Source organism: Lygodium microphyllum, chromosome 10, assembly GCF_053477565.2.
Source record: "Lygodium microphyllum isolate KBCC chromosome 10, Lygodium_microphyllum_v1.1.10, whole genome shotgun sequence".
Taxonomy (NCBI): Eukaryota; Viridiplantae; Streptophyta; class Polypodiopsida; order Schizaeales; family Lygodiaceae; genus Lygodium; species Lygodium microphyllum.
In genome coordinates, this window is record NC_141144.1 from 75466707 (window position 1) to 75610885 (window position 144179).

Below are 144179 nucleotides of genomic sequence, written 5' to 3' on the forward strand. Positions count from 1 at the left end.
CGTGGCAAGAATGCAGATGTTACTTGTCACCATTGTGGGGGAAAAGTGCCATATTAGGCCACAATGCCATGAACTGCGCAATGAAAGGCGCAAAGATAAGGGGAAAAACAAAGTGCAGGATAAGTCTTCTGATCGCAGCATAGTGCCTACAACAAAGTCCAATGTTAAAATTGAATAGATCAATGTTATGGAGCCTGAGGATGTTGATGATGATGATTATATCCTTGCAGCTTCTTCTAGTGCTTCGCAGATAACAGAGATACACTCTATATATGCACAGTGTTGGCTCTTGGACTCAGGTGCGTCCTTTCATGTGACACCTTGTCGAGAGTGGTTTTATTCATATCGTACTGTTTCGGGTTCTGTGCGCTTGGGTGATGACAGCTCTCTTGATATTGTAGGCATTGGTGATGTTAGGTTGCAGTTTCCTTCTGGCAGCAGTGTTGTTATGCAGGATGTACGTCATGTACGTGCTTTGACACGCAGTCTCATGTCAACTGGACAGCTTGATGATGCATGTTATCATGTATCTTTTGGAGACTCTGCATGGAAGATCACTCGTAGCAGACTTGTGATTGCGAAAGGTGCCAAGGCTGGCAGTCTCTATCCCTTAACTGTATCCCCTTCTTCCCTTGATCATGTTTTGTCTGTGGATTCTATCCCACATGTATCTCTTTGGCATGCCCGTTTGGGCCATATGTCTTTGAAGGGAATGAAAATGCTTTCTGGTTTGCAGTACTTACCGCCCCATGATTATGCATGTTTTGATTCATGTGAGCATTGTCTTTATGGCAGGCAGTCTAGGTCTACACATACGAAGTCAGGTAGGCCACGCATGAGTGAGCCCTTGGCATTGGTACATTCGGATGTCTGTGGGCCCATGCCTTGTCAGTCTATGGGTGGTGCAAAATATTTTGTTACTTTCATAGGTGATTTTTCACGGAAAGTTTGGGCTCATCCCATTACGACGTACGCTTTCTTTTGAGATAAAAAATTCACGTACATTCTTCTTAAAATAGGACCGATTGAGGATGCTCCCCGTCCGACTTGCATGTGTTAGGCATGCCGCCATGCTGAAATCCAATGTCTTGGCTGAGTTTCAGAGATGGCTTGCATTGGTTGAGAACCAGTCTGGGTATAGGCTCAAATGCCTAAGGACAGATAACGGGGGTGAGTATGTCTCACATGCTTTTGAGTAGTTATGTGATGAGAGGGATATTAAGCGTCAGATGATCGCCCCCTACACCCCCCCAGAATGGTTTGGCTGAGCAAATGAATAGAATCATCCAAGAGCGTGTATGCAGTATGCTTAGCCATGCAGGCCTACCACAGAGCTTTTGGGCTGAGGCATTTAGTACAGCTATGTATGTCATAAATAGAACACCTTCTAGTGGTTTGGATTTCCAGGTTGCAGAGGAGGTATGGACTGGAAAACCTCCCTCTTACGCGCATCTCTGTCTTTGAATGTGAGGCATTTTGTCATGTGCCCATGGACAAGAGAAGTAAGCTGGATCCTAAGAGTGTCAAATGCATTTTCCTTGGTTATGAGGATGCACGCGAGATGGGTTACCGTCTTTGGGATTCGCAGGCGCGGAAAGTCATCCGCAATCATGATGTAGTCTTCCATGAAGACAATATGCATAGGCAGCCTGAGAGAGTTGTTGAGATCCGCAAGGTCATATTTCAGGAGGAGCCGAGAGCTCCCACACAGCCACTTGGACAGCCTACAGCTACAGCAGATGCTCATGGTCAGGGTGTTGGACAAGCAGCTGGACAGGCCGCAGAGCCTGCCGTGAGACGGCGGTCTACTAGAGACAGACGTCCACCTGATAGATTTCAACCCTCGATGCATTATGTCTTGGTTATTTCAACCCTCGATGCATTATGTCTTGGTTACAGATGCAGGAGAGCGTTTCACTTATGATGAGGCTATGCGCAGGGGTGACAGTCACTCCTAGGAGAGGACTATGCAGTCTAAGATAGACTCCTTGCATAAGAATGAGACTTGGGATTTGGTTTCCTTGCCTGAGGGTAAGAAGGCTTTGCCATGCAAGTGGGTGTACAAGCTAAAAAGTACCCCTGGACACCCCAAGCTGGCATACAAGGCTAGACTAGTAGCAAAGGGTTTTAAGCAGGAGCATGGTGTGGACTTTAATGAGGTCTTTTCTCCTGTGGTTAAGATGACCACCCTGCGCTTAGTCTTGGCTTTGGTTGCTTAGCTTGACTTGGATATATGCCAGATGGATGTCAAGACGGCTTTTTTACATGGGGACTTGCATGATGAGATTTATATGGAGCAGCCTAAGGGCTTTGCAGAACCTGGCAGGGAGTACCTAGTGTGCAAATTGAAGAAAAGTCTTTATGGCTTGAAGTAAGCACCTATGGAGTGGTATCATAAGTTTGATGCCTCTATGCAGTCACAAGGCTACAGCAGGAGTACTATGGATCCGTGTCTTTACACGAAGAAAGCCCGTGATGGTTCTTTATTGATTTTGGTACTCTATGTGGATGATATGTTGATAGCAGGGAAAGTTCATGATGAGCTAGATGCTCTTAAGGCTCAGCTCAAAAAGAGCTTTGAGATGAAAGATCTGGGACAGGCCGCTCACATACTTGGTATGCGTATTAGACGCGACAGGCATCAGGGACTCCTCTACTTGTCACAGAGGGAGTACATTCATAAAGTCCTTGAGCGCTTTCGCATGCAAGACATAAAGCCTATTGGCTGTCCATTGCCTTCTTATGTGAAGGTATCATAGGCTAATTGTCCACAGACAGATGAGCAGAGGGCCGAGATGGCCAAGATTCCCTATGCATCTGCAGTGGGTAGTCTTATGTATGCCATGATAGCCACTCGTCCAGATATTGCCTTTGCAATTTGTGTTGTGGCACGCTATATGGCTACACCTGGCAAGAAGCATTGGGATGTCGTGAAGGGTATCATGAGGTACCTGAAGAGCACTGCAGATATGTGCATATGCTATGGCGGCCAGGATACAAGAGTCATGGGGTACACTTACTCCAATTATGCAGGACATGCAAATGGTAGGAAGTCCACTTCCGGCTATGTATTCACCTATGCTGAAGGTGCTGTTTCTTAGATGTCCAGGGCACGGAAATGCACGGCTCTTTCTACTACAGAGGCCGAGTATGTTGGACCCACTGAGGCTTGCAAGGAGGCCATTTGGTTGGGTCGTTTGGTTGCTGACCTTGGTATTGATGCTATCCCTACACTGCATTCGGATTCTATGAGTGTTATTCAGTTAACCAAGAATACGATCTTCCATGCGAAGACGAAACACATTGAGATGAGGTATCACTTCATACGTGGGGTCGTTGAGGACAAGTCTGTTGACCTTGTCAAGATCTCGATTGACAAAAATCCTGTAGATTTTCTCACGAAAAGCCTCTCTACAGAGCGCTTTGCCTTCCTCAGGAGGTTGATGGGCATGGGATGAGATGACGTCTTTCCTCATCCTGTTGTACATGTGTACATGTTGTACTGTCTTTTTTCTTTTTTCCTTTTTACTCCTCACTAGGGCAGATTCGCCTTTAAGTGGGAGGTTGTTGGGGGTAAAGGAGCCGCCTAGCCACACTACACACTACAGGTGGCGGGTGCCCGTCACCGTCACTTTATTCTTTATTCTTTTAGTGACAGTTTGAATAAAGGAATGCCCGGTTACACATTGTGATTGTTGGAGCTCCCATTTCTTGTCTCTCTCTTTCTTGCTCTTGCTCTCCCGCCATAGCTCTCAAGTGCAAGCTTCGATCCTTCTCACATTTCAGCTTTGGTCAACGATAAAAGACTTCTACTATGCTTTTGGTTTGTTGTTAGCATATTAAGACTAGAATCAAAATTTTGTTTAGTGTATAAAAGACTTCTACTCTACTTTTGGGTCTTTGGATCCATATGGTACTCTTAAAGTTCTCTCTTGCTCACCATTCATCTTGATTGAGTGGCCAACAATCCCTGATCGAGGGTCAATGCAACTACTATTAACAAAGATGTTAAATGATATTCACAACTCCATGAAGTTCTCCAAGGCTTCAAGATCTATGGGCATTTCTAGGTTTTTGCCGCCATACATGTTTTCATGTATATTTTCAAGGCTACATATCGCATCAATGTCCTTCTATGTTCATTTGCAAAGGTATAGGCGAATCATTCTTCGTATGTATTTTTAGAGAAGGTTGGGATAAGGTGGACAATGTGCATAGAGATTATGTATACTTATATAGGCTACCTAGTAGTAGCATAACATTTCAATACTCGATTGCATATTCCTCCCTATATATGCACTTACATTATCAACATTGGATGAAAAAAGTGGGTAATTATATCTCTCTAGAGCACAACAAAGATGGGGGACCCACCTTTGATATTGAGATTCATATGCCAAATGGGTTGGTAGAGAAAGTCTTGGTGAATAAGTATTGGAGCTTATTTAATGTGCATGAATATCTAGCTGTGATGGTGGCGAGGATGGTGGAAAGTGTAGATATTGATCGTTTTGGCTTCTGACTTAGACAAAGAAAGATGTGTTTATTTGAGTGCTTCTATGATCTACTATGTTTTGATGCTTGTGCAATAGTTTTGATTTCTTTCCCGGGTGGAAAAAAGAATAGAGAAGGCCCTCATGGTATTTAGGCCTTGCATGGAGTTGAGACACCCATGTATTATTTGATGATAGAACTGAAATCGAAGAATGATATATTATGCTTTTCTGATACATTAGTTTTGTTTATATAAGTCCACAAGTCTCAGATTCTCATTTTTCATAGCTTGCTTCTTGGTTCTCTCTCACCTCAAGACCCCCTCCTCAATCCATTTCCTTATGTAGTAACCAAGTATGGACTCCCAACTAAGTAGCTTGATGGCTTTTTTGGAGAAGACAAAATTCAGAGGTCATGAAGACCTATTCCGAATTGTTAACCCTTCTATCTTTTTCTATGATATAGTACTTTGACATGGGGTTAGTCATCATAAAGGGTTGCTAAATACATAAACACCCACTTTCAATAGTATATGAAGTCCTATGAGGAACCCTAGGAGGATTGGGTTCCTATTGATCTCTTGAAGTATATCAACAAAGATGAGGCCTTTGAAAAGAGGTTCTCTAGGTTCATGAAGAACCTAACTCCCACCTTTTATATAAAACTTACATTTGAGATGCCAGGACACTTGGAATTGATGCATTCGATCACCAATTCCTCTCATCAACAACCACATTTATCCTCCTCAATCAGCAAGATGGTCCCCTTTCTATCAATGTCAATGAGCAAGGTCACGTTGGTAGATTGTTTTAAAGATGTCCAAACCCCAAGCTAGAGCTGTTAAACCCAACACAAGAAGAGGAGGTTGTAGGCAAAGAGCTTACCATAGTCCTTTTACCCCTCTTGAGGGCCCGTTCGCGGAGGCCACTAATGTTGGTGAGGCGGACCCTTTGAGGGATCCTCCATCAAAGAGTGCCCCAAGTCCATTCCATAACTCAAGACTAGGTGGATGAGAGCGAGAATACAAATGCAAAAGTGTCCAACCTAATCAAGATCTTCATCAGTCTAACATAGTTGATCTTCCTTCATAATTTGGAGAAGATGTTTGGTGTATAGGACTCTCCATGCTAGCAATAGCATGTGATTTTCCTTTGGACACCATGCCCCCACCATGCTAGCATTGCTGATTCTTGCATTGTCCCCTAAGCTAGAAGAGATTGAGGGTGTGATTGATGCCCTAGTAGAGCTGCATCGAGACCTTCGAGTAAGCTGCTATTAGGGTGGAGGAATTCAAGACGATCCACATTAGGGTGGATGTAATGAGACTCCCCACTCTACATTTGAGGTATCTCTCTCTTCCCCTCCCTCCCGCATGATTGATGAATCAAACTCTAATATGGACCTAATCGAAGAGGCAAGTTCAAGGATGAGCAAGCTTAAGAGGTAAATTTGCTTCCTCATGTGTATTTTTATTTAGTTTAAATAAAATTTCACTAATGTTTTTTCTTGAGATTGTATGCCACAGGAGATATGAATGAGTTTGCCAATAGACATGGGGAGTGAGGTGCTTTTGGAAGAGATGCCACCCTTGCTCAATCCACAGGATGCATTCCACACTTAATACATTGTTGTGGTCCATGCCAAGTCCATTGGCATAGCTTGTGTCGAGCTCACATTTCTCAAAGCACTTTTGAAGGTGCTCTATCTTTAGTATCACCTTGAATGTCCATAAAATCATGCTTGTTGAGGAGTTGGTGATATACGTTTTTGACACGTTCAAAATAAGTGACTAAAATCCTTTAACATATTATCATGAATTTCTTATTCTTGTGTGCAAGGGATTTATGCATTCGCATGATAAGACTTGGGTGCCAAGGCAAGGGTCAAAGGATAATGTAAAACATGATACTGCTAATTTAAAAATGGGTCCTTTGGATGCTCTTCGGCAGCTACGTTGCTGGTCAGTTGTGCAGTGTGTTTTGCTTTCCTTCTCACAGAAAGTGGTGCTACAGATAAACTCAACTGACTGCAACTCTTTCATTATAGATGATACCATTTTTGTGTGCCTTTTTCAGTATTTCAATATTAATTTCCCAATATGCAACATTTTAACACCTACGCTAGAGTCGAAGGGAAACATAATTGAAGCTATTTTGGGAACTACCATGCACCAAACTTCATCATAATGCTTTGACGCTTCAGAAAAACTTCTAGGACTTTTCTATCACAATTTTGTAGCATAGCTCAAGCTCGGTTTTCACCTCTTGGTACCACACACTCACTTAAATCAACTCTTGGGATGAGTTGACTTTGTAGTGTTCTTGGATGCTGCCTGGGCAAAGGCCCATGCACCAAACTTTCTCGATCTGATAAATTTTGATATATGATACAAGACCCCATAGTTGATAGCCTAGAGACAGGAACAACACGCATGGAGCAAATCTAACTGCCATTAAAGATTTACGACCCTATGAAATTTCTGGAAGTTAAGAAATGTCATTATAAGCTCTAAGGTCCTTGGCCTTTCACAGCTCCATTGTTATCAGAGCCAGACACTTAGTTGTGGTTCATTTACTGCAGCCACTAACAGAAACTCAGGTTGAGTCCCAGGTATCCAGTGCAAATACAACTATTATGATAAAGAATGGAGCAGCCCAATGCAATTCACAAAACTACAATAGTGACTGCCAGTAAGAAGCTCACTGTGACTATGTACACAAATTTTAGAGAGAAGTGAGATCAGGTGGCTGTTGCAAGCACATTGTCCAATTTTCCATTGGAATATAATGCCAGTGAAAGGTTTGGCCTGTATACCAGTTCAAGCTTTTCACCCTTTAGACCTGTCATCATCCAAATTTTAACTCCTCACTTTATAAACTTAAAAATAGCAAGGCATGAATTTCTTATTCTTGCAATAAGCTACTAAAATGAGAAGTTTCTACAAAGATGTTGCTCAATGAGTAAGTAGAAGGAAAATTCTATACAGAAACTAGCTCTGCAATATTTTGACTATTTTGGAGGGAGAAACGTAATTCTGCAATTTTCAGTGAACTTTGGGAGCTTCTGAAGCACACTGTGGCTCTTATTGTATCATCACTGAAAGCAAGCTACAGTGATCATATCATTGAAGTTTACCATGCTTCAAGTTATCAATCAAGGTTCCCCTCCGAGCTCCACGCGGAGATTGTCATAAGGATACTCCCTTGGTGTCTGGAAACACTGTAGGAATTAGAAAGAGCCACAAAATGTCTATAAACAAAAACTATCAGTCCTTACAGGTGTAACACACAAAATACCCACCCAGGGAATTTTTGATGGCTTGTCATTCCAAACTGCCAGGAGGCCAACAAGGCCAAAAAACCCAAACCCGCCCATCAACCAGGCAAGAGCCTCATACTGCAGTCAATAGCTGTAAAGCATTAGAACATCTACTCAATGCCACTGTAAGACAATGATTCACTTCAACCAAGTCAAAAAGAAAAACCTCTATGAAGAAGACAAGAATACAGGAGTATCAACATATGCATTAAAACACCTCAGAATACTTGGTAACGTCATAGAAACATGAAACGGGGAACAGCAAAACGCGGACGGGACAGGGACGCCAAACCTAGGGAACAGGGACGTGGGAACGGGAACGGCGTTTAAAAAATTAAAATTCATGAAAATTTTTAATATTTCACTCATAATCCATGTGGACTTTAGAGTGTTAAAACCAAGGTATATAATCCACAAGGACAAATCATTTTAAGTTTTAACTTTAAGATATCATGCATCATTCTAAAATTACTCGTTAGAAATTGAATTGCAACTTACAAAGCTCAACAGGTAAGCTATCCAATTTTAAAATGCATAATACATATGCCATAAAAGATAAAACAATAAACAATGAACTAAACTTTAAAGTCTAAGCTGAAAGAACATGCCCACATGCCCATGGTCCCATTGCCAAAAAGCTTAAAAGATTACAAATATGAAGTCTAATCTTTGAAAGAACATGCTCATTGCCCCAAAAAAGATTGCAAATATAAAGTCTAATCTCTAGACTAAAGCAAAATGCGGCATGCCAAAATAGCCCAAAGGGCAACTGCAAGACTACAAGTACAAATAAAATATCGGCATGGCACAACAGCCCAAGTGTCACACTATCATCAATGATCATAATATCATATACAATGTACATGTGTCATGTATCATGAGAATCATGATAAGGAAACTAAATCAAAGATCATCATCATGATCTGAGGCTGCTCTAGCTACTCTTGAAGTGCCAGCCTCATCATCATGTGTACCATGAATTATTGCATCTCCCTCAACATCAACATATGTCTCCTCTTCTTGCTGCATCTCCCACTCTGTGAATGTATCGGCCTTTGTTGTCATACTGTTACATAACATCCTCAAATTAGCACTAACAAATACTAGATCGTTTACCCTCTCCACACCAAGATGGTTCCTCTTCTTTGAAGCAATGTGAGCATATGTACTCCACAATTGCTCCAAACAAGAGGAGCTAACTGACTGACTCAAAATACGGATGGCTAGTTGCTGCAACTCAGGACCATCCGAACCATAGTCCTCCCACCACAAAGCTACCCCAATCTTAGAGCGATCCTCCTGTGCATCCCCACAACCAAAAGAACCCCGAAAGGTCCTATAACATGAAAGCTGATCTCTAATATTTCATCTAGTGCTATGATCAGGCACTAGATGAGACAATATAAGTCTCCATGCATCCATAACCTCAGTGTCATTCTCTTGACCCTTATCCTAGAACTCAAGATCCACAATAAATGCAGCTGCATGCATGGGCGAGCAATAGGAGTTCCAACTCGTCACAACTAAATGGCATATCTCCTCATACACCTCATCATTTGGTGCCAACTCCTGTAGCTTTTCATTCAGTCTATCCATAGCCTCATATACCTTGCCAATGCAAGGTTGCATAGCATCCATAATCCTCAATAAATGCACAGTAGGTGATACCATTGTTAGGGATCAGTCACCTGGTCGGACTGCAGTCCACAGTCCAGTCGGAATGTACAGTCGGACTACCACGTGGCAGTCCGACCTGCTTCCGTACAGTTGGCTGTATTTAATGCAGCCGACATGCAATTATTTGGCGCCCAGATTTTGGCTATTTATAGCCGCGATTTCTAGGAGTCTCTCACACACTCTTCTGCTCGTAGATTACAAGCTGGAGGCTCGCACAGATTCCGTCTCTATTCGCAGATTTCAGACAAGAGATCATGCAGACTGCAGCGGACTTCGAGGTGAACAGCAGGTTGCATCGTCGAGGTGGAGACACGCAGTCCAGCGCACTGCGACCGTGTACATATCTCCATATCTTTGTATACAGCACACTTTATACAACAGATCTTCATTTACCACTGTCTCTTTCTCTCTCTTCTCTCTGCGTTCTCTCTCTCTCAATCCTACGCTTCCACACCGCTGCACTCTGACATGGTATCAGAGCAATGTAGAAGGGCTGACTGAGTGCAGAACTAACCTGAAGAAGAGTTTCCATCGCGACACAAGGCTGCGTTTTCAGCGTTTGAGGGCAAGTAGGAGGGCTGCGCCTTGAAACAAGGCTGAAGCAAGCGTGGGCGCGCGGGAAAGGACTCCAGGTGGTGGATTTGCTGCTGTTTTCTGCTGTTTGACGAGGAGGAAGTTTGAGTTTTCAACTTTCAAGTGCAGGTTTTGCTTTTTCATCGCCTCCGGCGGGTGAAGAAGTTTCGGGACGCGGAATAGCCCTAGCAGGCTGCAATTTCACAATCAGAGGGGACTGCTTTTGCGTTTGTAAAGGCATTACAAGTGAAGATATCTACAGAGATTGACTTGGAGTTCCAAACGATCATGGACCGGAAGGTGCCTGTCTTACTGGCTCTTCCCGCAGATCAGAAGCTCGATGGCAATAATTACCGCATTTGGCGCATGATGATGCTGGCCATCCTTGAGTCCTACGATTTGGCGGAGCTTATACAGGAGGAGATCGACCGGCCCTCGGTGAGAGATGAGTCCAAACTCTCTTCCGATGCTCGTGCAGAGTTGGCCAAGGCACAGTCTCATTGGGACAAACTGAATGCCAGGATTCGTTCCTTTCTTTTTCTGTCTTGCACTACAGCCGTGATAGCTCACATCGATCACTTGACGGTGGCTCGGGAGATATGGTTGGAGCTTGATCAGATGTATAACCGGATGACCCTTATGAAACGGGTTTCTTTGGAGGTGCAGATGCGGACCTTGTCCGTGAACAAGTCTTCTTCGTTGCGGGAGCACATCAACAAGCTTAGACAGCTTCAGATGCAGGTTCAGAATGCGGGGAAGCCGATTTTCTCCGAAGACATGGCGATCACACTCTTGCCCCACTTGCGCCACGATTCGATGTTTTCTACTCCGCCCTCATTGCTTCGGGGCGAGAGTCCACTCTTCGGTGGGAAGAGTTGGTTTCTATGGTCTTGGACCAAGAGGAACAACTGAAGGGACAGAATGCTTCCAAGTCGAAGGCACTAATAGGTCCAACCTCTCAGAATAAGGGGAAGGACCAAAAGAAGAAAAAGGGGGATAACAAGTCAAAGAAGGACAAGGACAAGGACAAAGAATCCACATGTCATATTTGTGGAAAGACCGACCATTGGAAGAAGGATTGCCCTGACAAAGACAAGGACACCAACAAGAAGGACATGAAGGATTCTAGAGTGGTGGTTGCACCCTCATCAGCTGTGTTTCTTCATCTAGCTGTCATTGAGGACTCTACACCGAATGCTTCTAATGCTGCGATGACAGCTCCCCAAGCTCGAGAGTGGATCGTTGACAGTGGTGCCTCCCGGCACATGACTCCATCAGATGGTGTTGCCCAGTTGCGACCTTCGCGTGGGCAGATTCTCATTGGAGATAGCTCTTCGGTGTCTATTGCAAGACGGGGTGAGATGCAGCTTATTCCGGATGAACGTGGTGGTACCCATACCTCAAAGGTCTTGCATGTACCAGGTTTAGGGTATCATCTACTGTCAATTCATAAGATTTGTTCCCTTGGACTTTTGGTGGAGTTTGACAGTGATTCGGTGCGAGTCCTTGATCGTGGGTCAAGGAAGGTTCTCTCATCCGGATATGAGAACGGCATCTACAAATTGAAGTCTTCCACCGCCCTCTCTACTCTTCTTCTTACCTCTCAGACACAGTCAGAGCTATGGCATGCTCGGTTTAGTCACCTCAACTATGATTATCTTCGGAGGGTGTCACGTGGACAACTTGTTCGAGGGTTGCCGGACATAGTGGTGAGCCAACAGCCATGTGTCTCCTGCATTCGTGGGAAACAGCATAGGGATACAATTCCCAACAAAGCTTCGCGGCGGTCTACTTCACCAATGGAGCTTGTATCTACAGATCTTTGTGGCCCTATGAGGAACGAGTCCTTGCAAGGGAGCTCGTACTTCATGTTGATCGTAGATGACTACAGTAGGATGACATGGGCCTATTTCTTGGCGTTGAAGTCAGAAGTTTTCTCCCACTTCAAGGATTGGCTTCTCTTTGAGGAGAACCGATCGACCGGAGATTGAAGATCTTACGATCCGACAAGGGTGGTGAATTTGTTTCTAATGAGTTTACTCGTTTTTGTGCAGATAAAGGTATTCACCAAGAGTTTGCTAATACCAACACTCCTCAAGAAAATGACATTCTTGAACGGAAGAACCGAAGTGTGATCGAGATGGCGCGCACCATGATGGAGCACCGACAGACACCACAGTTTCTATGGGCCGAGGCTGTGGCTACTGCAATCCACATCCTTAATCGATCCCCCACTTCGGCCGTTGATGGAATGACACCTTTTGAGGCTTACTTTGGAACTAAGCCCGATGTTTCTTATTTTAGGGTTTTTGGGTGTGATGCCTATGTTCACATTCCCAAGGCTCATCGTGATAAATTTGAAGCAGCTTCCTGAAGACAGGTGTTTGTTGGCTACAGCTCTCAGTCCCAAGGCTATCGTTTGTATGATCCCGTCAAGCGGGATGTGTACACTAATCGCGATGTGTGGTTCGTGGAGGTTCCGGCCATAGCAGCGGGTAAGGAGCATCCCGTTCTTGGAGATCCGGGGGGGAGTTGGGCCCCTGCGACAGTTTTCTTGGAACCCGCGCCTTTTGATTCTGATTCTGTTTCTGATACAGAGTCTACTGTTCCACCGGTCACCCCCAAGGAGTTACCACCGGTGGATATCCCAGAATCTTCAGCTGATGGAGAGAGACGAGGAGAGGTCCGGCCTCCCCCTCGTTGGGCCCGTGACACAGTTCGTGATTCAGGGATCAAGGGGGTCCCTGAGGAGTGGGGACCGCAGGATGGTCCATGGCAGTCACGGAGGCACCAGGCACATTCTACGGAGCTTGTTTGCTCTAACTATTGTTTGATGACCCGTGTTATGCAGGATCGAGAGCCCACCTACGTGAAGGAGGCTTTACAGTCCGCACCATGGAAGAAAGCTATGGAAGCCGAGTTGGAGGCTATTGAGAGGAATGGCACTTGGTCACTCGTGTCTCGCCTCCCGAATAAGAAGGTGATTGGCGTCAAATGGATCTTCAAGACCAAGTACCTTAGCGATGGTTCTTTGGACAAGCACAAGGCTCGGCCTTATTGCTAAAGGTTTTGCACAGCGCCCAGGGATTGATTGTCATGACACTTTTTCCCCCACTGCTCATATGGCGACTATTCAAGCTGTTCTTGCCTTGGCTGGCCATAGGAGATGGCATGTCTACTAGTTGGATGTGAAGTCAGCCTTCCTCAATGGTGATTTGAAGGAGGAGATCTATGTCGAGCAACCTCCTGGCTTTGGATCTTCAGATGAGAAAGTCTACAGGTTGAGGAAGGCCTTGTATGGCCTCAAGCAGGCTCCGCGTGCATGGAACGAGAAGATTGATTCGTTCCTTCAGTCACAGTTGGGATATCGGCGTTCCAAGGCCGATCCGCAGCTTTATGTACACACTTCCGAGGCTGGTTGTGTGCTTTTTGTGTTATATGTTGATGATTTGATTGTCACAGGTGATCATGCCCAGAAGGTCCAAGAGACGAAGGCAGCTTTACATCGGACATTCGAGATGACGGACTTGGGTCTACTCTATTTCTTCTTGGGCCATAAGATTTATCAGTCTCGGAGGGGGATTTTCATCTCTCAGCAGAGATATGTACAGGAGCTCTTGGTTTCTTTTGCGATGGAGAATTGTCGGACCCTTTCTCCTATGGATCCGAACTGGAAGGCCACTTCACACTCAGCTTCTCCCATGGCAGATGCTTCCCGCTATCGTTAGTTGATTGGATCATTGATTTGGCTCCTCAACACTCGTGTTGATCTTTGTTTTGTTGTTGGGCTCTTGGCAGGGTTCATGAGTGAACCTCAGACAGTGCATTGGCAGGCTGCCCAGAGGATACTTCGTTATTTGAGGGGGACATCTCATTTAGGGATTCATTATCCCGCAGGCACAGGTGGTTCAGATCTTGTACTTGCAGGTTGGAGCGACTCGAATTGGGCTGGTGATGTGGATCACAGGCGGTCTACTACAGGTTACTGTTTTACCTTAGGTGCAGGTGTTATCTCATGGAGTAGCAAGAAGTAGCCCACTGTAGCCCTTTTCTCTACTGAGGCAGAGTATCGGGCCGCGTCTTCCACCACATGTGAGGCTGTGTGGCTTCAGAGATTGTTGGAGGAGCTTGGCTGCCACTCGTCCTACTTTGCTGCAATGCGACAATGAGAGTTGCATTGCCTTGGCACGGAATCCTGTTTTTCATGCCCGGACGAGGCACATAGAGATCCAGTACCACTTTATCAGAGAGAAGCTTCTAGATGAGACCATCACTGTGGAGTACTGCAAGACGGAGGACAATCTTGCAAATTTGTTTACGAAGGTGCTTCCCTAGGCTCTAGTTCGGAGACATGCCAGATCCCTCAGGCTTCTGCCCCGCCCACGCTCTGAGAGGGGGTGTTAGAGATCAGTCACCTGGTCGGCGGACTGCAGTCCACAGTCTAGTCAGACTGTACAGTCGGACTGCCACGTGGCAGTCCGACCTACTTCCGTACAGTCGGCTGCATTTAATGCAGCCGACATGCAGTTATCTAGCGCCCAAATTTTGGCTATTTATAGCCGCGATTTCCAGGAGTCTCTCACACACTCTTCTGCTCGCAGATTACAGGCTGGAGGCTCGCGCAGATTCCGTCTCTGTTCGCAAATTTCGGACAGGAGATCGTGCAGACTGCAGCGGACTTCGAGGTGAACAGCAGGTTGCATCGTCGAGGTGGAGACACGTAGTCCAGCGCACTGCGACCGTGTACATATTTGCATATCTTTTGTATACAACACACTTTATACAACAGATCTTCATTTACCACTGTCTCTTTCTCTCTCTTCTCTCTGCATTCTCTCTCTCTCAGTCCTACGCTTCTACACCGCTGCACTCTGACAACCATAGCATCTATCCGCTTTACATCATCCCAAAAAGTGGAGTTATTTACTTTCTTCAAGCATAAGATACATGTACGAGTATCTGCCAATGTTGATGAGTCCGCTTTACATCATCCCAAAAAGTAGAGTTATTTGCTTTCTTCAAGCATAAGATACATGTATGAGTATCTGCCAATGTTGATGAGGTGAACTCATCACTAAGAAATAATTGCCTCAAGGCACCACTGCATCCTCTTAATTTGCCTAGCCTCAAGAAGTTAAAGGCAAATCTAGTATCAGAGTATTTTAAAAGTGTCTTCTTCGACTGCAAAGAGAAGTGATGGCAAAGAAACTGATGATTTAAAACAAAGCTAATCATTTGAGTTACTTGCTCTATGACAAGTGCAATCCATGACAGGTTACCGATATTCTTTAGTAGATTGTTCAAGCAATGAGTCATACAATATAAAACTATGATATACGAATAATATCCCTAGATAATAGCACCAACTGCCCTATTTGCGAACTCTCCATCTGCAACAAATTCCACATGCTTTGGGCCAATAAGCTCAATACCTGGAACCCACTTTGTTGCAAGTACATCTGGTGACTTTCTTGTCCCCGATACATCATGTGAAGATATGAAATACATTCCCCCACGAGAATAAGCAACCATACCATGAACGGATTGCTTGCGTGTAGATTAAACATCTAATGAAGGTTAAAAAATGCTCGCAAGAATAGGCCAATCTAGCACTACTCATACATTTTTGGAATTAATCTGAAATCCATCAATGGAGATGACATGACAAGATATAACAGTTTCGTGCGAAAAAATTCGCACTTGGATAGTTTAGCAAACAATTGTTCTCGTCTTCAAAGACGTAAGACAATACATAAGTATTTGGCATGCTCCTCCAATGACTTACTATAAATAAGGATATCGTCGAGAAAAATGACTATTCACTTTTTTAGTTACAGACGGAATAGATCATTCATCATTTATTAGAAAGTTGTAGGAGCATTGGTCAATGCAAAAGGTAGGACCAAAAACTAATAATGTCCATACCACGCTTGAAATGTAATTTTTGAAACATTCTCCAAAGCTATCTATATATGATGGTTTTCGGACCTTAGATCAATTTTGTTGAAGTAACAAGCACCACAAAGTCGATCTATAAGCTCATCCATCCTTGATAATAGATATTTATTATTGATAGTCACCTTATTACGAATTTCAAGTGTTGATCTTAGTGTACGATGTCTTCTCCTAAAGGCATGGGTCTCGAGGTGGCTGCTAAACCCTAATTCCTACAAAAGTTTAGATCTCTCAATTGTCTACCAAATTTGACTGCGACTTGCTCAAAATAGCTCAAAAATACTGAAATCTCCTATGAATGGGTTAGAGAAGCTGAGAAAGCCAAGATGAGAGAGAAATCTGATTTTCTTTGCGAGAAAACCCTAAATTTTGTCTGCACCATCCAGCCTGCATTTAATGCAATCACCTATTATCAAGCACCTCCAAAATGCTGTCACCTGATCAGCAATGCTCTTACCAGCCCCTAGAAGGTGATTCCCTGTTGTCCCCTGCTTGTTGAGGCCCCCAGATGGCTATCTTTTGCAGTAAATTGCTATACTCTGATCAGAAAATGGACCAACAGTTCTCTCTCTCTCCCCCTCTCTCCCAAGTTGTAAACTAACTGAATGGCTAAGATCCAACCCCAAAAACGTTTTCTTAGTTTGCATGGGTATTTTAGCCAAGTAGCAACCTCCTAAATCCATTTTTCAACATTATCCAACCATTTAATTAAAAACTTACACATTCGATTAATAACTTAATCAAATGTTATCAACAAGATTAAAGCATCTCAAAATTTCACATCCTCTTGATAGACACCATCCGATCCGAGCAATCCACCGGGCACTGCATATCGGACATGATAAACTCGGTCAGTGGGTACTATGTGGAGTCGATATCAAGTGAAAAGAAATAAAATTATGAATAGAGCTTATCAAACAATAATCTAACATCTTGGCCATTTATATGCTCTATGATCTTTTAAAGATCATGCGAGCCAAAAGTAATTTTTAAAAAATATGCTTCGAATAAAATTTCAAAAGTAATACCTAGAGCCTTAAGAGTATTTATCAAAGTCTTGGAAGTAGACTTCGCTTTTTTGTTCTCACGACACTCGTGATTACCGCAAAATAACTCGTATGATGGCAAGCGAAACGACAACCCTTCATGTAATCTTTACTCAAGTGACCTCATGCTTGCCGCCGTTTTTCTTATGCAACTCCGAAGTTGGCTAATGAGTTACTGCCTGGGTAAATGATTTCTTCGACTTAAAGATTGAGACTACTCGATAGGAACCCCCAGTCGACTAGCTACCTCTACTTGCAACCAAAGTATTATCAAAATTCTTTGCATACCTGTAGACATCCTTGAGCAAGTGAGGAGGATTGCGGAGTATCTGATTCTGGTAGACCGACGACGTATCTCATGTAAAGCAATGATTGAGGATCATCCAAAGCCTTCATCTTATACAATAAAACTTTAAATTCCTACATGTATGCATCCAAGCTTTTCTTCCATATTAAGCTCAAATAATTTTTAGAAATTTTCAATCTGATCATCAATCACAAAACATTTCCAAAAACCGAATTGAAAATTAGCTCAAGTCGTTGGATTAGGGTGTGAGCTCGCCCACCAAACATATGCCTTTCCCTATAACATGATTTGTATTTACCCAATGTACTAAGCATCATCGAACTAGCACAAATCAAAATATGTCATCCATTTCACTAGTCGTGAATCAATGTTTGTCTCATCACATTCCTTCTTCTTCCCTTTAAAGGGATCAAGTTGAAATTGAAGAGACATCGTCCTCATGGCCGCAAACACAAACGGAAAATGGGGAGTGGGAAGCTCAGCTAATTGGTGCTACATTTCCTTTACTTGAGCTTGGAGAATCACCATACTTGACGAATCTCCTTCAAATTTAAAGAAAGAGAAGCTTTGGGATACTGCCCATACATGTATTCGGGTTCAAGAAAAACCGAACAAGCATGTGCTAAGATTCGACAAGAATGGACGCATCAAAGGCAAATACACCATGAGAAGACATGTTATTAACAAAGAAAAAGGTTTCGAGAGAAGTTCAAACCAACCTTTCTCCTCGGATAGGGTGGTAAATTACCTAATAAAGCACTAATTACAGTAAGCATAAAATTCACATAAACTGAAAATGCATACTTTACCGCTTTAATTTTGGACATTGTATACCCGGTTCACCCCAAACTAGTGTCCTTGCAGTATTTCTTTATCTTATATTGCAAATGGAAGGAGTACACCTGAGATTCTCTGATCTCCTTTGCTAATCCAAGTCCCTTTTACTATCAAAACTAACCAGCAAGCCTCCAAACCGATTTGCCCCTTGGTTTGCAAAGAGATTGGCCTTCACTCTGCTCCTTGAAAGACAAATTCAACCCCAAATCTCATCTTGGCTAGCTGGTCTCTTGAATCTCCCAAATATTCCTTAATTTCAATTGTTGGAATTTAAGTTCTAGGATCTCAATTTTGAGCACGCATCCCGAGATAGCTGTCAAAACCCTAATCTCTACTATAAACTAGGGTTTACAACAAAGATTGATTGAAATCTCTTCCTCCGATGGCTCAAATTGCTCAAAAAAATTTAAGATAACTTAAGAAATGGCTAGGGAATAAAAGAGAATGTTATAGAGAGAGAAATTTCGGAGTTTCATTGCGAGAAATGCTAAAAATTGTTGTTGTCCTACTCAAACATCCATGGAAGCTATCACCTACAGCTTGGGACCATTAGAAAGACTGATGCCCCCTCCTATCTGCTATCACCTGCACCAAAAGGACCTTGGACTACTATTACTTCCTCTTCAAGGGCTCCAAATTGTTGTCACATGCTACAGGACCGATCCTTGGTGGCTGCAAATCACATTAACAACCTCTTATTGCTCTCTAACAGCCTCCTTCTCTCTCACAATGGCTAGAATAGACTTCCACCAACCCCTAAAAACGTTTTTTCCACTTGCATGGGCAAATTCTACCAAGTGGCAACCTTCTAATCCTATTTTTCAGCATTATCTAGCTTATAAAATTAATTTTTAAAATTAATTTAATAATTATTATAATACTCAAAAATTTAATTTCACAACCAACAATTAAATTGGCTAGGCCAATTTGTCTTCCAAGTATCGCAACTATCGTAACTATTAACCCTTAAACCGACATTAATTAATTAATTAAAGCCTAGTCTCTAATGTCACCACTGACATTGGCCAATAAATTGGTCTAGGCCAAAATCCAACAAACAGGTACTACCTAGTACCTGTCAAGTATAACTCATTACAACTTTTGCCTTTGGCACCAACTAATATCTCAAGGTCCTAGGTCCCACACTTTGAAACAATTGACTTGCATCTCACATGTGCAAGTTACATTGGCACATTTGATTAACTTTTAATCAAATGCTAAGCAAAGCGATAAAATTTCACGTCCTTGTGATAGAGTGGATTTGAAACTTCGAAGAGTGCGAGAGAGAGAAACAAAAGAAGCAAAAACGTTTTGTATTAAATGTAGGACTTGAGGTTTTTTTTTAATGGAGATAATAAGCAAGAAGATAGGCTTGATCAAACAAAAAAACCAATAAACAAGTCGAATTATTTTTTTTTAAGAAAAATAATATTAAGTCAATCCCTATTTCTTTTCCTTGTTTTTAAAAAAATTGTACGTGGCTCACAATAAATGTGACCATACGGGTCATTAAGACGAAGCATCCTCCACGTCTACAACGCCCCCCCTCCTTCACGCATGGTAGGTCAAGTCCACCGAATGATGAAAACGGCACCTCCCTCCTTTCATGCATGGCAAGTCAAGTCCACCGAACACTGACATACGTTCCACCATGCCAAACAAACGAAACAATATGGTTCTGTCAACAACCTAATAGACGAATTTTAGATAGGTAGTCTATCTGAGTCCATGCCCCCTCTCAACTACACTTCAATGAGTCGATTATCTATATCTCTATCAAAACCATCACTTCTGTCTCTCAATCATTTCATTTCTCTCTCCCCAATAGTGAATCGAAGCGCAAGAGGTGTTCTAGAAAACAATAATAAAGATGTTCTTATTCTTCAAAATAATCGTTTTCTATCTCAATGATTATCACTCATCTTCTCTCTCGCCCTGACATCCAAAGCCCATCTCGACAATAAAAATAACATTAAGGTTAATAATAATGTAAACATTAAAATTAATGATAGCATAATATAAACATTAAATGTCGAAATGACAACAATATTAATACAACACTAACATTAAAACCAATGCTAGCATTAATATTAAATGTTAAATTTACTATCAACGAAAATTCTTTGATGTTGATTCGGGCTATAAGGTTTTTAGATTCCAACAATGGTCTACCATAGCCTCGAAGTGGCACCTTCCCAGACTCCAACCGTAAAAACACTTGTATACTAGCATCATGCCAACACAAAACCCAAGCATGGGTACGAAACATACCTTGCTCTCATACCCACCATCCGCTACGTGTGCAATGGTCTATCATAGCCCTGGAGTAGTAACTAGCATCATCCCAACGCATATCTTGCTCTTGTACCCACCACCCACAGCACATGCCCCCAAGCACACCTCTCCCGCTAACAGTGTCCCATACCACCCTTAGTAAGAAAAATGCATACCTCTCAAGCGCGAACCACCACGGTTCCATGAGCAAAAGTGGTTTTCTACATGTCATCGAGTCTCGAGCCCCATTGTAGGTTGATGCTCTAATACCAATGAAACGTTCTCCTAGGATCCAACCTGCACACGAGACTCAACACAAACTCACCATAAAAGGAATTAGACATCAAGCTCATTGTCACGAGAATGTGAAATTTTGAGATACTTTAACCTTGCCAATAACATTTGACTAAGGTGTAAGGTTATTAGCACATGTGATACACATGGCAATTATTTCATGGTAACAGGCCAAGGACTCGATGCTGCAATGGATGTCAAAGGTAAAAGTTGTAATAAGTTATACCTCGCAAGGTAGTACTCCTCGTCAAATTTTGGCCTAGATCAATTGGCCACTAATGTCAGTGGTGACATTAGAGACTAAACATTAAGTACTTAATGTCAATCTAAGGGTCAATAACTACTCAAGGATACTTGAAAGACAAATTGACCTAGCCAATTGAAGCATAGGTTGGTAAAAGTGATTTTTTGAGCGCTATAATAATTTTTAAATTAATTTTTAAAATTAATATTCTAAAAATTAAGTTAATAAGCTAGATAATATTGAAAAATGAGATTAAAAGGCTACCACTTGGCAAAACTTCTCCATGCAAGTGGAAAAAAAGTTTCTAGGGACTGATAGAAGTCTATTCCAACCAATGTGAGAGAGAAGTAGACTCTTAGAGAGCAAGGAGAGGCTTCTTACGTGATTTTCATCCACCAAGGATTAGTCCTACAGCATGTGACAGCAATTTGGAGCCCTCCAAGAGCAAGTTATAGCAGCCCAAGGTCCTAGTGCAGGTGATAACAGAGAGAAAACAGCAACAGTCTTTCTAATAGTCCCCCTAAGCTGTAGATAATAGCTTCCATGGCTGTTTGAGTAGACCAGTAACATTTTTTCAACATTTCTCACAATGAAACTCTGAAATTTCTCTCTCTACAGCATTCTCTCTCATTCCCCAATCATTTCTCAAGTTATCTCAACAATTTCAGCCATTAAACAAAGAGATCTCATCCAATCTTTATTGTAAACGTTAATTTACAGTAAAAATTAGGGTTTCAACAGTTACATTGGCATTCGTGCTCAAAATTGACGGCCTAGGACTTGAATTCCAATAGCTGAAATTGAGGAATTTCAAGGAGATTCAAGAGGCCAGCCAGCCAACATAAGATTTGGGGTTGAATTTGTCTTTCAAGGAGCAAGGTGAAGGCCAATCCCCAAGCAAACCAACGCGCAAATTGGTTTGAAAGCTTGCTGGTCACTTTTGACAACAAGAGTCACTTGGGTTAGCAAAAGAGATCAAAGGATCTCAGTTATACTCCATCCATTTGTAATATAAGATAAAGAAATACCACAAGGGACACCAATTTAGGGGCCAACATGGTATCCAATGTCCAAGATTGAAGTGGTAAAGTGTACATTTTCAGTTTACGTGAATTGTATACTTGTTGTAATTATTGCTTAATCAAGTTATTTACCACCCTATCTTAGCAGAAAGGCTGGTTTCATGGTTCCATGGGATACCATCAATTCCCTCAAAATTGGTGAGCCCAAGGCACCTCATTGAAGGTCACAAGCTTTTCTCTAGTGCTGAAATTGTATTCAGCTTAGCATTACAACAAGAAAGTCTTTAGATAGTGAGATAGGATCAAGCAAGGACGATGTCTCTCGATCTGAAAATTCACAAAGTATTGGAAAAAATGCAATGTTTGATCTTGGACAAGGCATGGAGATGGATAACAAGCTGATAATGTTGGTTTACACCAAAATCTGGGTCCTTCTAAGCCTTCAAAAGCTGATGACCAGTAAGAGGAAGAGGAATTTGATGACCAGTGTAAAGATCAGCTCAGAACAGCAGCCGAAATGTTAATGCAATCGGCAAACGATCCTCAGTTCATGCTCTCTTTGAACCCCTAATCATGCCATTGAGCATCTAGTTAAACCATTACACAATAATTCGAATATTGTATCACATTTCTTCAATAAAGAAGGGCAGCAAAGGCAACAAGAGAAAATGGTCTTCGAGAGTTTCAAGACAGCAAGATGCACAAAAGGGAGAGCCAATACAATAGCATGATGTTTCAAATGTGGGTAGTGTGTATAAGCAAATGGTGCCAGTGGGGCAATTGATGCATATGTAAGGCCAACTTGGAAGTGCCAATCCAATGGTTTTGGACAGTAGGGCATGCATGCAATTATGGGGCAGCCAAAGTACTTTGGTGCTCGCACTAGTTTCCATACTATGGTGGGCTTGGAACTGCATATGGGAATGTATGGCACAACTCCTTATAGTAAGCAACCAATGCGTCATGTGCAAGGCCTAGTGTATCCGGGTAGGGCTGGTAATATGCATAACTCCATGCCTAGCAATCTTGGTATGATGTTGGGGTAAAAAATGGCAAGTTTGGCAATGCATATATGTAGCCGACTGTGTTTGGGACTCATGGTATTAATGTTGATCATGTAAATGCTCCATAAAGTATTGGTCATGAGAAAAAAATGCATCTAGTAACGCATGCAACATATGGGAAAATGTATCTTGGTATGACTAATAGTATGAAAATTTCCATACACAATCACATTGCAATGGTCCAGAGTCTACAAACAAGAATGTTTCCTAATGCATCTAGTGCTCCTAGCATGACAGTTACACATGAGGGGCTAGTCAATTGGATACAATGTTGCATATTAGTTAAGTTGCAATTGCAACAATGTGAACATATAAAGCATTGCAATGCTTAAGGGAAAGAAAGGCCTACAACCTAGTGGAGATTTCGAGGCAAGAAAAGTTTGAGGTAAAGTTTCCATATGGTTCTTGGTGAAGCTTCAACATTGTTTCACCAATAGACGCAAAGTGGATGGAAAAGGATGACTTGGCAGACCATCCTCAATTATTACAACTTTACCGAGATGCCTTTCAGTTAGAGCCAACTTCAGTTTGGAATCAATTAGGTTCGACTGAGCAAGGATCCAAAGCATTGCCTGATACTCAAGAGGGAGGTAGCACTTCCACTCCTCCAATTGTGGACAGCTCTTATATGTAGTGGATCTTGGATGTATTCAACGCATATATAAGGTACTTTGCTGACAATATGTCTGCCATGGGGTCACTACTCAATGTACTAGTCACTGTAGGATGTATGCACGTCAGTATGAGTTTCACCTGGGAACTAAAACTATATTTTTGCATCAGTCTATAATTAGTTTGGCATGAGTTTTAGCCTCAGCTTGAGAAAAAAATTCTGATCAGTTTCAGTTCAATTTTTTATCAATTTGGGAACATTTATAGTCACTTTGGGATCAATTTTGCATCAGATCTTGCATCGATTGCTGCTCAGTTTTTACAATCAGTTTGTGACCAGTTCTTAGATCAGCAAATGATCAAATTATGCTAAGTTTTCAATGGTTTACAACTAGTTCCATGGACAGCAGCATACTAGTAAATGACATTGATAGTTTCACCCATGGTTTATGCTGAGAATATACTTTACTATGGTTGTGGAGTTAGAACGGTTGAGAAACATGAGTTATGGAAGCGTCGAATGGGTTTCTAACGACAGTTCTAGACTAATTTCCCCTTTTATGTTATGTATATGCTAGCTGAAAATTTACCGTCCATTTGGGGCATATGGCATGGTTCGACAACAATAACCAATGTTGTGACTATAATACCTTATGAAAATTCTAGTGTTGTATGCTTTTCCTTTGGCTCAATGCAATGCAATCGAGGACGATTGAAGGGATTTCAAGGGGGAGGTCTATCACGAGGATGTGAAATTTTGAGATGCTTTAATCTTGCCGATAACATTTGATTAAGTTATTAATCAAATGTGCAAGGTTGTTAGCACATGTGATGCACATGGCAGTTATTTCATGGTAACACACCAAGGACCCCGAGAATGCAATGGGTGTCAAAGGCAAAAGTTATTGGTTGCTAAAATTAATTTTTTGAGTGCTAGAATAATTATTAAATTAATTTTTGAAATTAATATTTTGAAATTTACTTTAATAAGCTGAATAATGCTGAAAAATGAAATTAGAAGACTGCCACTTGGCAAAACTTCCCCATACAAGTGAAAAAAACGCTTTTAGGAGCTGATGGAGGTCTATTATAGTCATTGTGAGAGAGAAATAGACTGTTAGAGAGCAAGGAGAGGCTTCTGACGTAATTTGCATCCACCAAGGATTAGTTCTACAGCATGTGACGGAAATTTGGAGCCCTCCAAGAGTAGGTGACAGCAGCCCAAGGTCCTTTTGATGCAGGCGATAGCAAAGAGAAGGGGACAGCAATCTTTCTCGTGGTCCTAACTGTAGGTGACAACTTCCATGGATGCTTGAGCAAGGCGGTAGCAGTTTTTCAACATTTCTCGCAACGAAACTCTGAAATTTCTCTCTCTAGAACACTCTCATTTCCAAGTCATTTCTCAGGTTTTCTCAGCATTTTCCAACAATTTGAGTCATCAAAGAAAGAGAGTTCAGTTCATCTCTATTTTAAGTCCTAGTTTACAACAAAAATTAGGGTTTTAAACAGTTGCCTCAGGATGCATGCTCAAAATTGAGAGTCTAGGACTTGATTTCTAGCAACTGAAATAGAGGAATTTCAAGGAGATTCAAGAGCCCAACCAATCAATATGAGATTTGGGACTGAATTTGTCTTTCAAGGAGTAGGGTGAAGGCCAATCCCCAAGTAAACCAAGGGGCAAATTGGTTTGGAAGTTTGTTGGTTAGTTTTGAACAACAAGAGACACTTGGATTAGCGAAAGAGATCAGAGAATCTCAGTTATACTCCGTCCATTTGCAATATAAGATAAAGAAATACCACAAGAGACGCTAATTTTAGGGCAGCATGGTGTCCAATATTCAAGATTGAAGTCGTAAAGTGTGCATATTTAATTTACGTGAATTCAATGTCTGTTGTAACTATTGCTTAATCAGGTTATTAACCACCCTATCTGAGGAGGAAGACTAGTTTCACTCACCTTCCAACCATAGAAAATCCCAGTGTACGAATACGTAAGTCAATGGACCAAGAGTCCAAGAGTGATGATCACATAATGAATGTGCACAATAAGGCCTCGAGTCTTATTTATAGAACTCAACTGCCCTAACCCCAAGGTGCCCTTAGTACATTCGCACTAAGTTATCTCGTGACCACTATGACCAGTCCTACTAGCACCTATCCGGATGTCTAGGGACATAACATTGCATACCATGCATGTTGGGTCGAATGGATAGCTCAATAGACAAGAAGTGGAGTAGAGAGTGAGAGTGAGAGTAGACACACAAAGAAGAATACAAGAGTACCTTCACTCAAATGAATCAAAAGTTTACACCAGAACAACTCAAAGGAAAATACAAGGTGTATTTAACAAAACCCCCTGGAATGAATGATGTGAATGAAACAAGAATGACACATATCAATCCCCAAATAAGCTTGCAAAAAGCTTCAAACTTTTCTCTGGATAGAGCCTTCTTGACTATGTCTGCTATGTTGTCCTGTATAGGCACATAGACCAAATCAATCTCCCCAGTATGGAGTCTCTCTTTGACATAGTGATAATGCACCTTGATGTGCTTTGTTCATCCATGAAATATTGGATTTTGTGCAACTACCAATGCACTCTAACTGCAAGTGTAGATACATATAACTCACAAAAGTGCAATATGCAAGTCTGATAAAAGGCATCTAAGCCAAACATACTTAATTATAGTTGTAAAAACTGCCATGTATTCAGCTTCATAACTCGAAGTGGCCATTGTAGCAAGGTGGTTTTGTACATTTAGTACGATACATTCAGTTCATGAATATGTACGGTACATTCAGTACGTGAATATGTATGGTATGGAACGTACACAAAAATTTTAAGAATAAAATATGTTGTTTCGTACGTTCATTTAAAAAAATACATATAAAATTATATATAAAATCAGCCTATACATATAAAATGTGCAACTTAAAGATAGATCATGAAGAGGCCTAGGTATTGTGGAGAAGAATGAGGAGAAAGGAGAAGAGAAAGAGGAAGAGCGATTTGGAAAAGGGAGAGGGTGTGATTGTCAGCAGTCATGCTTTGTCATTTCTTGCCTATGAGCCTCAGTTTCAATCACCAGACGAGGACTTTAAGAGCTCTAGCCTGTCTATCACTTGTTTTGATGGAGGAGGTAGCTCATTCTAGAGCACTCAATTTATTGGATTTCAATGCATTTTCTCCTCCAATTGAGATTTTATGTGTATTTTCCAAGCGGTTTCTGTATTCTTCAACCTGTCTCACTTGCTGAACATTGTCCAACCTTTCTATTTTTTTTTAGCATTTCTCGTATTTTACCAGCATTAAATATTGGCCGGCCATATATTTTGCCCCAAATTTCAGGTCGGCCAGTTTTTGGGACATTTGGCTATTTATAGCCATTTCCCACTTGGCCGTCATGTATATCATTATCTTTCCTCTTTCCTTGGCAGATGCACACTCCAACTCCATCATCTTCCTTCATCTCAGGTGCTACCATCATCATCAACTTAATCTTCTTCTTTTCTTGTAGAAGGTCTCTCTCTCTTCCTTTGTGTTTGAGTTCCTTCTTCCATTGTACACTCTCACATGGTATCAAAGCATGGTATCGTTGTCTAAGAAAGACACAAAACTGACTTCTTACGAAGCAAACCACCCCAAACTGCCAGGTCACCTTGCCACATCAACATTGTGCTAAAAACGCATCTTTCTGCTTGGAGGTATCTACTTTTCTTGTGCCAAGTACCCATTTTGCTGCCCACTTCTGCTGGAGACAACGGGCTTCCTCAATGAGACGACAGTCTTCGGCTACAAACGCAGTGTTCCTTGGTCAAGTGATAGCTCTCCTCATCAACAAACGCACATAGTCCGTGTGCAAGAGACAATCTATCTCCCCCAAGCAGCCCCCCTACATGGACTTCCTTGTGATCCTATAGCCATTTCCTCTTGTATTGGGATTGTCTACCACCAAAACACATATTTTTTGTGGGAGTCTTGCAATATATTGAAGATGTCTTATCACCAGTTCTTTGCTGACTCAGAGGACGAGGTCTCTATTCCTTCCTCTGAGAGACGGAGAGATTTTCGTGCTAGTTCACGCAACAACTAGAGGTCACCTAGCGCATTTGAATGGGATCTCTCTCCTCCCCATTCTCTCTATGTTTCACAAAAGGCCCGTTCTGCTGGCCTTGATATGCCATTCATGGCACCCTCGATACAGGTGCTCGTACTCCCTTTTTTGCCCAAAGAAGACCAGCTTGATGGTTCTGATAACTCGCTTTGGTCATGTAAGATGGAGTGTATCTTTGATACCTTTGATCTTTAGGAGTTTGTTACCCACCCTATTCCCCGTCCAATGGAGGATCCCACCGTTGGATCATCGATGGATCGTACGGCCTTATGGGATCGGCTCAACTCTAAAGTCCATTCTTTCCTCTTTATGAGCTTACAAGATTCTGTCCTAGTGCATGTGCATAGGTTACAAAAAGAAGCGGAAGTATGGACAAAGCTTGCTTCTTTGTACCCTTGGCTGGTTGATAGTGGAACTTGTAGTCATATGTTGAGGAGCCTTCTTCAGTGGTTGCTTCATCTTCTGAGAGGCCTTGGCTAGTTGATAGTGGAACTTGTAGTCATATGACTCCACAAGGTGATTTGTTGTAAGATCTATACCCTTCTGAGGGCTCCGTCACTATTGGTGACATTGTTTCAGTGCCTATTTGTGGTATTGGCACTTTGCCTTTATTTTCCAGCCACCCATCAAGCTGCCCTTCACAAGCCCTTTATATTCTGGATTTGGGCTTTCCACTCCTCTCAGTTTATGGCCTTACAAGGCTTGGTGCCAAGGTTGTCTTCACCGAGCATGGCATTTGTCTTGAGAATTCTTCTACAAGGGGGGTTGTCGCGACAAGTTGACCGGAGAGCGGGCTCTCCATTCCCCTTCTCTTATGTAGAGTCCTCCAAGGCACTTATCTATTGCTACACCCGTTCCCGCGTGTGCACCATCTATTCCACACATTCCTTCCCATCCCCCGCCCTCTCCTCTGAAGGTTCCCTCATACCTCCCATCCCTTTCAGAAAGGGACAATCTTGATGATGCGGCTATGGATTCCCTAGTCCCTAGTGTTTCAAAGGGGTTTTTCCAGGATTGTGAGTAGCTTCTTCATCAACAGTCTTCATCGACAAACTTTATCAACATTAGCATTCCTCTTGTCACCCCAAGATTTGTTTCTCCCTTGGCCTTCCCCCACATCCAAGATTTGAGAGGGGATATTAGCAGTCATGCTTTGTCATCTCCTACTTGTGAACTTCAGTCTAAGTGATGGGGGTAAAGGTGCCTCCGCCTAGCCACCTGTGTATTACTACATTGATAGTACTTGCACCTGCACACTGCAGGTAGCGCGCCCATCACTATCACTTCATTCTGTATTCTTTCAATGACATTTGAATAAAGGAAAGACTAGTCACAAATTGTGACTGTTGGAGTTTCCACATTTGGAGTCTCTCTCTTTCTTGCTCTTGCTCCATCCGCCATAGCTCTCACCTCCGTGCTCTCTTGCTCGATCATTCTCACCTTTCAACTGGTATCAGAGATTGGCTCTTCGAGGCCTTAACCGTGATCGGGCACTCGTTCAGCATTCATTTGAATACCTACACTCTTGTCTTCACTCTTGGTAGCCATAGCCACACCTTTCGAGCTTCCAGTCGGTCTCATCCTTCTTGGGTAAGCATTGGGCCTTCTTGGGCAACCTCAAGGCATTCATCTACAGGTATTGGAGCTTTCATTCCACTCCTTATTTCAGTCCACAGGGTTTGAAGAACAGGGCAGCCAAGGCTCTCACTCCATGAAGGTTTGGAACTTAGCTCTCTCTCTTCTATGCCTATTGAGGCCTCTTGGGAAGCTTCTTTGGGAGCCATAGAAGCTCCCTACCCATCAAGTAGTGCCTAGCTTCCTCTCAACAACATCAAAAACGTGACGTCAGCAAATTGCCCTATTTTCTTAGCCTGTCAAAAGCGTGGCCTTCATCTCTAGCACCTCTTCAGGCCATTGGCACTACACAAAGGTCTCATTTGAGGCATAGGAGCATGCTGAATTCAACCATGGCATTGAAGGCTTGAGCTTGGCATTGACATTTAGGTCTGATATACTTTAGTTCAAGACTGTCATAACAGTCCATAGGCAGCCCCATGTTGAGCTAAAAATGCATTAGCTTTACTTAAACCCCCCCAAAACTTGCTTAATTAATGAAGAAACATTGTTTACTTAAAAGAAACGTGATCCTAGAGAGTTTTTGTGTCCCATAAGCACAAAACCGATTGGGAGGGCCCAAACTTTCTATAAATATGTATGCTGCCCTCCATTCAGTACAATCTCGTTTTTGCAAGTGTCAGGTGTTTTCAGCTTGCTGCCACACCCCTTTCGCGGAGGACATCACAGTCTCAGCTGTCCCTTGTTGTCATCTACAGTCTGGCCCCTGTTTCCAACCTTCCACCCACAGTTTGCAGCTATTTACAGCAAAGTGGCTGTTACTGATCACTCTCCATTCAGAAAATAATATCGTTTTTGCAGATTTCACGTATTTCAACTTACTGCCCACACCACGGACGCAGAGGACATCGCGGTCCAAGCTGGCCATTGCTGTCTATAACAGTGTGGTGCCTGTTTCTAGCCTACCACACACTGTTCGGAGCTGATTTCAACATATTGATTGCTGTTGTTGGTTTTGCCTACGTTTTTAGTATATCTCTCTCCTACAAGCTTTCTTGTCTGCGTTTTTAGTCTTTCTCTCTCCTCACTGCCGTTTACATCAAATCCATCTTCTCATTGCTACATTTGCTGGTGTTCGATATCCGGAGGCTACCTTGCTACGATTCGAGATCGGTTCAGAGTACGACACACTCTCCAGCTCATTATCCTTGCCCTGATCATTGAGATACAGGAGTTTGAGGTTCAGTATTCATTCACTGCATAGTATGTTTGCTGCATGAGCATTGTATATTCAGCAGTTTTATCACTTCAATTATTTTCTGTGTTCATTGTCTCTGAGTTATCCTAGCCCTAACTGTGTTCTTTTATCAGTCTGTGCTTTGTCATATGATTTTTATTTGTGTTTTTGTGTCAAAGTATTTCTTTACATGGTATCAGAGCCTGGTACTTTCTGAGAAACCTAGGCCTTTGATCTAAAAGCTCTCCGCAAGAAGCAAGAACAACAATAGGTTCAAATGACTTCGAACACATCAGTCTGTGCTTTGTCGTACGATTGTTATTTGTGTTTCATGTGTCAGAGTATTTCTTTGCATCCCAAACAACATTTGATGTTTATGCTTGCTTGGTACTAGCTATTGATGCCATTTGGTACCCGAATCATGCCCGGATGTTATGGGAAGTTATGCATATGATATACCATTGATTTGGTGCTGATTTTGGCCTTCTTTATGCTCAGTTTGATTGTGAATTTACTGCTGTAATAGAACAGGGCTGAAGCTATTTAACGCCGGTTATGCTATGCCTATTAGTCTCAGGTCCCAGATGCTTGTTATGACTATTTGGATGCAAATGGAGGTTGGCAAATATCTTGGATGGTTCCGGAATTTCTTTTGAGCCTTGTTTGAGCTCCGTATTGGTTGGCACTTACTTGACATTGATCTACACTAGCATGCTTTGTGAGAGAGGTTATACCTATGGTCTATGCATAACCCATTGGTACATGCTTTGAAGCATATGTCAGTGATGCATGCTACCTACATTGTATGAGCTTCTTTGCCACTTTGGAGCATTAGTTGGGCTTGGTGTTGGATACTTTGGAACCTCTTTTGGATGTTTCTTGGCTTGTCAGAGATTGACTTGGGTTCGTACATGATGTACTTGGATGCTATTAGATGCTTGACCACTTATATGCTCTTGGTGCTCTCATAATGTACGGTCTTAGCTATGAGATGTCTTATGCATTTACATGCTATCTTTGAGCTTGGTTGCTCATTTTCCATCGAATTTTGTACCAGTGGGACCTTTATGCTTATGGTTTTGGATTTACCCAGAGCTTGTGGGTTATGCATTTGAGCTATTACTTGAGATTTGAAACTAGAATCTCTTACACGTCCTTGACTATGATATTTGCTTGGTAGATGTTTCCAGGTCTACTCTTGGATGCTTATGAGTTGATTTGATCCATCTTCATTGAGCATACATCAACCTTTGTCAAATCTTGTCAATGGTGTGTACATCTTGCTTATTACTCAGGGGATGTATCGGTTGTACTATCGGACTCTCTTGACACATTTGGGTGTTCGGCTCATGTTCATTGGTTGTCATAGTGCCTCTGTTATGCCCGTTTGATGCAAGATTGGACTTGGCAATCATTGTTGTCATTGGATCTCTATTAACTCATTGTTTGCTCTCATTTACTCACTGCTGTCATTTATTACAACAAGCTGTTTTATGCGGGCTGTGATGTATTTACTAAGCTTAATCATGTTCTTTTCATGTACTTTTGGCACTATTTGGTGGATAGCTGGTCATTCTAGCAGTTTATCTTATTTTCAGTTTGTTTTGGCAATGGCTTTGGCCTGTATACTGCTAATTACAGCAGGCTGTTTTTTGCATAGTTTGCCTCTGTTTGACTCATTATAGTTGGTCATCTCAAAGATACGGCTTTGTTTAACATTGCCAAGTTGGATGGCACCAACTATAACTACGTGAAAACTCAAATGTGACAGGTTTTGGTACAGAAATTGCAAATTAAGCCACTAACAAACAAAGGTATTAAACCCGAGAATATGGATGATGATGACTGGGCTGATTTAGATGCACTATGCAAGTCCACACTCATTTTATCACTCTTTGAAGAGGTCCATAATAATGTTGTTGAAGATGAAGATCACAGTGCATGGAATCTATGGGAAAAGATTCAAGAACCTTATGCAAAGCAGAGCCCTGCTTCACAGATCTATTGGCTTAAACAGTTTTTGATGGATCTCCGCATGAAGGAGGGGATGCCATTGTCTGCTCACTTTAGCCAGTTTCATTCTATCATGAAGAATCTACTTCAACAAGGTCTTGAGTTTCAAGATAATTTGCATCCTTTGTTTCTGCTTGGCACTTTACCTGAGTCTTGGGATGTATTTCTCACTGCGATCTATACTAACAAACTTGATGGGCTAAAATTGCAAGATGTAGAGAGTGCTCCTTTGACTTAAGAAATTAACAAGACAAACAATGACGCTTCCCACAGTTCACATGCTTTATCCGTTAGAGGTGGTAGAAGTGGCAAGAAAGATAATGATCGTAATGGAAAGGACTCTCAGAAGCCCCGGTCTAAGTCACGTGGACGTAGCAAGTCCCATGGATGTAAGCCTAATCTTACATGCCATTATTGTGGGAAAGCACGACACATACGGCCACACTACCATAAGATGCGCGATGACAAGCGCAAAGAAAAGGGAAAAGAGAAAGTGCAGGAGAAATCCAATGATCGCAACATTATACCTGCAAAGTCTAGTATCATGAGAACATGTATTTTTGAAACCTCACTTAACATGTAAATTAATTTTTAATCATATGGTTAAGTAAATGTTGCACATGTGAGGTATAACTAGGGTTAGAGTAAATTTACGAGCCCGAGACTCGAGGAAATCACCGGACGTCAAAGGCAAAAGTTGCTATAAGTTATACCACACAAGTACTTGGTGGTATCTGGTGCCAGTTGTTGACCTTAGTCATTCATTTGGCCATAAGTATTAGTTGTTGGTGACACAAGAGAAGTAGCATTTAATGGTACCTAACGCCAATCTGATGGTCAAAGATGGCACAGAGACACTCGGGAATGGAAATTACCTAGCCAATTTAATTATTGGCCAGTCAGATTTTTCTTTTAGTGCACCAAAATAATTATTAGATTAATTTTCAATATTTAAAGACTGATTATTAATGTTTAATTATGGATAATGTTGGAAAAACCATTTGGGAAGGCTGTCACTTGTCAAAAATGCCCATGCAAGATTGAAAAACGTCTTTAGAGGCTGGAGAGATGCATTTTTAGTGATTCTACTTGCAAGAGATAGGGAGGAGATACTGCTGGTCTGATTTGCAGCCATTGGAGGACCTTCTAAGGCAGCCAGGGGCAGAAGAAGACCAATCAACAGGTAGGTGACAGCATCTACAGGCTATTGAGAAAAGGCAGCAGTAGTAAATGACAGATTTTCTTCAGTTCTTCGTGAAGAAAGTCTAAATTTTCTCTCTCCTCATCATTCTCTCTCATCTCCCAACCTTTCTATAGCCTTGCTTCAAAGATTACAGCATTGAGATCACCAGAGGCTGAGAATTTGCAAATTTCTCTGCTATAAACCCTAATTTACAACAAAAATGAGGATTTAGCAGTAGCCTCAAAAAGCGTGCCAAAAATTGAAAGCTCCAAGACTTGGATTTTTCAAGGCTAAAGGTGAATTTCAGCTAAATTCAAGTGGAGGACTAGCAAACCATTGAATTTGGGACATTTCCATCTCCATCAAAGTAAGTGAAGGCCAATTGATTGCCTGAATCAAGGGGCAAATCGGATTGAAGACTTAGTGGTTACTTTGGATAGCAAGGGGAGTTTGGATTGCGAAGGGGATTGGGAGAATCCCATTGTAAATCAACTTTTTCTTCAATAAAGCTAAAGAAATACCAAAAGGGGCACCAATTTTGGGACCAATCGGGTGTGCATTGTCCAAGATCAGTAGGTAAATTTATATTTTCAGATTTGCATTTATTATTTGCTGCTATAATTAAGTTGTAATCAAGGATTTACCACCCATCCACGGAAGGAAGGTTGGTTACATCCAGCATAAAGATTTGAGGAGATAAATGTCATGCAACCTGAGGAGTCCAATGGTAACTACATCTTAGCAGCCTCTTCATGCAATACTCTCAACTAACCGAGGCTCAGTCTATTCATACACAGTGTTTCATGTGACCCCCTACCGTGAGTGGTTTCATTTCTATCGCAATATATCTGGTACTGTACGCTTAGGTGATGATCGGTCTCTTGCTATTGTTGGCATTGGTGATGTCACTCTACAGTTTCCCTCTGGTAGCACTTTTATTCTGCACAATGTACGTCATGTACCTGCACTGACTAAAAGCCTTATGTCTGCTGAGCAGCTTGATGATGCAAGTTATTATATATACTTTGGTGATTCTATATGGAAGATAACTCGTGGCAGGCTTGTTCTTGCAAGAGGTACCAAGTTTGACAGCCTCTACCCCTTGGTTGTATCTAGGACCATTGTCCATGTTTTGTCAGTGGATTCTATCCCACATGTATCTCTTTGGCATGCTCGTCTCAGGTATATGTCACTTAAGGGAATGAAAATGCTTAGTGCTTTGCAATATCTTCCGCCTTTTGACTACTCGCATTTTGAGTCGTGTAATCATTGTTTATATGACTGGCAGACTAGGAATTCGCATAGAAAGTCTAGTATTCCACACATGGGTGAGCCTTTGGCTATTGTGCGTTCAAATGTATATGGACCCATGCCCCAGTCATTAGGGGATGTGAAGTACTGTGTTACATTTATTGACGATTATTCACGTAAGGTTTGGGCTTATCCCATAAAGCAAAAATCTAATGTCTTGGCCGTCTTTCAACGTTGGCTTGTTTTAGCAGAGAATCAATCTGGGCATAGGCTGAAATGCATAAGGACCGATAACAGGGGTGAATATATCTCCCATGCCTTTCAGCAGTTTTGTAATAAGCAAGGTATTAAGCATCAATTGACTGCACAGGAAAGCCTCCCTCGTATGCTTATTTGCGTGTCTTTGGATGTGAGGCCTTTTGCCATGTGCCCAAGGATAAACACAATAAGTTGGATCCTAAAAGTGTGAAATGCATTTTCCTTGGCTATGGAGATGCAGGTGAAATGGGATATCGCCTTTGGGATCCGCAGGCGCGGAAAGTGATCCGTAACCATGATATTGTGTTCCATGAGGACAAAATGCATATGCAGCCTGAGAAAGTTCTTGAGATACACATGGTTATCTTTCAATAGGAGGCCCCTGCTCCCACACAGCTAGCTAGACAGCCTGCACCAGCTGATCCTCACCGCCAAGATGTTAGACAAGATGTTACACAAGATGTTAGACAAGATATTGGACAGGCGGCATAGCCTGCATTGAGACATTCTACTAGACATAAACGGCCTCCTGACTGCTATGAGCCCTCCATAAATTATGTCTTGATTACAGATGCAGGAGAGCCTCTCACCTATGATGAGGCTATACGCAAGAGTGACAATCACTCTTAGGAGAGGGCTATGTGATCTGAGATTGACTCGTTGCATAAGAATCGTAGGTGGGATTTGTTTTCCTTGCCTAGTGGCAAGAGGGCTTTGCCTTGCAAGTGGGTGTACAAGTTGAAAAGTACCCCTGGACACCCCAAGCCGATATACAAGGCCAGATTGGTAGCAAAGGATTTTAAGCAGGAGCATGGTGTTGACTTTGATGAGGTCTTCTCTCCTGTGGTTAAGATGAACACCCTACGCTTAGTCTTGGCTTTCGCTGCACAGCTTGACTTGGACTTATATTAGTTGGATGTCAAGACGGCTTTTTTACATGGGAACTTGCATGATGAGATTTACATGGGGTAGCCTAAGGACTTTGCAGAGCCTAGCAGGGAATATCTAGTGTGCAGATTGAGGAAAAGTCTTTATGGCTTGAAGCAGACACCTAAGGAATGGTATCATAAGTTCGATGCATTTATGCAGTCATAGTAAAACCAGCCTTCCTTGTTGGAATGGGTGGTGATAATCTGATTTAAGAGTCAATTCCAGCAATAAATAAATGCACATAAAATGAAATACATGCTTTAAAATAACATTCTTGGACAGTAGACACCCTGTTGGCCCCAAAATTGGCGCCCCTTGCAGTATTTCTTTAGCTTTCATTCAATTGGAAGGAGTACAACTCGAGATTCTTCAATCTCCTCCTACTAACCAATTGCTCTTGCTGTCATAAATAACCAGCAATCCTTCCTTGATTCAACCAGGACTTCTTCTCCAATTTGACCCTTGGCTGGCCAAATGCTGCCCCAAATCGATTTGGGATGGACTGGCTCCTGAAATCCCTTGATAATCTTCAATTATAAACTGCTGATTTCAGTCCCTTGAGTCTTCAATCTCTGGAATGGATCCCAAGGTGGCTGCTAAACCCTAATTTCTGCTGTAAATTAGGGTTTACTACAAAAATTACAGATCAGCCCACCAAAAATGGCTGAAATCCCCTCCAAATGGCTGAGAATGGTTGAGCATAGGCGGAAAGAGATGAGAGAATGTTGTAAAGAGAGAAAATTCTGAGATTTGTCGTGAAGAACTGATCAAAATCAGCTGCTGCCCCGCTGTACCAGCCCCAAACGAATGCACCAATAACAATAGGAGCATCAAAGACTGTGATCTTCAAGAGAAAGTGCATCAGCAGCAATTGCCAACTTCCCAAGGTCAAGAAAATGCAATCTCTGTCACAAGACTGTGACAACTAGTACCTTTTTGTTGATTCCTTTATTACATATTTTATTTGGTTTTTCTTTTTGGAAGGATCCCTCTTGAAATCTAAATGCCTGAGTTGCATGGCCAGTATGTGAAACAGACAGGAATGTCTAGTGAGTCAAGACTGGATAGTTAAGGTCCAGTACAAGTCTGGAAGAGACTGATGGCAATGTAAATTGACAAGCCTGGAAGAGACTTGTGAAAGTGTATATGGACAAGTGTGCTGAAGGACTAGCCTGGAAGAGACTAGTTCAAAGTGAAGATGGACAAATCTTCAAGAGATTAGTCCATGTGGGGTCATCAGTGGAAATTCACTTTCAGTTGAGCTACATTACAAATTTGGATGTAGCCATAGTCTATAAAGATGGTCAGAAGACAAGTGGGATGCAATGGAAGCAACTCCTAAAATTTAGGGAGTTACTATTTTTTGACCTCAGAATCTGTTCACGTCATTATCTTCGTTTTTGCACGAGGATCAACCTTCTGGTCTGTGCCGAGGTCAAATTCTGCACTGAGGATGGGGAATTTTAGACCGGAAGGCTAGAATAGGAAATATCTTCCAGTGCTGCCACTTGGCACAAATTGGTGCACTTACCTCTTTAAAGAGGGCTGGCGTGCAGTTTTTTTATGGTTGGGGGGTTCATTTGTGATGAACAGCTGCAGATGGAGAGCTCTTGAGAGCTGGCCTACGTTGTCTATGTAGCACAGAGGGCTGAGCTTGCTTCCTACACTCTCTCTCTCTCTCCCTGACAGTATGGTTATGCTGCAAAATCAAGGCCTTTCTTCTAATGTATGTACAGCTGTGTGGAATATGCTGTTTTTGTATGAAGCAAGAGCCTCTTTTCTCCAGGAACAGGAGCAGTTGTTTGCTGCCCACAAGCAAGAACAGGTGAGGGTGGTAACCCCACCAAGTAAGTGTCTGAAACAGCACTAAATCAGTACTGTTTCTGGACTGTTCAGAGGTTATTTCAGAGCCCAATTAATGTCGGGGCACTTGGCACAGATGATGCAGAACAGTGCAGGGAACAATATGAGCTGAAAACAGGTTTCAGAACAGGTCTGAACCAGTAATTACGGTGGGCTAAACAGTATAGGGAACAGTACGAGTTGAAAACAGGTTTCAGAACAGGTCTGAACCAGTAATTACAGCAGACTGAAATGGTCAATTCTGCACTCCAACCAGAAGTTTCAGACTTGGGCAGAGTTTCCCCTCCTGGTCAACTTGTTTTGGGTCAGTAATTGTACTGTTATGCTGCCAAATTTCACCCAGAATAGGTGAAAGACACCTCATTGTAATTTTCTCTCTCTTTTTAAAAATAAAGAAATACCGCAAGGGGCGCCTAACTTAGGGGCCAACAGGGTGTCTGTGTGGCAACAAGAGCATTTTAGCTTCCTGTTTTTCTTCTTGATTCTGTGTCTTTAAGTTCAGGTAATGTGGGCGACTGTTAATTGGGTGAAAGCATTTATGTATTTTGGTTGTACACTACCACCCTTTCCAGTGAGCAGGCCGGTTACATGGTTCCGTTGCCGGGACCGAATCACTTTTTCCCTAAAGAGTGAGCGAGGGTTTGTTTGGGTGTAAGACACAGAATTGTGCATTATGGCTGATAGAAAGGAAGACACCAGAGAGGAAGCATCTTCATCACAGGAGATCCCTGTTGTTCATGAGGTGGGAGAGTCTTCTAGACCTCCACAGTTTGTTACTCCTCCTGTTATGGTTGAGCCACAAGTTCTTACGACTTCTTTTATGGATGAAGACATTTTCAGGACTCAAGTTAGTTGCTACTGTGAGTATGTTTACTCAAGTGATGCAGAATCCAAGGTTTTTGGCATTTTTGCAGCCCTCCCTACCTTTACAGCAAGTGGGGCAATCTGCAAAGATTTCAAATCCAGTAGAGGTCCAGGATAAGGGTAAGCATGCTGTAAATTCAATGGAAACACCAAGACAGCTTGCGGAGTCAATGGAGACTCCAAGATTGGTTCCAACTGTCCAGGAACAGGTGGCGGAAACGCTAGTTACACAGGCATTGCCACTTCAGCTTGCCACTTTACAGCAGCCAAATGTTGGCCTAAATGGACAGCGAAACAGTTTTCAGGCTTTACCACAGGTTTTCCCACCGACCTCTGTACATCCTGGGTAATTTGGAGGTGGTCGTATGTGCTGATACATGTACGAGCCCATAGTTCTCCTTCCCCTTGTGCCCACTTCCACCGCTCGTAGGAAGTATGTGCCAAGTGGGCAAGAAACAAGGATGTTGATGATCCCCCCTTTTTTTGTGGTCACTCCATCCATTGGATAGAATAGAGCATCCATACTTTGCCCAATCGACACACACGGGCTTAAGGGACTTGTCAATCCTCTCTCTCTCCTTATCGAGTTTCTTGGTACGTATGTCATTGTATGTGACACTGTATCATCCCTCGTATGGACCAACCATGGCAATGGCCTTTACCATCCGCTTCTATCGATCCACTTCAAGAATATGAAAAGAGAGATTGCCCTCAATTATGGTGCGTGTAATCTCTATTTCCACTTGCCTTTGCCTCTCCTTGTGAAAGGAGGGAGGACCGAAAACTTGCCCCATTGCTTAGGCAAGAGTGGCTTGTCTCTTGGGCATAGATGCACCACTCCAATGGCTTTTTCTAGATGGGATAGAAGAGGCCTCTCTAATGGAGAAAACCGAAACAGTTGAAGAGGGATCGTCTTTCGCATCCGAGACCTCATGATAGAGAGAGATCACCTCCTCGCTTGCCCTTGAAAGGCCTTTGCGTCGCTTCAATTGTAAGTATTTCCGACGACAATCTTCATAAACATCGTCGAGAATACGGAGGCATGGTGTGGCCTCCCCTTCTAATTTGCAAAGATAAATGAGAAGGCAAGTGACGGATCTTTGAAAAATACTTGCATTGCCACTTGTAAGTGTTGGATTTCTCCTTTACTTGCTCGAAGTAGACACAATGCAAGCGAAAGGCCTCATGGAGAGGGGGTGCCATTGATGATGTATAGAGAGAGTGTAGAGGGTCACGAGAGTGAGATGACCAAAGAAAGAAGTGGAAAGGATAGAAGAAGAAAGAAAGAAAGTTATATTAACATCTATGAAAGGCCAAGGTGGCCTATGAGACCAAAGCGTTACATACAAAATGTCTGGGAAACTTTCCAGGTCCCAGTAAAGCTACCATCTAATGCTATGATAAACTAATTGAGTAGTTACAAGGAGGTATATAGACTAGGTACAATTCATATGTATTCCAAGTATGGTGCGGAACTGCTCATGGAGCTTTGTCATCCAAAAATGTCCTGCATGGGTCTATCTAACATCGAGAAGCTGAATCGGCAGGGCAAGGCCCTCCAGTGGCGGCGTAGTATCCCTTGTATCCTCGACATGTGCCTCTTACAGGGGCTGGTTGGGCGTGGACGTGGGCGTCGGGCTTTGCTTCTTGCCGTGGCTATGGCTAGGGTAGTCCCCCACGGCTAAGAGAGCTTGAAGGAGTAGAGAGCTTGAGAGAGTAGAGAGAGGCTAGAGCTTGATGGAGGAGAAGGTCGGAAGGGTTGAAAAGGGAGCAAAAAGCTTGAGAGTAGGATGGAGAGCTTGAAAGAAGAGAGAGAGAACTTGAAAGGATGAATGAGATTTTTTTTTTGGGGGGGGGGGGAGGAGAGATTTTTATGGAAAGGGAGAGTGCTTTGGGGTTTAGGGTTGGAAAAGAGAGAGAGATAGAGAGAAAGAGAGAGATTTCAAATTCTGAAATTTGAATGATGGCCCATCATCCATAAGACAGGAAGGTTGCATTGTGCCATTGTGTGTATATGAGAGAGATAGATGGATGAAATTTGAATCGTGAAAGAGGAAGAGGGTAAACTTATTAGTTTAAAACTTTAATCTTTAATCTTTTCTCTTGAGTCTTTGTGTGAGAGAAAGAAAAGAAAGAAAATAAGAATACAGAAGATTCAAGAAAGAAAAGAAAGCATTGAGAGAAACGGGTTACGGAAGAAAACGGTCCAAAAAAGTAACCGTTTGTTGGCTCATGCATACAGGTAACGGTCGATCGTCGGACAAGGCGCAGTCAGGCAACTCGAGCAGGAAACAGACCTGATAGGTTCGGACGGAATCGGATGGGTCGGACGAGTTGACCCGCAAGTCGTTGGCTACTTAATTAATTAATGCCTAGTACCCTTAAACTAGCATTACTTAATTAATTAATGCCTAATCTCTAATGTCACCACCAACATTAGTAGCCAACAAATTGGTCTAGGCCCAATATTTAACACCGGATCCCACCTAGTACCTCTCAAGCATAACTTATTACACCTTTTAACTTTGACACCTACCCATATCTAAGGGTCCTAGGTCCCACGCTGTGAAATGATTAACTTGCACCTCACATGTGCAAGTCACATTAGCACATTTGATTAACTTTTAATCAAATGCTAAGCAATGCACTAAAATTTCACGTCCTCATAACAAACCAACTTTACACTTTCACATTTTTGCAATTCCAATGTAACTTATATACAATATTGCATCCAGTTGGCTGGCCCCTCATATGTATCTGACATGCCAGGAGCACCAAATGCATAAGGAAACATTCTTGTTTGCATACTATTGCAATGTGACTATGCATGAGAATTTGCATACAATCAATCATAACAAGATACATTTTTCCCATACATTGCATGCATTACTAGCAGCATTTTTTATCATGACCAACACTAAACAGAGCATTTGCATGGCCAGCATTAATACCATAAGTCCCAAACACAGTGGGCTACATTTATGCATTGCCACACTTGCCACTTTGTGCCCAAACATTATGCCAACATTGCTATGTATGGGGTTCTGCATTTTACCAACCATACTTGGATAAATTGGGCATTGCATAGCACACATTGGTTGTTGCATACCATAAGGAGTTGTGCCATACATCCTCATATGCAGCGGTCCTTGACCAACCATAGCATGGAAACTGGCGCCATTGCCAAAGTAACCTGGCTGCCCCATAATTGCATGCATGCCCTACTGTCCAAAAAACATTGGATTGGTGCTTTCAAGTTGGCCTTGCATATGCCTCAATTGCACCCGCCTGCATCATTTGCTTATGCTCACTACCCACATTTAGAACACATGCTGCTGCATTGGCTCTTCCTTTGGAGCTTCTTGCTGTCCCAAAGCTCTTGAAGATGATTTCCTCTTCTTGCCTTTGCTGCCCTCCTTTGAAGGGTTCAAAAACCAAATGAGCTGAGGATCATTTGCCAATTTCCTAAACATTTTAGCTATTGTTCTTAGCTAATCTTTAAATTGGTCATCAAATTCCTCTTTCTCTTGCTGATCATTAGCTCCTAAAGGCCTAGAAGGACCCACCTCTTGTCCAATTCTCTCATTCTCAGCTTACTGCCCATGCTTTGTGCCTTCTCCAAGATCCGGCATTGCACTTTCCCAACACTTTGTGAATTTTCAAATTGAGAGGCATCATTCCTGCTTGACCCCATCTCATAATTTGAAGACATTCTTGATGTAATTTTCAAATTGAGAGGCATCATCCCTGCTTGATCCCGTCTCATAATCTGAAGACATTCTTGATGTAATGTTTAGCTAAATACAATTTCAGCACTAGAGCAAAGCTTCTGACCTTCAATCACGTGCCTCATGCCCACCAATTCGAGGGAATTGATGGTATCCCGGCAATGGAACCATGAAACTAGTCTTTCTTCTTGGATAGGCTGGTAAATAATAATTAAGCACTTAATTTCAGCAATTAACAAATTCACAAAACTGAAATGCACACTTTACCATACAATCTTGGACATTGGACAGCCTGTTGAACAACCTAAGACTGGCGCCTTTTGTAGTATTTCTTGAACTTTTATTGCAAATGAACGGAGTATAACTGAGATCCTCTAAGCTCATCCACTAATCCAACTGCCTCTTGCTGTCAAAATTAACAGCCAAGTCTCCAAACCAATTTGCCCCTTGGTTTGCTTGGAGATTGGCCTTCACCCTGCTCCTTGAAAGACAAATTCAGCCCCAAATCTGATATTGGCTGGCTGGTCTCTTAAATCTCCTTACAATTCCTCTATTTCAACTGCAAGAATTCAAGTTCTAGCCCTCAATTTTGAGCACACATCCCGAGGCAGCTATCGAAACCCAAATTTTTGCTATAAATTAGGATTTACAACAAAGATTGATTGAAATCTCTTCCTCTGATGCCTCAAACTGCTGGAAAATGCTAAGATAACTTGAGAGATGGCTGGGGAATGAGAGAAAATGTTGTAGCGAGAAAAATATCAGAGTTCATGGTGAGGAACACTGAAAAGTTACTACTGCCCTGCTCAAACAACCATGGAAGCTGTCACCTAGAGCTTAGGACCACCAAAAGACTACTACCCCTCCTGTATGCTGTTATCTACACCAAAAGGACCTTGGGCTGTTGTCACCTGTCTCTCAAAGGGCTCCAAATTGTTATCAAATACTCTAAGACTCATCCTTGGTAATTGCAAATCACATCAATAGCCACTCCTTGCTCTCTAACGTCCTTCCCTCTCACAATGGCTGGAATAGACTTCCACCAACTCCCAAAAACGTTTTACCCACTTGCATGGCCAAGTTTTACCAAGTGGTAGCCTTCTAATCCCATTTCTCAATATTATCTAGATTATTAGGTTAATTTTTATATTTCAATTCTGAAAATTAAATTAATAATTATTCTAGTGCTCAAAAAAAAATTCCACCAGCCAATAATTATATTGGCTAGGCCAATTTGACTTCCAAGCATCCCTGAGCAATTATTGACCCTTAGACTAGCACTACTTAATTAATTAATGCCAAGTCTCTTATGTCACCACTGACATTAGTGGCCAATAAATTGGTCTAGGCCCAAATTTAACACTGGACTCCACCTAGTACCTATCAGGCATAACCTATTACAACTTTTGCCTTTGATAACTACTGATATCTCACCATCCTGGGTCCCACACTGTGAAATAATAAACTTGCACCTCACATGTGCAAGTCACATTAGCACATTTGATGAACTTTCAATCCAATGCTGAGCAATGCACCAAAGTTTCACATCCTCGTAACAACCACCAAAGTATCCTAGCTGCCCCATCATTGCATGCATGCCCCCACTATCCAAAATCCATTGGATTGGCACTTCCATGATGGCCTTACATTTGTACGCCTTGTTGTTAGGAGATATGTCATTTCATGGCTAAGTCTATGCATGTGATTCAAGAGTCTCGGCACCTTTCTATTTTAGGCATTTTATTTAGCCTTTTCTTTGTGTGTTTTATGGCATTTTTGTTAGCAGTCATGTTTGTCATGCCTTGTCATCTCCTGCCTGTGAGCCTCAGTCTGAGTCAGACGAGGACTTTAGGAGCTCTGACTTGTCTATCACTTGTTTTGATGGAGGAGGTAGCTCATTCTAGAGCACTCAGTTTATTACATTTCAGTGCATTTTCTCCTCCAGTCGGGATTTTATGTGCATTTCCCAGGGCAGTTTCTGCATTCTTCAGCCTGCCTCACCTGCCAGACATTGTCCACCCTTTCCGGGATTTTTCTGAGCATTCCTAGCATTTTTACCAGCATTAAATGCTGGTCGGATCAGCATTAAATGCTGGTCGGACATATTTATGGCCTCAAATTTCAGGTCGGCCAGTTTTTGGGTTTTTTGGCTATTTATAGCCATTTCCCACTTGGCAGTCAGTTGTATTATCAACTTCCCTCCTTCTTTGGCAGGTGCACACTCCGACTCCGTCATCTTCCTCCGTCTTCGGTGCTGCCATCATCATCAGCCTGATCTGGTGCCCTCACTGCTTTGAGCTGCGTGTAGGGGCTGATCAGTCCACAGTTGTGTATTCAGCATTCATTTCAGTCAATGCAGATTTTCTTCCTTCATTTTCTGCTCTCTCTCTCCTCCTCTGTGTTCGTGTTTCTTCTTCCGTTGCGCACTCTCACATGGTATCATCGCCTGACTGAGAGCACGGAGGACCTAACCTTGTGGAGAGATACCTCACCCCTTTTCTGCTGCTGTCGCCTCATCTCCAACTGCCCAGACGGCCCCTCCAGGTGGCCATTCTTCTTGTGTTTGCTGCAGACGACTTCTCCAAAGGCTGCCACGTCATCAAACGACCCCTCCTGCTTGCGTTAACCATCAGGTGGCCCCTCCTTCAGCTGGGCGACACATCATCAGGCTGCGTTTTCCTGATCTGGTGATCGTCTTCACTCCTGGCGGCTCATCTCCTGCTGGCGACCCACTCCCAGGCTGCGTTTTGGTGCTGACGGCTTCTGTTCTGGTGATCTTCATCAGATACCCTTGCGTTTTGCAGCTGCAAGTGTTTGTAGGCTATCACAGCCTGTGTTTTGGTGGTTGGTGACCCTACTGCTGGTCCTACTTCGGCTTCGGCACAGTTTTCTTTGGTGTTTGGTGTTTTGCAGATTGGAAGATATCTTCTCATCAGTTTACAAGCTTTGATGACTCAGATGACGAGCTTTTGTCTCAACACTCATCTGAACGGAGGCATGATTTCTATCACGAGGACCGTCGTCCGGAGTCTATTCCTCTTTCCCGTCCCCCTTCTATTCATGTATCTCGGCGATCCCCTTGCAGTGGGCCGACGATGCAGCCTTTGGTACCCCCTGTACAGGTACCCGTACTTCCTCAGCTGCCCAAAGAGAACCGGTTGGATGGCTCCAACTTTTCTCTATGGTCCTGCAAGGTGGAGTGTATCTTGGACTTCTTCGATCTTTAGGAGCTTGTTTCTGTTCCTATTCCCCGGCCTAAGGTGGATCCCGCCGATGGGACATCTATGGATCGTGCAGCCTTATAGGATCGGCTTAATTCTAGAGCCAGATCTTTCCTCTTTCTGAGTTTGCAGGATTCTGTCCTTGTTCATGTTCACAGGTTGAAGACTGCAGCAGATGTGTGGAGAAAGCTCGCGATGATAGTCCTTCCATGAAGGACCACATCAACAGATTACAGGATATGAGGGATGAGCTTGCATCCCTCGGTCGGACGATATCTTCTGAAGACATGGCTATGATTCTTTTGACTCAGCTGCCATCGCCTCGGTTTGATGTCTTCTACACCAGCCTTCTTACATCGAGGACCTGTGAGAAGCTTCTATGGGAGGAGCTATCCCCGCTTGTCTTGGAGCATGACGAGCGACTCAGAGAGGTCAGTGCTAGTGGATCCAACACCACTAGAGCCTTTGTTGCAGGTTCGGAAGGACAAACGAAGAAGAAGACGAAGTCAAAGGCCCGAAGAAGAAGACGAAGTCAAAGGCTAAGAAGAAGGACAGTTCTTCAGGCTCTGACTCAGATTCAGAGAGACCGAAGTGCCCACACTATGGGAAAGGGACACATCCCGAGGAGAAATGCTGGAAGAAGTACCCTCACCTTCGTCCGGGAGCGAAGGGTGGATCTACATCGGAGCCTTCTTCTACCTCTACACCAGCTGTTACCCATGAGTCAGTGTTCCTTCATATCCATGCTTTGGAGAAGGATCCTTCTTCCGTGGCTGCAGCGTCTTCTGCGCAGCCTTGGTTAGTGGACAGTGGTGCTTCGAGTCATATGACTCCCCGAGGTGATTTGTTACAGGATCTCCGTCCATCAGAGGGTTCAGTCACTGTTGGTGACATTTTATCGGTGCCTATTAGTGGTGTTGGCACATTGCCTTTGTTTACCGACCGACCTTCGAGCTCCTTTTCCCAGGCCCTACATGTTCCGGATTTGGGCCTTCCCCTCCTCTCAGTTTATGGCCTTACGAGGCTTGGCACACGAGTGATCTTCACCGAGCATGCCGTTGTTATTGAGAATTCTCTTACAGGAGCTGTCTTATCTACAAGTTGGCAGGAGGGCGGGCTTTACAGGCTCCATTCCCCTTCTTTGATGCAGGGTCCTCCAAGGCAGTCTATTGCTACACCCGTTCCCGCTTGTGCACCTTCTATTCCACAGGTTCCTTCCCATCCCCCCACCCTCTCCTCCGGTGGTTCCCTCGTACCTCCCATCCCTTTTAGAGGGGGACGATCTCGGTGATGCGGCTGTGGATTCCCTGGCCCCTAGTGTTTTAGAGGGGGATTCCCAGGATCGTGAGGAGCTCCTTCAGCAGCAGTCTACATCGACGGACTTCATCGACCTTGGCATTCCTCTTGCCACCCCAGGATCCGTTTCTCCCTTGGCCTTCTGCCACATCCAGGATCTGAGAGGGGGTGTTAGCAGTCATGTTTGTCATGCCTTGTCATCTCCTACCTGTGAGCCTCAGTCTGAGTCAGACAAGGACTTTAGGAGCTCTGACTTGTCTATCACTTGTTTTGATGGAGGAGGTAGCTCATTCTAGAGCACTCAGTTTATTGCATTTCAGTGCATTTTCTCCTCCAGTCGGGATTTTATGTGCATTTCCCAGGGCAGTTTCTGCATTCTTCAGCCTGCCTCACCTGCCAGACATTGTCCACCCTTTCCGGGATTTTTCTGAGCATTCCTGGCATTTTTACCAGCATTAAATGCTGGTCGGACATATTTATGGCCTCAAATTTCAGGTCGGCCAGTTTTTGGGTTTTTTGGCTATTTATAGCCATTTCCCACTTGGCAGACAGTTGTATTATCAACTTCCCTCCTTCTTTGGCAGGTGCACACTCCGACTCCGTCATCTTCCTCCGTCATCGGTGCTGCCATCATCATCAGCCTGATCTAGTGCCCTCACTGACGCTTCGGGCTGCGTGCAAGGGCTGATCAGTCCACAGTTGTGTATTCAGCATTCATTTCAGTCAGTGCAGATTTTCTTCCTTCATTTTCTGCTCTCTCTCTCTCCTCCTCTGTGTTCGTGTTTCTTCTTCCGTTGCGCACTCTCACAATTTTATGCTAGTTGGCCAACATTTAATGCTAGCCAACCAACCCATATTTATGGCTGATATTTGGCCTATTTATTGTCAATCCCTCCTCCTCATTCATCATCTAGCATGTTCTTGCAGAGAGAGGGGCCTATGTGAGTGACTCATTGATTCATACTATCTCATGTCTTGTTATATGGATTATATTTCTCAAGCATTCTGAGTTCTCTTCTTTTGCAATGTTCTTCTATTCTCTCTATCATTTCTCTTTTGTCTTAAGTTCAGCAATTTATTTCAACATACATATATGCTTCCATTGCTACATCCACTTCTAACACTTGCCTGGTATGTACCAACTATTTCCCTTCATTTGCTTCTTTGGGTGCTTCAAGTGAAGACTTTACCACTATCTTCGATGCATCTTGCTATCCCAAAGATGTAGAAGATGACCTCTTCTTCTTCTTCTTGCCCTTGTTGTTTTTCATTGCAATATTCAAAAATCTAACACACTGAGGATCCTTTGCCGATTCAGCAAAACAGATTTGCTCCTCACCCAATTCTTCAATTGATCCTCAAATTCCTCTTGCTCTTGCTGGTTATTAGCCTCATTTTGCTTTGAAGGCCCTACATCTTGACCAACAACAACATTCTCAGCTTGTTGTCCATCACGTGAGCCCTGTGCAAGATTAGGTACTGCATTTCCTTCTTCCCCATGTAAATGTCCAAACTAAGAGGCATCATCACTGCTTGATTCCATCTCACTATTTGAAGACATCTTGCAGTAATTACTCAGCTGAGTACAAAATTCAGTACTATCACAAACCTTTGGCTTGCAATCAAGTGCCTTCCGCCCACCAAATCAAAGGATTGAGTGGTATCCCGGAAATGGAACCATGAAATTAGTCTCCCTTCTCGAAGAGGGTGGTAAAACCTAATCAAGCACTTAATTACAGCAATTATGAAATGAACATAAACTGAAATGCACGCATTACCATCATAATCTTGGACATTGGACACCTTGTTGGCCCCAAAATTGGCACCCTTTGTTGTCATGAGGACATGTATTTTTGAAACCTCACTTAATATGTGGATTAATTTTTAATCACATGGTTAAGTAAATGTTGCACACGTGATGTGTAACTAGGATTAGAGTAAATTTACAAGCTCAGGACTTAAGGAACTCGTGGGATGTCAAAGGCAAAAGTTGCTGTAAGTTATGCCGCACAGGTTCTTGGTGGTATCTGGTGCCAATTGTTGGCCTAGGTCATCCATTTGGCCATAAGTGTCAGTTGGTGGCACTAGAGAAGTGGCATTTAATGGTACCTAACACCAATCTGGCCGTCAAAGATGGCGCAAAGACACTCGGTAATGGAAGTTGACTAACCAATTTAATTATTGGCCAATCACATTATTTTTCAGGGCACCAAAATAATTATTAGGTTAATTTTTAGTATTTAAAGACTGAAAATTAATATTTAATTTTGAAAAATGCTGAAAAAACCATTTGGAAAGGCTATCACTTGTCAAAAATGCCCATGCAAGACTGAAAAACGTCTTTAGAGAGTGGAGAGAGGTAATTTTTATAAATTCAGCCTGCAAGAGAGAGGAAAGGGAGGCTAGGGTCTGATTTGCAGCCATTGGAGGACCTTTGAGGCAGCTAGGGGCAAAAGAAAACCAATCAACAACAAGAGACAGCATCTAAGGCTATTAAGACAAGGCAGCACCAGTAAATGACTGATTTTCTTCAGTTCTTTACATATACATGCTGTTGTGGCACGGCAACAGCTGCACTTGATTGATTTTTAGTCATTCTTCATGACAAAACTCTGAATTTTCTCTCTCTACAGCTTTCCCTCTCATCTCCCGGCCATTTCACAGCCTTGCTCCGAAGATCTCAGCATTAGGACCCTTGGAGGCTGAGAAATTGCAAATTTCTCTGCTGTAAACCCTAATTTACAGCAAAATTTAGGGTTTAGCAACAGCCTTGGGAAGCATGCCAAAACTTGGAAGCTCTAAGACTTGGATTCAACAAGGCTGAAGGTGAATTTCAGCTGAATTCAAGTGCAGGAGTAGCCAGCCATTGAATTTGGGACATTTCCATTGTCTATGAAGTGGGTAAAGGCCAATTGAGTGTCGGAATCAAGGGGCAAAATAGATTGAAGACTTGTTGGTCACTTTGGACAGGAAGAGGAGTTGAAATACCGAAAGGAATTGGGAGAATCCCATTGTACATCAACTTTTTCTTCAATAAAGCTAAAGAAATACCAAAAGGGGCACCAATTTTGGGGCCAATCGGCTGTGCATTGTCCAAGATTAGTAAGTAAATTTGTATTTTCAGATTTGCATTTATTGTTTGCTGCTGTAATTAAGTTGTAATCAGGGATTTACCACCCATCCACGGAAGGAAGGCTGGTTTCATGGTTCCATCGTTGGGATACCATCAAATCCTTTGAATCGATGGGCCCGTGGTACTTGATTGCAACTTGGGACTATTGCATTATTGCTGAAATTGTTCTCAGCAATGAATTACAGCAAGCATGTCTTCACATGGTGATACGGGATCAAGTGGAGAGCATGCATCACTCCTTGGTCAATCACATGGTGAAGGGGGAAATGCAATGACTGATGTTTGGGTATGGTTCTCAGCATGGACAGCATGCTGAAAATGTGGGAAATGACCCAAATGTTGGCAGTTCAATGCATTAAGAGGCTGATGACCAGCAAAGGGCTGAAGAATTTGATGATAGCTTCAAGGATCGAATGAGTACAGCAGCAAATCTTTTTGCTGAATTGGCAAAGGATCCCAGTTTACTCGATTCTTGAATGCCCCATAGAAGGACAGCAAAGGCAAAGAGAAGAAGACACCTTCTACAGCTTCAAAACAACAACAAGAACCGAAAGAAATGCCTAAGCCTTCTTTAGAAGAGCCCAAAATGCCTAATGAGCACAAACAGTTGGTATCCATGGGGCAGCAAGTGCAAATGCATGGCCAACTTAGTAGTGCCAATACATGAGAACATGGGCAGCAAGGCAATTATGCACATGCAAGCATGGGACAGCAAGGATACTTTGGTGGTGGTACCATTTTTCATGCTAAGGTTGGGTAGGCACCGCATATGGGAATGTATGGCACAAATCCCTATGGTATGCAACAGCCAATACATGGCTCACAACACCCAATGTATCGGGGTAATGCAAGTGGAATGCCTAATCCCATGTATGGCAGTATAAGTATAATGCTTGGGGCACAAAGTAGGCCATATGGATATGTATTGGCACACCCAGGGACTGTTGGAGCACAAGAATTTGGTGCTGGTCATGTAGGTGCTTCAGATAGTGCTAGTTTTCATGCAAATACAACCAATGCACCCTTTTTGCAGCAACCCATTTATGATAACTTGACTCCCATAGGGCCGTCGAAGGACTATGATGAAGGTGGCAAAAGTGTGAAGTTTGAGCCTTTCAATGGTGCACAAGATAGGCTGAAAGCACTTGTTTTTATTCAGCAGTTTGATGCAGCCTATTCTGGAGGCAACTTCACAGAGGCATCTAAGGTATGCAAGGCAGCCACATTTTTTATGGGAAATGCATTGCAGTGGTGATCTACACTTCTTATTCAAAGGAAGTCACCTACCATTTGGGTCCAATTCAAGCAAATGTTTGCTTCAAATTGGTTGACAAGTACCATTGAAGTAGACGTTATGACAACTTGGAATTGGTTGAATTCCAAAGATTGCAAGAACTTGGATCAGTACAATAAGAAGCTTTGGGATGCATTGTTGCCAGTTAGTTCTTATCGCACAGTACTCCTCCATGAGCAAGTGGAGAAGTATATTTGTGGTTTGCCAAAGGAATCAAGGATTTTTGCATTAAGTCCACTATTTCCAACATGTCTCAGCTTATAGAAATTGCTACTACAATCAACACATTGCTGCATGGAAGGATGCAAGATTCCACGATGATGATGCCAAGTCACATGTTAAAGAGGCAAAGGCTAAGAAAAGGAGTAAAACTGAAAATAAAGCTGAAAATCAGGGCAGATCTGAAAAATAGGGCTGGAAAGAGAAACACATCACAGAGAAAGAGTGGGAAAAGTGATGCACTGTCACGTAAACCTCAGTTGTCAACTGTCAATATGGTTTATCACATTGAGTTGGATGCCATGAAAGAGCAATATGTTGCTGATTCGAACTTTCCTAATGTTTATGATTAGCTTTGCAATGGCCAAAGGCATAGACACTGTGTAAGAGAGAGATTTCTGATGATGCATGGACGACTATGTCACAAAGCAGTTAAGGCCTAGAGTTATCACCGAAAGTCATGCTCCTCCGTATGCAAGACACAGAGGTATTGATGCCACAGTCAAGGCAATGGAGCATTTCTTTTATTGGCCAACTTTGAGGCATGATGTAGAACAATTTGTTAAGACATGCATCGTAAGCCAAAAGGTAAAGCATGATAGGCAAAAGATGCTGGGTTTGTTACAACCCTTGCCTATTCCAGATAGGCCTTGGCAGAGCATTGCAATGGACTTTATTTTTGAGTTTCCTAAGACACCTATACGAAATTATGGGATATGGACTATCATCTGCAGGTTTAGCAAACAAGCCCATTTCATTCCAGTGAGAAAGAAATTAAAGACTGATCATATGGCACGATTGTCTTTGCAGCACATCTTTAAGTATCATGGTATGCCAGAGTTGATCATTAGTGATCGAGACCCTCGGATGACCAGTTTATTTTGGAAGGGGTTGTTTGAGAATATGGGTACCACGCTGAAATTCTCATTATCCTTCCAACCGCAGACAGATGGTCAATGTGAGGAAGCAAATTCCTCACTGTTAGATCTTTTGAGATGCTATGTTTCAAACCACAAGACACGGTGGAAGTAGTATTTGCCCTTGGTTGAGTTTGATTACAACAACACAATACATAGTTCTACGGACAAAGCTCCATTTCAGGTGGTTGAGGGTGGCAAGAAGGTACCACCTATTCTACAAACTAAGGATAAGATCTTTGAGGCTGATTGTTATGTAGAAAACTTGGATGTAGCCTATACAAAGATAAAATATGCACTTCAAAGATCACAAGAAAAGCAAAGGAAGGCAGCTGATCGCCACAAACGTTCTTTGTAGTTTGCAGAGGGTAATTGTGTATTGCTGCGTTTTGAAAAGGCAAGGTTGAAAAAGATAACAAGAAGAGAAAGATTGTATCCGAAGTTGAGTATGAGATACTATGGACCCTTCCAGGTGTTGGAGAAGATCAACTATGTGGCATATCAACTGAAATTACCTCCACATTGGCGAATACACAATGCCTTTCATATCAGTTTGTTGAGGCCTTTTCATGGTGATATGCCGAAGGATATGTCTGCTGAAATTCAGCCTGAGGTTGAAGAGCTCGATGAAATATTGGTACCTGAGCAGATTTTGGGACATAAGGACACTAGCATTAATTTATTAATTAATGCTAGTCCCTAGTGTCACCACTGACACTTAATGGTCAATGAACTACCCTAGCGCCAAAATTGACCAACTGAAACCAAAGCCCAACTAGCATAACTTGTCACAACTTTTGCCTTTGACACCCACTGCTTCCTCAGGGTCCCTAGCTTGTTACAATGAAATAACTTCCATGTGCATCACATGTGCCTTGCAACCTTACACATTTGATTATTAAACTAATCAAACGTTACTAGTAAGATTAAAGCATCTCAAATATTTCATGTCTCCGTGACGTGGGCTGAGGCCTCAAGGATCACTCCTAAAAACTCCAATCGGGGATGGGTGAGCCAAGCTTCTAACCCAACTATGAGATGATAGTGAGAAACTATCGAAGGTGCTATAAGTTGCATAAAAATGACGAGGACCAAAGGCCAAGCGGTAGGGAACATATAAGGCCTCAAAAACGGAGCTCGAAGGACACTCAGACAATAGAAACAAGGTGCCAACGCCACTAATAGGTACAGAAGAGAGGTCACTATATGTGATGATACCCTTTGACGGACAAAGATCCTACAACAAATCGCCTTGGGGAGTCATAGGACACAATGCACCGCTGTCAAGGAGCCAAGGCTGCTCAGAAGACAAGACAGAGTCGAAGGAGACTCCTCCACCTGATAAATGTGTAAAACCACTGACTTGATGGTAATAGCGGGTGATGAAGTAGAGGTAGACAAAGGCTCCAATGGGGATCCACCCTTCACTCCCAGACGAAGGTCAGGGTATTTCCTCAATTACTTCTCCTCAAGGTGGAAGATTTTCCCACAACATAGAAACAGGGAACGGCCCTTCTGGCCTGTAGGAAAGGCCTAACACATTTCAAACCCTCTGAGAAGGTGATACGGCCAAGGAACATTCCCTACCATTCCCAAGGCCGTAGGCCAGAACAACCTAACGCGTTTCAAACCCTCCAAGGAGGTGAAACGGCCGGGGAAGGTTCCCTACCGTTCCCTACCATTCCCCTTGTCGTTCCCTGTTTGGAACGGCCGTTTAAGGCTTGTTGACCAAAAATTGACATTTTTTCTAGTTTTTTCTTCTTGCTTGTGTCACACTCCTTCTACCACATATTCATCCATCTCCATTGCCTAATGTGTACGCACTAATCTCTCTCTCTCTCTCTCTCTCTCTCTCTCTCTCTCTCTCTCTCTCTCTCTCTCTCAGGTTGAAGATTCAAAGTGTCAAGACAAGTCACAAGCCAATCATGAGTCCATGCAAAGTTCAAATTTGATGCATTATCAACTCTTGCAAATCACAATCAAATTTCAGTTCTATCCTCAATTCCAAGGTAATCATTCATTTATATTGTCTAATTTCAAGGGAAATTGAGATAATTGGGGCATTTAGGCAATTCACGGCAATTTGGAGCTATGGGGATAATCAGTTAATTATGGGACATTTAGGTCAATTTGGAGCATTGAGGGGTATTAGGGCAATTAGAGGGACATTCGGGGCATTTGGGAATCTGTGGCATTTTTGGGACATTTAAGGCAATTTGGGCGATTTGTAGCATTGGGGGGCTGTTGGGGCAATTTGGGTCATGCAGGGCATATTTGGGGCACTTAAGACATGTGTCATTCCCCCTGTTCCAGTTCCTTGGCCTTGGACGTTCCCCTCATTCCAAGGGGTCCCGTTCTCGTTCCTCGTTCCAGGTAACTATGTCCCACAATGAGGACACATGGAATATGCTCCACGCTACCCCACAAAATCTGTATCAAAGTCGAAAGATGACTCCAACTTAGATAAAGCCGCATAAGCACGGCCATATACACGGGCTCCGCAAGAATCTATCTCACTATGATGCACATCTTGCTCAAGCACCAATGAAACTAGCTCCTCCCAAATTAGTGTCTCTTGGCTACAAGGAGACTGGAGTAGAATATATCATATAAGTGTCATGGCTAGATGCGCCAAAGAAATGTCCATACCAAGAGATACAAGCTCATCCCGAAGCTCCTCCATCATGTGGATGTAATCCCTCATCATAGGGAATTTATGATAGAAAGCTGTCGCAGCTTCAACTCAAGAGATAATCAATGCCCAAATGTCTAAATCTAGAAGAGATATACCGATCTCCTCCAAACCTCTACAACAGTGCTGATACATCTAACATGCACGAGCACAGAATCTGTACACCTCAAAGGAGAAAAGAGCGGGCTCTAGCATTCAATCAATCCCATAAAGCTACCAAATTTACGATCACACCATCATAAGGATCTGTAGTAGGTCGAATATAGGGACAATAACAAAATCCTAAAGGTCACAATTGTCTAGGAGACACTCCACGCGACACAACCATAAAGGGTAGTTCATCCCATCTACCTTGTCGGATGCAAGTAGAGAGGGTAAGACTGGCATTTGCTCGAAAGATGCCATCAATGCCAATCGGGGACCAGAGACCCCATAAGAATACAATGAAAAAGAGAGATAGGATGGTGGTCAATTTGAATCATCCCGAACCACACGATTCCCCAAAACATACACATTGGCCATAGATATCCTTCAAGAAATACCTACAAGAAAACAAAGATGCTGCTACAACTAGGATATCTCCACCTGTATAGGTCCATCAGTGTGCTAATCAGAAAGAACTTATTGTTGAGAAACCCTTCACCCGCAGTTTGCATTTTTGCATTTTTGCATTTTGTGTTTAGGGTGGCAGGTTTGGCATCCAATTCTCTTCTTCTTCCACTGCATCAAAATCTCGTTGTTGCAAGTTTCAGGTGTTTTCAACTTGCTGCCCACACCCCTTTCGCAGAGGACATCGCAGTCTCAACTGTCCCTTGATGTCATCTACAATCTGGCGCCTGTTTCCAGCCTTCCACCCACAGTTTACAGTTGTTTACAAAGAGCAACTATTGCTGATCACTCTCCATTCAGAAAACAAATCTCGTCTTTGCAGATTTCAAGTATTTCAGCTTGCTGCCCACACCTCGGACGCGGAGAACATCATGGTCCAAGCTGGCCATTGCTGTCTACAACAATCTGGCGTCTGTATCCAACCTATCACACACTGTTCGAAGTTAATTTTAGCATACTGACTACTGCTGCTAGCTTTTCTTGCGTTTTTAGTCTTTCTCTCTTCTCACTTGCGTTTTTAGTCTTTCTCTCTCCTCACTTGCGTTTTTAGTATTTCTCTCTCCTAACCTGCAATTTTCTACTAGTTGCAACCTCTTATTGCTGGTCGCATGATGTATCCTCCTTCCATTGGCAGCTCACTTCCAACCCTTCCACTGCCCTCCTAGCCCTTGAGGCGGACATTGCAGTTCATGGTTCGTGGCTGACCTCTTCCTTCTTTAGCAAGGCACACTGGTACCCATGGTTTCTTTACCAAAAAATGACCAAACTGGTGCTCCTATTGTGGCATCACCAAATACACCACTAATGCTTGCCGACTTCAACCTTTGCTCCCCACCCCCTGGAGAGTATGTCTTCCACCAAGCACTCCTTGTGCCACCTCTCCTTTCTCGGCCACAAAGATTGTTCTGCATCAACTATCAGAGTACTATGCTCAAGGCAATAAGATGCATCCGATGCACACTAAGTCCTTTTGCGCACATGGAGGATCAATTGGCGCTACCTCTTGGAGATCGTCACAATGCCAGCGGCAATCTTCTCTCACCTATTTTCGGGTGCAATGGCTACCGCGGCCCGCGGTTCTACGGTCCGCTCCATTGAGAGACAATGATTGTTTGATACCGTCTCCTCGTCAACACGCTCTTTCAAGAGACAATGGCTGCTCGACTCTTTCCTCTTCTTCGGCTTTCCGGTCTGCTCCATTTCCTCCCTGCAAACCCTATTGTCTTCATTGGTACGTCATCTTTTGACACTTATGGACAACAATGGAGATAGGGAGTATCCAAGGTGAGAGAGGCGACTTGGTGCGGCACAACAGAAGGGAGAAATACACACATATGAATACAGGTCTTCAACCTATAAACCCAACTAATCCACAGACTCATACTGTACCAAGAGTGTCTCAGAGTACGATGTCTACAAAAAACATAGATCTGTCATGCATCATGCCTGACAAAGAGGCCACCTAGCATCGAAAAGAAGTCACCCTGGTCAAAAAAGAGCAGCCAATCTAAACCGCAACAAAGTTATGATTTTGTCTGCCTATAAATAGACCGCTCAGCAAAGAAAAGGTGCCACCCAAACTGCAAATGTGCCGCCTAGCTAAAGGAGGGTGCCATGCTGTAAAACACAAATGCAAAGAAGGATTGCCTACAAAAATCGCAAGCAATGTAAGGCTGGTTCTGCACCAAGTGTGGCAGGAGATACCTGCAAAAAACGCAGATCTATATGATGCTACCTGGCCAGTAGAATGACCGCCCAACCTATCTAACACCGCCCAGGTGCAGGATTAGTGTTAGCCAACCAAAAAGATGGCCACCCAAGTCAAAACAAAAGTCTACCCTAGAAAATGCAGCCTTAAGGGCCTGGAAACAAGCCGCCCTACCTTGTTGGACTCCGAAAGCAAGGTCTGCAACACGTGAGGATGACACCCAGCTAGTTTCGTCACAAATAGCACGCTTCTCTTTGAGATCTCCAACTCCCATGCATGGCTCTAATGACATGTGAGAGTTCGCAACAAAAAGAGGAAAGTGACCACAGAGAGGAGACAAAGAGAGAACACAAGTGAGGGAAGGAACAATGTAGCTACAATGGCTAAAGGTACGAGATTACAACAATCGGTCCAAACACACAACTCTACACATCACTGTGGGCGCCTGGCCGTAGTAGGGAAATGAGAGAATGAGACCTGGCTGATCACAAAGGATCAATGATGGATAATGAAAGTAGGAGGGTAAGCCGCCTAAATATAGGCAAAAAGTAATAGAACCCTAAATAGAAAATAACCAAAAGTGTCCAAAAAGAAATGCACTAATGTGCCCTCCATCTAAAGTGTCTGAAACACATAAAAATGACAAACAAATATGATGTCAAAGTCCTAATGTCCTCGTCTGACTTAGACTGAGGCTCATAAGCAAGAGATGACCACACGAAATACATAACTGCTGACAATTTTTAAGTCTATTCATTTGAAGAGAAAAAAACAGCTCCACACACATATACCCCATACTTTGCTTCTTCACTAACACCCACGAGTGGTGGAAATAGCTTGTTTGTTTTGTAGTGTGTTGGATCTTACCATCCCTTTCATTTCCTCTTGGGACACAGATGCTTGATATGACAATACTCAATCAAACAAAAAAAAAAGGGGATTGAAAGTGATTTCATCCACCTTTGTAGATCCTCATAGGTCACTAGAGCCAATAATCACCCTTTGTTTGATGCCTTGACCTCTTCGGGATAACCCTTTGGGCTCCCTTGGCAAGATAACCATCATCTTTGTAGTCTTGGTAGATCACTAGGTAGTAGACAAGCACCCTTTGTCTGATGCCCTAGTTACTTTGGGTAGGAGGCTTTGGGGTGATTATGGACTTGAGCTATGGTTACAATCCTTGGTTCCAATTTTAGGCTTCAGAGAGAGTATTAAGCTAAAAATGCAATATAATCTAATTAGCTCTTTATTAAACCCCCTCAATTATTACCAAACTTTCATTAAAAAGAAATACATTCCCAAAGAGTGTCTATGTCCCATAAGCCAAAACCCTGATTTGGGAGGATCCACTCATCTATAAATAGACAAGTTTTCCAACACTTAACCCTATCCTTGCTTTGCACATTGTTGGTGCTTGTTATCTATTATTCACACCCCTTCTAGCAGATATCTTAGTTCAAGGTTGATGTCCTTCAACTGGCCCCTACTTCCAAACCATCTCCTACTACAAGCAACAGTTTTTCCAGCTTGCTACCACCTAGATAGGCTGCATTTTACTGCTGTCCACCTCTAGCTCCCTGCATTTACCCTTCATTTGTTGTCACCTGCTGCTTACATCAACATTTATTGTTGTGTTTGCTGATGTGCAGGTCCATACAGCCTACCATGTCATTAGGACAGCTGCATTTTGTTGCGGCAGTTGTCAATTGCATCATCCTGACAATTTCCAGCCTGCTGCCTACTCTTCTGAGCTGTCCAACTTCGTCCAGCACTCATCCAAACTCTTCAAAACTATATTTGCTCCTACCATACATTTTCAGAGGCTATCTACTTACATTTTAGGATCCAGACGATACACTCTCCACCTAACTCTCTCTGCCCAGGTCCAAGAGATATGGGAGTTCGAGATTTTGTATTCACCTTGCATAGTGTGTTTGCTGCACAAGCATTGAATCTATTCATTATTCTTTATCCATCTTCAATGTTCATTGTCTATAAGTAACCCTAACCCTATTGAGTTTTTTTATAAGTCTATGTATATCTTACGATTGTGTTTGTTATTTCTAGATGTATTTCTTTACACTCTCATTGTCTCTATATTTGCCATATACACATTGTGTTTCTCCCACAAACCCTACCATTTCTCCATAGCTCTTGGAATCTCCTCCAAGCCTCCTTGCACTCTTAGTCCATGAAAAGTTGGTATAACTCCTCAATTCTCGAATAGCAAGCTTGTTTCTTGACACTAATGAGATGTTTGAAGATGTGGCGTGACCCATGCTATGTGAACTGCCATATTGTCAGCTCTTTGCAAAGTTATGCTTACATAGTGTGACACTCCTCATCATGCCAGCTATTTAGAGATACGGTCCCACATAGTGCCCTCAATCCAGCTGTATACAATGAAATACTACCATGGCCAAGAAAGTCCCCCATTTTGGTACTTTAAATACAATGATCATATGCATAGTTAGACATATTTGTCATGAGCCAATGATGAAGTATTCCTGCATCACATTTGCCATATAATCATGCACAAGACTCGAAACTCTCTGTGTCGGTAATTTTCTCAAACATTGATAAGTCAATACTATGTACGATACTATGCACTAATAATGAAGTGTAGGGCATAAAGAAAATACTTCCGTGTATATGGTCAATCATGAAAATTATAAAATAATAGACCAAGACTTTGATTGCAACATTGGCAGTAGACGGAAACTTCAGTATGCCAACACTAACCCTGCCAACCATTGGAGCCATATCGTCCAAGCAAGGCTCGGGGTAAGCGCTACCATCAGTCCAGATCAACTCCTCTTCTTCCGGAAGCTGCATTTGATCAAGAAGGCCAACAAAGGGCATACTTTCATCAATAAACTGGACATATCCTCTTTAGAGAACTCCAATTCAAGGGCATACAGTGCGCAGTTGAGCAGGCCAGATCAAAGCCCAATATTAGTATGCAGGCAGGCTAGGTATCACGAAATGGTCCGTAAAGGAAGGAAGGGCGTGGGAATGTTCTTACAGGTGCTGTGGGTTCCTTTTCTTCGCCGATAGGTAGACCCACGCCTGAACGAAGCATGAAGGGGCGGCTCACAGCATTCCTTCGGAAGGCAGACGCCAAACACTTCGCTGCGTTGAGCGCCATCTCAACGTTTGGCTTCTGTCTTTTTTTTTTTTCGTAAATGTTTGGCTTCTCTCTCTCTCTCTCTCTCTCTCTCTGTGGAATCTCTAGACAAACAAGACGTCCGGCGACCAAAATATTTCGCAAAGGTTTTGGTCACGCAAATTGTTAACGTTGGGAAAAAACGCCTTGAAACGTTTGGGGAGAAGGTATAGGAGTTCTCAACCAACCGGACACTAAAGAGACATGAAATATGCCCATATTCGAGCCCACATTTCTTAAAGATTTAGAAATGCTTTGAATGATTGATAACACACAAAATTCGAGATAGTTTAGTTGTATTGACTACACCTAAGGACTTTATAGCTATATCAGAAGCAAATGCATACTTTAAACAAATGAAATAACCTTTTTAGTCTACTTAGCATGACATGAGTAAGTGTTTTGTAAGAAGAGGGTCTAATTTACTTCGGACCTATAGTATCAATTAGATACAACTGTACATGTATTTGATAGAAATATCATTAAATTATTCACATTAAAGAAAACTTTTAGGAAGAAGGTTTTTATAGTCACTCCCCATCCAAGTCCATTTGAGGAATTGGTGCTTGTGGCATCCATTCGTAACTCAATTGTGGTGGACCCTAGCAATCAACACATGATGGAAGGAGAGAGAAAGTCAGCATGTGAGGGCTGAGAGAAAGAGAGAGATTTCATTGAGGAAGGTATTGAATGCCACTCTATCACATGCATGCCAACGAAGGTATTGAATGCCACTCTACCACATGTATGCAACTTTCCAAGGAATCTTAATGGTAAGAACAACTTAATAATGTATCTATACTTCAAAAAACCTAGACTTATCTAGTTAACTAGGGAAGGTCGCTTGCTCCTTTGTTGTCAATTCCCATGGCAAGGCTTTTTCACAATATCGCTACACTAATGAATGTCTCTATCACACATGGGTTAGTTGGATTATGCTAGGCATAAATTAAAAGGAATGCATAGAGTGAGAAGTCATGAAGGTGTTCTCTCTCTCTCTCTCTCTCTCTCTCTCTCTCTCTCTCTCTCTCTCTCTCTCTCTCTCTCTCTCTCTCTCTCTCTCTCCGTGTGTGTGTGTGTGTGTGTGTGTGTGTGTGTTGGTTCATCATATGCCTTTATATAAGCTAGGGGAGAAGTGTATTCTCCTCCTTCACTATTTGGGGCTTTATAGGCATGCTCTAACATTGGAGCCAAATGCACCTATATGGGAATAATAGTGTGCTCAATCAAGGCACTCTATAAATAATCTTTGTTCTTGATGTGAATCCTCTCATCTGTGACATCATGAGGGTTTAATTCAGAGGTAGGTTATATGTGTTGTAAGTTTCTTTAATGGTATAAGATTCCTTTTTGATACATTATGTCTTTCCATAGTGCCTATCTGTGCCATTTCTTGAGTCTGAGTTTCTACTTGACGAAAATCCATAACACTTGGTATTTGAGCTTTTATCTAGGGGTACAACCAAGGAGGGGTCATTAATTCAAGGCAAGGGTACCATGCAAAGGGCGATGAGTGTCTCTATTATTAGAGGGGGAGGTCTACTAATGGAGGGAGGCATCATTGGTTGTCGTCCCCTCCTTTTCTTCATTATCCTTATCCTCCCCCTTCTTTAAATCATCAATGTTCTTGTCCTCTTCTTCAAGGTGTGCTCTTTCAATTAGTGCAAGAGCAGACTTCATGGTGCTCAAAGATGATGGTACATGAGTAGATCAAGTCAAAGGTTGCTTTTTTAATTTAAAAAATCATTGGCTTTATAACCCTTTTTCTTAAGCCACCTCTTTTGTCCACTAATATTAATTGTGTTATGTTAAAAGGCTATTGAGTTGCTTGTGTCTCCTAATCATGGCAATGGAGAGGAAAGAATCCAATTACCTAGTCTTGGTCCATTGTCCACGTGTAGTTTTGCAATAAGATTGCATAAGAGCTTATGTGGGATCGTTTCATGCCCCAAATTTACCTCAATTTAAGCTATCTTAGTCATTGGCAGTAACGTACCAACATTCTACTTATGTTTATGTGTGTGCAACTATTAATAGTCTTTAATGGTTGCAATATAGTCCATGTGCATTTTATAAGTATATGTGTAATGCAGTGAATCTATAGCACATAGTCATTGCATGTTTCATCATATGCCAATGTTGTAATAATAGCTTCCTTTATATACATAGTCCTTGTGGATAATAGACGTTGTCGTAGTATATAAAGACTTCAAATTTTAGGTAGTCTTATGAAATTATGCCTTCTTGTTCCAATTTTAAAACTAAAATGTTTTGCTATGTGTAACAAACTAGCACTAATCATTCAATATGCTACACACACAGAGAGAGAGAGAGAGAGAGAGAGAGAGTGACTAACAAAGAGACAGAGAGAGAGATGGTGGGAGAAATGCATTCCATGGACCTATTCGCACTAGGCCCTAGGTCGCAACCAAGATTGGAACTCCCTATAAAATCTATAGGTTTGCATGCAACCAAATTTTCCACTAGATTGTGAACTACAGATCCTTTTCCGCCATCAAAGAAAGCATTGTCCAAGAGAGCTTGCTCCTAGCTTCACATGTGCAAGTTTTTTCATTGGCCACACACACCTTTTGATGCTCTAAAAAACATATTTTATTTCTCATAAATATGCTTGCATGTGTAGATTGGTTTGCTTGGGTTCCCAACCAATGCCTCAAACAGGTTGGGAGGCACTTGCATGGCGAGAACAGGTCCAACGTGGCCTCCTCTAGTGGGTCTTTTGAGGGGATTCAATTCCCCCACATGTCATCACTTAATAGAAATTTGAAATTGCATTGCCTTTTACTTATTAACTTTCTAGTTAGTCTATATAAATTGTCCTCATGGTACACAATTGGACATGCACTCTCTTTGCTTCACATAGCTCCTATCTCAACCTGTTCCCCTATGATTTCATACATTGTGAAGATCCTCTATCTTGAAACTGTGTCTCATGGAAGATATCAATGACCTTACATCCCTCATCCTCTACATTGGGAATTGAGGAAGATTTGTGCACATAGGAGTAAAAGTTATTTAGTCATATAATTCACTTTGGTGGTTTAATGAATGTTTAACATGCATGCTTTTAAAGGTTAAGTTAAATGTAGCCTAAAAATTGTTTATGTGTTATAACATTTATATTTTCTTCAATGGATTTTGAAAGAATCTATAGCCAATAAGCTAGCCCCAAGTTGTTACATGAATTGGAAAGTTTTCCTAGGAAGCACATATTTGATGTAATGAATGACTCTCCCACCCCCACAAAGTCCCCTCCTAGCCTTGCAAAATTTGAAAGAAATAAAGTATCATTTTGTAGTCCAATTACAAAGATACTAAAGCTTAACATGTCACCAAATGTCACACGGTCTTTGATTTTTTTCAAAAGTGCCATTGAGTATATTATGCATATCATTTTCTACCTCAAAATGTAGTTGCAACACATGTACACATCAATAGTGTTGTGTGGTCACTGATTTATGCTTTCACCCTCATGAGCCCTCTAGTTTTTCGGGGTTTTATAAAAAATAAATTAAAGGCTCAATGTGCCCCCAATAACCTCCCACTTCAATGTGCCCCCAATAAATTAAAAGTTATTGGGGGTTCACACCCTCCAGATCTTGACAAGCTCAATAAACTTGTCCTCTACCACCTTCGTTTGATGAGATGATAGCACATCTTGATGTGCTTTGTCTTCGCATGGAAGATCCGATTCTTGGTCAACTGAATAGCACTCATAAAATCCAAATGCAATGTAGGGACCATATCAGTAATACCAAGGTTTGCAAGACCAGATGGCCTCTAACCAGAGAGCCTCTTTGTAAGCCTCACTGGCTACAACATAATCTATCTCTATAGTAGATAGGACCATGCATTTCTGCACCCTGGAGATCCAAGAAACAACACCTCCAGCAAAGGTGAAGACATAGCTAAAGGTGGACTTTCTATTATTTGCAAGTCCTAGATAATCAAAGTCAGCGTACCCCACAACTCTTGTATCCTAGCCATCATAACATATGCACATATATGCAATGGCCTTAAGGTACCTCATGATATCCTTCACAGCATCATATATACTACCTGCCAGGTGTAGCTATATAGTGTGCCACAACTCCCATTGCAAATGCTATGTTAGGATGAGTGGCTATCATGGCATACATCAAATTGCCCACTACGAATGCATAAGGAATCTTGGCCTACTGCTCATTAGACTATGATGCTAGGAGGCATATTTCATGGTGGATTCCATGACTATATTTATTTGTCGGGGCTCGTACACAAGGAGGATTCCTTGTGCAAGAAGTTGACGGGGATGCTTGTCCTTTTCGGGCGTCACATTAATTTAATGTGCACGTGGGTGATTTCATAAAATACATATTAATTTAATGGATGTTTACAAGTTTAGAGTGCGCACTCGAATTAAATTAAGGTCAGGACAGAGTTCCAACCTATTTAATTATTTTATAGTTGAAGACTACTAGGTATTCACTTTTGTTGGGTTTTATTTAATTATTTTCTAACAATTGTAAATGCTTCAATTGATGTGTAAAGCGATGGTGGTGTTGTGTAGCATTGGGCAATGGCGTGAATCCAAATGTCTATAAGAATTACTACTTTTGATGGGCACGTGCCTTATCACTATGGTGCTAATATTTATTTAAGTACGCTTATTTATTAAAACACTTGACAAAACATTTATTATCTTATATGCGCATATGCGTTCGGTTAAATATTTTATTATTTGATATTTGTATTTGGGCATAGTCCGAATGCCTTGCTTTATATTTGGGAAAAAGCAAACGTAAAAGCAAAAGCATTCTATTTGTAAAGTGGGCTATTTTTGGGCTTGAAGATAAATAAATCTATAAATACATGCCTTGTGAAGCGCTCACACAAGGCATGGGGAGAGATTGCACCCAATTTGTCTTTTTGTTTCATGTCGTGTAAATTTCCTTTTGCTTTTTTCTTGAAATTATGAAGGTTTGTAGAGTTCTTTGTTCTTGGGGACCTTTTGACATTCACTACGCATGCATCCAGCATCTGTTCTACGCACTAGTGGTATTAGAGCGGAGCTAAGATCAAGAGCTTCCAATCACCTGCATGTTGTGCGAAGGCGAAGATCTTGGAATGAATGGGTTCTACAGGCTGTCTTGCGACGAATTGACAACACAGCGTGTTCCTAGCGGTGAAGAACTCCCTGCTCTACCCTCTGATCGTGAAGGACCTCTCGCAGGAGGCGGAAGACCACTCAATTTAAGCTTAGAGAGAGCTTAAGCTCTAATTCCACAAACAAGTAATTCGGCATGTACTCACGGGCGGCGACTCCAACGAACCTATACTGTCGTCCTGTGTTGAATTCGTTCAATTTGCTTAAGCTTTTTAAAAGCTTTAAGCTATTAAGCTTAATCTAAAGCTTAAAGTTTAATTATTAATCTTTTACATAGTAGGTGTTCACATTGTGATACTCCCGACCCAGTTTTGAAGCTTCAGTAAGCCCCTATTCCCACCTACAACTTGGCTAAACGAATTTACAGCAAGTAGGCTCTCACGCACAATCTATATAGAAGACTATTTTGCTTGGAAGAAGACCGTTTTCAATTGCCGTACTTGAGAAAAGTAAGATTATACAAGCAAAGGCATACTAAAAAACAAAGCAAGTTCGTGGTTGTCTTATTCACATGTGACTAGAGGACGAGCGACGGATCTTCAATCAAATCCAGGATGTCGAATCATAACATGGATGATTTTATGCCGAAGACAATTTGCTAGAGCTGACTATGGAATAGAAATTGGATCTAATCATGATGCAGCTTCGAGAAGAGCAAAGGGCACACCAAAACTTGTAAGCACAATTGGCTATACTTCAAGAATCCACTATCGAGCAAGACGGAGTGCAACCTAAAGATGTCATTCAACATACTATTGATGTGACACTCGATGCACAGGCTCTTAGGAAAGAGGCCAAGAGAAAGAAAACAACTTTTAAATTTTGCACTTTTAATGGGCAATGTGATGGAAAATTTGTTCTTGCTTTCATTAGTTAGTTTGATGACTATTTTCATGAAGAGGAACATGTTGAAAAAGATAAACTTAAATGCATCACTAACCATCTAGCAAACAGAATATCATTATAGTGGATTGTTATCCACAAGAGTGTTGATTGTCCCTCTACTTGGGAAGCATTTCAAAAGAATTTTTTGCAGAATTTCCTTCCACCTCGATTCCATGAGGAAGCTATCAAACTATGGGATGTCCTGCAACAAAGAGATTATGAATCCATCCCACAATACACTGAGCATTTCTAGAGTACCTTACTTCAACTTTGAATGCTTGAAGATGTTTCTGAGGCGACCCACAAGCACAAGCATATGTCAGGTTTGCTTGGTCACTTCTATGCGGAAGTGAATATGTTCAAGCCAAAGACTTCAGAGGATGCGATTTTTTTAACCCATGATGCGGATGACAAAATTTGTGGACGAGAAAAGCAACTGCAACAATTTTCAGTTAATGGTAACTTTAATATAAAGCAATTCAATTCTAGCTTTCGAAAATTCAATCAAAATCGTTTTGCTTCTTTTTCTTTTTGTAAACCCTGGACTCGACCTCCTGCCTTACCATCAAACACAAATTCAAACCCTAATCCTTCCCTTTAGCCAAATCCCAATATATCCAAACTTCCAACCCTTACCAACAATGTCTCCAAAGCAAAGCTTATGGTTTGCTACAAGTGTCATTAACCTAGACACTTAGCAGGCGAACTGCCAGTCCAAGAAGCAAGCTATTCAAATCAATCATTTGGGAGCAACTAATGACGAGGATCATGAAGATATGCTAGATTTCACTGAAGATGATAATGATATTGGCAATGCTTCAGATACTTTACCAAGTATGCCAAATCCTCATTCGTTATTAACAATGAAATGTTTTGTGCATGGTCAAGAAAAGATTATTTTGCATGATGACAGAAGCACGCATGATTTTATTTTCACAAAGTTGGTAAAAGAATTGAATTTATCTATTATTCCAACTCATTATCACATGAAGATTGCATTCTTAAGCACTATATACAATGGTACACAAGAAGTGCATGATTTAGAGATTAAAATCGGTGATTATGTTGAGCGTAGAAATTTATTGGTTGTGCTTTTGCAAGCTAGTGATATTATTTTAGGAATGCCTTAGCGTCACATATATAATCCTAACATAGATTATTCCACACATTCCATGGAAATTCATTTTAACAAAAACCAAATCACATTGCATGGATAGCACACCTTTAATCATTTTCCAATGCTTAGTCACACACAAGCTAAACGTGCATTGAGAAAATGTAGTAAATCATATTTAGTATGGGTGAATGAAATTGAAGCTAAGAAAAATTATATGCATCATAGGCATACACAATTTCTTTCACAATTTAAATATTGTTTTGCTATTGATTTACCGCTTGGTTTACCACCTACACGTCTTGAAGACCATAAAATAGATTTAATCCCAAGTTCTCAACCACCATGTAAAACTCCTTATAGGCATAATCAGATTGAATAAAAAGAAATCCAAATACAAGTTGAGAAACTGTTGAACCGAGGACTCATTAGGCCCAATAGTTCTCCTTTTGGTGCACATGTCCTATTAGTTAAGAAGAAAAATAATACATATAGGATGTGCATTGACTATCGTGCCCTAAACAAAATCATTGTTAAGAATAGATATCCAATCTCTAAGGTAGACAACCTCATGGATAAACTACAAGGGGCCATTGTTTTTAGCAAGATAGATCTCAAATCTAGATATCATCAAGTATGCTTGGATACACCTGACATTTTTAAGATTGCATTTAGAACTCAGTTTGGTCATTATGAATTTCTTGTTATGCCTTTCGATTTGACCAATGCACTAGCTATATTCAGTCATATGATGAATCATATATTTTTGAAGTATCAGAATTGTGTGATTATTTAATTTGATGATATTTTGGTTTTCAGTAAGGATGAGAATGAGCATCGTGAAGATCTATCTTTAGTTTTTAAATTGTTGAAAGAGAATCAATTGTATGCTAACCCTGACAAGAGTGAATTTTTCCAAACCCAGATTGAATACTTAGGTTACATTGTTTCTTTTGATGGTATTTGCGTTGATCCTAAAAAGATAGAGACAAGTTTGAATTGGCCAATCCCTAAAAATGTGCATGAGTTATGTTCTTTCTTAGGCCTTGCCAGCTTTTATAGAAAATTTGTGAGAAATTTTTCATTGCTTGCATTGCCTCTTGATGAAATTGTTAAAGAACGGTGTTGTGTATTGTTGGTTTGACAACCAACAAAAGTCTTTTGATTTGTTGAAACATGCTTTAATATATGCATCTATCTTGCATTTACCTGATTTTAATCGACTATTCTTCCTAGTAGTCCCTGATGCTAGCAGATCAGGAAAAGGAATTGTCCTCATGCAAGATTCATATCCCATAGCCTATTCTAGTTGCAAACTTAAACCTTATGAGTTGAAATATTTCACCTATGATAAAGAATTATTAGTTGTAGTTCAAGCCTTACATCAATGAAAGCACTATTTGATGGGATTCGAATTTATGATTAAAACTGACTAGCAAAGTATCAAACATCTCCTTAGTCAGCCACAAATTTTTTATCGTTATATTAAATGGGTTGCTTTCATTCAAAGTTTTTATCCACTTATCCAATATCAGTCAGGAAGAGAAAATATTGTTGCTGATACATTAAGTAGAAGACCAAGTATCCATGATATTTCTATTCTATCCTTTGATTTTCTTACTTCTATGAAGGATACCTATGACCATGACCCTAGTTTTCAAGCTTATTAGAACAAATTAATCGCTAATAACTAGATTCCAATTGATTATTTCTCTTACTTTGATGGATTTATGTTTTATGAGAAAAGATTGTGTGTCACTGTTCAATTTAGATCATTTGTGCTGCATGAAATTCAATGTTCTCCATATCAAGGTCATAGAGGTATTATTTCCACTTTGAGAACGTTGGTTGAAGATTTTTACTGGTCACAAATGGAATCTGATATTTCTAACTTTGTTTCAGAGTGTTTAATTTGCCAAAGAGTCAAGCAACACCATGGTAAGCAATATAGTTTGTTAATGCCTTTACCAATTCTTGGCCGTCCATTGGAACATATTTCAATGGATTTTATAACCGGTTTGCCTAATACACAAGTTAATCATGATATGATTTGGACTATAGTAGATTGATTTAGCATATTCTCTACTATGCAAGAAAACATTAACCGCATCTCAAGCTGCATAATTGTTTTTAATGACTGTTTTTACTAATCATGGTTTACCACAAGTTATTATTTTTTATCGCGATTCTAGATTTTGCAATAAATTTTGGCCTACTTTATTTGCTAATTTGGGTACTAAGATTGATTTCTCATTTGCATTCCATCCTAAAACCAATGGGCAAATAAAAGCTACTAATAGTACAATTGTAGATCTTTTGTGTGCATACACAATTTCAAAACCACAAATATGGGACACACATTTGCATCTATTTCAATTTGCATACAATAATACACCACACACAGCTACTCATAAAGCACATTTTGAAATCATTTATGGACATAGATTGCCTACACTTGTTACATCATTGTTGAATAAAGTTAAAGCTGCTGATGATATTGTCAATACGCATGCTACTATTTTTGCTCAAGTTAAAGATATGATTGCGAAAGCCTAGCAATCATACACTACACAAGCTAATAAGAAAAGACAAGCCATGAGTTTCAGTATTGGTGATTATATTTGGTTACACATTGAAAAGAGAAGATTGAAAAGTGTTGAGAAGCATCATGTTGTTAAATTAGCACCTTGGTTTTATGGACCTTTCAAAATAATTCACAAGATCAATGACAATGCATTTAAATTAGAACTATCAAAACATTGGAAGATCTATAATACTTTTTATATTAGTTTGTTATGACCTTTTAGAGGTCCATTACTTGTCCACTCTATCTATGAAAATCCTCCTATGTTAGAAGAAGAAACTAAAATCCTTGAACCTAAAACTATTCTAGGCACTGACTTTCTAACCACTAGAACTAGCCATAGATATTCTAGATATTTGGTTGAGTTTAAAAATCATCATGTTGAAGAGGCCCAATGGATGCACGCCCGTGACCTAAGTGCTTATCCCTCACTGCTTGCTCCACATTGAGCCAATAGCAATTGAGGACAATTTCTATTCCACCCCAGGGGTATAATGCCAAGAGGCATATTTCATAGTGGATTCCAGGACTATATTTATTTGCTTGGTTTTGTATACAACGAGGATTCCTCGTGTGAGAAGTTGACGGGGACGCATTTCCTTTTCGGGAGTCAAATTAATTTAATGTGCAGGGTGATTCCATAGCAGGTGATTCTGTAAAATACATATTAAATTAATGAACATTTACAAGTTTAGAGTGCGCACTCGAATTAAATTAAGGTCAGGACAGAGTTTCAACCTATTCAATTTTTTAATAGTTGGAGACTGTTAGATACTCACTTTTGTTGGGTTTTGTTTAATTATTTTTTAACAATTGTGAATGCTTTAGTTGATGTGTAGAGCAAGTGGGGGTGGTGTTGGATAGCACCAAATGATGGCGTGAATCCAAAGGCCTAGAAGAATTAATATTTTTGATGGGTGTGTGCCTTATCATTAAAGGTGTGGTGCCAATATTTATTTAAGCGCGCTTATTTATTAAAGCGCTTGACAAAACATTTATTATCTTGTATGCACATAGGCACTCGGTTAAATATTTCATTATTTGATATTTGTATTTGGGCACAGCCCGACTTTTGGATGCCCAAACACCTTACTTTATATTTAGGCAAAAGCAAACGTTAAAGCAAAAGCATACTATTTATAAAGTGGGCTATTTTTGGGCTTGAAGATAAATAAATCTATAAATACATGCCTTGTGAAGCACTTACACAAGGCATGGGGGGAGATTGCACCCAATTTGCATTTTTGTCTCAGGTCGTGCAAATTCCCTTTTGCTTTTTTCTTGAAATTATGAAGGTTTGTAGAGTTCTTTGTTCTTGGGGACCTTTCGACATTCACTACGTATGCATATAGCATCCGATCTGCACACCAAGACTGCGGACAATTGGTCTAACTAACCTTCACATAAGAAGGTAAAGGACATCTAAAAGGCTTAACAACTTGCATATGAAACCACTCAAGGACCTTCTGATTGTACTCCTTATGCGATAATTAAAGGAGCCCCTTAGAGTGGTCATGCCATGATGCGCATCCCAAGAATATGCGAGGCATGTCCCATGTCCTTCATCCCAAAGCTCTTCTTGAGCTAACCTTTCAAGGCATCTAGCTCATCATGAGGATTTCCAGCAATTAGCATATCATTCACATAGAGTACCAAAATCATAAGGTTGCCATCACCGACCCTCTTCATGTATACACACGAATCCATATCACTATGAGTGCATCCCTGAGAATGTATGAAAGTATCAAACTTGTGGTACCATTCTCTAGGTGCTTGCTTAAGGTCATAAAGGCTCTTTCTTAACTTGCACACTAGGTATTCCTTGCCTTTTTTCTCAAAGCCCTTAGGCTATGCATATAAATCTCTTTATGCGAGTCCCCGTGTAATAAAGTTGTCTTAACATCCATTTGATATAGATCTAGATTAAGCTATGCAACTAAAGCCAAAACCAAGTGTAGGGTAGTCACTTGATGATAAGATAGAAGATTTCATTGAAGTCAACACCATGCTCTTGCTTAAAACCCTTAGCTAACAATCTGGCCTTATAGGTTGGCTTTGGAGTATCAAGTGGTACTCTTCAACTTGTATACCCACTTGCATGGCAAAACACATTTTCCACTAGGCAGAGAAACCAAATCCCATGTATGACTTTTCAGTAGTGAGTCATACTTTGACTACATAGCCCTCTCCCAAGAGTGACTATCATCTTTGCGTATGGCCTCATCATAGGTAAGAGGCTCACCAGCATCTGTCACCATAACATAATCCATAGAGAGTACAAACCGATCAAGTTGACGTCTATCTCTAGTAGATCATTACAAAATAGCCTATGGGGCCTATACATCCTATCTAACATTATGATCCTAGGCCACTTGAGCATCACTTGTTGTACCTTATCTAGCTGGCTGTACAATAACAATAGGCTCCTCCTAAAATGGCACCCTGGGTACCTCAACAACTTGCTTAGGCTACTTATGAATTTTCTCCTCATGAAAAACAACATCATGGTGCTGATGACCTTCCGAGCCTGTGGATCCCATAGAAAATAGTCGATCTCACCCACGTCCCCTTAACCAAGAAAGATACATTTCACGGACCTAGGATCTAACTTATTGCACTTGTCCTTGGGAACATGGAAAAAAGCCTCACAAAACAAAAGACACGCAAATGAGTATATGATAGAGATTTTCCAGACCATACCTCTTCTACAACCTTATAGTCAAGAGCACTACACGATGATTGATTAATCAAATGTACAATAGTACTAATCACCTCGTCTCAAAAGTGTTGCAATAAGCCTATTTGGTTGAGCAAACTCACTCCTAAATCATCCTATTCATGCACTCAGCCATATCATTCTCAAGTGGAGTGTATGGAGTAGTCAACTGATACTTAATACCCCTCTCATCATTGCTCAAAGGCTTTAGATACATACTCATCCCTATTGTCAGATCATACATATTTCATCATATACCTAAACTGGTTCTCAAAAAAAGTGAGCCAAGGTTTAAATATAGCCAAGACTTTAGATTTTTGCTTTATGGGGTATGCCCAAATCTTATGTGAGTAATCATAAATGAAAGTAACGAAATAACTCACTCCACTTAAATACTTGCAAGGTATAGGTCCAGAAACACCAGAATGAACAAGAGCCAGAGGCTCACCCATGCATGTAATGCTTGACTTCTTATGGGAACTACAATTCTGCATGCCATAAAGACAATGATCACAAGAATCAAAATGCTTATAATCAAGGGGCAGAAGATACTGCAAATGGGTATGCATTTTCATTCTTTTTAATGATATGTGCCAAAGGCAACGATACCATACTGATATATGTGATACTGTACCTACTACCAAAACATGGTTGATAGACCCAAATACAAGTAAGGGATAAAGAGTGTTAGACTTGGCACCTCGTGTCAATACAAGATTCCCCATGGGGGTAAGCTTCCATGAGGAATCACTAAAAGATATAACATAACCTACATCATTCAACTATCCAACCGAATGCAAGCATTTGGTCAAACCTGGAACATGCCATACACTATGCAAAGTAAACATATTGCTTGGATAAAACTATAGTTGGATATCTCCAATACCAACAATATACAATGCCAGAATCTAATAGATCTTGTCATGATGCGATAGGAGTGGAACCACTCTTGATGAGGGGTGATGTGAAATGAAGCCCCTGAATCAAGCAACCAACACTTAGCATAGGTAGATGAGGCATCAGTCAACTGCAAAATATCAAAGAAGAAGTTGCAAGTATATAGCCATCATTAGAATCAATTTCCATGACATTAATCTCTTCAATCTTAACAATAGACTTGCTAAGAACAAAGCTACGATCACCATTCTTTTCCTGCACTTTATTACTTATCTTTTTCTTGCACTTGTCATCATGCATTTTATGGCATTGTGATTGAATATGATTGTGCTTCCCACAATAGTGACAAGTCAATGCAAACTTACAACCATGGGACTTATTGTGATATCGTCTATGTGATTGAGAACAAAACTTTTGAGAGCCTCTTCCATGGCAGTCATTACTGCTCCTATCATTATTGCCTTTGATTGTCAAAGCATGAGAGGTATGGGAAGCATCAACATTCTTTCTATTAACCTCTTCATCCAAGGGAGCACCTCTACATCCTACAATTCCAGCCCATCATTAGAGGTATATTTGCACACATAGCAATACAGAATGTGTCCCATAACTTAGGTAATGTAACCAACAAGAACAAGGGAGGAAGATTGTCTTTAAATTCAATTCCCTGTGAATACAAGTGGCTGAAAATAGAATGAAACTCATTCAAGTGGGTGGATATGGAGGTCCCCTCTTTCGTATGAAGGTTCACGAGTTGCTTCAACCAATACATTTAAGAGGTAGGGCTCTGGTTATCATAGACATTGTGAATCTTATCCTATAACTGCCATGTGCTCTGCCCACTAGAGACAACATTATAGGAGATATGCTTAGAGAGTGATAAAATGATTGTAGATTTATATAACTCATCCAGTTTAGCCCAATCCTTTGCATCAAAGCGCTTGGGCTTTATACCCTCACGTTTGAATGGATTAATCTTCAATTTTTGCATTAGAACATGCCAAATTTGTGCCTTCCAATAGCTGTAATTTGTGCCATCTAACTTCTTAATATTAAAGATAGCACTGTCATTCGACCCACTAGCCATAGTGTAAGCAATCAAAACACAATCCAAGCTCCGAGGGGGGGGGGGGGGGGGTTCACTATATTTATATCCTCTATATAGGGTGCGTTCATGGCCTATTTGTAGGTATCCTTATCTATGAAATTTTATTGAATAAAACACAACCCTTTTTTATTCAATATGTAGGTAACCACTTTATATGACACCCTTTTGCATGTAAAAAATATATAAAACTGGTGTTTTAGAAACCCCTTATTTCGAAATCACATTATACATACATATATTCATGAGTGACCCCCTCAAGAATCCAAGACAAACAAGCACTTGTAAATGATAGCAAAATAGCCCCAAAATCACAATCAAATCAAGGGTTGAGCAAGAGAAATTACTAGAAGGATGAATTGTTCACTAATTTTAATCAACAAGTAGCTATCAAATCCAAGTGATTGCCTTCAAATAGAATGCATAAAACTCAAATGACAGGCTACTATAATAAACCACAGTAGTATGCCAACAACCAATTGTGAGCAACCAAGAAAGAAAAACCTGGAACAATTGGTATTGAAAGTTGTCTCACAACTATAGTGTACAGCAACCATACATACACTAGGCATAGAGAACTGCCAACCCATTGAGCAAAGCTCAATACATAACCCACAAGCAAATAAATATCATGGACAATAAACTAATAGACATAAGTGTCAGGTCCAAAGTAAGTGATCAAATAAGCCCACTATAGGGTAACTTCATCCAATACATATCAAGAGGAGGTTAGGCACATGCACCTTTACCCCCAACATCCTATATATACAAAAACACTTAAGCTAGATCTGAGTGAGGATACCGCCTATAAAACATTAATCTTGGTCATTCTCAGGTTGTATTACAATGAATACAAAGAATATCGATATAATTACCCCTTTTTTTAACATTAAGAGGCCTATTGTATGAAGGAAAATCATCACAAATGATAAGACCTATAATTATAGCTTGCATAATTCATTTGAGCAAAAAGAGCATGCATAATTCCCTTATTTACCTTCACGTAGCATGCTTTGTTCATTCGTTAATCTATATTCTACCTTAAAATGTTTAAGCCCCTATCTTGCTTTTTTGTGCTCCTCCCATGCATACATGTAAATATGCCAAGGGTTTTCCCTTATCTCAAAAGTTTCCCTATAGCAAGGTGATCACTCTACCTTTTGTAGTAATCACATATGTTGAAGAAATATTCAATGTAAAAAATAAGGCACAATTAAATCACTCTTCTACATAAATATTATATTTATATATTAACATGCAACTTTTTCTATATTTTATGTGATTGCATGTGAGAAGCAAGCTTCTGAGTGAGCTTTGCTAGACAATGTCCAATTCTTGTTCCACGTTGTCCACTTATTCCTAATTTTCTCTTAGGCATATATCAAGCACTACTATTACTCCTCCACTACCACCATTGCCACCTCCACCACCACTGCCACTACCTCCAATGCAATCTCCATTGCTTCCACCACTAGCACCTCTATTAGCACCGCTACCACCACCACCACATCTAACTCGCCCCCTACTCACATCAGTACCACTACCAATAGTGCCACCAACACTTGGTCTCTTTCTTCAATCTCTTTCTCCACCCATGGTTCTCCCCCTATGTTAACTACCTCAAGTACCATTTCTCCTCTCTCTCTCTCTCTCTCCCTCTCTCTCTCTCTCTCTCTCTCTCTCTCTCTCTCTCTCTCTCTCTCTCTCTCTCTCTCTCTCTCTCTTATTTGTTTAGGCTCACATATGGATTGAAATTATGCATATGTTTACAATAACCCTTGTAATTTTGCAAGGGTTTAGGGATAGTATGAGATCCATTATGTTAGAAACTTTTAGTAGTTAATATTTGGGCAATAATAATATCACACCATCACTTGTTCAATTGCACACATGTACTCTTGCATGCACATGTACATTCATATTTCTCTACACTCTTAATTCTTTACACGTGTTTTGTAATTACATCTTGATGTATTAGTACTTCAATTGTACACACATGAGCAAAACCACAACACAACTATTTTCACTAGATTCAATTGTACATTATTGTGTGAACTTACTTTTAAAAAGTGAGATATCTATTGTTTTCCAACTATTCAAATAGTTAATACTAGGACAACAATATTATCACACTATTACTCGACCAATTGCACACATATACATTTACATGCATGTATACATTCACAATCCACCCCTCTCTAGATTCTTTGCATGTGCTTTATTTACACATCTCAATGTATTAGTACTACAATTGTGCACGTATGAGAGAAACCACATACACAATTTACTTCACTTGCACGTTCTTCTCTCTTCTCCTATTCTCTCTCATTCTCATTTGATTACGCTTACAATAGCCCATGCAATTGCTAAATAGTCTTTGTAAAGTGGAGGTATCTATTGTCTCATTACATGTTTTAGCTATTGCTTCTAATTTTGTACCATTCAACACTCAAAACTTTCAATGATCAAATAATTACGAAAAGGTGTGCTAAGTCCACAACTATATTTGCAAGATGGTGAACCTTTGTGCACAAAGAAAATGTACATATTCATTGTGCACATGAAATATCAATTGAGATCCATTGCCAGAGGGTGGAATGGGTGATCCCTAACAAACTCATGGACTGCCCCATGATAACATGCTAGTTCAGTCAAGTAGGGAAGCATATGCTCCAAGAGGACGATGTTTATGGGATTTTCCTCAAATAAGGATAGGCACATAAAGGAGGTGGATAGACTCATTTGCATCTTCTCCTTCTGACTCCTTCTAGAAGAAGCGGTTGCCAGAGATGTTTTGCACATGCCTTGTCCATATTGAAATACAAATGTTGGTGCTTACTTTGTCAGCTTTACAAAATTACTTCTAACCAGTTGGAGTAGCTCACTCAAGTTGTCCTCCTTCATTCAATTCCAAATGGCAATGTCAAACAAGGTAGATATTTTCTTTAAAAACTTAGCAAGGCATGGCTGCAAATCACCCGGTACCTGCCCACTTTCAAGGGCTTCACTGGTAATTATCCCTTCTACTTTGGCTGCCTATATAGAAGTACTCCATTCACATAAAACACAATTAACTTTCTGGTTATGGAGAGAAGTTGTACATGAGTAGTTGGAAAGGTGAGCATGCATGTATTGGTATGACAAAAAGAGAGCTACATTACGATCACATATTGTATGGATTTACATAAACATGTTACCTTTGCTCTTAGAAATCTCCCATCTTCAACAAAACAATATAGGCATGCGAGTTGTCTTCAAGAATCTAGTAGTACTAATGCAAGGTTGCCACACTCCACATTGCAATCTAATATGGTGTCCCCTTCTTTTGTATATGTTTGCAAAAAATGAGCTTTAAAAATCCCTATAACATTACATGCCACCTATAGTAGGCGATATTGATATCAAGGGATTAGGAGTCTATTAAAAGCCTAGAAAACAACTCTGCAATAGTTTAATAACAATGGATCTCATATCAACCTCTCATTGGGGCTATTATTGTATCTCACACCCACTCATCCATAGTAATGTAGTCTTTTGTGAATTTTAGAGGGATAGTTGCTCCGTAATTGACATCTAAGGATATGTATACTAGAATATATATCACATATACTTACATTTAAAGTATGAAACACTAATTTTAGCAATTGCAGTTAGTAAATGGAGCCACCAAGTGTGATACATAAACAAAAATCCTCACAACAATATTGTGACTTAAACCTCTCACCTCTCTACCTCCAATGGCATAAACAAACATCTCGCCTATAACATGTGTCATGCACAAAGCCTAATACCTTTGCCCTAACTCTATTCAACAGCACCCGTCCTCCACAACCTACTCGATGAACTCCACCATGTAGTATGTTGTGGCAATGAAAATTAATATTCATGTATCCTTGAGTATAAAATCGGGTGGATGCATGATGTCGATTGACTTTGCATGAGTATGGGAGTTCCATGATGGGATTCCATCCCCCAATCCATGCACGACACTATCACTAAGGGGAGATGAACCACCATGATAACACATGCAGTGTTTGTGGTTTCTTAGTCAACCTTGACCATTTTGTATTGGTTGACCTCCTCCAATGCTTGTGCCAATCACAAGAATACCTCTCTTGGTTGATTACTTTGTAAAGCATTTCCTGTCTCGTAGGGTCATAGAGAGCAATACGCCACTCCACCTTCACCATCGTAGAGGTGTAGGAGACAATATCTTGTGAGGGGGCTTCCACACAACCATCGGTATGATTCTTTGCAAATAGACCTCACTATTAGCAACATATTTTCCTTTTTGAACATTATTGCACATAATATTCTTGACGCACATTTGTTTATGTGTGTGTGTGGCTCACATGTCCTATACCGTTGTAGGTTTATAATCTTGAATTGTCTCCTCTCTCTTGCAAAAGATAAAACATTCTTATTGACATTCTAATTTGGAAGAAAGAACACTCAAATTCTTTCATATAATACAACGCTAAATATAAAAAACATGAGTCACATTTATTTACATGTATATGTCGCTACCAGGTTCTTTGGCATTGATGGTCCATGTTTTTGCATTCTTTCTTCCCCTACACATGATGAAACATCATTATTAATATCATATAGTGGAAGAATATTCAAAAGCTTTCATGTCATTTGATCACATGGCACATGAAATTCATGAGTCATGTTTCATGAGTCATGTTCGGTGACATATTTCCACTATAAGAATATGCAATATATATTGGCTATAGTATTGTAATATAAAAAACATGTGGGATATGGAGAAACCAAATTAGCTCATGGCAAAAAGGGTTGATCTCTATTTGGCCTTTCTTGAACAACAACATGTGTTTGCTTGCTCTTCTGTTTTCCTTTTTTTGACTACCACACTATTGGTATCACTTTCTTGTGGATTGGCCACAATCTCTTTACCAGGAGACAAAAAAGTGCAATATATGCCAAAGAATGTATATAATTTTACTTATCATGGCTTTGGATCCTTGTGTCTCTTGCATTAATTTTTTCTTCGAGTATTTTTTGTATACAACTTTCCCATTAGAGGGGAATTCATCTTTTAAGTAGTCAAGGAAGATAGGGCATCTCCATTACACCTCCTCATCCCACTTTGTTCAATCCCGTAATCCTCATACATGCATTAATAATCCTCTAGGTCCACCCAGTCCTCACATTCTCTTGGCAAAACTTGTATAGCCTCCCTCTCCAACTGCCCGTACATGAACTTGCTACGTAAAATCACTATTATATTTGTGGAATGCAATGGCAATATAAAATCACAAACATACTATTAAAGAAGGATAATATGGTATGCCACTATAGAAGCCTTCATGCTGCCAAATTGGGATGATTTTTAAGACTCTATGCCTTCGTCTAGTTTGGAATCATGAAAAATGGTGCGAAATATTTATTCTCTATGTTTTCTCTTTATCTCCTACGGGTGTTGGAAGAACAAATCATTATCCACTTGAATGTTATAATAGTCCTTCCAGCTTGAGAGCAGTCTCTTTTTGTCATGTTGTAACATGGCCTAGAAGGTCTCTTATTTGACCAAATTTCAAAAAGCTGCATTTTCATATGCTCAAATCAAAGTTATGATGTTTAATAATAATGTATCTAACTTATGATGTAGTTAATATAGATCAAAGAGAATAATCTACCTTTAGGCATGCCCGTCAATGATCAAATTTTCATGTTAGAACTCTCCATGGCCTTCAATATCCTTACACGGTTTGACTTGTTTAGCTTTGAGGTTGCCAATGTGTATATCCTCTCCTCGTTTAGAACCAGTCTTAGAGCCCCACTCCAAGCATGAGACTGTTCTACAATTGTAAAAATCACTATTACTTTGGATCAACATGGTTTGAATACATATAACTGGCAAGTATTGAGAGGTAGCAACTTACTACTATCACTTCTCTCAAAGACTTGGATCTACAACTCTTAACAAATATGGAATTTTTCTAACAAGCTTTTCATTAAGTATGCCTCACCCCCACTTGGTTCTAAAATCAAAGTCATAGAGTTGTATTAGTTTTTATTCGATTGACCGCACAACCATATCATACTCATCTTACACTTGGTAATAAAAGAAGCTTAAAAAACTACGTTCCACATGACGTGGACAAAAGTGATGAATGGTACCTTGTACCATGTGGGGATGGATGCTAGATTTCTATGTGCTTGTACCTGTGCATTCGCATCCTCAATTAACTTGTCAATTATATATGTATGGTCACCCTCCCCCATCATTCTTGCTTCTTCATAAGACAAGGTCTAGATAATGGACAACCCCCTTTTGTGCCAACATGTATCCATTCTAGATTAAGGTCTCAAGCAAGGTGACATTTAGCCCATAAAAGCAATACAAGGTGACATTTAGCTTATAAAAGCAATACAAGGGTATGGAAAAAATGGTTATTCAGCAAGGTGACATTTAGCCCATAAAAGCAATACAAGGATATGGAAAAATGGTTCTTCACATACCTATTTGTAGGAGATATAGTTGACAAGATCTCCCCCTCGACCACACTTGTAACTTTCATGAGGCGACAATCCACACGCATGTGTTGTATTGCATTACTTGGAAATATTGTTATGAACAATTATAGATGTTAGCAATACAAACAACAAATACACTAAGGAATGCTAAGCATTTACGATTTAGGGCTGCTCACATGTATTTATCTCATTCGTCCATGTTGTAACCCATTGGTTTCCATCCCAAACATAAAACATACAATTTGATATTGTGCACTCCTTTCATGCTCTTTGCCTTTGCTTCTCTTTGCTTTGTGTGCACCCACACTCTTGTTGTGCACTAAACATATCGACACTCTGTTAGTCATTGCTCTCCTTAGCTCCAACCTTGTCGGTTTCACTCTCCGATACTATGAGCTTTCTCTTACCCTTCCTCATTTGCATCATTGAAGCATGTCCACTCTCTCTTGATGTCATTCGTCCTACACATGCAAGTACAATGGCCACCTCCACCTTTGTAGATGTCATCATCGTGCTTGTGTTGCTCTCCCCCTTGCTCTTGGAGGGCATCTCCCCCTTTAAGATTGCATTATGTTGGTGATTATGGGCTATCTTGCTCTAGGTTAAGAGGGCAAACAAGTCAGAGTCTTCCTCTAAAGACTCGTCAAATTGTCTCTCTCTTTCTTGCAATGATCCAAAACAAGGTAAGATGGGGAGGTAAAGCATAATTAAAAAAATAAAGAGAGGAGCTACTTACCATTAATTCGATTTGCCATTGCACTACTACATTATTTTTGAAGTCAATCTTGTTATTACCTATACCACAATCCTTCATACCTTATTTTTCCTTGGAGGACGGGTTGTCAATAGTCCCTTCGTGGGGTGGGAAAAATCGCGCAAGTCCTATTGTTCATCTTTGAGGGGATTTGTGGAATTATTTTTCGTCGATGGAGGAAGGGACTTGTGGATTTATTTTTCGTCAAGAAGGGGGCTATTGACAACCCCTTCTCAGCAAAACAAATCCAAGGAACTCCCATGATCTCTCTCTCTCTATCTTTTTGTTTGTCTCTCTTGTTCGTCTTGCTCTCCAATTATAGTTCTAATTAATATTACATAGTTAGAACTAATGAGAACCAACTAATTGGAACCTAACTAGAACTAACTAATTGGAACCAACTAATTTGAACCTAACTAGAACTAGTTATTAATTTATTGAAATATGAGAGAGAGAGAGAGAGAGAGAGAGAGAGAGAGAGAGAGAGAGAGAGAGAGAGAGAGAGAGAGAGAGAGAGAGAGAGAGAGAGAGAGAGAGAGAGAGAGAGAGAGAGAGAGAGAGGGAGAGAGAGAGAGAGAGAGAGTGTGTGTGTGTGAGATTAATATTAATAGTTATTAATATTAAATAATTATTCACTAATAGTTTTTAATAATTACTATTATTTAATATTAATAATTAATCATTATTAATAGTAAATTAGTATTAATTAATTAGAATAATATTTATAGTTATACTAATTAATAATATTTAAATAATAATAATAATAAATTTGAATAATTAATAAATATTAATAAATTAATTTGTAGCATTAAGTAATTAGAATGGTATTTTTAATGAATTTTTAATATTATTAAAAATTAATAATAATATTTATTAATAAATCAATTATCTATTATAAATAGTATTAATATTAATATTAATTATTAATAATATTAATTAGTATTTCTATTTATTATGGCTAAGTTATTAATTAATAAATTAATCAAAATAGTATTGATTAGTGTTACTTACTACTATTAATTAGTATTTTTAAGTATTAACTTTTAATACTTTCAATATTATTAGTGATAGTAATAGTATTACGTAGTATTATTAACTAGTATGAATTACTATTAATAGTGCTATATTATTATTAATACTACTACTACTTACTTACTTTAATAGTATTAAGTAGTCTCATTAACTAGTTTTTAGGGTTACTTAATTAGTATGAATGTCAAAAATATTTTGAAAATACTCTTTATAAATATATTGATATATTGATATTACATATTACTTCGTACTAAGGGTCATGGCTTAACAGTTAGAACTTGGGCTCTAAATTGAGGGTAGTTAATGTGATGTGCTAGACATCAACAAGATGATATGGACCCCAATGTGCTTGGTCCTATAGGGCAACAGAACTCTGATTCAAATGGATGATGTTGAGATAAAATTATAGGCCACACACACACACACACACACACACACACACACACACACACACACACACACACACACAGAGACAGAAGAGCTCTAGAGGACATGCGCCTCCAGATTCTATGCTAAAATCAATGATTGGAGAGATATAGAGAATGGTGGAGATTAAGGTGATAGGCAAGAGAGGGGGAGAGATATAGAGACAATGTGATGTAGAGTTATTTGGGTTTTTTATAGAGAGAAGAGGAGAGAGAGAGAGAGTGTGTGTGTGCTAGGATTATTTTGTTGCCAAAGAAGGGGTCGTTGGTGCCCCCATATTTGGTGGAAAATATTATATCCAATATCCTTCCCTCCTACTCTCTCTTCGTACCTTACATCTCTCTCTCTCTCTCTCTCTCTCTCTCTCTCTCTCTCTCTCACTCACTTGCTCTCTCTCTCTTTCTCTCTCATCTATGACATGCATGCTTCACTATCTCAAAGTGGTTATATAAGGCCACACCTCTCCTATGATACTCCCAAACTTGTGAACTATCTGCATCAGGATTAGAAGATCTCTTGCTACCCTAGCTTAATCATTCTTGTAGATATTATATGAGAGGTCATCAAGGACAAGTTGGCCGACCTTGTCAAGATCTCCAACTGACCAAAATCTTGTAGATTTGTTCACTAAAAGTCTCCTAGCGGAGCGTTTTACATTCCTTAAGAAGTTGATGGGCATTGGATGAGATGACGTATTTTCCAATCCTCTTGTACTTATGTACATTTGTACTTTGTCACATTTTCCTTTTTCTATCCTCAGTAGGGACACATTTGCCTCTAAGTGAGAGGTTGTTGGGGGTAAAGGTGCCAGTGCGCCTAGTTACCCATGTATTAGTTATATTGACAATACCTGCATACCTGCACCCTTGTACATTGTAGGTGGAAGATGCCCATCACTTGCACTTCATTTTTTATTCTTTCAGTGACATTTGAATAAAGGGAAGGCTGATCACACATTGTGACTATTGGAGTTCTCACATCGTCTCTCTCTCTCTCTCTCTCTCTCTCTCTCTCTCTCTCTTGCTCCTTCCACCATAGCTCTTGCTTCTGCTCTATGCTTCCACTTTAGGGTTCACTCCCTTCATTTGGTTGCATTGCTCATGTACATGTGCCTGATGTGAAGAGGAAGAAGTTGGATCTGAATGTTGAAAAATGTATTTTCCTTGGCTATTCATAGGATTGAAAAGCCTATAAGTGTTATAATCCATCTACTTGTGAGACTTTGATCAATAGGGATGTAGTATTTGATGAGTTGGCATCATGGTATAGTGGTCAAAGTGCAGTGGTTTATGATGGATCAATCAGCTCTATTCCTACTTCAAATTACCCTTCTACTAGTACTACTGTGAGTGGACCTATATGTGATGGTTCTTCTACTATTAGTCCTTGGACAGGACAACTACGCTATCATGATTCTACATCCACTAATACGGATATGTTGAGGGTGAGATTAGATAAAGGCAAAGAGAAGATTTTTGATGATGTAACTAGCCCACTTATATGTATATATGAGTCACCTCACAATGATGGTCTTGATAGTGAATTGGGCATACCATCAATTATGACATCTGGTGTAAGGCAAAGTAGGTATGTTCTGCCTCATGAGTGGCAATTGCATAGTGAACTACAATTAAGAAGGTTAGAAAGGGTCAGAAAGCATGTTGATAGATTGACATATAATGGGTAGTCAACCCAACATTTTGCCTACATGACTAAAATGATGAGTTACAAAGAGCCTATGAAGTTCAATGAGGTAGTTGGAGATAAAAAATAGTGTGATGGCATGGATGAGGAATACATAGCATTGGCTGAAAATGACACATGGGATTTGGTTATTCTACTTGAAGGCAAAACACCCATAGGCTATAAGTGGGTTTACAAAGTGAAATGCAAGGTAGATGGATCGTTGGAAAGATATAAAGCTCAATTGGTTGCTAAGGGTTATGCGTAGTAGTATGGTTTAGATTATGTGGAGACTTTAAGCTCGGTTGCAAAGATGGCAATCGTAAGAATTGTCATTGCTTTAGTAGCATCTAAGGGATGGAAGGTTTGGTAGATGGACATCAAGAATGCATTTTTGAATGGAGATTAGATTGAGGAGGTGTATATGGAACATCTCCTGAGGGTTATGTACACCTTGATTACCCAAAGCATGTGTGTAGCCGGGAAAAAGGCCTTGTATGGATTGAAATAGGCATTGAGAGCATGGAATGCTCACATTAGTATGTATTTATAACAACTTGGTTTTCAAATGGGTCATGCAAACCATAGAGAATGGCTATGTATTCTTCATGATTTATGTGGATAACTTGATCATAATTGGAGATGATGACTATGGAATTGTTGAAATTAAAATCACATTATAGGCTAAGTTTAAGGTAAAAGATTTGGGAGAGATAAAATATTTCCTTGGTATTGAGGTTTTGTCTACACCTCAAGGTATATGGTTGCTACAAAAATAGTATGCTCAAGATATGTTGCTAAAATATGGGATGATAGAGTGTAAGCCCATGGAAACACCATTGGATTAGAACGTCAAACTTGCAGGTGATGTTGGAAGTGAAATAGAGAATGTCACTATGTATAGGTAGATGGTGGGAAGCCTAATTTATCTCATTATCACCCATCTTGACCTCAGTTATTCAATGGGACTGATTAGCCAATGCATGTAGAAGCCCCCTTAAACCACATTTGGATGCAGTCAGGAGGATCAGAAGAAAGGTATTGTTGAATATGGGTTATTTTATAAGCATAGAAAGTCAATTGACCTGATAATTTATACACAGGCTGATTGTGTTGGTTGTGCCTATGGCAAAATTTTAACCAATGGTTATGCTTTTAGCCTGAGAAGTAGTATGATCAGCTGGAGTAGTAAAAAGCAACTAACTGTTGTTCTCTCTAGCATAAAGGTAGAATACTACAGAGGTGTAGCCTTAGCGGCTTGTGAAGTAGTTTGGCTTGTGAAACTACTTCATGACTTGGGTATACAGTTGGATAGGAAAGTCACATTGCATTGTGACAATATGAGTAGTATGCTATTGGCTAGCAACCTAGTCTATCATCCTAGATCCAAGAATATAGAGGTTCATTATCATTTCATTAGGGAAATGGTACTTGCAAGATAGATTGATCTACTCTATGTGAAGATAGAAGACCAGGTAGTTGACATCTTTACCAAATTACTTGGTAGAGATAAGTTTGTTCATTTTAGAGAGCTACTTGGTGTGTAGCAGTTATCTTAAGCTTGAGGGGGAGTATTGAGATTCAAGCTCAAGAGTTAGTCACTGACACCAACTCTATCTAGACAGCTATAGACCTAGTTGTCATCATCCATGTGTGCTATAATAATTGAGTCGGTCAGACTCAACCGTAGTTAGTAGTATTGTTAGTTTATTAGTGACCTAGTTCATTCAGTCATGTGTAACTTAGATCTCTGTGTGTTATTTAGTTGAGTATGCTAGAGGAATAATGGAAACAATGAGAGTACACTGATGTCTCTGTTAGCAGCTCCATCCCTTTGTCCGTCTCTTTCCCTCTCTTTGAACAAATAAGACTAACATTATATATGTATGGGATTAGCCTCCTAGATTACTAATTTATATATGCACTCTTTTGTTTGCATGCAACAAGGATTCAAGGGTCACTATGTCTTTGCACCCCAAGTAACTTGCAATGTGTTTGGCTATTTGTTATTCTAGCATACATAGCCAAAAGCCTTACGTTTTTATCGATTAAATAAACACATTGTATCAACGACTTTATAATATGCAATGAAACAATTATTAGATGTTTGAATTTTCTCCCCTTTTGTGATAGGATGAAACAATAGAATCCTACTTATGCAATGCATTAAAGGCTTACCAACTCAGATAAAGATATCAAGCCTTGTGCCATCAACCTATGTAGGAAAAGCTTAGTGTATATGAGAGGAAGCTTTTTGAGATGCCAATCCATGTGGGCATGAGCTGTGAATTTCATGTTCTTCAAAAAGCAAACTCCATCACCCCTCATGTCAACAAGTATCCTTGCTTGTTGGATGGATTGATGTTTGCCTCATTCTTGAGGCCTTGTTGTGGTTGTACATACATTGCTTGTTGTAATTGGAATCAAGTATATCTTTGAACTTCTTTGACAACTTGGCTTTCTTGTCTTCCATTGCATGTAAGAAGTCAAAGCCTTGTTTCTAATTGAGTGCCCACTAGTTTCAATCAGAATATATTTTGCACAAATCAAGAAACTCTCCTATGATGGCCAATGTAGGGTAGAAAGATCAATGTCATGGTTACTCTAAACCAAACATGTATTGTACTCATTTGTTTCATTAATGAGAGTTGCACTTATTGTTAGGAATTAAAAAAAGGTTTTCATACAATCGTTGGTATATGGATACACACATCTCATGATTACAAGGAAAAGGTACAAAAAGATGCACTTGTAATGATTTGATAACTTGGTTTACTTATATTATTTATAAAATTCTCTAGAATAAACTTCACTATAAGCCCTTTGATCCATTTTCTAAAGGCAATCCCTGGTTTGCTTTTTGAAGAACATAGTGATTCGATAACTTGGTTTACTTATATTATTTATAACATTCTCTGCAACAAACATCACTATAAGCCCTTTGATCCATTTTCTAAAGGCAATCCATGGTTTGCCTTTTGAAGAACATAGTTTTGGTTCTAACAATACCATACATCCATACTATGGGAAATATTTATACAAACACATTCAACCCAAAACTCTGTGGGGGGTTAAAGACCCCACAAGCCTAGCTGCCTACATTTACTTGTACTTACTATCCACACATCTATACTCTACAGGTGATGATAGCACCTCACTATCACTTTATTCTTTATTCTTATTATGATAATGGAATAAGGGAAGGCAAGTCACACATTCTGACTATTGGAGCTCCCACACACTCTCTCTTTTGTGCTTGAATCTTCATAGCTCTTTCTTTCCTCTTGCTCTTGCTTGTGCTTCCACTTTTGCTCCACCTTTCAACTAGTATCAGAGCATGCATTTGAGGAGCTTCATCAATCATTTCTTCAACCCAAGAAGAGAGCTTCACTTCAAGCTTTCATGGCTATCCCAACCCTTCACTCTTGAGGTATGTATTGACTTCATTCTTCAATAAGGCTTGTCCTCAACATTTTTTTTGACTTTTAAAGGGTCCATTGTGAGCATTGGTTAGTGCTCATTGAAGTGGGGAGAAATAGTAGAAAGGCCCAAATCAACTAGCTCAATTTGTGTTGATTTTTTAGCCCTTGTCCCTTCTTGGACAACTCATGCTTCTTGCACTATTTTCCTCCTTGGTTCTGTTTCTACTCTTTGGTATTGCTTTGGCATTGGAATCTTGATATTGAGCTCCATTTGAAGTGCTTATTCTTTGAGTAAACATATCATGTTTGTTGTATACACTATGGATAGCATATATTCAAATGCTTCAAGTCCATACAATACTTATGGGGCAAGTTTGTAATTCCCAAATGTTGGTTTGGATACTTAACCAGGCTTCTTGGATTGTTTAGAGCTTGAATAGCTTGACATTTGAAGGTTTCTTTGTTGTAGTAAAGTTTAGATAGCAATCATTCACTATGAAGGTCTATGTATTATATGCGTACAAGTGCTTTGAGGATTCTACAAGTATGTATTGATGCTTGGCATTGATGTGTATACTTGAATATACTTATGCTGAGCTTAGAGCTTTGTATTTGAGCTTGGTTGAATGTATTTTGGCAGTGGTTCATTGATACAATGATTTTTCACTTATGGTATTAAGCGAGTGGTGATCAAAGACAAGCCTCACTCACAACCCAACAGTGAGACGTTAAGGAGTGCTGGTTAGGGAATTGACTTTGTCGACAGATGTTTCATAATGAAAATTTTCAACATTTCATGAACACAACACAACCAACACATGAACTCAAACAACCAAATATGCCTATTGTAGCTCAAGTATGCCTAAAATCAGACATGAAGTAGAGCAATTGACAAATGCCAAAATAAAACTTGAGTTTAGAACAAAACACAAACACTTTGTACCTCTTCAAGATTGATACAACTCATTGCACTTCCAACATTCGAGTTTACACAAGCTTGATCATCACACATGAACAACCATACAAATGTATGGGATCCTCCTCTCTCCTCTCTCTTGAGACAAAATTGTTTTTGAAGGGTAGAGCCTTTGTTTCTAATTCACCCTCCTTTTATGGAAAAAAATCTATTAACACACGTTGAGTGTGCTTTTTGAAAAGCCTGAAGCTTGTCTAATGTTTTGAAAAGGATGCGAAAGCTTTTAAGATTTTTATCTTTCAAAGCTTTTGAATAAGCTTTTTTTCTTTTCCATTTTTTTTTCCCTTTTTCTTCCATCTATCGATTATGGGCACCATTTTTGATATTTCGATATATACTACTATCCCTACTTTCTGGTTTTCGTTTTGTTCCTACTTTCTTCAAGATTATGGCCAGCTTGTTTGGCTCCAACTCGAGACTTGTTTGATAATAATATATGGGATGAAATGCTCTCCTCCATGATCTTGTCTTTAGGGCATAAGAACATGGAAATGAACATAATGTCATTTTCTGTGCAAGCAAGATCATAATGTTTCCGTCCTTTGCATACTTGTCGTTTTCCATCACGTCCACGAGAAGATGAAACTAAGCCGATGATGGTATACAACTCCTTTATGATCATAACTCACAACTTAGGGACATTCTTCCCCAATTCATCATTCCCCCAATTTATTCGTGCAGTCCTTCGAACTCCTACTACATGTCCTCTTATTTTCCTCAATCGTCTCTGGCTATATACATGCTTTTGTCCCAGCTTCAACATGTAATGATGATTCCACCCCCTCTCTTCCTTCCAAACTAATTTAGGTATCACAAATAAGAGTTGGATCTAGCAACCATTCATCAGCTCTAGTGTTGGAACACTGATGTTGATCTCTTCAAGGATAACTTGACAAATAACATTCTTTGGCATACGAACACCAACACTTTTTCTTGATGCACATATTTGAACACTTTCACCATAGTTTGTGGGTTTGTACATTGCTTAAGTATTTCTTTGTTTCAACTTAACAGAAAGTTCATCTTCTAATACAAGACTTGAATACTCATTCAAATGAGTTTCTAGCTCTACAAACTTAGTCCTATTCCAATATCCACCATCATAATAAATGAACTACCTTCAAAGCCTAAGAGAGTCTTTTCCAAAGCTTCAAAACATCTCAACAATAGCTTTGAAGCATATATCTTTGTGCAACTTCAAAGCAGAAAATTGTTTTTCTTTTAGAACTACCAACCAACTCATGGCAATCCACCACATTGATGTACACACCCTTTAAGACTTCGGGAACTATTTTTGTTTCAGATGTACTTGACTTTGTTCATGCATTATGTCCTAGAAAAATATGCTTTGAATATGTACACCATGCTCAATCATTCATATGATTTGAAGAAGACGTGTAAAGTCGAATCCATGCTATGCAATCAAATAAGTGATGTTCCACACGAAAAAATTGGATGCACTAGAGAAATTGTGCCTATATGTGCTTGTACATCATGCAACATGTAAACATAGTTCCTTGATTAGTTTAAAACCTTAACCTCACCTCTCATCACTCAACTTGAAAAAAATGTCGTACTCCACTCCACCCACCCAAAATCTCACAATCTCTTAGCAAAAAATATATGGTCCTCATGATGTTGACCAAAAAAACAACCCATCTCATAACTGGCGGCATCCTTCATGACCCTCAAACTCACCCAACCACCTTTCTCACTCAACCAAGGATTCTTAACTTAGTGATGATGAATATCCCAACTCTTGTGTGTGCAAGAAATTGTGCATGCTCAATGAAAGGTGCTCTCTCAAGTGCACGTGCAACTAAGATTTACTGCATATAGCTGCAGTGGGCCTCATGCCATGCTAGTGCTCAACGATCATGCAAGTGTGCATCACCCATCCCATGGCATGGAAGTAATTGATAAGATCTAGAGACAACCCGCGAGTGCAGTGTATCAAACAAGTGCAATGTGAAGAGCTTGTGAACCCAAAAATCCCCGTGATGTGCAAGAGTCTTGGCAAGAAATCATGCCTGTTCACGATGTTTGGCAGCTTCCAACAAACTTCAGCTCCAACCTGACTAAAAAAATACCAATCTCGACCAAGACTATCAAGTTTCCCACTCAAAAATCCAAACAAAATGACAAAAACAAATTCTAAGCTAGACAAATATAGAAAATCTAACTATGAGAAATGACAAAACAAATAGCCATAGAAATCTCTAAGCTAACAAAAATCCAACCCATCTACAATTTTTGTAGGGGTTTTCGATTTTTGCAAAAATGCTTGACATATTTATCCCTCCCCTAGTCTGCAAACATTTATGTAGCAATTGCTTTCATAAAACGATGCAATATTTTTGAGCCAATAAAAAATCGGATCCAACACTTCATCCTTGAATTCTTCAAACAAAAAAATCAATGGCACATCACTCTTAAGCAACTCCTCAATGAACACACGAAAGTCATCCTCAAATTTCTCTTTAAAATCAACAAAATTTTCTAATCCAAAACTCTCAAAACAACCCACACTGCCAATATAAAAAATCTCATCATCCACAACAATCCACATATCCCTCCCATCCTCCCAAAAGGAAACCATGACAATTCTAAGGTTTTGGAATAATGTTATAACCCTTTCTATGATGCCAACTTCAATTCCATCCTTAAAAGACATCAAAACTCCCAGAAAAAACTAGAAAAACATATTCTATCACTAGAAAACATCCAAACACACCATCATCCACATTAACGTGAGACTCATCAAAACAAGAAAGCTCTCCAAGACACCCATTCAAACTACTCATCTCTTCAAAACAACAAGACTCCAACTCTTAAACTCCACAAATACAATGGTCAACTCTTTCCATAGCATTCTCACAAACAAATTCAATAGACTTTTTACAAGAATCACAAATAGAAACATTAGGCAACACATTAAGGTCATAGTCCTTATCCAAACACCCAATTGTCCAATCTTCTTTAACTTCAACCTCAATCTCTTTCACACTCTTTGTCATCCTGAGTTTTAGATCTCTCTTCTCTCAAATTTTCAATCCTTTTTATAGCTTACTCAAAATTTCATTCACATTCTCATCATTTGTTGGGGTAAAAGACGCTTGGGCCTACCCGTGTATAGTGACCGTCCATATTCTTTATTCATATATATATGATAGTGCAATAAGGTTGTCTACACACTTTTGGACAACACCTACATTGTGTGTGCTCTTCTCTCGCGTATCTTCCTCTTTTTCTCCACTACCATTGCATCCCCTTCAACTGGTATCAGAGCTTTGGATCAAAGCTTGATTGTGGAGCTTGGCTTGACATTACTTCAGCCCGGATTGAAGACCTAGAGCTTGGAGCTTCAATGCTAGCCATGGATTCTTTCCCCCGAGGTAAGATTTCATCTTCCGCCTCTCCCCGGTCCTCATAGGATCTTTGCAGGTGGTCCTTGGCTTCATTGGGCACCTTGTATGCCCCCATTGGCCCCCTTATCCTCAGGATAACTAGCATGCCCCACTGTAGTAGCTCACTTTTTTTGCACTTGTTTCAAAATCTAGCTCAAAAATCGCATTTTTTCTCATATCTTCTCGGTCATCTGAAACCCGATTTAGGCAAGGTAAGAGTCTAACTTGGAATTTTGGCACACTCTAGATGCAATGGCGATGTCAAATCTGCCAAATTCTGATCAAAGAATTTTTTGCGACAGATCTGAGTTGATTTACAACAAGAAAATGTCATGCTCTTAGCTTGTGTGATGCTCTCGAGGCTTGGTATTTGATGTCTAGATGCTTTGGGGATGTTTGCCCAATGGTTTGAGATGCTTTGGGACTTGGTTTGACCTTGCATAGCTCGATTTATGCAGGGATTTACTACTGTACATTGTTTGGGCAGCAAGGTTTTATCAGGGACGGCTTATGCATAATGCTCTTTGTTGATATTCGGGTGTCCTGTTGGATGTATTGAGTAGAGCTCAATTCTTGGTTCACTATCATTTTCTTTGCAACTAGCATTTCACTTAACAAGGTTTATGCCCCATGCTACCCATTATGGGACTGATGTTTGATGTGGATGCTTTTGGGTTCTTGGCTCCAGTATGGCAGATATTTGGGCTTGAATTGACTTGCATTTGAGAGTTTTGTGGAGCAATTTGCATTTGGTTAGCTTATCACTGATGCAATTTGGATGCTATTTGTCCTTTAATGCCCCGATTATGGATCTTGGATTTACTTGGATATAGATACATGTTTGAGCAATGATTGCTCATTGGTCAGCTTATCATTGATGTAGCTTGGATGCTATTTGGCTCTTGATGCCCCGATTATGGATCTTGGATTTACTTGGATGTAGATACATGTTTGAGCAGTGATTGCTCATTGATACTTGGATTTATTGCGGGTTACTCCTTAATCAATGGACTTCTTGACAGTGCTTGGGTTTAGTAGTTATGGCTTTGTTGCTTCTGTGTTGCCTAGCTTCTATGCTAGTTGGGTTGCTTTTGCCCATACAGGTCATAGAGCAGTTGCTCTTGATGCTTACCTGGCTATGCATTTTGTCTACTGTCATGTACTTTACAGAGCCACTTATTTGGATGCTGTTGTACAAATACTTGGGCTTTTCCTGGAGCTTGACTCTTGCAAGATTTTTTACCTCTTGCCGGTCTTGGCTTGACTTGGCTTTTCCCAAATGGCATTATGTACTGTAGAGCTATGCTTATGCGTATGGTTATGGGCTGATTTCATGGCTAAATAATGTATGCTCTTATGACAAATGTCTTATGCTTTACTGTATTGTGGTTGGTTATGTCATGCAATTGGCTACGACTCTTCTTCATGTGGGAGCTTTTGCATCCTTGGTTGATGCCTTTATGTCCTCTTGTTCATTGAGGCTTCATGAGCCTTTGTAGCATGCTTCTACCATTGATGTACTTGCATATGATTTTCTTCATGAGCAGGTTCCCTTTGTTGGGACAGCCCTCGACTCCTTGAGCTCTGTGGATGCTATGGAGAGCCCTATTCATGATGACTTGGATTCCTTGTCGTCTTCTACAGGTTCTTCAGTTACAGATGTTATATGCTTCCATTGTGGAAAGCTTGGGCATGTTAAAAGAAAATGTTTTAGACGGATTAGAGAGCAGCATAGACATAGACGGACTCGACATGAGCAGAGAGTCAGCGATGCAACATGTGTTACTTTCTAGTGGTGAGGTACATGAAGTTACCACTGATGATGCAGTTCAGCATGTCCTCTTGTCATCTAGTTTCCCTATAGCTTACTTGCTCAATGATCATGCCTATGCCTTTGATTGGGTATTAGATTCTTCAGCCTCTTGTCATACTACCCCTCATAGAGCATGGTTCTCTTCTTATAGGAAGGTTGAAAAATGTATTGATTTGGGCCTTGAGTAGACTTATGCTATTGTTGGTATAGGGGACATACACCTAGCTTTGCTTGATGGGACTTCTCTTGTTCTCCATGATGTATTACATGTTCCTATGCTTAGTAAGAGCTTGATGTCTATCCATCAGTTGCATGATGCAGGTTACTCTGTTTCTCTTCAAGATAGGTCATGGAAGATCTATCATGGTTGCTTGGTTTTGGCTAGAGGTTCTAGAGTTGGTTCTCATTACCCAGTGCATGTCTATCATGTGGGAGATTCTATGGTTACGGTCATTCGGATACCACATGCATTATTATGGCATTATTGCCTAGGCCATATATACCATAGAGAGATGGAGATATTGTCTCGTTCAAACTCATTGCTGCCTCCTATGTCACATGTAGATCTTGATGCTTGCCCTAATTGTTCTTATGGTCCTTGCAGAGCCCCTTTGGCTCATGGTGATCGTGAGAGGCATGATCCTCTAGATCTTATCCATTGTGCAGTTTATGGACCTATGCCTACCCAATCACTTAGTGGAGCTTCACATTTTGTGACCTTCATAGATCATGCTACCCATCGTGTTTGGGCTTTTCCCTTGGTACGGATTGACAATGCTGCAGTTATGCTTGACAAGTTTATGGATTCTGATGGTTACAAGCCTAGGTGCTTGCAGATGGATTATGAGAGTCATGCTATCTCTCCTAGCTTTTAGTCTTATTGTCAGCAATCTGGCATTGGTTTCCTATGCCCACGGTATTATGTGATTGCTCATAGCATGTGCCTGACTCTACAGGCAAAGGTTGCTTCTATGCTTACCAGAGCTGGGTTATCTTATGGCTGTTGGGCTGAGGCCCTTATGACGAAAATCTACTTGCTTAATAGGACGTTGTGTTTGACTTTGGATGGTATTACACCACATGAGGCATGGAGTGGTATGAGACTATCTTATGATTACTTGAGGATGTTTGGCTGCCAGGCATTTGTATGTATGCTAGATATGCCTATGTCATGCAGATGTATTCCCCTGTGACTTTCAGGCTTATAAGTTATGGGATTTGGATGCCCAGCAGGTTATATGTAGCCGTCATGTTGTCTTTTATGAGACACAAACATCTTTCAATCCTCTTGATGGCGTGTTTAGTGCGCTTTATGGTTGATGCTATAGCCGTATGTTAGCCTTCTACTTTGCTGAGGCCGCATATTATCTTGAGACCCCATCTCTGATATGTGTTCGGGATGTTGGCCCTTCTTCTATGATTGACTTTGGAGAGTCTATGTGCTCTTAGTTGTCTTCTAGGCACCACACTGATGATATGCACTACTCTGATGCTTATGCATTGTAGACTTGCACTCATGAGTTGTGCTTGCTTCATGAGAAGTATTCTTGGATTGCTCCACTGTATGGGGTTGTGGGATCGCTTATCTCCTAAATAGGACTCTGGGATGCTTGACTCTTCTTTCACAGAGGTTCCCGCTTATTGCATAGCTCGCTTTTCGATTGGGTATTGGGTGAGATGTCATGATTCCTCACCTTATCTCTTTTTCTTTTTTCTTTGTTTTTTTCACTCCCTGGCCCATTGGCCTTTTAGTGGGAGGTTGTTGGGGTAAAAGGCCCTTGGGCCTACCCATGTACAGTGATCGCCCATATTCTTTATTTGTATATATATGATAGTGCAATAAGGCTATCTACGCACTTTTGGACAGCACGAACATTGTGTGTGCTCTTCTATGCCGCATCTTCCTCTTCTCCTTCTCCACTGCCATTGCATCCCCTTCATCATTTTCAGTAGGTCTCTTAGGGTCCTCAAAACCCCAATCAGAATCATCATAAACATAATCAAAAACTCTAGGAGAACTCAAAGAAACCAACAGATGATTAGATGAAGTTTTTTCTTCTTCATTGTTGCCTAAATCAACCATACAATCATCCACACAACTATCAAGAAGCATGAGGTCAGGTCTGCTCAAGACCACATCAGCAACTTCACAAACAAAAGCCTCTCTAGGGCTACTCAAAACATCATCAACCAACTCACAAGACTCATCAGAGTCAACAACAACAACAACACTATGAGAGTCGGAATCCTTAATCTTAAAACTCTCTTGATCAACACCTACATCCAGAAACTCACTACAAATCTTAACTACCTCATCAGGCAACAAATTTGAATCCTCAAATTCATCTTGGAACCTTACAATTTCTAAGCCCTCCCCCTCATGGTCTTCTAACAAACTCAAAAACTCCTCCTTAATTGTCTCTTCTTCTCTCAAACACTCAGTTCTTCCATCAGGACTTTCTTGATTCTCTTGTCTCTCCCCAACTCTCTCAAGATTTATTAACTCAATTGCAAAAGATGACACCTCCCAGATCAGAATCACTTTCTAAACTTTCATTCTCACTATCCTCTTTCTTAGAACTATCACTTTCTTCCTCCTCCTCCTCTTCTTCACTATTATCCTCATTTACGGGTTTGTTTCTTGAAGAGATATCAAATTTCTTTGCTACCTCTACAATAAAAAATTGTTATGGTTCCTTTTCCCCAATCTTGTATTGCTCTTACTTTTCTAAGCCAAGGTCTACCCAATATAAGCGAAAAAGCTCCCAACCCTGTTGGCATAACATAACAATCAATTTTCATAGACACACTCTAAACCTTCACTTCTAAGCCAAGGTCTACCCAATATAAGCGAAAAAGCTCCCAACCCTGTTGGCATAACATAACAATCAATTTTCATAGACACACTCTAAACCTTCACTTCCAAATTCTGAATGATACACACTCTAAACCTGCACTTCCAAATTTTCATAGACAATTTTCTAAGCCAAGGTCTACCCAATATAAGCGAAAAAACTCCCAACCCTGTTGGCATAACATAACAATCAATTTTCATAGACACACTCTAAACCTTCACTTCCAAATTTTGAATGATACCTAACCACCTCACTTTAGCATGATTAGCAAGTCTGATTTGAAACTTTGATCCCTCGATAATTCAAAGTCCAAATTCTTCTACACAAGGCTGAGTAATCACACTAATTTGTGCTCCTCTATCAATACGTGCTTCATCGATATTCTGATTCTTATTCCAAGCATCAACAATAGGACAAATATCAGGCAATTCTTCTACACTCAAAACTCTCACTATTCCTTTCTTTTTTTCATTGTACTTTAGATTCCCTGATTTCTTCCACTGTCCTCTCATCTTAGGTCACAGCTCCATCAATTGAGTAAAATATATATCAGCTTTTTTACCCATCATATCTCTTTTAAGGTCATAATCACTCTCTCCTTCCCCCAATGGAAAAAGTATGAGAATGTTTTCTAGGTGCTCTTGATTTATTTTCTTCTCTCTTCTCTCTCTTCTCTCTTCTCTTTATTTTTCTTCCTCTTTCCTCACCAGCCTTACTGGTTCATCTCTCTCATCATCTCTCTTTCTTTTTATTGCAGGTATTATATCAAACAACAATTTTATTTTCCTCATTCTGATTTTCTAGACAAATACAATTAATGACACTTTTTCCTTTCTCTTCTTCAGTCAACCTAGGGACTTGAGTTGTAGAATCATTTTTTATTTCTATCCCAAAAAAAGGGGTTTAGGGTCTAATGACAATGCTATTTTTAATATCAAGAAGTTAGATGATAACAACTTCTAGTATTGGAGGACTCAAATATGGAAGGTATTGATGCAAAAGAAGAAAGTTAGGCCATTGAAACCAAAGGGTATAAAGCTAGAAAATTGGGATAGAGATGTTTTGGAGGAGCTTGATAACAATGTTATTTTGAGTGATGGTGGTGCATATGATTTATGGAAAAAGATTTGTGATTTTTATGACAATTAGAGTCATGCATCTCAGTTGTATTAGTTAAAGAAGCTTGTAGACCTTGGCATGAAGGAGGGCACCCCTATGTCTACTCATTTAAATGAGTTACACTCTATTTTCAACCAGCTTATCTTGTAAGACATTCAATTTGGGGATAACATTAAGTCTTTGTTTTTGGTTGTCATACTATCAAAGTCATGAGTTATGCTCTATTTTCAACCAACTTATCTTGCAAGGCATTCAATTTGAGAATAACATAAATTCTTTGTTCTTGCTTGTCACACTATCAAAGTCATGAAAATGAAAATAATAGCCATGGTAGGGACTCATAGAAGTATTAGTCCAAGTGTCATGGGTGGTCTTGTGGTAAGCTCTAGAGTTGTGAGTCATCTTTGATATGCCATTATTGTGAATAGTAGGGTCACATTAGGTAGTAATAAAATGTGCAATGATAAGCACCATGAAAAAAGAAAAGGGAAAGCCCAGGATAATGACAAATCTTTTGATGAGATCACATCATTGTGCCTAAGTCCAACGTTAAGATAGAAGAGATAAATGCATTGGAGTACAGTTTAGATGTTTACATACTTGCTGCTTCATTACTTGATGTTGCTTTGTTGACTGATGCTCCATTTTCTTACTCTCAATATTGGCTTCTTAATTTAGGGGCTTCATCCATATTACCCCGCAAAATTGTCATTCGCTTCATAGCTACCTTACTATTACAGGATATATTAGATACGAAGATGACACCACTACATTGGATATCATTGGCATAGGTGATGCAGTACTCCTTTTGTGCTTCATGATGTATTTCATGTCTAGACTTTTACTAAAAGCCTTGTCTCAGCTAGGCAGTCGGATGATAGTAGGTACCATGTACCTTTTGGTGTTTTTGCATGGAAAAGCACTCATGGTAGTCATGTTTTTGCGAGAGGTGCTAAGATTGTCAGCCTACACTCTTTGCTTATATCTGATTCTATTGATCATGTCTTGGCCATGATCTCTTCCTCATGAATCTCTTTGGTATCGTTGTCTTGGGCATATGTCCATGAAAGGAATGAAAGTACTCACTATTTTGTAGTCATTGTTGTCTCTTGACTACTCATGTTTTAACTCTTGTGGTAATTGTTTATATGGTAGGCACACACGTAACTCTCATAGAAAGTTTATTAGCTTTGTGTACATGGGTAAGCCTTTGGCTCTTATTCATTTAGATGTTTGTGGCCCCATGCCATGTCATTAGGTGATGCTAAGTATTTTGTTATGTTTATTGATGATTATTTGCATAAGGTTTAGCCCTATCCATTGAGCAAAAATCAGAGGAGGTCATACCTATGTTTCAATACGTTCTTAGTATGGTTGAGAACTAGTTTGGGCATAGGATGAAATGCCTACAATTTGACAATGGGGGTGAATATGTCTCTTAAGGCATTTGAGTAGCTTTATGATGAGAGGTATTAAGCATCGGTTGACTGCCCCATACACCTTATCCTAGAATGGTGTTGTAGAGGGCATGAATAGGACTATTCAGGAAAGATTCTATAATTTGACAATGGGGGTGAATATGTCTCTAAGGCATTTGAGTAGCTTTGTGATGAGAGGTATTAAGCATCAGTCGACTGCCCCATACACCTCATCCTAGAATGGTGTTGTAGAGGGCATGAATAGGACTATTTAGGAAAGATTCTATAGTATAGTCAAGTACACTTACCATAATTCTTGTGGGCTAAGGCAATAAAAATTACAATTAATCTCATTAATAGATTCCCATATACTACCCTTGGTAGTAGAGTTGTAGAGGAGGTATAATCTAGTAAATCTTCCTCATATGCACACTTGTAAGTCTTTGGATGTGAGGCTTTTTGCCATATTCCCAAAGATAAGCACAATAAGTTGGACACAAATTTTGTCAAATGTATCTTCCTTGGATATGGTGATGTAGGTGAGATAGGCTATCACCTTTTAGATCTACAAGCTCAAAAGGTTATCCATAGCATGATGTTATATTTCATGGGATGAAGATGTATATAAGACCAAAGTAGGTGATTGATGTATGCATAGTGATCTTTTAGGAGGAGCCAAAAGTATAGCTAGCTCTAATTAGACAACCTATACAACCATACTAATGATATAGTGGCCAAGGATCCACCTTTGTACAAGTTAATGATATTGGATAGAGAGGACATGTCATATAAGCTATACAACTAGTATTGAGATACTCCACTAGAGTCTCAAGGCTTCTTGATTGTTTTGAGTCCTCTATACATTTTATTTTGATGATATATTCTCTCACATGGTCAAGATAACTACCCTACACTTGGTATTGGCCTTGGTCTTGTGCATATGGATTTGGACTTATATAAGATATATGTGTACAAATTAAGGAATAGTCTTTATGGACTTAAGCAGACACATAAGGAATAGTATTATAAGTTTGATGCCTTTATGCATTTACAAGTTCACTCCCATAGTGACATGGATCCATGCCTTTACACAAAGAAGGCCTGTGATGGTAGCCTTATCATTTTGGTTCTATATATTGATGATATGTTGATTATTGGGAGTGTTCATGATAAGTTGGATGCTTTGAAGACTCGGCTCAAGAAGAGCTTTGAGATGAAGGACATGGAACATGCTTCACATATACTTGTTATGTGCATTATGTGTAATTGTTCTAAAAGGGACTTCTCTACTTGTCACAGAAGGAGTATATTCATCATAAGGTCCTTGAGCGATTCCCTATGCAGGGTGGTAAGCCTATTAGTTATCCATAACCTTCTCATGTGAAGGTTAGTTTTAGGAAGATTATCCCCAATCAGATGATGAGAAGGCGTAGATAACCAAGATCCTATATGTGTCTGTAGTGGGTAGCTTGATGTATACCATGATAGCAAGTAGACCTGATATAGCATTTGTAGTGGAAGTTGTAGCTTGTTATATGGTGACATGTGGAAGGTGATATTGGGACATTGTGAAGAATATCATGAGATACCTTAAGGGTGCTATAGATATGTGCATTTGTTATGGTGGCTAGGATATTGGAGTCATGGGCTACATCAACTTTGATTATGTAGGACATGCAAATAGTAGGAAGTTCTCCTTTGGCTATGTTTTCATCTTTACTAGAGGTGTTGTTTCTTGGATATCTAGGATGTAGAACTACACAGTCTTGTCAACTACCGAGGCCAACTACATTGCAGCCTCTAAGGCTTGCAAGGAGGCCCTATGGTTAGACAATTTGATGGTAAATCTTAGTATGGCTATGACTCTTGCCTTGCATTTGGACTGTATGAGTGTCATTCAATTGGCATGTAATCTGGTATGTCATATGAAGACCAAGCACATTTAGTTCTATTATCACTTTATTAGAGAGGTGATTGAGGATAAGTAAATAGAGTTTGTCAAGATTTCGATTGACAAGAATCCTACAAATCTACTCATAAAAGTGTCAAGATTGTGGGAGAGAAGGAAGGAGTCTCACTTGTAGCTTTCTCACTTGCACAATGGGGGAATACACACACAGGTGGAGGTTGAAAACAGTTTTCCTTTTCTTAGTTGTGTAAGCCAAAAAGAACACTCATACAGAGAAATAGAAGAACCCTATATATGGGTCTCAAACCAAACTCAACTAACTAAGGTGGCATACTAACTGAGCCATGAACTAGAGTAGATAAGGATAACTGTCATCTAGCTATTATTCATGGGCGGTGTACCAACCGCATTTGCAGCTAACAAGTCGGTGACATAAATGCACAACGCTCACCCTGGCATATCACGAGTGGAGCTCTATCTCAACACTCCCCCTCGAGCTCAATCCCAATTCCTACACACCAATGTTGAGATATCGAGCTCCACTCGTGATACGCCAGGGTGACCGTTGTATATTTATGTCACCGACTTGTCAGTTGCAGACACGGTTGGTACACCGCCCATGAATAATAGCTACATGATAGCTATCCTTATCTACTCTAGTTCGTGGCTCAGTTAGTATGCCACCTTAGTTAGTTGAGTTTGGTTTGAGACCTATATATAGGGTTCTTCTATTTCTTTGTACTTGAGTTCTTTTGGCTTACACAACTAAGAAGAGGAAAACTGTTTTCAGCCTCCACCCTTGTGTGTCTTCCCCCATTGTGCAAGCAAGAAAGCTTCAAGCGAGACTCCTTCCTTCTCTCCCACAATCTTGACATGGTATCAGAGCCTTGTTCGTGGTAAGGAGCTCAAGAAAGCAAGCCAAGCTCGCGGTGGTCTGGTAAGAGGAGCAGTGTTGCTTTCATTTCCTGTTTTGGGAGCAGATCTCTGCAGGTAGCACAGCCGGAAATTGCAGGAGTGCATTGTCTCAGGTTGAGACGCCCTTCGCGGTGAAGCAAGAGGGCAGTATATGCTGCGGTAAAGGGCTTTAGCCCTTGGCGACCTTCTTTTTTTGATTTGAGGCCATTTCGGGGCCTGTTTTGCAGACGGAAGTTTTCTGCACGCACTCAGGAAAAGGCTCAGTTTTATGCTGTGCGACCACTGTTCTACAGGTCGGTGAAAAGTTACTGTAGAAATTGCATCGTATGCTTGTGCGCAGAGACATTGGGAGTTTCAGAATCATCCTTGGTTCCTGTTTATGCAAAATCGTCACTAGGAAGTGACTGTGTGGTCAAATACCACTTTCGCCAGTTTTGCAGATTTGCCCTTGTGAGGGTGAAGCTGTGTTTTTTGCAGTAACAGAATTTCTTGCAGTATTCTGTAATGGCATCTGATTCTCTTTCACAGATTGTCACTGAAAAGCTTGACAAGAACAACTTCCAGGCATGGAAGTTTAGAATGACAAATTTCCTTATGGGAAAAGGATATTGGGAATTTGTTGCAGGAAATGAAGAAGAACCAGTTCTTCCTGATGTTCCCAATCAACAACAAATGCAGGCATTTAAAACATGGCATGAGAGAGCTAGGAAAGTTATGTATTGGTTGTCTATCAGTATTTCAGACTCTATGATTGTGCATATTCAGGATGCAAGTACGCCAAAGGAGGCATGGGATACTTTGTCAAAAATGTATAGCACAAATACGCAAGCCAGGAAAATGCAGCTCAAGCAAGAGTTGCATAATGTGCAAAGAGAAAGTATGAGCATCAACGACTACCACATGAAGGTGAAGAAGATTGCAGATGCACTTGCTTCCATTGGGTCGCCAGTGGAAGATGATGATTTAGTTTCCGTGACCTTGAATGGTCTAGGAAAGGATTATGCACAGTTTCGGACATCCATTTCAGTTCGTGAAAGATTTCCTGATTTTGAGGAGTTGATTGCTCTTCTAATTTCTGAGGAACAGAGAAATGGTGGTGCATCTTCTTCAGGAGGAACTTCAAAAGAAGCTGTCTTCTACTCAAATGCTGGAAGAGGTAGAGGCAGAGGTAGAGGAGGCCGATTTGGAGGCCGTGGCAGAAATCAGAATATGCAGCAAACTCAAGAAAACCAGTCCTATGGAGGAGGACGTGGTAACTCTAGAGGCAGGGGGAGCCAAAGAGGTCGTGGTGGATGGCAAAGAGGTCAAAATGCAAACAGTAATGTTGAATGCTACTACTGTGGTAAAATGGGTCATATGGCTAAAGACTGCTATAAAAAGCAGAATGACATCATGAATGGAAAACTGCAACAAGGGAATTATGCATCTTCTAGTAGACAGGGTGATGACAGAAATGAGCATTTGTTCATGGTGCAGCACATGAACAATTCTGTGACAAGTGCAGAAGAAAGCAATGATGTATGGTATGTTGACTCAGGTGCATCAAACCACATGACAGGTCATGCAGAATGGATGGAGGATGCAAGGAAAATGGAAAAACCAGGATTTGTGGAGACTGGTGATGATACTGCACATCCTATTGTGCAGATTGGAAAAATTCCCTTGTCTATGCAGGATGGGAAAAAGAAATACCTGTCCGATGTATTTCATGTCCCGAATATCACCAAGAATCTGGTTTCTGTTGGTCAAATGGTTGAGCAGGGCTTGCAGGTCAGATTTAATCCTCATGGATGCTTTGTTGAGGATATGAAAAATAAAGGTCGCTTGATAGCAAAAGGAAAGAAGAAGGGCAGAATGTTTACGTTGGATGCAGACATGTCTGAATTGAGTGCAGCAATGTTTGCACATGGGACCGGTGTAGTTGCAGATATTGATATCTGGCATAAACGCATTGGTCATGTTAATGTACAGCGACTTAAATCAATGCAGGCCCAAAATATTGTTGCAGGTTTGCCGAAATTCAAGGTTGCAGAAATGCATAAGGTATGTGAAGCCTGTCAGTTTGGAAAACAGGCAAGGAAACCATTTCCTAGACATGTTCAAGAGAGTGAGAAGCCATTGGAATTAATTCACTCTGATGTGTGGACAACTAAAGCTGCATCTCTTGGAGGCTGTCATTATTTTGTCAGTTTTATTGATGACTATAGCAGAAAAGTTTGGGTGTATTTTATGAAAAAGAAAAGTGAAGTTTTTGGGCATTTCAAAACTCTTAAAGCTATGGTTGAAAAAGAAACAGGCTTGCAGATAAAATGCCTAAGGTCAGATGGAGGGGGAGAGTACCTCTCAAATGAGTTTGCAAAGTTCTTGCAGGAGCATGGTATAAAGCAGCAATATTCATGCAGTTATACCCCACAACAAAATGGAATTGCAGAAAGGAAAAACAGGCATATTGGAGAGGTATCTCGTGCCATGCTCAATGAAAAAGACTTGCCAGATTTTTATTGGGCTGAAGCAGTTGCTACAGCAGTCTACATAATGAACAGGACTCCCACTGCAACAATACATGGAATGACTCCAGAGGAGAGGTATACTGGTAGGAAACCAGATATTTCTCATTTGAAAATTTTTGGTTGCATTGCCTATGTACATGTGCCAGATGAGCTGAGATCCAAGTTGGATCCAAAAGCTGAGAAGTGCATCTTTATTGGTTACTCTCTGCAGCAAAAAGGGTATAGATGCTATAACCCTTCTACTCGTAAGTTTACAGTGAGCAGAGATGTTGTTTTTGATGAGATGAGTAGCTGGTATAAACCAGTAAATGTGATTGATGATGAAGATGCACAAAATGGTAATGCTACACAGAATTCACAGCAGCAGTCACAAAATATTAGTGGACCTGGAGTGTCCTCTAGCAGTGGTTCACATTCTTCGCCATGGACAGGCAGATTGAGATCAGGAGAATCTTCTCAAAGCAATGCAGATAGTGGTATGCAGGTATCACGAAAAGGAAAAGAGAAGGTTGATCAGCCCATGTTTGATGTGAATGCAGGTCACTCTTATGTGGATGGTGAATCCAGTGGCTCAGAACAGAGCATTGATGATGAGTTGGGTATTCCTTCTATTGTTACACCTGGAGTAAGGAAGACCAGGGATGTTTTGAGAGCACCTGGGAGTGAACCTACTTTGCGCAGGTCTACAAGAGCTAGGTATCCTGTGGATAGGCTGAAATATGATGGATTTACAGCCATTCACTATGCATATATGGTCAAAGTGATACAGGAACCAGAACCCACATCTTTTGAGCAAGCCATGGGAAAAGAAAAATGGGAGAAAGCCATGGATGAAGAAATGGATGCCTTGGAAGCAAATGCTACATGGGAGTTAGTACCTTTGCCTAAAGGTAAGAATGCAATTGGCTGTAAGTGGGTTTATAAGGTGAAGCACAATGCTGATGGTTCTGTGAACAGATACAAGGCAAGATTAGTAGTCAAGGGGTATGCACAAACATATGGCATTGACTATGAAGAAACATTTAGTCCGGTTGCAAGGATGGCAACCGTAAGAGCAGTCATTGCTATGGCTGCATCAAAGGGATGGTCTTTACATCAGATGGATGTAAAGAATGCCTTCTTGCATGGTGATTTGCAAGAAGAGGTCTATATGGAGCAGCCACCAGGTTATGTGCATGCTGTTCATCCTGAGTTTGTTTGCAGGTTGAAGAAAGCCTTGTATGGCTTGAAGCAAGCACCTAGAGCATGGTCTGACAAGATAGGACAGTATCTTGTCACTATTGGCTTTCAGATTTCCAAGGCAGATTTCTCACTTTATGTGAGAAAAACAGAGAAAGGTATTATGCTGCTTGTCATTTATGTTGATGATTTGATTATGACAGGTGACAGTGATGAAGATATCCTTCATGTGAAAATGCTATTGAAGCAGAAGTTTGAGATGAAGGATTTGGGAGAGCTGCGTTATTTCTTGGGCATTGAGGTGATTAGATCACCAAGTGGGATACAGCTCTTGCAGAGGCAGTATGGATTGGACATGCTGTCCAAATATGGGATGACAGGCTGTAAGCCTATTTCAGTTCCTTTGGAGCAAAATGTGAAGCTGAGCACAGATGCAGGTGAGCTTCTAGAAGACCCTACTATGTACAGACGCATAGTAGGAAGTTTGATTTATATGACTATTACCAGGCCAGATTTGAGCTATGCTGTTGGATTGGTAAGTCAGTTTATGCAGGCTCCAAGGAAACCACATTTGGATGCGGCTAGACGCATACTTAGGTATGTGAAGTCCACATTGCAGTATGGACTATTTTATGAGACTGGGGTTCAGATACAGTTGCATGGATACACTGATGCTGATTGGGCTGGTAATATTTCTGATAGACGATCTACCAGTGGATATGTATTCTCTTTTGGGAGTGCTGCAGTCACTTGGAGCAGCAAGAAACAGCCTACAGTTGCCTTGTCGAGCACAGAGGCTGAGTACAGGGGTGCAGCAATGGCTGCATGTGAGGTAGCTTGGTTGCATAAGCTACTTTATGATATGCATCAGTCTACAGATGGGCCAGTTGTCATTTATTGTGACAACATGAGTAGTATACACTTGGCAAATAACCCAGTCTATCATGCTAGAACAAAGCACATTGAGGTGCATTATCACTATGTGCGAGAGAGGGTTTTACTAGGTCTTATTGATCTAGTTTATGTCAGCACAGAGGATCAGGTAGCTGACATATTCACGAAGGCATTGGGCGCAGAGGAGCTGCGCAAGTTCAGAGACCTGCTTGGTGTGCAGGAATTGGGATTGAGCTCGAGGGGGAGTGTTGAGATATCGAGCTCCACTCGTGATACGCCAGGGTGACCGTTGTATATTTATGTCACCGACTTGTCAGTTGCAGACACGGTTGGTACACCGCCCATGAATAATAGCTACATGATAGCTATCCTTATCTACTCTAGTTCGTGGCTCAGTTAGTATGCCACCTTAGTTAGTTGAGTTTGGTTTGAGACCCATATATAGGGTTCTTCTATTTCTTTGTACTTGAGTTCTTTTGGCTTACACAACTAAGAAGAGGAAAACTGTTTTCAGCCTCCACCCTTGTGTGTCTTCCCCCATTGTGCAAGCAAGAAAGCTTCAAGCGAGACTCCTTCCTTCTCTCCCACAATCTTGACAACCAAGCAGGTATCTGAACTTGCATAACTTCTCTGTGTCCAATGCCTTCGTAAATATGTCAGCTACCTGATCCTTTGTGCTGACATAAACTAGATCAATAAGACCTAGTAAAACCCTCTCTCACACATAGTGATAATGCACCTCAATGTGCTTTGTTCTAGCATGATAGACTGGGTTATTTGCCAAGTGTATACTACTCATGTTGTCACAATAAATGACAACTGGCCCATCTGTAGGCTGATGCATATTATAAAGTAGCTTATGCAACCAAGCTACCTCACATGCAGCCATTGCTGCACCCCTGTACTCAGCCTCTGTGCTCGACAAGGCAACTGTAGGCTGTTTCTTGCTGCTCCAAGTGACTGCAACACTCCCAAAAGAGAACACATATCCACTGGTAGATTGTCTATCAAAAATACTACCAGCCCAATCAGCATCAGTATATCCATGGAACTGTATCTGAACCCCAGTCTCATAAAATAGTCCATACTGTAATGTGGACTTCACATACCTGAGTATGCATCTAGCCACATCTAAATGCAGTTTCCTTGGAGCCTGCATAAACTGACTTACCAATCCAACAACATGACTCAAATCTGGCCTAGTAATAGTCATATAAATCAAACTTCCTACTATGCATATGTACATAGTAGGGTCTTCTAGAAGCTCACCTGCATCTGTGCTTAGCTTCACATTCTGCTCCAAAGGAACTGAAATAGGCTTACAGCCTGACATCCCATATTTGGACAGCATGTCCAATCCATACTGCCTCTGCAAGAGCCATATCCCACTTGGTGATCTAATAACCTCAATGCCCAAGAAATAACGCAGCTCTCCCAAATCCTTCATCTCAAACTTCTGCTTCAATAGCATTTTCACATTAAGGATATCTTCATCACTATCACCTGTGATAATCAAATCATCAACATAAATGACAAGCAGCATAATACCTTTCTCTGTTTTTCTCACATAAAGTGAGAAATCTGCCTTGGAAATCTGAAAGCCAATAGTGAGAAGATACTGTCCTATCTTGTCAGACCATGCTCTAGGTGCTTGCTTCAAGCCATACAAGGGTTTCTTCAACCTACAAACAAACTCAAGATGAACAGCATGCACATAACCTGGTGGCTACTCCATATAGACCTCTTCTTGCAAATCACCATGCAAGAAGGCATTCTTTACATCCATCTGATGTAAAGGCCATCCCTTTGATACAACCATAGCAATGACTGCTCTTACGGTTGCCATCCTTGCAACTGGACTGAATGTTTCTTCATAATCAATGCCATATGTTTGTGCATACCCCTTGACTACTAATCTTGCCTTGTATCTGTTCACAAAACCATCTGCATTGTGCTTCACCTTATAAATCCACTTACAACTAATTGCATTCTTATCTTTAGGCAAAGGTACCAATTCCCATGTAGCATTTGCTTCCAAGGCATGCATTTCTTTATCCATGTCTTTCTCCCATTTTTCTTTTCCCATGGCTTGCTTAAAAGAAGTGGGTTTTGGTTCCTGTATCACTTTGACTATATAGGCATAGTGAATGGCTGTAAATCCATTATATTTCAGCCTATCCACAGGATACCTAGCTCTGATAGACTTGCGCAAAGTAGGCTGACTTCCAGGTGCTCTCAAAACATCCCTGGTCTTCCTTGCTTCAAGTATAACAACAAAAGGAATACCCAACTCATCATAAATGCTCTGTTCTGAGCCATTGGATTCACCATCCACATAAGAGTGACCTGCATTCACATCAAACATGGACTGATCTACATTCTCTTTTCCTTTTTGTGATACCTGCATACCACTATCTACATTACTTTGAGGAGATTCTCCTGATCTCAATCTGCCTGTCCATGGCAGAGAATGTGAACCACTGCTAGAGGACACTCTAGGTCCACTAATATTTTGTGACTGCTGCTGTGAATTCTGTGTAGCATTACCATTTTGTGCATCCACATCATCAATCACATTTACTGGTTTATACCAGCTACTCATCTCATAAAAGACAACATCTCTACTCACTATAAACTTACGAGTAGAAGGGTTATAGCATCTATACCCTTTCTGTTGCAGAGAGTAACCAATAAAGATGCACTTCTCAGCTTTTGGATCTAACTTGGATCTCAACTCATCTGGCACATGAACTTAGGCAATGCAACCAAACATTTTCAAATGAGAAATATCTAGTTTCCTACAAGTATACCACTTCTCTGGAGTCATCCCATGTATTGCTGCAGTGGGAGTCCTATTCATTATGTAGACTGCTATAGCAACTACTTCAGCCCAATAAAAATCTGGCAAGTCTTTTTCGTTGAGCATGGCACGAGATACCTCTCCAATATGCCTGTTTTTCCTTTCTGCAATTCCATTTTGTTGTGGGGTATGACTGCATGAATATTGCTGCTTTATACCATGCTCCTACATGAACCTTGCAAACTCATTTGAGAGATACTCTCCCCCTCCATCTGACCTTAGGCATTTTATTTGCAGACCTGTTTCTTTTTCAACCATAGCTTTAAGAGTTTTGAAATGCCCAAACACTTCACTTTTCTTTTTCATAAAATACACCCAAACTTTTCTGCTATAATCATCAATAAAAGTGACAAAATAATGATAACCTCCAATAGGTGTAGCTTTAGTAGTCCATACATCAGAGTGGATTAATTCCAATGGCTTCTTACTCTCTTGAACATGTCTAGGAAATGGTTTCCGTGCCTATTTTTCAAACTGACAGGCTTCACATACCTTATGCATTTCTGCAACCTTAAATTTAGGCAATCCTGCACCAATATTTTGGGTATGCATTGATTTAAGTCACTGTACATTAACATGACCAATGCGTTTATGCCAGATATCAATATTTGCAACTACACCGATCCCATGTGCAAACATTACTGCACTCAATTTAGGCATGTCTGCATTCAACCATTTGACCAAGAGAAACCAGATTCTTGGTGATATTCGGGACATGAAATACATCTGACAGGTATTTCTTTTTCCCATCCCGCATAGATAAAGGAATTTTTCCAATCTGCACAATAGGATATGCAGTATCATCACCAGTCTCCACAAATCCTAGTTTTTCCATTTTCCTTGCATCCTGCATCCATTCTGCATGACCTATCATGTGGTTTGACGCACCTGAGTCAATATACCACACTTCGTTGCTTTCTTCTGCACTTGTCACATAATTGTTCATGTACTGCACCATAAACAAATGCTCATTTCTGTCATCACCCTGTCTACTAGAAGATGCATAATTCCCTTGTTGCAATTTTCCATTCATGATGTCATTCTACTTTTTATAGCAGCCTTTAGCCATATGATCTATTTTACCACAGTAGTAGCATTCAACATTGCTGTTTGCATTGTGGCCTCTTTGCCATCCACCACGACCTCTGCCTCTAGAGTTACCATGTCCTCCTCCATAGGACTGGTTTTCTTGAGTTTGCTGCATATTCTGATTTCTACCACAGCCTCCAGATCGGCCTTCTCTACCTCTGCCTCTACCTCTTCCAGCATTTGAGTAGAAGACAGTTTCTTTTGAAGTTCCTCCTGAAGGATATGCACCACCATTTGAGTAGAAGACAGTTTCTTTTGAAGTTCCTCTTGAAGAAGATGCACCACCATTTCTCTGCTCCTTAGAAATTAGAAGAGCAATCAACTCCTCAAAATCAGGAAATCTTTCACAGACGGAGATGGATGTTCGGAACTGTGCATAATCCTTTCCTAGACCATTCAAGGTCACGGAAACTAAATCATCATCTTCCACTGGCGACCCAATGGAAGCAAATGCATTTGCAATCTTCTTCACCTTCATGTGGTAGTCACTGATGCTCATACTTTCTCTTTGCACATTGTGTAACTCTTGCTTGAGCTGCATTTTTCTAGCTTGCGTATTTGTGCTATACATTTTTGACAAAGTATCCCATGCCTCCTTTGGCGTACTTGCATCCTGAATATGCACAATCATAGAGTCTGAAATACTGATAGACAGCCAGTATATAACTTTTCTGGCCCTCTCATGCCATCCTTTAAATGCCTGCATTTGCTGTTGATTGGGAACATTAGGAAGAACTGGTTCTTCTTCATTTCCTGCAACAAATTCCCAATATCCTTTTCCCATAAGGAAATTCGTCATTCTAAACTTCCATGCTTGGAAGTTGTTCTTGTCAAGCTTTTCAGTGACAATCTGTGAGAGAGAATCAGACGCCATTACAGAACACTGCAAAAAATTCTGTCATTGCAAAAAACATAGCTTCAGCCTCACAAGGGCAAATCTGCAAAACTGATGAAAGTGGTATTTGAACACACAGTCACTTCCTAGTGACGATTTTGCATCAACAAGCAACAAGGATGATTCTGTAACTCCCAATGTCTCTGCGCACAGACATACGATGCAATTTTTACTGTAACTTTTCACCGACCTGTAGAACAATGGTCGCACAGCAAAAAACAAGGCCTTTTCCTGAGTGTGTGGGGAAAACTTTCGCCTCCAAAACAGGCCCTGAAATGGCCTCAAATAAAAGAAACAAGGCAACCAAGGGCTAAAGCCCTTACCTGCAGCATATACTGCCCTCTTGCTACATAGCAAAGGGCGTCTCAATCTGAGACAATGCCCTCTTGCACTTTTCGGCTGTGCTACCTTGCTGCAGACACTTGCTCCCAAACTCAAAAAATGAAAGCAACATTGGTCCTCTTACCAGAACACCGCGAACTTGGTTTGCTTTCTTGAGCTCCTTACCACGAACTAGGCTCTGATACCATGTCAAGATTGTGGGAGAGAAGGAAGGAGTCTCACTTGTAGCTTTCTCACTTGCACAATGGGGGAATACACACACAGGTGGAGGTTGAAAACAATTTTCCTCTTCTTAGTTTTGTAAGCCAAAAAGAACACTCGTACAGAGAAATAGAAGAACCCTATATATGGGTCTCAAACCAAACTCAACTAACTAAGGTGGCATACTAACTGAGCCACGAACTAGAGTAGATAAGGATAGCTGTCATCTAGCTATTATTCATGGGCGGTGTACCAACCGCATTTGCAGCTAATAAGTCGGTGACATAAATGCACAACGGTCACCCTGGCATATCACGAGTGGAGCTCGATATCTCAACAAAAAGTATCCCAATGGAACATTATGCTTTTCTTAGGAAGATGATGGGTGTAGGATGAGATGATGTCTATTCCTCATCCTATTGTACTTCTATGTACACTTTGCACTTTAACATTGTTTTCTTCTTTTCTAGACACTTGGACATATTCACCTTTAAGTGGGAGATTGTTGGGGATTAAAGGCCACCTATGCCTAGCCATCTACATTTACTTATACTTATCGGTTGCACACGTGTATATTGGAGGTGATGACCATCCACCATCATCAATTTATTCAATATTCTTACCATAACAATAGAATAAGGGAATGTAGGTCACACATTGTGATAATTGGAGTTTCCACATATCGGTCTTTTTTTTCTTTGCTTAAACCTCTATAGCTTTCACTTCCATTCATGCTTTCACTCGTGCTTCCACTTCTACTCCACCTTTAGAACTCCAAGATCCATGGGATGCAAGTGTAGATATATAGCATATATTGAATGCACATGGGGTAGCAAGCTATGCACCTCTTACATGATTAAAGTATACATTGAGCAAAAACTACACACTTACAATAATTTGTGCAAGAGGCAATACATTGTTGAATATGTGGAACCTAAGCACTCAATAAGCAATCTATATCTTTCATCATAGCCTCTCAAGAGCTCTAACAAATTGCATTCATAAACACAAATTGGATGGACAAGAGGCCCATTCTTCTAAAGTGCAAAATGCATTTGCTATTCTTCAATTAAATAACACAAATGTTATCTTTTGATGACATGATGCATAAGTACATAAAAAGACAATGAAGGATACCTAATTGTTGCTTGGTTGAGTATGCAAGTGAGTATAAGAAAACTTCAAATAACATCAAATACCATTAATAATGTTTATTATTTCTATTGTTCATCAATAGTGAGTAAGATCTAAATGTTGGAAAAAAGCCATGGAAATAAGTCCACAAAAGATAACGCATGAAGGATTTGTGTAAACATTGACAAGTATATTAAACAATAATGTGATGCATAGAACAAAGTATGGCCCCATTTTAATCTAGTGTCATGGTGCATGCTTACCACATTGATGCATTCGTTGAATAGTATGACATTGACATTAACCTATGCCTGGAATGTAATAGAAAATAACCATATGAGTTGGCATACAAAATGTATATCTTGATGCCTATCTATAGTTTCTTTAAACTAGAATACTAATCAAGATATTTGATGACATCATGTTGCTAAAAAGTGCAATGATCAAACAAGTAGCTACACATGTTCTTGATAGGTGGAGTATGCATGATGACTTGGTACATGGATATCTATTTCATGCAATTTGATAAGAAATAGCATTGTAACACCAAATTGGAAAGAAAAGTAAAATTAATTGAGCTTGCATTGTTTACAAATCGCATGGTGAGGGGGACTTGCTTGAGCTACTGTGCCAAAAACACACCATACACACAAGAGGAAGTTTACTCAAGAACACAAGAAGAGAGATGGAGACCAAAACATTTTCTTGCTGGTTTCTTCTTCTTTTTTCATGTACAATATAATATACACAAAGTATAGCTAAGATACAACATAAAGAAAGGTGACTTGCTAAGTCAAACAATGCATAACTGACTATACTAATCAACTGGCGCTATAACTATGCCAATTGTAGATAGGTGTAACAAACCAAATATAATAAGTGATAAGTTAGTGGTCATCTGAGGATCATAATGACCACTGATATACTAACTGCAGATGTGTAGATCCATCTAGTTAGACAATCCATTATCAATGTCCGCACATGTTGAGCTTGCTATCTCAACACTCCTCATCAAACTCAACATCATCTCTGCAACTCCAAGTAAGCTTTGAAAATTTTGAAGCTTCTCTACACCCAATGCCTTTGTAAAAATGTTAGCTATCTAATCGTGTGTGTTGTACCAAGTCACTCTCTCTTGCAAGTACCTTCTCTCTCACAAAGTGGTATTGCATCTCAATGTGTTTTCTCTTAGCATGGAGCACTGGATTCCTAGCTAACTGTATGTTGCTCATATTGTCATAATGAATGACAACTAGACCATGTTTTTGCACATCCAAATCACCCAATAAATTTTGCAACCATACCACCTCACATGTTGGTATAGCAGCACCTCTATCATCAGCCTCTGTACTCGATAAAGCAATTGTAGGTTGCTTTTTGCTACTCCATGTAACTGCTACATTATCAAGGGAAAGCATGAATTTGATGGTAGATATTCTATTAGACATGCTACTAGCATAATCTACATTTGTGTATCCAACACTACAAGGATACGGAGGCATAGCGATGGCACTTTTCGATGCAAAATAGCGGTGTCGCTATTTGCGTCGCAAATGTGATGCAAATAGCGATGGTGCTCAGACATAAAAACGCAGGCCGAAACCCGAGCGCGTTATTTTGCACGAACAAACGAAAGAGAGAGCAAAAGGGAGAGCGAACTCCATCTTGCATTTGAGAGGGAGAGCGAGAGAAAGAGAGAGAAGTAAAGCTTCTCACCGCCGCCTACCGCCGTTCGCGAAGAAGAGGAGGAAGTGTACAGAGGGCGAAGAGGAGTCACCGTTGCGAAGAGGAGCTGCCGAATCCATCCTCGGACCTTTACAGTGAGTGCATTATTCCTTCTTGCTTTGTTTTTGTTTATTCTCTTTTTTTTAAACTTGTTTTTGTTAAAAATCATGTGTATTGAGAGAGGAAGAGGAAATGAGAGAGGGAGAGGAAGAGAGAAAAGGAAAGAAGGAACGAGAGAGAGAGCGAGAAAACATTAAACATAATAGGGAAAGAGAGAAAGAGAGGGAGAGGGAGAGGGAGGGAGAAAGGGAGGGAGAGAGGGAGGGAGAGAGAGGTTATTGCTATTATTGTTGTTGTTTTATTTCTTCTTTTCTTTTTTTCTTGTTTGTTGTTGTTATGGCAGTGGTGGTGGCGGTGGCGGTGGCGGTGGCAATGGTGGTAGCGGTAGTGGTAGTTGTTGTTAAATTTCTTATTTTCTTGTTTATTGTTGTTGTGGTAGTCATAGTAGTGGTAGTGGTAGTTGTTGTTTAATTTCTTATTTTCTTGTTTGTTGTTGTTGTGGTAGTCGTAGTAGTAGTAGTAGTAGTGGTAGTGATAGTAGTAGTAGTTGTTGTTTAATTTCTTCTCTTCTTGTTTGTTGTTGTTGTGGTAGTCGTAGTCATGGTCGTAGTTGTCGTAGTCATGATTGTAGTAGTAGTACTAGTAGTAGCAATAGTAGTTTTCTTGTTTGTAGTAGTAGTAGTAGTAGTTTTTTTTTTCTTTTCTTGTTTATTATTGTTTAGTTTTCTTGTTTGTTATAGTAGTAGTAGTAGTAGTAGTAGTTGTTGTTTTTTTTTCTTCTTTTCTTGTTTATTGTAGTGGTAGTGGTAGAGAGAGAGAGATGTTTTCTTAAAGGAAATTGGTAGTAGAGAGAGAGAGATGTTTTGTTAAAGGAAATGAGAGAGGCAATGGAAGAGAAAAAGGAAGAAGGAACGAGAGAGATGGAATAAACATACAACATAATAAAGAAAGAGAAAAAGAGGGAGATGGAGGGAGAGAAGAGAATGAATGGATAAAAAACAAAGAGAGAGTGGTGGCGAGGTCTGGTGAGGTCCGGTGCAGTACCACGAGACGCGAAACACTTCGACATACGTTAATTTGTGGGTGGGCGGAGACTTTACATACGTTAATTTTGCTGAGTTACAAGAGAAGAAATCCCTTCTCAAACAATTTAAGAAAGAAAAAAAGAACGATTAAAAAAACAAATTGTTTGTCGTAACGTAGAAAAAATGGAAAACGATGAAGGTCGTGATGTTTAAGATCGCGAGATGTATCTTAATCAGCATGTCCCATGTCCTTGTTCTTAATGTAAGCTGGCAATTAGACAAAAACGTCGATTGTCTATAGAACATGTATGACGCTTTGGCGAGTTTCAATTTGAGATCATTGATCAGGCGATTTGGGTGTGGCTAGCAAATTTTCTATCCAAGGAGGTGATGTCTCGTCCCAAGGAGGAGTGCACCCTTTGCGGCCAGTTAGAAGAGTTCATGGGCGTACGATAGATGGAGTGCCTGAGCCAATCCACCACTTGGAAGGTACTACCCAATCTATACCATCAATACCAGAGAAGACAGGCAGCCTTCCAAACTTACCTACAATCTTGGAGCCTAAGATGGAGGCAATGATCGATGCATTGATGCCCATGGATGTCGATACTTCTGATCCGCTTAGAGAGGAAGCATCCATACCATTATATGATGGGTGCTGAGTATCTCGCCTGAAGACACGACTTGCACTCCTAAGTGTGCAAGCAAAATACGGGTGGAGCGATGCGAGCGTGACCGAGTTGTTTATGCACCTTGTACATACGCTTCGTTGATTTCTTTTCGGTACTATCATTAAAAACATTTGTGATTTTTCAAGGTGTTTTATGATTTTTTTCCAGGTTACTGAAGTATCATATATTACCACTTGCAAATACCATGCCCGAGTCTCGTGATAATGCACGACATGTTTTACGAAAGCTTGGCATGGACTACAACAACATCCATGCATGTATCAACGATTGCATTCTGTTTCAAGGAGAATACGAGACTATGGAGACATGTCCGAAGTGTGGTGCTCATAGGTATCGATAGAACTTGCAAGGGCCATCCCTCAAAAATTTCTTAGACAATTTTCGCTTATCCCCTGCATAAACCACATGTTTCGTATGTCTGACATGGCGAGCTTGACAACGTGGCATGCGTAGAATAGGTCCACAGATGGAGTTCAATGAATATCAGCGGATTTACGTGCATGGAGCCACATTGACTCTACCTTCCCAAGCTTTACCTGAGAGCCAAGGAATCTTCGGCTTGGTCTTGCTATGGATGGCGTGAGCCCATTCGGTCTGCGCTCAACTTTTTACAGTGTGTGGCCTATAGTCCTTGTCAACTACAATATAACTCCATGGCTTTCTACGAAGAAAGGACATCTCATCCTTAGCTTACTCGTTTCCGGTCGCTACAAAGTAAAAAATATGGACATGTATCTTCGTCCATTAGTCGATGAGCTTAAGATTTTGTGGGAGGAGGGGGTCACCGTGCAAGATATGAGCAAGCACGATGGTCGATGGTCCACCAATATTCGAGCCATTCTCATGTGAACGATGCATGACTTTCCGGGATTCGGAGAGTGCTCAGGTAAGTAGGCTTCCATTTTCATTGGTAATATCTATCATACCTCATTCAAGTTTGTATTCACTAGATAGAGGTATTGGGACAGGTCTGGTTACCTCAGGTTATAAAGAAGAGTGCATTGTGAAGCAAATAGTCAAGTCTACCTACATTCCGATGGGTATGATGCGTTCTCTCAGGTCTGTGTTTTCTAAAGACGACCGATTATCAGGGTTAAAATCCCATGATTGGCATAATATATGTCAGGTTTGTACTACGAATGGATTATAAGTGGCCTGCGTATTTTGCTATTTGGAGTGTAGTCGTTGTTCATAATGCTTCCTCATTTGTGGCAATTTGTACTACCGATCGCAATCGCAGGATGCCTTACTCCAAAAATATGTGGGGCGATTTACAGGTTGTCGACTTTAGTGCAATGGATCTTGCAGAAGGAGATTAAGACATCCTCTATTGAATCCGTGAGGCGAGAAGCAGTGGAGATGGTCTGTCTCTTTGAGAAATACCTAGCTACCAACATGCTCACGATATAAATCCACCTTCTTATGCATCTTGTAGATGAAGTGGAGATTGCTGGACCTGTCCATACGTGATGGATGTTCTTCTTGGAGCGCTTTATGAAAACCCTGAAAGGATTTATGTGACAACGAGCTCGGCCAGAAGGTAGCATGGTTGAAGGTTGGTTGGTGTCTGAGGTGCTAGTGCATATGACACAATGATTACCAATGGTGGATTCAGACAACAGTATGCTATGGTCACTAAAGGACGATGATAGACTGACTGGAGATGTGGTGGTTGAAAATGGGGTAGAAAAAAGAATGGACGGTGTTGAGATGGTAAGCTCAACACGTGCGGACATTGATGATGGACCACCTGGCTAGATGGATTCGCACATCTACACTTAGCACGTTGGTGGTCATTATGGCACTCACATGGCCACTGACATATCACTTATAATATTTAGTTTGTTACACCTATCTACAGCTAGTAAAGATATAGCACCAGTCGATTAGTGTAGTCAGTTATGTACTATTTGACTTAGAAGGCCACTTTTCTTTATGTTGTATCTTATTTATACTTTGTGTACATTGTATAGTGTGTGAAAGAAGAAGAAGAAATCAGCAAGAAAACGTTTTGGCCTCCATCTCTCTTCTTGTGTTCTTGAGTGAGCTTTCTCTTGTGTATACAGTGTGTGTTTGGCACAACAGCTCAAGTACATCCCCCCATCATACGATTCTTAACAGATGCTGCAATGGAGGAGAAAGCGAATCACTTTTGTATGTTGCACTATGCCTCTATGGAGGCGTGGCTTGTTAGGTACCAGCAAGGTAGGAAAGATTGAGAGAAAGCGCAATCTAAATTTCGACGTAGTACGTGCCATCGACTGATTCAATATCCCGAGGGCATGGAGGAGATGTCATGGTTTATATCAACGCGATGGTTGCATGGAGCTTTGACCGTAGCGTCTCGCAAAGGGGCGGAGGTCTCAACTAAGGAGTGGGAATTCTCGAGGGGATGTAGTCCAAAGGTGATGATGTGTCTAAGGTTTGTCGTATCTATATTTTATATGCGATAACTAATTGAGTGTCTCAACCAAGGAGTGGGAATTCTTGAGGGGATGTAGTCCAAAGGTGATGATGTGTTTAGGGTTTGTCGTATCTATATTTTATATGCGATAACTAATTGAGTGTTTCAATGTACAGTACAAAATATATAGTGCAACGTGGTCGCGTGGATGACATTTTCGCATGGAGCGTATTGACAAAATGTGCTCCACAACAAATTGTGATATCATGGCAAGGTTCGAGTAAGAGAGCCGACGATGAGCAACATATCGAAATACGGTTATAGATGAGATTGAGTATTTTGGAAACTTGCAAAGTATTATCACGTTGGATGATTATAGTTTCTCCATGATCCTATTTGATGTACAGTGGTTCAAAGTGGTACTTGAAGGAGTTGGAGCAACAGTTCGACGAGGTCCATTTGGATTTCTTGAAATAGATTTCGAAAAAAAATGGATGGATTTATACGACACGTTTGTGTTACCGACGCATTGTGAACAGGTGTATGAACTCATGTGTTTTTTAATTATATTACGACATGGTACATGCCACAATAGTTAAATCTCTCTAGTACGTGATTGTGAACATGTAATTTTCTATCCAAACCCCTAACAACCTCGATGGTGGTATGTTATAAGGGGTGGAGACCATCGAAAGCTTGGAGTATATAGAGGAGCCAGCATCGGGTAACAATGATGGAAATACAGGAGTCCTTGAGAACGAGGTGGACTCATCCTTTTGTGATGACATGTCTATCGACCTTCCAGTGTATGCAGAGTTGTGTCAGGAGATTGACATGGACCATAGGGTACTTAATACTTGGAGCATCCACCTACTCAATTCGTTGATGAATCGCTTATAAGGATACATAAGATATGCATTTTAAGTAAGATCATTTTTTAAAGATTTATATTACTGTGCTTTGTATGATTTATATTGATTATGCTAACATCATTTTTTATTTGTGCAGGTGACCTTTGTGGATATTTAGATCATCATGATGAGTTGAAGGATGAGTGATGAGGAGCTATAGGAGATCTTCACGCGTATGTCAGATGGCAAGATTCAGAGATATGGTGGACCAGGAGCTGCCTTAGACACCATTAGGCCGCTCTATTAGATCTACTTTGGCGTGTTGTGATGCCTCAGTTTCTAGCAGACGAGGTTGATGCTTCAGACTTGGGCCAGACGGAGGGAGTGGTTTAGGGGGATGGTGCAGAGATCCGAACGCAGTGAGCCCATGGTCGGCTCGAGATATAGGTGCTACTCCTCGCTCCCTTGGTGGTTCGAGAGAGTGTGGCTCAAGTGGTTGCTGTGGAGGTATGAACGTGGTGTCTCCGTCTCGTCGTTCTGTTGGAGTTGCGATACCTTCGGGATTTGTCGCACCTGTGGGAATGTCTACTCCACTCACTCTGGCTTTTGCTCAGCCGTCCGCAGGTGGCACCCTTATGGGTGCTACTTCGATAGATACTACCCCGATAGGTACACAATATGTATAGGGGTCTCCTGGATATGCCCAAGGGTGTGGTCACAGGTGGAGGAGGACCCATCTTAGGCATACCCTAGAGGGGTATGCCTACCTTATAGATGATAGGTCAGGAGCCATCATCATGAATGATGAGGGGAGGAGGGTGATGGCTTGCATAAGAGAGTTGTGCCAATAAGTTTTTCGGCACAACATCTTGGAACATTGGAAGAACATACCGGAGGGTAGCAAGGACTACATAGTAGCATCCTTGCATGAGGAGTTTCCGATACCAGTCGCAGCAGATAGGTTTTCTACGGACTGGATGATGGAGTGCATGTGTGCATATATGTGACACAGACGATCGGACGCACGCAAGGCACTTTAGAGTGGGGCTTCAAAGCCCAAGTAGCTAGACGCGGACGATTGGCGCCGATTCAGGGAGGAGGCTATATATTCTCAAGGACGTTGGAGACAACAGCGTGAGGCGGTGAGGGCACGACTAGAGGCCGGAGTGATCCATCATCTTGGCAGTGGCGGCCACAGGACATATTTGGAGGACTTTGTAAGTTTTTCTTACTTATTTTTTTACAATATCCTTTGTATTGACAATCGTGTTTCTAACAGTTGTATTTTGTTTTCTTTGCAGCACTCCATTATAAATCGTAATCCCACCAGCCTTGAGACTTGATATGCAGAGAGGCATGATCTCACTGCATTGATCGATCAATTGTATGGACGCAGCGACCCTGTAAGTCACTCATCTTTCTTGTTCGTAGTTACCATGTTTAATTAGAATGCATTATTGTATGGTGGATTGATATGTAGTTTCTTTTTTTTGCAGAGTCCATTCGATGCTCCTTTGCAACGGGACAAGTTTTCGGATGGCGATAATCTATAGCTCGGCCTTGGATCCCTGGAGCTCATATACACTTCTTTTTTGGTCACGTCATCTGTGTAGACATTTTCTATGTAGTAGTAGTATCTTGCCATGATTGTACCGGCCACTTACATTATGCGATCATGTATTTATTTCATGTATCAGTGTTATGATTTAAGTACACTTTGCCTTTATTTACACGAGGTATTGTACACATTACTGAAACTATTTTGTATGGCCCAAATAAAGCACATAGTGCTATAAGCCATAAATTTTTTTCCCATGTTACCATCACTATTAGTGCCGTGAATTTACTAGACGTGTTGCTATTAGCATCACGAAATGCGTCGCAAAGCGCCATTATTTGTGTCGGTATGCGACATTGATACTAATGCAAATAGCGACGTTGATAACGATGCTGATACCGATTGTTCTATGGAGTCGCCAATAACGATGCTTTTTGCGATGATGGGGGAAAATTTCTTTATGAACATTTTCGTCACTTTTAACGTCGGTATAAGGCCTATATCTTGTAGTGCAAACACCTGTAACCTTTACTTACCTCATAAAAATATCCATAATGCAAAGTGGACTTTACATAACCTCAATATTCATCTAGTTGTATCCAAATGAGGCTTTCTAGGCATCTACATAAACTGATTGATAAGTCTAATAGTATAACTCAAGTCTAGCCTTTTGATCGTCATGTAAATCTGACTCTCTACTATCATCCTAAACATAGTATGGTTTGTCTCATCCTCAACATGAGCCCTCAACTTCACATTTTGCTCCAAGGGCATTGAAAGAGGCTTACATGCTGTCATACTATACTTGGACAACATTTTCAAGCCATACTACCTTTGGGACAACCATATACCATCATCACATTTGATTACCTCAATACCAAGAAAGTACCTTAGCTCACCCAAATCCTTTATCTCAAACTTCTTCTTTAAATGCTTCTTGACTTTTGTGATCCCATTGTCAATGAGTTTGCAATCTTAGGGTCACAATACTAAATTTATGATGATTAATCTAGGGTATCCTCCCAAATTGGCATGAAATTCTAGTATGGAATATGTGTATCTAAGAAACTTGAACATAATGGGATACACCATGTATATCCTTTGCTATTTAATATGAAATATACTCATCAAATATATTTTTTATACTAGTATAATTTCATGTGATATAATGATCAAGTTATCCACATAGATTACTATGATAACCAACTTGCATCTCTCTTTCTCACATAGAGTGAGTGATCAACGCCAAAAAAATAAAATCCAATGTTGATAAGATACTCTCTGATCTTGTCAGTCCATGCTTTAGGTGCTTGCTTCAACCCAAAGAGTGCATTCTTTAACTTGTACATATATGTGGGATACTGTAAATCCTCATAACCTGATGGCTACTCCATATATATCTCTTCTTGCAATTCACCATGCAAGAAGACATTCTTTACATCCATTTGCTACAAATTTTGACCTTTGGTTGTTGCCAAAGCAATCACATATCTATTACTTACCATCTTAGTAATTGGACTGAATGTCTCCTCATAATCTATGCCATATCTTTGAGCGTACTCTTTTGTAAGAAGCCTAATCTTATACTTGCTAATAGAACCATTTGCATTATGATTAATTTAATAGATCCACTTACAACCAATAGCTTTCTTGTCCTTAGGCAATGGTACTAGATCCCAAGTCTTATTGGCTTCTAATATAGCTATCTTCTCATCCATCGTTGCATCCCAATGAGCATGACTAACAATATCCTAAAAAAAAGTGGGCTTAATATCCTCAACCACCTTTACCATATAAGGATAATGGTGAGCTACATAACCTTCAAAACCAAATCTTTTAATAGGGTATTTAACCCTGCTAGCACTGGATCACTCAGTGGAGCCTTTACATTATCATGTATTGTCTGTACACCTAGTGTCCTGACTAAAGGAATTTCAAGATCATTATCCAAAATCTCTAAACCACTGGAATCTCCATCAAACACTAAATAACTAGTAGATGCATAATTACCTTTTGATACTTTCTTCTTTCCTTTATCTTTATCTACAACACTAGTAGATGCACTTAAAGATGTGGGAATGCTTCTTAGTCTCCTAGACTGTAGATGTAATATCAGATAATGTTTTTGGTCCACTAAGGTTATGTGATTATTGATTTTCTTTTTTTGCATCACTACTAGATGCATACCAACTGCCCATCTCATAAAAAATAACATCATTTCTCACTCTAAACTCACCTATGATAGGGTTATAATAACGATACCATTTTTGCTCTAAAGACTATCCAAAAAAGATAGAATTTTCAACCTTTAGATCAAGCTTCTTTCACAACTCATCTAGCACATGAACATATGTAATACAACCAAACACTTTCAATGTGACACATTGGGCTTCTTGCCCCTATAAAGCATTTTTCGGGGGTTATCTGATGAACTATAATTGTGGGAGTTTTGTTCGTAATATAGAAAGCAATATGAACAACTTTAGACCAAAAACATTTTAGCATATTCTTTTTAGCCATCAATGCACATGCAACTTCTACCACATGCCTATTTTTTCTCTCTAAAATATTGTTTTGCTGTGGGATATACTTGCAAGTAAACTATCACTTTATCCCATGAGACCTCAAGAACTTAGTGAACTCATTAGAGAGGTACTCTTTGCCTCCATCATTTGACCTCAAGCACTTTAACTTTCAAGCATGTTTCCATTTCAACAACAGACTTGAAAGTTTTGAAGTGCTCAAATATACCACCCTTTATCTTCATGAAATATGCCCATAGCTTTTTTGAACAATCATCAATAAACGTGATAAAACGTTTACTGCCACCAAGAGATATGTTTTGTGTAGGATCCTAAACATCTACATGCACAACATCAAGTATATTCTTGCTCACATATCTACCATGCAAAAAAGGTTGTCTTGCCTACTTACCAAACTGATATGCTTCACACACTTTATGAAATTTTGCAACTCTAAAAGTAGGCAATCTTGTAACCAACCTTTTGGATTGCATTAATTTTAGCCTTTGCACATTTGCATGTCCAATATGTTTGTGCCATATTTCAATGTCTATAACCACTTCTTTTCCTTTAGCATACATAGCAGTATTCATAACTTAAATTTTAACATTTAAAGTAAACATGTGCCTTTTACATTAAATTGAACTTGCAATCCTTGCTCTACCATTTGACCAACAAACACTAAATTCTTTAAGGTAGATGTGGTGCATATAATACATTTAATAGAATATTTATCCAACCATCATGCAAGGACAAGGAAACTTTTTCAATGTGTGAAATTGAATGGCATGAATCATCACCCATCTACACATAACCTGGATTTTATAAATCTTGCATCTCTCCAAACCATTTAGCATGACTGGTCATATGATTAGATATACCTGAATCAACAGACTAATCATGTGTCCCCTTTCTTGTAACAACATTCATCATATGTTGCGTAGCAAACATACACTCAATTTTGTCTTCATTCTATTGCAAAGACGATGCATAGTTTTCTTGCTGCAATTTACCACTACAGATATTATCCTTTATATCATAACATTGGATTGCAATATGACTTGTTTTACCACAATAATGAGAAATGAAACAATAATTTCTAGAACCTTTGTTCATTCGCCATCCACCTCTAGTGGAAATCGTATAATTGAGAAGTTGGACAAGAACAACTATCCCCTCTTGAAACCTACATTTTCACTGAATGTTGATTTAATCTATTTTGCTAGTTATCACTAGCACGTCCTATACCATGGCCTCTGAGGAGGATTTGCCACGTTCTCTTCCTGAACTTGAGTAAATTGCTTGGACCTATTTACCACTTCTTTAAGATGATTCACCTTGCATGTTGATCTCTTTAGTGGATCATGAGAGAGACCAACTCATCAAAAGCTAGAAATTGCTTTCATACATATATAGAAGTGACAAATGATTATCAGACCTTATCATTATTGAGGCCACCTAAAGTAGATAAAATCAAATCATCATCATCAAGAACATAGTATTAATAGATGCTAAGACATCTCACTTTCAAAACATAGTCATTAATAGTTGCTTCTCACTTTCAAAATATACTCATTTATAGACATATTCCCTTTTTTTCAAAGTATTCAACTCTTATTTGAGTTGAATCTTCTATGCCTTTGTATTTACTAAAAACATATTCTAAAAAATTATCCAAGTTGCACGTGAAGTTTTTGCATTTCTAATATGTCCCAGCATAGTATTATTAATGATTACAGATAGCCAATACATCACCTTTTTGTCTTTTACATTCCATTCTTTTCATGACTTTAAGTCTTTTTAGCAATGGCTCATTTTTTTCACTTGAAACAAACTCATAGAGGCTTTTTCCAATAAGAAAGTTCGTCACATGAAACTTCCATGATGGATAATTTTTCTTGTCTAACTTCTCAATGATGGGGTTTTCATTGTTCTTGACCATTTTCAAAACATTGATACAAAACATTAAGTAAGTCTTCTACAATCTTTTACAACCAATGCATAGCAACATGTCAAACAGTCTCTTCCACTAACTACTCAACAATATATGTAATTTGCAACTTGTTTGTAGATAAAACTTGTGTTTGCTTCTTGGCAAACACCTTAAAACTTATAGATTTGAAATTTGTAACTTGTGCACCCAGGTTAACAGAACCGAAATTGCAATAAACCCTTAAAGGACTTATCTGTAGAATAAACAATGCTCTACTCACACATCAAATCTCACAACAATCTAAGATTTTTGCTCTATCGCCCTGCTTCCGGTACCTCCATAGTAGGCACTATCCAAGAGAAAGAGTGGAAGAATGTGAAAGCTTCTTACCTGTTTCTTTCTTACTTGAATTCTTGCTTCTTGTTGTTTAATTTAGCCTTCAAAACCAGCCTCTCTCAATGGCACTGCTTAAATACCATGTTACAAATTGCATGGTGGGGGGAGTTTCTTGAGCTATTATGTCAAACACACACTATGCATACAAGAGGAAGCTCACTCAAAAACACAAGAAGAGACATGAAGGTTGAAACATTTTCTTGCCAGTTTCTTCTTCTTATTTTATACATAATATAATGTACAAAAAGTATAGATAAGATATAACATAAAGGAAAGTGCCCTAGTAAGTAAAATAGTACATAATTGACTATACTAATTGATTGGAAATATGACTATGCTAACTATAGATAGGTGTAACAAACCAAATATAATAAGTGATAAGTTAGTGACCATGTGAGGATCGTAATGACCACTGATGTGCTAAGTGTAGATGTGTAGATCCATCTAATAAAAAATCCATTGTAATGTGGGTCCACTTGCCTTCAAGCATAGGCAATGACTATAATAATCCACCCTGCTTAAGGTTGCTGTCCCTATTCTACTAATAAGACACATATCAAGACACAAAGACCTTAACATCTTTCCATAGGCCTCTCCAATAAAATCTATTTGAGATGCAATCATAGGTTTTAAAAACCCCTAGGTGACCAGCAATTGGCAAAGAATGTATCTCTTCTAGGATCCATTGTGTGAAAGAGGAGGTGTAGGGAATTACAATCTTGCCATGTGCCCAGATGAGACCATTTTCGAGCTGATATGGGGAGTGCTCATCCATAGTACCTTGCTATAATTTCTGAAAGATAGGTATGAATTCATTATTGAGCAAGTAGGCCTCTTGAAGTTCCTCTATCCAATCACTGTGATTTTTTGTGATCGATGAGACTTTGCATGCCCACATACGGGAGAGTGAATCAACCATCACATTGTCCTTCCCACGGGTATGAGTGATCTCAAAATCACAGTTTTGCAAAGTTGGTACCACTGCCTTTGCTAGGAGTCAAATTAGACTACGTCAAGAAGTATTTGAGGACCCGATTGTCACTTTTCACCTTAAATCTACTGCCATATAGATATTGGTGCCACTTTTTAATAGCATGAATAACTACCAACATCTCCTGATCATAAATATGTAGTGCCTCTCTTTTTCATCCAATTTGCGGCTCTTAAAGGCTATAACACCATGTTCTTGCAGCGAAACAACCCCAATACCCCTTCCAATAGCATCACACTGTATAGTGAATTCTTTTGTAAAGTCAAGAACACAAGAATGGGGGTAGAAGTAAGCAATTCTTTCAGCTATTGGAAGCTGCGCGATCAGCTAGAACATCCCAAAAAAGACCTCCTTTTTTAGCCTGTCCATTAATGGTGCTGCAATCGTAGCATAATGGCGAATAAATCTTTGATAAAAGAAGAGACCAAGAAAGTCGTATAAAGAGGTAGTATTAGAGGATGTGGGCCAATCTTAAACACACTACGCCTTCTTGGGTTCAGCTTGGATCCCTTTTTACTTACAATATGGCCCAAATACTCAACCTCAATCTGCATGAAAATACATTTTCCTTCCTTGGCAAATAATCTATACTCTTGTAATACATCAAATGCTTGTCGTACATGCTATAAGTTCTCTCTCAATGTCCAATTGTAGATGAGTATATCATCGAAAAAGATAAGCACAAATTGAAAAAGGAAGGGATGCAAGATCTTGTTCATAAAACTCTGAAAAGTGGCAGGAGGGGCATTTGTTAGCCCGAATGGCATGACAAGAAAGTGATACAATCCTCAATCAGTTTCTTAAATGCTATTTTGATTTCATTGCCTACCCTCATGCGTATTTGATGATAGCCAGATAGACCTTAGGTTTATCTTAGTGAAATAGCGGGCACCCTTGAGCTCATCTAGCAAGTTGTCGATTATAGGTATGGGGTACATATTCTTGATTGTAATCTTATTAAGGTCATGATAATTGATATACATCATGAAGGAGCCATCCTTCTTCTTGACCAACAAGACATGAGATGCATAGGGGGAAGAGCTAGGCTCGATAAACCCTATCTCAATGAGCTCTTTAACTTGCTTGGCAACTTCATCGTGCCACTTAGAGAGCCTATAAGGAGGCGGCCAATTTTGAGTGGGGTTCCAAGTCAATAGGATGATCCACATGCCTTTTTGGTGGGAGAGCTGTAGGTAGCTAAAAGAGGTTCTTATATTCATCCAAAAGATCTCTCAAGGCTGCATCCTTGGTCAAATTAGTGGGTTGATCTAAAACATCCTTGTTTAAATACAAGACAAAGATTTATGAGCATCTCTTGACTCCCGCTTAAATTGATTTGTTGTAATTAGCTAAAAATTTGCATTATCCATGCTCCCCTCTATGTGTATAAGCTATCCATGCATCACAAATTTCATGTACAGCCGAGAGAAATCCATGGCAATTTTGCCGAACTGTTTTAGCCAGTCATAGCCCAAGACAACATCAATGGGTCCCATATCAAGTGTAATCAAGTCCACAATTGCCTCATAATTTGCAGCCAAGTTGAGTGGTACCTTAAAGCATATGTGAGAGCTGATTTTCTCATTGCTATTAGCCACTTGTATCTTAAGGGGCTGTTGTAATTCTACGAGAAAGCATTTCAAATGGTCAAGGATTGATTTATTTACAATGCTATGCGTGCTACCACTATCAACAAGAATAAATACATGCTTCCCATTTATGTTTCTTTTTATGCATAGTGTACTTGGGCTTCTAAAACCCATCCATGCATCCATAGTGTGGGAGCTTTCACTCAACCGCCAAGACCCTCGGACCGCTTATTCTTTCAAGTGTTTCAAGGAGCTTTAATGGCTATCTCTCACCTAGCTGATGTGCCGTCGATCCTACGAATGTAGTGAGCTTACCTTGATGCTCGATCGAGTACCCTCCTCTCCCGCGCACTCCAGTAGCTCCACGATCCTAGATGCTAGCGCAAGCATCCTCAAGCCTCCTCTATCTCCAAGCTCCATCCTCCATAGCCGCGCGCGCAAGAGAAGAGAAGAGCAGAAGAGGAGAGGAGATGGTGAAGAGCTTCACTCTCTTGATCCCTCACCCTCACACACACTCACTCTCTCACACTCTCACACTCCCTCTCTCAAGTGCACACACACAAGCAAGAACGAGAGAAGAAGAGAAGAAGAAGAGGACTCCTTTTGCCACACACCAAAGAATGAGCTTCTCATTCATTTTTTCAACTTTATATACAAAACCCTAAATCCCTTCCGGGCGGTCATCCCCTTTTCCTCTTTTACATGGCCGGCCGTAGCCTAGGCCCTCTTTCCCATTTCCCACCATTCTAATTTACCCTATTCCCACTAATGCATACACTTTGCACAGGAGCGAGCCCGGCACTCTTTTACACAGATTTGGGGGCATTCCCATATTTTAATGGTGCGCCTTTTTCCCTTTTATTGCCGTGGCCCCACACCGAAGCCTTTTGAGGGTCGTGTCCGAATATTTGAATTTTTCAGGGATTGGTTGCCAGTCAAGGCGCCTTTTTTGCTCTTTTTCCTTCTTCCCAGTTTCCGTTCCTCTGTGTTGCGGTAACGTGGTCGGAAACACGATAACGTTACGTGGTCAGAAACACGGTAACATTACCCCCCTTCTAGCCAAGTGCCAGTCCCATGGCACTGTGGTGGGACAAGGGGTACGTTAGGTCGGCTGGTCAGCGGAATAGGTAGGTGGGTGGTTAGGATGACCCGGAGCGAGTTCGGCGTATGGTAAGCTCCATGGAGACACTCGGCATCCATCACGCTGTTGTAGCCGGTCGTCTTGTGAGTCGGAGAAGCGCTTGAAGCAATGCAATGATGGTGTGGGGGAATTTATTCTAGTGAACACCCCTTGAACTCGGTTTAGCTTGATCCCCGTGGCTGTGATTGAAGATATGTGCCTTGGATCTGAAAGTTCTCGGGCCGGTGGAATCAATAAGCTATCCGTGGATCTTGAGGGTAGGGCATGGATCGTTGGACGATACATATCCAAGATCTATGCCAATGGCGGACTTTGAGCTGGTTCGATCATAGTGGCCATCAGCACCAGGCGGGTGGCTGGAGGCCGGCACACTTTGGGTCTTTGAGGGGTGCTAGGGTGACAGTCTTCCGCGGGTAGCCAGCCTTTGAGAGTCAATAAAATCTGCCAAAAAAGATTGTGCCCTCCCTAAGGGGTGTGCTGCTTGTTGTGTAGGGTGTTGTGCTCGTGGCAGTGAAACTGGGAGATGGGTCTAACCTTGGGCAAGCCCTTGGTAACGTCCCACACTTGAGGACCCAGATTGTGCTTCGTTGGTGGTGCGGTGCGAGCCTTAGGGTGACAGGTCTGAAAGTCCTGCCCTTGATGTGCTCTAGGCGTGAAGTGGGGGAGGGGGCTAGGGAGATCCCTAGGTGCTTCTCTTTTTTTTTTTTTGTGAAATGAGACATAGGCCCAAGTATCTTAGTCGGAATGAGGAGAGGAAGGTGTGCAGAGAGACTTGCTAAAAAATTGGCGACTCTGCATGTAATTCTTTAGATTCATGTGGACATGTAGGGAGGTAGTGGAGAGAAAGGGGTGGTTGCATCTAGTAAATTGGCTGTTGTTCATGTCCTCTAGGAGGGCTAGGCAAAAGGAAGGGAGGAGAGTAGCCCTTATCATGAGACGAGCCATGGCACAATTATCTATAGCATTAGGGTCGAAGAATAGGGGAGGCAGGCCACGCTCTTGTGGAGTCGAGTCCTGCTTAAGGAGTAGCATAAGTAGCCTAAGATAGTTACATGTGGTTATGAAGGCGGGGTCAAGGCATGAGGAAAAATCCGCAAGGAAGCGCATCATGGATTCGTCTAGGCTTTCTGCGGTAAAAATAAGGGCGTTGTCGAAGGATGCTACAATGGAGTTATATATGACGGGGAAGTCATAGCACCTGTGGAGGTTGGCATCAAAATCTACGTCTACCCTTCGAGGGTACGCCATATAACTAGGTCGTTCTGCTCGAACGGCAGGGTATTACAAAAAGCCATCCAGGCGAGCATGCTTATATCGCATACTCGCCTCCTCCACAGGGGTTGGTCCCTATAGTTTGGTATGGTGTAGGGGATTTCAAAAACTTTATCGTGCTAGTAGTCGTCCGGTTCGATGCCCCAAGTAGTTGGGGTCTTTTCCCGCTCCTCCAGCCATCTTTTTCCCAGCTAGCCACCACTGACCCCGATCACCTCGTCCATCACTTTGAGGGGTAGACTCTCCGTAGACTGTTGGGTAGGAGGAAACTGAAGGAGAATGGCTCCTTTGCTAGTTCCTGCACCTCCCACACCACCAGTTCTGCATGGAATCCCGCCGGGAGATCATCTGGGCACGGAGGGAGAGGCACGGACGGTAGCACGGCTGGTTTGGCTTTCAGCTTTTGTCTGGCCTCTTCCACCAGCTTTTTTCACCTTTCTTTAGAGATGGCTTTTCTTTCTGCTTTGGGTCTGCTTGTCATGGATCTTGGGCCTGTGGTGAGGGGGGTTGCGGGACCACATCTTCCCTGAAGCGATTCACATCAACTTCCAGCTCGGCTTCTTCCCCCTACCGTTCTGCGAGCACTGCTTCTTCCTGGAACCCTAGGGCATCTATTTCTTGGGGGGTCAGGTCGGCTCTCGTCAGGTATTCCCGCTGTTCTTCCAGACTCAGCCTCACCTCCGCCGGCAGTGGTGGCATCTGCAGTCCAGCATGTAGAGCCCTTCTCGCCATGCCAAGCTTCCTCTGTAGGTGGCGTCCAAGATGGTGTTGAGGAAAATCTTGTGTTGAGCGCTGAAGGCCACTTGGGCAGCCTCTGCCTTGCTCTTCGCAATGATTTTCTCTTTTTCTGTTAAAGCAAGGTGGCGCGCCAATGTCTTTACCTTCCTGTCGTTATGCGCGGCCCACTCCTCTGCCCTCTTGTTCATCACTTCCAAGCCTTCCCCTTGTCTGAAGGTCAACATCATGATTTTCTGTCCATAATCCTCTAGTTCCCTGACCAGCCTCTCCCGTTCTTGTCGTTCATAGGTCAGCTGATCTGTTAGGCGTTTGAGCTCCTCCTCCTGCTCCTCCATGCCTCGTTGCCTTTCTTCGTCTTTAGCATTCAGTTCCTCCCTGAGTGCATCCACCTTAGCAGCTTTTGCAGCAAGCTCCTCGTACTGTCCTATGAGAAGCTTGTGCCCTCTTTGCATGTTCACTAACTCTTGCGTCTCATCTTCAAGTAATTGCCTCCAATGTTCCTCTCTCTCATCCCTAGCCTTCAGTTCCTGTTTTAGCTCTGCAATTTCGCGCTGCTGCAAGGCCACCATTCTTGTCTTGTCCAACTGGAAAGCGGCCATGGTTTCCTTCTCGGCTGCCAACTTCACCACGGCTATTTTGCGTTCCTCCTTCGCTCTCTCCAATTGGGAGAGCAGCTCAGCGACGTATTCATTGTAATTGGCAGGTGGCATCATCGTTGTGTGAATAGGCGAGGTGGAGGCTTCGACTCTTTGCTTTTTGGGTTCCTGCCTGGACTCTGCATCTGCGGTTGGCCTTTTCTGTCCTGCGGCCGTAGTTTCCATGCTACGCCCCTGGCCCATTTCTTTGTTGATAAAATATTGCATCCACGCCACGAAATTCGACACACCAGCGCTAGTGGGGATGCTGGGGGTGACGGCGGCACCTGTGTGTTGGATCCAGGCCCCTCCTCTCTGCATGGGCTTAGGTTCCTTAGTTCGTCCGCCCGGCACTGTTGTTTGATGGACCGTCGTGTGGCCTCCGCCAAGTCCTCCTCCTCTTTCCTTTGCAGCTCCTCCTCTTCTTCCTCCACTTTCCTCTTTCTTTCCTCTTGTCTTTTCTTCTGCTCCTCCTACTTTTTCCCTCTTTGTTCCTTTTCCCTCCTTTTCTCTGCTTCAGCTTCTTGTTTGGATGCCTCCTTGGCCTTCTGCAACTCCTCTCTTTCCCTCTGCTCCTCTTGCTTTTTCATCCTCTCTCTCTCTTTGGCCTTCTTTCAGGGACTCCTTCTTTGCTCTTTCCAAGTCCTCCCTCTCTTTCTTCCTGCCTTCATCACGCTTTTTCTTTTTCTGCGCCGCCTTTTTCTTTGTTGTCCTGATCGCCCTCTTACTAGTTGGTCCTTCCCCCTCTTCTTCTGTTTCTGTTCTGTTGGTGGACCTGTCTTTGTCCTGACGAGGGGGCAACTTCTCCGGCATTTCTCCTTCTCCCTCCTCCGGCTCTTGTGCTGCTTTTACTGCCTCATGAATTAGTTGAGTTAAGACTCCTCTGTAGCTGATGAAAGAGGCCTTGGAGGAGGCTTTCTTCCTTTCCGTTACCTTAGAAGCAGGAGAGTCTGCTCCTATTGGTGCACTTCCCAGGGCTAGTGCTTTGGCCGCTTGATCGATAGTCTTCCGCACGTAGCCATTCCAGTCCACCTCATCTAGTGTGTGAGCCGCTACATTCTCCAGCATGGGCACACTAATCCGACGCATTAAAGAGTTGTATCGTTGGCTGGAGAAGAGCACGTGCATCAGCTTTGCCTGCAGTCTGGCGTCAGCGTCGGGGATGTCTTGGATGCTTATGCCGTCGTTTGTAAGTACCTCTTCCTTCTTCATTTTTAGCAAGACGTAAACATCCCTTTTTTGCTGCCTTTCGGTCCTCGGTGCCAATCCCAGAGCTTTTTCCACCAGGCTGGGCCAATCGAACCGGTACCTTCTTCACGCCCTCTCCTCGGCCTACTGTTACAGTGCCCACTTCCTGGTCCGACTTGTATGTCCTGAGGAACTCCACGCATTTGAAATGATCAGGCTCCTGCGAGAATTTTTCAATATATTTTGTCAGGTTGCACTGTTCCACCACTCTTCTGGCTACCTCCTCCTTTGCCACCACGACTCCGATGTTGTGGATGGTTCGGAACTTCAGCTGGCCGAAGGCGCGGTTTTCCAATTTGGCTATGGCAATAGCGTCTATACTGCCTCCTAGGCTGGAACGGCTGACGTTTCTGGCAGTTAGGGTGCCGTTTGGGTGGTGTACCCGAATGCGGTTCCTGCCGTTTTGGCACCCACATAAGTCTGGGCTTGTTGGCCTTGTGGGCATTCTTGGTGGATTTGGGTTTTGGGTCGAGTGCGTGGCACGAAGCCACAGGTTTCGTACGTTTAGACTGGGTCTGGGGTGTGGTTTTGGAGGTTTCTACCGGCGGCGTCGTGATGGTGGAGGAATCATGACAGCCCTTGCTGAAGGTCTTTACTATTTGGGTGCTGCCGATGGCAAGATGAATGCGGTTTAGGTTGTAATCCACATTACAATGCGTTAGCTTCTTGAAGGTGCGATCCAATAGTGACACATTACCGACTTCCTTGGTGTTAGGCAACACATGGAAGAAGACTGGTAAACTTTCAGTCTCGATAGAAACAAGTGCCTTGCACTTCCCTAGGAGTGAATATGCAACACCCCCAAACGGGGTGAGGTTGGCATTAGTGGGCTGTAGCGTTGGTTGACCAATGCGTGTCCAATGGTCATGCGTCAAGATGTTGTAGTCGGCCCCTTCATCAATCAAGGTGTCAAAAGAATACACCGCGCCTGCTGTGACTGTGATTCGTAGATACACCGATGCTACTGCTTCTTCGTCCTGATCCATAGGATCGGTTACAGTTGCCATTCGGACATTCAACAGGGCTACTAGGATGGGTGGCTCATGTAATGGATGGGGAGGAGGATAGTACTTCTTTACGTGGCTGCCGTTAAAAAAGCCCACTCCTTCACCGTCAAGTGTTTCCAACTCAACATTCCCGGTTCTACCAATCATGCGTACTCTAAAAGGGCCCAGTCCTCGGAACTTCATTTTTTGCTTGTATCCTTTCACTGAGTACAGCAGAACAAGATCTCCTGGTTCGAAGTCTCGCTGCTTGACATGCTTGTCAAACCACATTTTTTGTCGAGCCTTCTTGCAGATGAGCACGTGGGTGGCTAGAAGACGAGTCTTCTCTCGTAGATGAGTGCGTGGGTGGCCAAAAGACGAGTCTTCTCACATTTTTCGTCGAGCCTTCTCGCAGATGAGCACGTGGGTGGCTAGAAGACGAGTCTCTGACAGGCGTTCCAGCTCGGTTAGGCGTTGTGTCCATGCTTCCTTCCCTTCCCATCGTTCTTGGAGTGCTATCCTCAGGCTAGGGACGAAGAATTCTATCGGTAGAATCGCTTCAGTCCCATAGGTCAGCCTAAAGGGGGTTTGATTGATGGCTGTTTTATAAGCTGTGCGGTAGGCCCACAAGGCGGCCATCAACTTGTTGTCCCAGTCGCTTCTTGAGGCTGAGACCACCTTAGTCAGGACGTTAATAAGAATCTTGTTAGTCGATTCTGCCTGGCCATTAGCCTGAGGGTAGTATGGCGAGGATTTGCCATGGATGATAAGAAAGGTGGATAGGAGATGTGGTATCACTTCGTTGATGAAGTGTGTGCCTTGGTCGCTAACAAGTTCGATGGGACAACCGAAGCGCGAGATCACTTGTTTCCATAAGAACTTGGCAGTCGTCCTAGCGTCGTTTTTTCGTGTTGCTCTTGCCTCTGCCCATTTCGTGAGGTAATCCGTGGCCACTACGATGTACTTGGCTTGCGAGTACTGCGCTGCGGGGCTTATTGGTCCTATGAATTCAATTCCCCATATTTCGAAGGGTTGGCGAGCAACAATTGGGGTTAACTCCATTTGATCCTTACGAATCGGAACTTTTGCCCGCTGGCACTCGTCACAATGCTTAACAAATTGCTTGGCGTCGCGGAAAAGTGTGGGCCACCATAGTTGGGACTGCAACACCTTCCGTGCTGTTGTGTCTCCGCTAAAGTGTCCCCCTGCAATGTCGCTGTGTGCCTCTAAGAGCACATCGTGCATCTCATGTTCACACACACACCTTCGCAACAACCTGTCTTGCCCTAACCTATAGAGTTGGCCTGCAATCAGCTGGTAGGGCTGGAGCTTCAATATCAAACGCCTAAGTCATGCCTTTTCTATAGGTCACTCAGGTAGTCTGTGCTCGAGCACTTGGACTATGTCATCTGCCCAATATGGCGTCAGATCAACCTTAAATAGGTCTCTTTCTTTGGACAGGTGGAATAGGTGGGCGTCAGGTAACTCGTCAATGATGCCTTGTCCAGCTGGTTCTCCTGTGGGTATATGGAACATGTGATCAGCCATGTAATGCTGTTTCCCCTTTCGTACCACCACGGAGAAATCGAACTCTAGGAGCAGGAGGAGCCAATGAGCTATGCGTCCTGTAGCGCAAGGTTTGTTTACCAAGTAAAGCAGGGCTTGATGGTCCACAAAGAAAATGAAAGGTGTGGCCAGTAGATAGTGCCGGAATTTCTTCACGGCAAACACCATGGCTAGTCCCTCCCTTTCCGTTGTTGAATAATTCATCTCTATCTCAGTGAGTTGCCTGCTAGCGAAGCTCACTGGGTAGTCCAAGTTATGCTCACCTGGTTGGCACAACATTGCTCCTACGACAAATTTAGAGGCGTCAATGTGTACGTGGAAGGCAGTGGTCCAGTTCGGGGCTCGCAGAATCGGTGCCGTCATTAGAGCATTTTTCAATTGTTCGTACGCCTGTTGGCATGCTTCGGTCCACTCGAAGATGATTAGTAGCTTGTACAATGGCCTAATGATCAGCGCGTAGTTTAGTACAAACCGACGACAGTATCCTGTGTGACCTAAGAAGCATTGAACTCCCTTGTAATTACTTGGGGGTGGAAGGTCAATGATAACCTGACCTTCGAGAAGTCCGTGGCAATGCCGTTTTTTGACACCACGTGTCCTAAGATGCATCCGTGCTTCACCCAAAACTGACATTTCAAGGGGTTCAGGGAGAGGCGATATAAGCGACACCGTTCAAAGACCGTGCGGAGTTTGTCTAGATGTTCAATCCAGGTCAAATGGACACATAGGTCATCAACAAAGACCTCCAACTCCTTACGAAGAATGTCCTTGAATATGGTGCACATAAGGCGTTGAAAGGTGGCGGGGGCATTGGTTAACCCAAAGGGCATGACTACATAAGCAAAGACGCCCCACTCAGTGGCAAAGGCGGTCTTGTGCTTGTCTACAGGATGCACTTGCACCTGGTTATACCTCGAGAAGCCGTCTAGGAAACTGTAGGCTTCCTTACCTGCCACCCTCTCCAGCATGTGCTCGGTGTATGGCAAGGGGTAATTGTCTCTCTTTGTAGCAGCGTTCACCTTCTTGTAATTGACGCACACTCAAAGCTTGCCATTTTTTTTCATCACGATCACTGTGGGTGACACCCAGTCTGTGTGCTCAATTTTGTAAATGAATCCAGCTCTCATCAGCTTGTCGATTTCCTCCTTGACAGCATGAGCGTGCTTTGGATTCATGGGGTACGGTCGGTCGTTGCTGCTTGACCGGCATTGCATCCGATGTCATGGGTATGTTGTGAGTCACAACACTCAGATCTACCCCTCATAGCTCATCCAAGGACCAAGCAAATACGTCTATGTACTCCCGCAAAAGAGTGACAAGACTGAACTCCTCTTCAGTAGTCAAGTCCTCGGCAATGAACACTGGTCGGGGTACTTCCCCTCCCCGGGCTAGGTTTACCTCCTTGACCTTGGCTGGCCCTTCGATTGGTTCGCTTGTTTGCCATTGGCGCTTGGCACCTAGCAGAATCACTACTCTATCCCCTTTTTTGAATTTAGTGAAGCTTTTAGGGAGGTCTTGCGGCTTTCTCTGTTCCTCTGATCGTGCATCCTTGGGGCGCTTTGCCTCATCCTGCCGCAACCGTTTGCGCCTCAGGTGGAAAGGTAAGTCCCCCTTGGTGCATCTGGTCATGTGTGGCCTAGGGATTTCTGGGTCACTATCAGAAGTAACTTCCAATTCAAATTTAAACCCCCCATTTTCACTAGTAGAGGTGGTCTCCCCTGGTGGCCGCAGTTCAGATGGCGATTCGATTCTAAGCAGTGATGTCATTCCTGGTTGGGAGAGGCCGGCTTGCTCAAGGTCTACGACTCCTATGCATTCCAACCAAGCCCGATCACATTTTGTACACATGACTCCTTGGTTCATTCTAAGGGCCTGTCTCCTCTGCGGCTTGGCGTCTGCCCGTATCTGCTCAATTTCTCGTCCTTCAGTGTCGTACTCTATGGTATCCACTTCACCCTCACTTTCATCACCGAAGGATTGGCAATCTTCGTATTCATCATAGGAATCTTTATCGCTTGACTGCTCATCGTCTCCCAAGGCTTGCTCTAGGTCGTCTCGTTGGTTGGGGACCAAGGCCCAGTTATACCTGAGGTTCAGCTCGTGCACCCTGGTCCACTTCCACTCGGACTCCTCCAAGAGATCCTGGAGCGGCTTGACGTTGGCGGCTGCGTTGCCTGTTAGCCGGTCCGTTAAGTATTCCAGTATTCCCTGGAGTTCCCTTTTGTTGGAAGGCACTCGGAAGGTAACAGGCTCAAGCCCTTCGTGGGGGCTTGCTACCATCATGTAGAGTGGCGTAGGAAGTGTTCCGTTTGCCTTGCCGACCATTTTGATGGCTTGCTCGTATGCCTCCTGGTCAGAGAACGGTAAGTCAATTGTAGCGAGGATGTGCATCCAATCCCGCTCATCCTCTAGGTAGGGGATATACTTGGTCAAGGACTCATAGGGCTTCTTGACCTAAGTGTTCCCTTTGAGCATAGCTGAGATGGCGTCCAGGTCGACTGGTGAGGTTTTCCAAGTGTCCATTTTTATTCGTACGGTGTTAGTTCTATTGCCAAGGAAGATTAAGCCGTTACCCCAATCTTCGATGACTCTAGCGTTGCGCATCCAAGGTCGGCCTAATAGGACATCATAGTCCACTCCCTTCATGACTATAAAGTCAACGGAGAACTGGACTCCTACGATCTTTACTGGCCAATTTTTTAGGACCCCGAATGGTTTCACTCTCATACCGTTTGCTAGCGTAACGTTAAACCTAGCAGCTTCAACAGGCAGGTTTCCCCAAGTTTGCAGCACCGCGTGGCTAAGCACACTAACCCCAGCTCCCGTGTCTACGATTCCCTTCCTTGTTGAGTCACCCAGGGCTAGGACCGGCAGGACTGCGTGCATCTCAGAGCCTTCCCAAAAGGTGTTGACGTGCAAATATTTAGGTACAGAGTGCAGCATGAGGCTGGTGGGCAATTGTGTTTCTGCATTCTGGTCTTGGGGGTCTACCGTGACCTGCTCTTGTGAGCCCTCAACCCACTGCTTAAGGTCTTGCCATAGGGCAGGGTGCTGCTTAAGCAGATCTCCCAGGCCAAATGTTACGGGGGTGGTCACTAGTGTGGTCAGGAGATTGCTAAGTGCTTGTCCCTCCTTTAAGCTAGACTGTCCGGGCCAACAGCCACGGCTGATCTGCGGCTTTGTTGCATCCAGGCTTGGTCTTAGTGGCATTGTTTGTGGCACAGTAGCCTCGGCCGACTTAGGTGGAGGTGGTGACCTTGGCGTGCTTATGCTGGAGAGATCATCAATCTCGTCCTCCGTGACGGGTTCTGTATCTTTGAGGTGCTGTTGAGCCTCCCTCACCCATTCCTTTACCTTTTCTATGGCCTCCAATTGTCGCTTGGGGTGCGGGTATTCCCCTATCCTAGCGCTTTCCTTTTCGATTGTCTTAGGGGCTGAAGTCTCTGCCTCCGCATCTGAGACTTTCTTCCCAGCAATTAAAGTCATAGTACTCTCGGTCTTCAATGCGACCTTAGCGTTCGACCTCTTCTTCTTCTGCCTGCGGCTTTTTTTTCCTATTGAGGCCGCGTCTAGGTTGCTAGGTCCTGGCAGAGAGATGCCGGCCTGCTTGGTTTGGGCTCGGGTCATAACTCGCAACGGAATAGGTGTGGCCTCCCCGTCGGGGTTTTCGACACCAAATAGCCCTAATGGGACGGATGGCAAATTAGCTGCGCTAGAGGACAGCTTCCACTTTGGGCAATCAACGAAAAGATGGGTGATTCTGCACTCTGCGCACCTTTGATCTACCTTGTCCCTGTTCTGCTGCTCTCTTTCGGGGCAACGCGATGAGACATGACCGGGGTGCCCCCAAGTCCAATAAGTGACTAGATCCTGTGGCTGCCCTCCTAGGCCTCTACCCCGTCCTCTTCCCAACGCCATCACCGGCACGGGTCGATAATCCATGAGGACCGCATTACCCTCGTTGTCATGCGACACGTAAGGGTAAATGTAGGTCTCTTCATCGTTCGGCTCCTCCACGTAATGAACTGGAGCGTCGCTCGGTGGGTGGGTCACATAAGTGTCAAGATTGTGGGAGAGAAGTAAGGAGTCTCACTTGTAGCTTTCTTGCTTGCACAATGGGGGAATACACACAAAGGTGGAGGCTGAAAACAGTTTTCCTCTTCTTAGTTTGTGTAAGCCAAAAGAACTCAAGTACATAGAAATAGAAGAACCCTATATATGGGTCTCAAACCAAACTTAACTAACTAAGGTGGCATACTAACTGAGCCACGAACTAGAGTAGATAAGGATAGTTGTCATCTAGCTATTATTCATGGGCTGTGTACCAACCGCATCTGCAACTGACAAATCGGTGACATAAATACACAACAGTCACCCTGGCATATCATGAGTGGAGCTTGATATCTCAACACTCCCCCTCGAGCTCAATCCCAATTCCTACACACCAAGCAGGTCTCTGAACTTGCACAGCTTCTCTGCGCCCAATGCCTTCGTAAATATGTCAGCTACCTGATCCTCTGTGCTGACATAAACTAGATCAATAAGACCTAGTAAAACCCTCTCTCGCACATAGTGATAATGCACCTCAATGTGCTTTGTTCTAGCATGATAGACTGGGTTATTTGCCAAGTGTATACTACTCATGTTGTCACAATAAATGACAACTGGCCCATCTGTAGGCTGATGCATATCATAAAGTAGCTTATGCAACCAAGCTACCTCACATGCAGCCATTGCTGCACCCCTGTACTCAGCCTCCGTGCTCAACAAGGCAACTGTAGGCTGTTTCTTGCTGCTCCAAGTGATTGCAACACTCCCAAAAGAGAACACATATCCACTGGTAGATCGTCTATCAGAAATACTACCAGCCCAATCAGCATCAGTGTATCCATGCAACTGTATCTGAACCCCAGTCTCATAAAATAGTCCATACTGCAATGTGGACTTCACATACCTGAGTATGCGTCTAGCCGCATCCAAATGCGGTTTCCTTGGAGCCTGCATAAATTGACTTACCAATCCAACAGCATAACTCAAATCTAGCCTGGTAATAGTCATATAAATCAAACTTCCTACTATGCATCTGTACATAGTAGGGTCTTCAAGAAGCTCACCTGCATCTGCGCTCAGCTTCACATTATGCTCCAAAGGAACTGAAATAGGCTTACAGCCTGTCATCCCATATTTGGAGAGCATGTCCAATCCATACTGCCTCTGCAAGAGCCATATCCCACTTGGTGATCTAATCACCTCAATGCCCAAGAAATAACGCAGCTCTCCCAAATCCTTCATCTCAAACTTTTGCTTCAATAGCATTTTCACATGAAGGATATCTTCATCACTGTCACCTGCGATAATCAAATCATCAACATAAATGATAAGCAACATAATACCTTTCTCTGTTTTTCTCACATAGGGCGAGAAATCTGCCTTGGAAATCTGAAAGCCAATAGTGACAAGATACTGTCCTATCTTGTCAGACCATGCTCTAGGTGCTTGCTTCAAGCCATACAAGGCTTTCTTCAACCTGCAAACAAACTCAGGATGAACAGCATGCACATAACCTGGTGGCTGCTCCATATAGACCTCTTCTTGCAAATCACCATGCAAGAAGGCATTCTTTACATCCATCTGATGTAAAGACCATGTCTTTGATGCAGCCATAGCAATGACTGCTCTTACGGTTGCCATCCTTGCAACCAGACTGAATGTTTCTTCATAATCAATGCCATATGTTTGTGCATACCCCTTGACTACTAATCTTTCCTTGTATCTGTTCACAGAACCATCTGCATTGTGCTTCACCTTATAAACCCACTTACAGCCAATTGCATTCTTACCTTTAGGCAAAGGTATCAATTCCCATGTAGCATTTGCTTCCAAGGCATCCATTTCTTCATCCATGGCTTTCTCCCATTTTTCTTTTCCCATGGCTTGCTCAAAAGAAGTGGGTTCTGGTTTCTGTATCACTTTGACCATATATGCATAGTGAATGGCTGTAAATCCATCATATTTCAGCCTATCCACAGGATACCTAGCTCTGGTAGACCTGT

The 144179-nt window shown here is 41.3% G+C and overlaps 1 protein-coding gene across 3 annotated transcripts; it reads right to left on the bottom strand.

Annotated features, from left to right (window-relative positions):
- Window positions 1-6747: 6747 nt before the first annotated feature.
- LOC148030176 (NADH dehydrogenase ubiquinone 1 beta subcomplex subunit) lies at window positions 6748-61124 on the bottom strand. 3 transcript variants are annotated; one of them, XM_087687213.1, is made up of 5 exons: window positions 60849-61077; window positions 60566-60652; window positions 7795-7890; window positions 7630-7704; window positions 6748-7334 (listed from the first exon to the last, which is right to left on the bottom strand). In XM_087687213.1, the coding sequence occupies exons 1-4, from the start codon at window positions 60969-60971 to the stop codon at window positions 7648-7650; spliced, it is 363 nt and encodes a 120-aa protein (XP_087543339.1). In that variant the 5' UTR covers window positions 60972-61077; the 3' UTR covers window positions 6748-7334; window positions 7630-7647. The 3 variants fall into 3 exon arrangements, with proteins under 3 accessions (XP_087543339.1, XP_087543340.1, XP_087543338.1); XM_087687214.1 differs by lacking the exon at window positions 6748-7334 and having other exon boundaries at window positions 7380-7704; window positions 60849-60977; window positions 61011-61124; XM_087687212.1 differs by lacking the exon at window positions 6748-7334 and having other exon boundaries at window positions 7380-7704; window positions 60849-61076.
- Window positions 61125-144179: the final 83055 nt, after the last annotated feature.

What these genes read in the sequence shown, in the direction of transcription:
- LOC148030176 (XM_087687213.1), bottom strand. Translation starts at nt 60,971, where the DNA reads ATGGCGCTCAACGCAGCGAAGTGTTTGGCGTCTGCCTTCCGAAGGAAT. An exon ending in TGGCTCCAATGGTTGGCAGG is followed by an intron (nt 7,891 to 60,565) that starts GTTAGTGTTGGC and finishes TATTGACTGCAG; the next exon opens with TATGAGGCTCTTGCCTGGTT. An exon ending in AGCCATCAAAAATTCCCTGG is followed by an intron (nt 7,705 to 7,794) that starts GTGGGTATTTTG and finishes CAGTGTTTCCAG; the next exon opens with ACACCAAGGGAGTATCCTTA.